Raw genomic sequence first — 144,179 nt, 5'->3', positions numbered from 1 at the left:
GTAGAATAGTAAATGTCCTTAACTTAAATGTTTAAATCACTCCAGGTACATACCACTGGGGATTTAAACTGAGATGCAACAAGTGTTCTGTGCAAGTAGTGTGCTGCTTCTTTACTGCAGCTACATGTTTAGTAAATGTTATGGTGAAAACCTACTTCAACTTGTAAATAATGAATTGCCTTGCTGATCGATGAACAAGACATTCACCTGTTTCTTCTGACACACCTGATACAATTAGAATATCCCACATGCAAATCCATTTGACATATTTTGAGATTGTTATGGTTTTATATTTCTCCTAGCTTTCTCAACAGAGCAAACTGGGTTTCATATTGCCATTGAATTCCTCTGTCATTGAAAATATGCCAGAAGCTACATGACTGACTGTGAGCAGGTCAATCTTGCAAATTGCTGAGGTTGTTGAACCTATAACGTTTGTATGCTTTCCTTTACTTGGCATAATACAAATTAAATACCCTACAACCACATGATACTATAGCTTCTCCCTAACCAGGTGTGTTGTATAGCTGAATGTTGCTTTCTAACGTTAAGTGTTCGCAAGCTAGCTACATAGAAAGCCAACTAGTTAGCTTAGCTGCATAATAAGTCACACCTCCGTTAATTGTACATCCTAGCTAACCTTTTATCAAATATAAATTGGATAACTTTAGAGTAACCTACCCAACTGGTGTTAGGTCAGTATTTTCTTTTTAATTACGCTCGACTTTCCCCTTTAACCTGACCACATGAATGTTGACTACTACAAATTAGAAACAGCTGTGAAACGTCTAATATGACAAATGTAGCAGGCTATGGTTTAATCTTGTTGGGTAACGAGCAAGCTATCTATTAGCTTGGCTAGCCACATTAGCTAACCTCTACCCACGTGCCCATATTTTGGGCAGCCAGACCCCTTAAGGTACTGTACAAAAGCTTTACCTGAGACGCGATGTAGTTATGGGTGCAGAGAAATACGAATTCCAATGAAAGGGTGTTTTGGAAATGGTAAATTGTATTATTTACACCATCAAAACAGTTGTCACAACTCTCAGACCGCCATACTTGTGCGCAGTTACGGTGCGTGAAGAGGGACAAACTAGTCGGGTGTGTATTTTACGCGATTTGAGTTCACAGCGCATCATTTGAACCCATGCGATACAACTGAGCGATAAATGAGTTATGAAATCTTTTTAATTAAGTCATCCATGAAGACAAAATAAACACATTTCCATATTCATACTGCCTTTATTCAAATGTTCAATTACAAACACTCAAGAGTACAAAAACAAATCCATTTACCTCCCCCCCAAAAACAAATACAACTCAATTTCTTCATTTGACAGATGTTAAAGAAACTTTTATAACATACAAAGACATCAAATAAGATTACCTTCAACATTCAACAGCACACTGATACTTTCACCCATGCATTCAAATTGTTTATTTTCTGTAATTAGTGGAAACAGGCAGCAATATCATCTTACAGTCCATTCTTTCCTATGAAATAGTTACCATTTCACATAACCTTTACAGAATATTTACCGATCAGTATATTGTATTTGGTAACAGCTTAAGAATAACCGTAGGAAAATAGCAGGTACAACAGTGCTGTTTCAATCTCCACTACAGTTAACGTCACATTTAGCCTAATGAAGCGATTCTGTAAGGTCAAATCACGAGTCACTTATTAGAAATGAAGGAGCTGTAATTCCATGTCACCCATAATATATTTTTCAGACTCACCGGCAATGACACAAGCTTAAGCGGTGCATTAAAATCTTTAACATTCCATTAGAAATCCATGGAAAGGTACAATCTTCCCAAAAATCATGTTTCCATCTTGTAAAAGTGGATAAAATATTTGGACCAGATTCTGGCCACTTGAAATAGATGGAGGAAAATATAATTACCTTCGTAAATGGTCTTAGAAAATAGCACAACTGAGGTTTGTGCACCAAATGGGGAAAATATTGAGCTTGATTTTCTCCATAAATACATATAAAATAAATGTATATAAATATGTCTATAGGGAGATTGTGTTGTCAATCAGAGCATTTCAAATTTTACATTCACTTATGATAGCACTAATTAAGCTATATGCTGACTAAGAAACTATTTTCTCCTCAACTGAATGGGGAGGTTCATGTTAATGATTGGGTTTTGATTTCACGTAATTGCATCAACAGGCAATACTCTCCATGAAAAAAAAAAGTCAGACTCCCTCACATCATTCCAAAAATAAAACGGACACACGGTGTCACAGAAGCAAACCCCCCACACACACACACTTTAGCGGAGGACACAAGTCACTGATAATGGTTCAGTGGTGTATATGGACATGGCAATGTCTCCTAATGGCCAGTAAAGCGCAGACAGGCCAACTGTTTGTGTCAGAGATGAAAACAAGATGTAAATAACTTATGGGGAAAAAGATTGAAAACAAAAAAAATATTACAAGTTTTCCACTTTTCTACCGATTAAATGTGCACCCCAATATTCAAAATTTAAGATGCAACAGTATAAGACCGGTTTACAAGCAACGGCATACTCATTAAATCAGGGTATGAGTGAAATCTCGCACATATCGAAAGAGAAAAGTGCGATGTAATATCCAACATCACATTGAAATAACGCAAGGGGGGAATTTCTATGAAAAAGGGGAATTCAAACTCATACACACTATGGCATTTACCTCTTTGCCCTAATACTAGAGTCCAACATTAAGTGAGAGGTAGCCTCCAGTACCTTGTGCACTGAACAATTTAGAAAACTGTACATCAATTTACACATGGCAGGCTATTCTTTCACATTGCTCACACATGCTGCACACGCAATTACTCAAGCGCACATCAATCAGGGGAAGGGGAGTTTACACCAACAGCAGCAATATTACCTGCAGCCGCAGGTTTCTCTGGATTGAAAGCCAGGGTTTCAGACGAGACGTTTGCGTTATTAGAAACACGAGAAACCATTAGAAGTGAACTGCAATGGTTTTCCAAATACCACAACAAAAACACTTCCCCTCTAGCTGGCTTTTCTTGATCAACCGCTGTTGAAGATTCAGCGGCCCTACACAACAGTATGACCAAGCAGACAATGAAACATGGCTTGTTGCACTGCATTTGCTCAACTTACAAAATAGGGTCTATTAGTAAACTTTTTTTTCTTCCTCTTTTCCTCATTTTTTTGTGTAAATATCGTGGTTATGGGCCCTTCATTACATGCAGAAGCCTACATTAGTGGCCCCTGGCCACTTGTTGCTTAGATGACCTGGATATCAGTTATTTCTATAGTATTAAAATCTATTAAAAAGTCACACTTATTAAACCTAAAAAGACAAATACGCGCCGATCCTCTCTCCTACACTGCTTCCAGGACACACAGAGTAGGCAGCGTGCTTTGATAAGTGGTTCAAAGTCCAATTTTAGCAATCAAACCCACTGTAGTTTCACAGCACATAGTCCGAGTGAGGAGGCATTAGGGTGCGTTTGGTTATGGCAGCTTCTGCTGATGAGGATGACGGGAGGATGACGGGACAGATGAAAAGCAGCAAGAAAGTGGAAGTTTGGGGTCCTGATTTCACAAAGTGGAAGTTAGAGATGATATTTGAGTTTGCATGTCATGTGTGCCAACGTGCTAGGCTTATACAAGTACATCTGGTGTTTCTGCTTAACCCCACATATCCATGGTATAATGGCTTTTTTCTGCTGTTCGCACATGGGTCATGGAAAGTTAAACATCACAATATCTGCTCCCGTGTTGAACATTTTTGTATTCATCAAACTGTAACTTGAATTACAAAATATGAGGTTGCCCACATGAACAGTAGACAACAGGCTGATCAGGTGGACAGATAACAAACATCCCTTATTAAACTCACCTACTAAATCCTTTTGAATATGGAGGATATAGCACAAGAGACATTCTGTGCAAAGGGATATAACTAATTATTAGCCATAAGGCATACTGCAAGTATTTTGTACATATAGGAGTGTGTACTTTTTAAGAGTACACACTCCTATTTGCAATGCCATTTTAAATTGGGTAACCACACTCAGAAACCGTGTATGAACTTCTTTGCAGCTCTCAATACATCTAAATAGTGCTTAAATGTACAAAATACTCATATTCTTTAGTAACTTTATGATTATAGGTCCAAATGCCAAACCCCGACAGGCGTCTGAGCGGGCAGAGACAAAAACAGGTGACCAAAACCTAACTTATCACAGGATAACAACTGCTGTAGTTGTGAATGCTTTGCATCAAAACTGCGTTTTTCTTTTTTAAATATTCAATTTAAATTTCTAAAATGTCCCACTCACAAAATGCTTCTTTACCGGTCAGCAGTTTGAGCCTCACATCACAGATCATTTATGTGCAAGGCATTCATAAGCCCCCACAGCACTTTGCATCAACACACATGACAAGTAAATGCATCAGATATTCATGGATTGCTGGGTATCGCCACCAATTTCCCAAATTGATTGGATTATTTCAAATTAAAACGACCAAAATCACTTTGATGTGAAAGATTTTGAAAGAGAGCAAATGTATCAATAAAAATATTAAAGGCAGGATTGGTAATCTTAGGAAACTAGCAAGAGTACAAAAGATTATAAAACGTATCTCACTGGCCAACTCAGTAGCTCGCAGCACTACCTTGAAAAGTTGCTTAATCTAGCGAGAAAGTTGCCGAGCACCCGACACTGACCCCCGGCCCCTTCAGGCCTCCTCCAAAGCCACTGTCCTGTGATGATGATTATGAAAGTAAACGAGGCAAAATGAACCGAAACAACGGACATGGCTATTGTTAGTACTCAGCTTGTGGAAGAACTGCGGGGACGAGCAATAAGTGCACGGGCAGAATACTCTCAGGCAGACAGACAAGCAACCAATCACTGCATTCAGGGCTGAATGAAACGAGTGGACGTGTTTATTACATTCCTGCATCCGATACCAGATTATTTCTCTTTTCCGTCAAAGCATTTGATTCATGAATTTCCATCAGGATGTATTAAGAACTTTTAAAAAAAGTATCAAAAATGCTTCTAAAGATTATCAACACTGCCTTTAATGTTTACATTAACAATTTAGCTGTGTTAAATATTTGCATGATCCTTCCAGATTATTCATTGAACAGTTTTCCTCTTCCCTACCTCTGATCATTCTACTGATGTTTTTTGGGGATCATATCTGTGCATCTCAGGTGCAACCACACGTGGGTATTATGCTCACCCACAATGTGCATTAATGCCAGGTGGTGCGGTGGGGGGGCGTTTTCCTTCGAGCCGTTCCATCTTTTTTGTTCCCTGTACTGCGACGTGAACCTTGCGTCACACACAGAAGTGGATATCCTTCCCCTCCAAATTTATACTGAACAAAAACAAGCTTTAGGATGTCCCCTCCCAACGCCCAGCTACACTGGAGGCCTTACATAGGCTGAGACAAAGAGCAAGGGATACATCTCTACACTGACCAGTCGTGTCTTTTGAGTGAAATCCTGCACGCCATTTATCTCCCACACCATGAAAGAACATGGCATTTAGCCCTCGGTGATTCTTTCCATCTATTTAGAATTGGTTTCCACTAACTACAGTCAGGCACAGGCATCAAAACTCTCACCGAGTCTCTCTCCCTCTATCTCTAAATATGAATTTCTATTACCCGATGTTAGCTGCACAAGAGGTCATCCAGGCCAAGAGAGGGCATTTTATCAAAGTCACAGGCATCAAACAAGTCGCTGATTCCCTGGTCATCTCCCAAACCTAAAAGGTAGTCATCTTGGTCCAGAAGAGGAGGCCCGAGGTTTAAGAAAGGCCCCAGGGCTGAAGGGATCTGGTCTTCCGTTTGCTGGAGCAGACTAGTGTAAGGGGACGAGATCGGGGAGAGAGTGGTGACGGAGACGGCTGAGGAAGAAGAAGGTGGAGCCAGGGAGGAGATGGCAGAAGTGGACGAGCAAGTGGGACCTGTGAAAGAAAAGGGGAGTCAACGAGTTATTATCTCTGCATGGCCGAGGAACCATAAGAAGAACGTTTTCATAAAAAAATAATTAGGAAATAGAATATTATAATTTATTGATTGAAAAAGGGAGTTTTAAATCATGCATTATAAGCTGCTTAGAGCTAGTTTGAACAAAATTCTCCCTCTAATATCTATTTTATATTTCTGTGAAAACAACTACTTCAAATAACTGGATTCTCTTGGCAACAACTATAACACAGATTTCTTCTTCACAATGTAACATTTTCAGGGATCGGCAAATGGAAAGCATGAATGCCGATATCCTGGTTGCATATTTTGACTTAATAAATCGGTCGATCGCGGACGCCACTAAAACATTATTTCACACGTGTAATTAATCAGCGGTTCACATGCAAGCCAAACTGTTTTTTAGATTGACAATGCTGTTACATTAATGTTAATATGCCAGTCTATATGTCAACACTGTGTCTTAAAGGTCCGTGTGTTGAACAGGAAAACCAAGTGGAAGTAGCAGAAAACTACTTTCCTGAGAGAAAGTTGAACGTCAATCAATTATTTTTGGGGCACACCAAACTAGACAAACCTTGAAGGACTTTGAGGAAAGGTGAGTTCCCATTGATGTCCATGCTGCTGTCTTTTACAGGACTCCTGGGGTCATTCTCCTCATCTGGACACAGAAGGACTTCTATAGGACCCTTGGTGCTGGTCAGATGGATTGACAAACTCTGGAGAGGGGAAGGAAGAATAAATCATCAAAACATTAGAAAGACAGAGAACCTTACTTGAAAAATCAAAAAACAAACAAATCTGCTTTCCATACGACCTCCACTTGTAAATGCTCAACACACACACACACACACACACACACACACACATAGAGTCTAGCACCTAAGAAACTGGTAACTCGTGTTTTGCATTTACTAAATCTTGCTTTCATTAGAGTCATACTCAAATGCCTGGAGAAACAAATCAGCATCATCAACTCTAGAAGGGTCACCTAAACTATACGCAAGCTCCACAGCTGGTGGGTAATAATAAGCCCCATTCAGACTCGCATGTTGCAGACTCATCACAAGACTTGATAACACACTATAATATTTTTTCGTGTACAGTCGGAAGTCAACTTCCCCAAAAGTCCAACAGGGGAAATGCAAGCAATAGGTCACAAGAAGCCATGGCAGATCCAGCTGGTGTGTTTTGCACACGTACCTCATCAGGGTCTGGTACTTCTAGTTTGGTGTCTGTGGGCGCTTTGACGACAATGACAGTCTGGTCTCTGAGGTTTCCCAGCTGCTTGATGTCTTGGTACGTTACATATGCATGTGTGGAGACGAAGCGGTTAAAGAAATAAACACAATATTGTCAGTCCATGTCAATGCTAAACATTCATGCATGTGCAAGCTCACTATATGACCACAAGCCTCCAAGCTGCTGAAGTGATTGTTGTACCATGCATTACACGTGCCGGTGTGTTAGTATAGATGAGTTACGTAACATGTAATGCCCCAAGTTCTAACACTTTTTTCTTCTCTTGGATGACACGTCTACGAACAACAAAAGGATATTTCTGATTGCTTTGCAACTCGCTCATGTGTCGCATATCCAAGCTGCATCTCTGGATGAGTTGTTCAAGCCTCTGCTCTTCTTCCCCCAGTGCAGAAACCTCTGATGTTAGTCTCTGCCTCTGGTTCAGTGCCCCCTCTACCTCCAACAGACTGCAGCCCCTGTGAGAGAGAGCAGAGTGAATCAAAATAGATTTAGTACTGGTCAGGTGCTTCACTTGCTAGATTAATTAATCTTATTCATGGTTTTAAATATTTGGTAGAAGAGCTGGAACAGCGGGAAGAAAGCGCCGACAAAGAGTTTTCTTTTAAATGTAACTTTTGCTTTAAAGGTATCTTCCCTTTGAGCAGACATTGCAGAGGATAATATGTTCAAGCCGAGGTTTCACAGCAATGAAGAGCCCTGAAAATGTTTCGTCTGTATAAAAGATAATGAAACTAAGACAGTTAAATGATTTCTTACCGTCCTTTGATACAAGATTAACAGCAGTTTGTCTGGTTATTTACAAGCTAGGTGACTGATATGGATTGAATTCATTTTAGCTCCATCTAAACGTATGCCAACCCCATCATATCCAATACTGGGCCTTCACTAAAAGAGCAGAGTTACAGCATCAATGGATCACAAAACGCATCGTTCAGATCAAATCACCGTTTTGAGACACAAAACAGATCAGCCGGGAAAGGAGGAAATAATAGAGAAAGAGAAGCACTGATCATGTTTTTTGTCAACGAGCCATATCGAGACAGATCGCTTTGTCATAGAAGCTGATGTACAGGGGATGAGGCTATTTTTTCCTTTCTTTCACCAGCGTCCCAGAAATCCCTTTCAACTGTGCCAGTCAGTGTAAACTGGGGCTGCACATAAATATTAGTATTTAGCAATTTGTTCGTTGGATAGGTATTCATTTTTCTATTTGGGTATTTTAATATTTTGTTTTTGAAACATGTATTACACACCAAACCTTTTGGGAAAATCTTTCTTAGTCAATAACAAAATCAAAATACAAACTATACCTAAAAATGAAAGCCTCTGATTAAACTGAAGACGTCTGGCTGAGTCCGGCCCGACTTGTTACTGAGACGACCAGCCAGAGCCGGCGCTGCTCGTGCCGAAGCACAAACCATGTGGGGCTCGAGGCTGAATGGAAGCCTCAGCAGGCTGCACTACATAGGCGTTTAAAAAAAAAAAAAAAAGACTGCTGGACTCGTGAAAAAAAAAAATGTGTGTGGGGGGGGGGGGGGGGGAGGGAGGGAGCCTCCGAGCGAGTGACAGAAAATGTACCGCTTTAATAAATCCGTGCTGCCTACAACCAAAAAGTCTAAGCGCCCCCTTGGTCACAGCTGTTAGCTCCAGTGCTGCCAACAACACAAGCTCCTTCCTGCACAGATTTGTTGCTCACAATGTCGCAATATCAGGGATCGGCAACTAGACAGCGTTAATGCTGATCTCCTAAATGCATTTCTTTTACTGAATATTAGCAGAAAACGAGCGTCAGTGAGACTTTATTTGACACTATGATGGTTAATCTGTGTAATTAATCTGCTTTGGACTTTTGATAAAGTGGCAGAGTGAGCACTTACATCCACTGAATGTTGTTCTTTGATTTCTTCTTGATGAGGTGAATGCCTTCTAGCACATTGGTGATGTCATACAGCCGCCTTTTCTGGACCTGAATGTGCAAGGAAACAGGTCTCAGTCACCCATGTAGTGGATAATTTAACTGTGTAAGTTACCAATCATAGCAAACTCAACACAAACATCGAAAACGGTTGCAATGCTTTAATCAAACAGATACACATTATCTCCAACACAATTTCTTTGGTTCTGAAATTACCTGTAAGGTTTCAGCGGCGAGGTTGAGGTCCAAGACGCCATCAGAAGACTGAGCAAGAAGGTCCACAAACTTCTTGGTCAACAAGCCCAGGGAGGTGTCGTATCGAGTCTTTTCTGGAGGAGACTTTGGCGCTACAGTAGAGGAAAAGTAGCAAGAAACAAAATATGAAATGACAATGTATTGGATTTTTTTGACTTGACGTCTTATTTTGCAAGGAAGGAAAAACATAAAACTTCCTAATAACAGTTCAATTTAGTATGTCAAGGCCCAAGTGAGCTCGTCCATAATGTGAAAACCCTTTCTCAACTTCAGCCAGAGAAAAGTGGCCATTTTGGAAAATGCACAGCATTGGTTTTGTGCGAGTGCAATGCAGCGGGACTTGCTGAAGGCAAATGATAATCAGCTGGGAATGTGAGAATTTCATGAAGAGGGAATCCGAAGCGCTGCTACAGGCCAAGGAACTAGTTGAAGTTCACTTGAACTTCAACATATCACCCGCTGGAAACATTTATGTCGGGCTGCAGGTTAGATATTTGCTGGACTTGAACGTCAATATCAACGGCTCTGTGTTGATAGCATCGGTTCCCCTCATCAGAGGCATTTTAGGAGCATGGTGTCATCTCGCTCATCCTCCAACACGTCCTGTGGCTGGAAACAAGATAGTGCACTGCTGCAGTGGCCGTACGTCATGAAACAGTAAAGATTGTGTTTATATTCAAGTTCCAACTATATTAAATAGTCCAGTAGGCCTTTCAGTGAAATCCAAAGGATGCAAATTGTTATTTTGTGCTGCGACATGTCACTTAGACATGACGGTGGCATTAAGTCTACATATAAGATAATCCTTTATTAGTCCCTCAGTGGAGAAATTACAGGATTACAGCAGCACTGCTCACACGTGAATAAAGAATAATAAAATCAAGTAATATAAATAAGCAGTAAAACAGTAGAATATTAATATACAGACTGGATAGAAAAGTATATATAAAAAGTACTTAAACGTATTGCACTTAATATTGCACCAGGTGAATGATAAAGTGACCAAGTTCAGTTCAAAGTGGTTTACTGACATAATTCATTTAAAAACTATCATTATAAAGCAAGATAATATAAACCACAAGGTATTCCTAAAAATATTACGTGTCGATGCTACTACTAAGAAGTGCAGAGGCATTTAGATGCCGTGTGAAATTAAAAGGAAAATGTAATACTTTAGAATAATGCTGAGTGCCTGTTATTCCCATACATGAATGTGAAATGATGGTCAAGGGATGAACTCCATTGCACTTAGAGTTTTAACCGTTGGTGAGTCTCCAGCATCAGTGTCCAACGTATCCGACAACGGTATGAACTAGCTGAATAGCGGCTGTTCCTGTATTAAACTCGGTGCGGACCTCCTCTCACACAGAATGGCGCTGTATCGTTCTAGGCAACATGTGCAAGGTGGCGGAGCGCTTCTCACTTCTGGGTGTCTTTAGCCGTGCCCCATTGGCCACCGCGGTCCCTGCTCGGCCTCTTGGAGTCCTGGCTGGTTCTGACTGGTACTGGTGGTCTGAGTCGTCGAGCGCCAGCCGCCGTTTTGCCTAGGGGAACAGAAATATACTGTGAACAGCACATATGACTGTTTTGGATATTTGGCAGGAATTAGGTGTGATCCTAAATGCATCATGCATGTGTCTTCAGCATCAGAGTTCTGAACTATTAGAATAGTTGAAAAAGTTTGTACACTGATTAAGACACATGGTACATAAAAATCCCTTTGGTCGTTGAAGCCGAGAGGTCATAGTTCTCCTGCTGCCGTTTCCATTTTAGCTTTGACAAAAAGAGCCGTCTTTCTTTTATTATTTCTGGAGGCGGAGCAGTCAAACCCGTCATGAAATAGTTCAAAAGACAAGATGTCTTATTGTTAAAATGCCAGCACATCATTTTAAAACTGCTGGTCTTGCGCTAATCCAGTGTTTGTGATTTCTTCCTTTCCGAATGCATTGGCCAAGACAAACCCACATCGCTTAAGAGTGAGTCACACCTAGGAGTTTAATCATGCAACTACACAGTAATTCCAGAGAAAGACAACACTAGTGTACTTACAGAGACAAGCTAGCACCATGAATTAACCCAGGAACTTTAAATATGTCAAATAGGAGATCCCAATGCATTATATTCTGGTGCAGTATGTTAATTATATATGGTTTCAGCAATAGTAGGCATGTTAAATGGCAGCGCCGTACTGGACACCATGTGCAAGACCATTTAGGCTCCGTGTTCAACACCCCGGGTCATTTAAACAGCAAAATATGAATTCCCTCGGCCCAATAATCATCCCTGAAATAAATTTGCTTTTTCTTAAGTGAAAAACTTGATACTTTTTCCCTTTTACTAGCCTATATTGGCATTGAAGTCCTCATCACTGTTAAACATGGCATGGTGGATTAGTGAACAGTCTCTTTAACCAGGGGACCTTGGATCTTCTGTGTTGACACAAACCCATCCTGTTTTAGTGTCCAAGCAGCACACCAGTACCAGGGTACTGGTATATTTGATTCCCCTCTAAATCCCATGTAGAGAGGTTAAGGCACTCAACACTCACTAGGTGCATTACATATTTTAAGTATAGCAAACCCCATATAGATTCACATATGTAATACTTCCTTGCTTAATCAAGCTCAAGTCTGAGAAAGAATAATATGCCCTCTGTTGACAGTCAAAATGTCAGCCATTTTATATCAGCAAGCAGCTCCCCTCACCCCCTGCCTGGTCATGGCTCCAGCCTGAGACACCGAGGCTGCTCGGGTTCATGAAAGATGAACAGCCGTGAACGAACCAAACACCCAGAGAGCTGCTCAAAACTAATCTGCGTGGTTTGTGCACACAGGAGAACACAGGAAACGGTGCAATCAGTCCGCACAGCAACAAACTCCCCCGAGTTTCACTTTGCTTGGCACCAGAGCGTCACACTTTATTCACAATCGCAGGAGGACACGAAACACTTGGGTGCTAAACAAATTAATTTAAGCTCAAGGCCGCCAGCTAGTAACGTCCCCTCGACCAATGCCGCTAACGTTACTAGCCTGAGAGCTAACACACTGCCAGGCTTCACCCAAGTTGTCTCACATCTTCACGCGCCTGAGAGGGGACAATGTCTGTCGAGTAGTTTCCAAAGTCGAGGGAAGCTTTTAGCTAAGCGCGCGACGGATTAGCCACTCGTGCTTGTTATAAAGCTTTTATAAAAATTAAAAAAAGGTAACTAAAAGCAAAGCAGCTCAACAACCCCCACCCCACACTCCCCCTCCCTCACCACCACCTACCCCCAAATTAGGGCACCGACAGCAGCCACTAGGCCGACCGCTAACGTTACTCATCTCTTACCAATATTTCCATCCGGCTGCGAAGCTCAAGTGGACTCACGCAAAACCACCACGAAGTTAGCTTAGCACGCAGTCCAGAGGACGTGTCTGTGTTTATGTGGACCCCAAAACTAACTTAAACTAGCCGCGAGCCTCCTCTGCTCCTCGGGGCAGCGGCCAGCAGCAGTAGTAACTCGGCTAGTTAGCTCATCCCTCGCCGAGCAGCTAGCGCTAGCTGTCCCCCGAACAACAAGCTCGGCTAGCATAGCGAGCTAACATTTCGGTCGTGTGTGTTTGTTGCAATAGTTGTGTTGAACCGGGCGGTGTGGGTCATTACCGGCGGTCTCCCCAGAGTGGGTCGTTGTCCGGCTCCGTTTGCTGCAGCCTGCTGTGGAGTTGTGTAAATGTTGTTGATCTGAGGCTCAGACAAACACACAGTTGATGTCTGTGTAATGTTGCAAGGCGGCGGGGTGGTTATAATTTGGATATACGTCGCGTTGGCTTGACCGGGGTTTAAACGATCCGTGAGAGTTGTTAAAATTATGTTGTTGTCCAGAGGAGAGCCCCCGATCCCCGATAAAATCACTTTGTCCGGAGCCGAGGAGATCCCTCTTCTCATCTTGCGGATTCAGGGTAACCCCTTTCTCGCCTCGGTACTTTCAAGCCCGTGTGTCTGCTAATCCGCCGCGATAATTACAAAAATAATCAGACCGAAGTAAAGATAACAGTCTGATGCATCGACTTTTGTAAAGTATTTGTCCTGAAGAAAGTGCATTTAGGCAGATGCAACGGATTAAAAAGTCGCGCAACTCTCGTTTCCCCCGTCTAGAAATGGCTTCAGGAAACGGCCTGATGAATGAAGGGATACGGTTTACGCGCTCAAGAGCCCTCCCGCGAAACTCGGATTTCCCGGGAAATGTTCAAACGGAATCTGCATACCGGGGGCTATTGGTCTTCCGGGGACGAGTCCCCGCCCTCGTGTCGGCCATGTTTGCCAATGACAGGTCGCGATTCGTTGCGCCACGTGTTCATTGGCAGTTGTAAACAGGCCGCGTCATCTGACACGCCTTGCGTGTTCCCGCGCGGGACGCTAGGTGGCGCGAGTGACACTGAAGAGACATGTGGAAGGGAAACGGTCATCCCTCCTTCTAAGGCTGATTTGTATCTGGTTTATCAGAAGGACGACGTTAATGCTGACCTCCTGCTTTATAATATGTTGCTCTGATTGCAGATCAGTTGGTAAAACCTGTTGGTGACACCAACAACTTAAAAAATGTAAAATGCATCTTCCATTATTTTCCTCCTAAATGATGGTTTAATTTGAATGTTAATGCATCCTCATTTTTGCACAGCTATTTTTGGGATCCTGTAATTTCTTGCAGAGCATGTATTTTTTTTAAACATTTGCTCTTTTTTATGTTCTTCTTTGTTTCTTGTCGGTGTCTGATTTTCAATCTCTGTGAAGTGCATTTATGAAATCAAAGCAAATCTTACCTTAAATTAACTCATCAGAAGAGCAGTTTATGGTGGTCCTGCAATGACTTGGTCACGACCCACAGAAGGCAAATAAGCATTTACATGTTCATCAACTAAAAGCTGAATAGTTGTCTCATAATATATTTGCTTCGATATGTCATTGGCTTTACACACCTCCACATATTTGAAATATTTCTAAAGTTAACCTACAAGTGGCATAATGTATTAAAACATCTCCATTTATCTCAACCAAAATCATCGAGTTCAACTTCCAGTATAAATATCTGATGTATTCGTAACACATTTATTTGACAGTTTTATAGTTAAGATTGTCTACACAAAATATGTGATAAGCATAACAAATATGATGTATTGTATACATTAACTACGCAACAGTATTGCTTAAAAATAATAACCACAACATAAAAATGCTGAGTACGCATAAATGCATATATATTAGGCTTGTGATAATAGGTGAATACTACTACTACTACTACTACTACTACTACGACTAATGATAATAATGATCAATGGGTCAGAATGTACTGTATAGCCTGTAAATAGATTATGCATTTTGGGGGCATTATGCCATATTTAAGAGACATCCCTTCAGCTTGAGCTCCAACATGGACCTTCAACCAAAATTTCTTATTCTCAAAAGATACTTATAATTCTATGAGGCTGTTTTTGTGTAGCTGATCCTGACCTCACTCAACACGGTGTCACCACTGAGTGGCACAAGAGTGGAGACAGGACAGTCACAGGGATCTATTAAATATCACATTCATTGTTTATCATTAGAGTCTAACATTCTAAGCTGAATTCATAGCCGGTGCATCACTTTAAATACCATCCTTGAACTCACACTGTGCCAAAAAAGTGCTCATCGTTCCAGACAAAACCTGACATTTGGGCCTTAATTATGACAAGGAGAAATAAACGCACAATAATGAACAAATATCGATTCCTATGGGAAAGAGCATTGAGTCCTTTCACAGATGGCCTTTCTTCACACACTCTGCAACACACATACTAAGCAGGAGGCATTTTCTTGATCTGTTTAATGAGTATTTGTTGTGTCACCTTGGGCCCTGATAAAACACACAAACAGGACTGGGGTAGAAGCCAGTGAGTGGTCCCACTTTGTCATCTGATTTTCCGCCAAGTAAAAAAAAAAAAAAAGATCCCCAATACCACCGGAAGTGACATAAAATGGCTTTCACATGTTTGTTTTTTTAAATCGTTCTCGACACTCGCAAGTTTCTTCTTGACAATTATCTTAACTCTCGATGATGAAGTTTATTTGTTTTTCACATATGCGTATATGTGCACAAAATCTAAATTTGCGTGAGAGTGATTTGCATGCTAAACTAAAACAAGGTGGATGGTCTGTGAGCAGTGGTGGATTGGCCATAGAGAGTACCGGGAGTTTTCCCGGTGGGCCGGTCAGTAATGGGCCGGCAGTGGCTGACCTTTTTTTTTTTGTATGTAAAGACGCAGGCTCCCGCTGCTATGGTGGCACAGTGTCATGAAGTGGAGCTTCTAATGAGCACCAAGACACGTCTGGTATGAACGGACTCCCTCTACTGGTGAACTGCAGTATTACAACTGTTAAAGCATTGAGAACGCGCTCTTGCACCCGACATGTATATATTTTCCACACGTAACGTCAACATTAGTTAGCGTCAACAAGCACGTATCATTGTACTTTCTGCCTTCAAAGTAAAAGCACTTCCTGTTTCCATCGTTGTACTTTCTGCCTTCAAAGTAAAAGCACTTCCTGTTTCCATGCTCTTCACAATAAGAGTAAATAATGTAATAAAACAAGTTACAACATACAGGAGGGGGAGGAGGAGATTGGTGGTGGTGATAGCAGGTGAGTGTGCTAGCTAACATGTTGATGTTGTGGATAAACCCTCATTCACTAAATGTTCAGAATCGTTGTCTATGAACTTTACTTGACATAATAGATAGCGTGTGGTGTAAATCTAGTTCTAAAATGTTGGAAAATGATATACTATCCTGATTAATTAACCACTATTTTATGGTGCTGTGGTTTGAGCATGCAGATCTGCTTTTTCACAATTTTTATAATTACAAATCAGGTCACCAGAGTTAAAGTGTTTTAGGAATCAATATACTTTCTCTAAGCTCCAATTTGTTCAAATGTGCGCTACCTATTTTTTTCTGTCAGTGCTTATGGTTTATTGTCCATGCTTTTCTTTTTTTTGAACACTTATTTATGGAAATTTTCAGATTAAATTACATCAAATAAGAGACAAGGAGACAATGACCCATTTCAGTATAGTAGTGTTAACAAGTGTTTCCTTTTTTCTTTCCTAAAGCAAATTATACTCTGATAATAATGGAATAAAGACACAAAACAACGCAGACACATTCATTTGAACAATTAGAACTCAATTCACATTTACTAAAAAGAAAAATCAAATACAAATGTTGTAACAAGAAAACATGGGACAAGAACACCGACTAAACAGCAACCTTCAGAAACAGAAAGATAACGAGCTCAAGCATCACTAAATATAAACAGCAAACAACCCAAGATAATATATTTACTTTGCTTTGTGGTACATTATATGCACTTCCCATAATTAAGCACTCATACAACACTTTTATTCATAACTTGAAGACCCATGCACTCTAGAGATACTACCACCAGCCGACGACTGCTTTGTCTCCGTCCGTGGTTGATGATTACGCAAAGTATAAGCTGGTTTATAGGAAGCACAATTTTGTTAGAAACTCATAGTTCTAAGTGATCGTGGTGTGAGTTTTGCATTGTAGTCATTGTTGATGGTAAATTAGAACATTATGGCTCAAATGAGGTATAGCGCAAGTGTACAAACAAAACCGAAACAGGCAGTCAGGTTCTGCAATTCAATAACCATGACAATGAGCTCAAGCTGCATTAACTCAGACATTTGTCTCTGCAAAGACAGATGCAGGACATTAATCAAATGAAACAAGATACTCCTTGTTATCATTCAGACTTCATCACACCTCACTCTGGAAATGGAAGCACATGCATCCATCATAATAATCGGTTGTATCCTCTTTTGGTGGGGTGTTTATGACGCCGCCATCATTTTAAGTAACCTGCAAAATTAAGGTTGGTGAATTTTTGGGATTTACACAATGGTTGTTGGTTTCATGTCTAATTCTATATAAATAAACATGTACATGGAGGTCTCACACACATGGAAACTCCACCGTGTGAGTGGCCGTTTATTAGCAGTCATATACACATGATTTCATGTCTCCCTCTTCCCTCCTTGCAGTTGTCCTCCTCTGCTCATACACCAAGGCCATCTTCTTTTTGAAGTCCATCTTCTGAACATTGTAGTTTCACCCCTGCAGACCCACGTCACTAACATCCTCCTGCCGTCGCATCATAATTATGTAGTAAAAGTAGAGTCTCGGATTCTCTAAACACCGCGGTTGTCTTTTCCTAACTCGTGAATTCTCCTTCACATCTTTTCTTGACTCTGTGACGCTTTCCACAGAGGGCAAGGACAATTGTTTAAAACGTTAAGAGGTCATTTTTGACTATTTGACCACACCCAGATAGACCAGGACAGTTCAGTTTACTCATGTTCAGGCAGGGTCAACACCAGGAGATCAGTCATAAAGGGAAGCAATGCAAAAGGCGCTGGGGTCAGAACAGCCATACAAGAGCTTGTAATCAGAAATAACGCTGGAGCGCTCGGCAGTAACACACAAGACAATCTGGCAGGGAACAAGTGCAAGTGCAGGACTTAAATAGCGAGGGACTGATGACATGACATTACATTACATTACATTTAATTTAGCTGATGCTTTTATCCAAAGCGACTTACAATAAGTGCAATTCAACCATGAGTACAAACTCAGAACAACAAGAATCAAGAAAGTACAATTTCTTCAAGAAAGTTAAACTACAAAGTGCTATCAGTAAGTGAAGAGGGGATGTGCTGCAGGTGAGATGGGCGTGGAGAACCAGGTGAGGGGAATGAGAGCTGCTCTGGTCAGAGTGGGAGGATCTGAAATGACAAGAGAGTTAGCAAACAGGAAGGATGAAAACAAGCTAAGATGTGATAGCACCAAATAACAGCAGCAGACTACAGTTCAAACAAACGCGTTAATGAAGGTGCCAATACATATATGAATACGCACTTTATGAAAAATATAGAAAAAAACATTGCTATTTTTAAATAAATTAAGTAGTGAAGTGAAGGTACACACATGTTACAAAATCCAAAGGTTAACCTTTAAAAGGTGCCAACATTTAAAATGTGGGTCGGCAGTGGCTCATATCATTTGCTGCTTAATCTAAGAGCACGGGTCTCAAACTCAATTTGGCTTGGGGCCACCGTTGGTATTGTGATCTATAGGGCCACACAGAGAGCGCAATATTTTTGAAAGTTTACTTATTTATTTACTTTTACATTAATAACATATTTTCGTCAGTATAGGCATCACTACGCCTGGACCTGTACTTTCATTTATTAAAATGAATAGTCAAGAAAAGCCGCTCTGAATTTAGCTTTTAGATCGCTGTTGCTCTGCAAGTCAATAAGTTCCATTTGCAACAGACTCGGGACGCTCTGAGTCTCCACATCCGCTGAGAAGGGGTCTGCAAACAGCGGCCTCACGTATCCTGCTCGCTGCTTATCCAAAACTGCCCGGTCATTTGACCTTTGCCATTATTTTGAGCCAAACTAAATATAACATTTTAATAGAATTTAGTTTTTTTATTTCAATTGTATATTAAGGGATAGTTTGAATTTATATGAAGAATATTTTTTATATTTTTTTGAAAGCGATAAAAATGCCAATTTGTCCAAATAAAGTCCAAGGTTTTGTTAACACTTGAAACTTTAAATAATTGTTCTAAGTTAAAGTATGGCGAGTCACTGTGGGCTCAAAGTTGAGTGTGCACAGCACCAGGTTGTATCCATGGAGATGGAATGCATCCCGGATTCCCTGATGACCCCATCACCGGTGTTAGAGGGCGGGGCTAGGGGGCGGGGCTAGGGGGCGGGGTTAGGGGGTGCCCTCATCAAAGGCAAATCTGACCTGTGGCATCAAAGACTAATCTGACCTTCCATGACTCTATAAATAGAGGACACATTCCACCATTCGGATTTAAATCTCCATTACTACAGTCGGACTGTACTTTTAGTGAATATATAATGGAGATAACAAACAACGAGAGAAACCAGGCTGCTGGTCCTCAGGAGCATTCAGAAGAGCTTTGTCTGAAAACTGATCTGAATCTTGCCAATGACAAGATACAAAGTCTGATGAAGAAGATCAGCAACATGGAGGAATTTCAGAGACAGTCTGAGACTGAAAAGCTTAATTTGTGTCAGAGTTCTGAAGATGATTCAGAAGAAAAGGTTCTAGAGAGCATTCAAAAGGTAATTCAAAGAAGATTGAAGCATATTCACAGGCAACCAGAGAGGGAGTCAGAACTTGCCAGCCTTTTCAAGCTCAAAAGGAAACTCTCTGAGTCAAAGAAAACAATCCTCGATCTCTGCCAAGAGAAAGAGGATTTGTCTCTGAGACTCAGAGAGTCACAAAATGAGCTGTTTTTGTGTCTCCGGAACAATGAGGCCCTGGAGGCTAACATCAAGTCTCTGGAAATGGCAGCGAAAGACAAGGACCTGAAGGAACAGGAGATAGAAGAACCTCAGGACAAGCACCAGAGCGAGGTGAAAGAGCTAAAGGAGGAGATAGAAGAACCTCAAGATAAGCACCAGAGCGAGGAGAAAGAGCTAAAGGAGGAGATAATGAATCTCAACATCATTAACAAGGAGCTCCTTTCCAAGCTTGATGACACAAACGATCAGATAAGCATCCAAGAAGAGCACTGGAAAAATAAGTATGCTGCTCTGGACAAAAGGCACCAAAAGGACCTAAAGAAGACCATTCTGTCCATGAGACAAGCGACCGAGACAAGCCAGAGAATTCTGGAAAACAAATTTAAGGAAGAGCTGAACCGAAATTATAGCTTGCTGGCCCAACTCGGAGAGTTGGACCAGCAACTTGTAGAGTTGGACCAGCTACGAACAAACGCAGACGAACAAACGCTCCTGGAGGACATCTGTCTGAAGTTTAAAAAAAGGTGTCTAGGCCCCTTTGGCAGGAGGATGCAGGCAAGAGAAGTTGAATTAGAGAAGATGAAAACAAAAATGCGGGACACGCAGGCGCAGGCGGAGACGGTGCCAACACACGACGCCTTAGGCCAGAGCCCTCGACCCCCCTACTCCATTTTGAATAGAATGAGGCATCTTCGGGATTAGGACTCTGTTACGTCGTGGGAGAGTGATTCTCCTCGGTTGCTCTCACGAAGGTCTCTTCCTTCTTTTCTTTTTCCTGTGAAAGGTTTTTTTTTCTATTTTTGGGGAGTTTTTCCTGATCAGGCGCTTCCTTTTCTCGCCTCGAGTTTTCATGGATCGTGGCCGTCTGGATCGAATGTGCTGTAACTTTTTTTACGTTGTTCATTCTGTTCACATGACATCTATAGCTTCTGTCCATCCAGGGAGAGTGATTCTCCTCAGTTGCTCTCACAAAGGTTTCTCCCTTTTTTCCCTGTGAAAGGTTTTAATTTGATCCGATGTGAGGTCCCGGGACAGGGATGTCTTAGTGTGTGCAGATTGTACAAACTGAATTGAATTGAATGAACACACAGAGCTACACAGTGGTAAGTGATTTACCCTGTTGTAGCAATATTCACTTTAGGCTTTTGGAAAATAAGTGATTATCTCCAATTAGTCCTAATAGTGTTGGGTATTCTCCTGGTGATCAGGTTATCCCAAACAAATTAATAAAACAAAAACAAACAATTGAATTCTATGTTCTCGCCTCTCTTATTAAATATAGACTGTATTAACACAAATGTATGACATGATGGTGACTTTAAAGAAGAAATGCTGGTAGCGGTTTGAGTTATGATTTTAATAAACTGAAGCTGATAAAAAAAATATTAATGTTATAAAATACGTTTTTGAGGTTAGAGAAAGTAATACACATGTGACCTTCATCACTGAGGGGTTTATGAATATGTTTTACATTAGCATTATTTACTGGTAAAGTCACAGACATATGAGATTAATGAACACAGAAATAATAAATACATCCTGTCTCAATCGGCTAAAGTCTGATTTTGAGTTTACTATACTATTTATTATATGTATTCATAATGAACAATTAACATGTATTCATAAGTCAAGTTATGAGATTTGCATTTACTTCCGGTCTTGACAGAAAATAAAGGACATAAAACATAAAAAGACACTTACAAAATAAAGGCTTGCAGAAAATTGTCTGCCTATTAACCGAAACGTTTGAGAATAATTTACACATATCTTGCATAATAAACCTGAATGTCAACACTATTAAGAAGCATTCAGAAAGTCACCTCTATGGCTCACTAATTAAAAAGCTGCTAACATAAAGCCATGGAGAGATGAATTAGTGCTATGTTAGAGGTCAAACTCTGCTTTGAACCTGCAAGTTCAGATTCTGTGGGAAACAAAGCTTGTGTTAGTTTTATTAATTTAACCTCAATTCAAGAGTTATTCAATATTATTCCTTCGGGTGTATGTTTCAATAGAAGGAAAACAAGTTGTGTTCTAACACAAATTTCATTCACTCCTTGTTGGTTCAGAGATAACTTTAACTATTGCAAGTGCAAGCACACAGAATAAGACAAGGACAGAAGAAAGAAAACATCAAGGTACATGGGGTTACCAGGGGTTGTATTCGAGAGCACATTAAACTCTTGTCGTGCGACTGTAAGAGTGGTTTATTGTTGTCCACTACATGCGCACGGTTGCCTGCGAGTCTGTGTGTGTGTGTGTGTGTGTGTGTGTGTGTCAGAGACAAAGGGGCATTAGGCACTACATCATACTACCATTGTAAAGAAATTCAGAAATGTATTATTTAGAACATGCTTCTTTTTATTTACAAACTTCAAAAAGCAAAAAAAAAAAAAGGATCTAAAAGTAATCCAAGGTCATACACATGATCCACAACAGGCTTCAACAACAGCCGAACCTCGAAGACAGCAGCTTTAACTCCTCGGCTAAAATGGAGTTCAGACAGTTGGCATGGCTCAAAGCGATTTGTATAAATAAATATGTGAATTCAAGTAGAAAGCTGTGAAATAAAAGAGCACGTCACACGCAGAGCTAACAGCCGGACAATTAAACTCTGAGGAAACTCGCTCGTTGGACATCGACACGCATGGACATTTTCTGGTGATACGATAACGAACACGGAACATTAAGACAGAAGAACACTTGATATCATTATTTTCTTTCTCTTTAGACGATGAGCGGTTGGACTGCTTCACTTTCTGACTCTTTACTAGTGAATGAGCTTCGTTTACATGCACTCAAATGTCTCTTGTCTTTACATACTTAAGGTTTGCATCCCAATTGCAAACAAACTTGTGAACAGGCAGGATATTCCAACGAAGGAATCTGAGCTCATACGGATGAAAAGGGTTTTTAAGCTCACAGCTCAGTATTGCGTTATTGTCAATTTATACCTGATGTCCTTTTTTAGTATTTTTTAGGTTCCTCTTAATCAAGAGCTGATCAGACTTATCACAAATGGGATATGATAATGAATCAACCCTTCTCACAGATGCTACTCTGGCTCTTAATATGCACAGTAACGCACTTATTGGTTGGTCCACATGCAAGTTCACATGTGCTGGGCCACAAAAATCACAAGAAACCAAAGTCATTTCCATCTGTAGTAACAACAATGGTAATATGACAATAATACTATTACAAACAAGAAAAAGGAAAAGCAACAAAAGGGAAAGAAAAAAAAATTGTACAAAAAATAAAAATGAATAAATATCATAAATAAATACATTTGGTAAATTCAAATATTGAAAAAAAAGAAGAGAACAACAAATTTGACATAAGCAACCAAAAAAATGACATGGAAGCTAAAGAACAGGAAATGATCAGTCTTTACTTTATTTTTCAACCAAAGAGCTGGTATTTCTTTTTTTTTAAAGCTCTTTCCGGGGCCATTCTGGAGGAGAAGACTTCCCACACGAGACCAGCGCAGACCAGAGTGGATTTGTTGGTTTTATGGTTAATCAAAAGGGAACTGGGTCCCGTGAAGCTTTCCCAGCTCTCAGCCGGTCCACAGGTATACAGGTCTGTGTCTCTTTTCGCTAGGCTACAGTAAGACTGTGGGTGAGATTCAGAGAGCCGCAGTGAGCGCCTGTCTCTCTTTACCTCTCCTCTCTCACAGTTAACATTCAGAAAGATGGAGGCAAAAAGGCATTTTCTGTTGGTTGGTTCTCCGCTACGAGGAGGACACCTCACAAGAACACAGTTTGTTTGTTTTGTTCTTCTTATTTTCATCTGGCTGTTTTTTAGGCAATGGTTTTTCTTTGAAAAGTAAATATATAAAACGCAAAGAAGAAAAGAATAAGAGGAATCAGTTCTTCCCATGTCTGATGCCTAAATAGAAGGAGTCTTCTGAAAAAAGGCCTGGTTTAAAAGGCATTTGTTTAAGCATACATTCTTTCAATAGAAATTTAAGGTTTCAGTAATCGTCTCTAACGTCATCCTCAACAAGCCGCCACCGCCTCTTCCATCCCGCTTCCTTTTCTCTCTCTTTTCTTTAAGAACAAAAACGTACAATACCCCTGTGTCCTGGCAGTGAATCATTCAGTTAAATCAAAAATGTTTTTTTAAAGTTCTGTTTGATCTTTTTACCTTTTCTTTTTACCATTTGAAGAAATATTCAGTAGTAATATTCAACAACTGGCAAACAATACCATTTCCGTTACTGATATTTAACAAATGTTACTACCAGCTAAATCAATTATCAACCCAGCAACTCCACCCTATGTCATCTTTTGAATTAGCTGAAATAAAGCAACAAGTCCACATTTAGCAAAGCTGCAGAACTAGAGTCTCTAATGTCAACACTACAACTAGTGGCCATTTGTGGTCACTGCAGGCCCAAACTCAGCAGTTCTAAGTCCAGTGGTTAGTATTTCAATGCCAGTTTTGGAAGCCCAAAGTCTTCTACATTTTTATTTTCTTCTTCCCTCTGGAGCTTTTTTTCCTTCCTCAGGTTTCATCTTCTAAAATCCAGCATTAAGATTTGTCGCTTTGTGTCCAGTCTGTCTTCATCCCCACTCAGACTAGTTCTCCAAAGGCAGTAGAGATGACCAGAGGAAACACTTCAGCAGTGACAATTGTCTTTCATTTCTTGTCCATTTCCCTCATGGCCTCGGCGCAGACCGTTCTTAGCCTGCCTCCCGGCCAACAGGATGTCATCCCACTGATGATTTTTAAATTGAATCAAGCCTGCTCGAACAATCGCATCATCCGTCCGTCACTGTCCCCATACCTCGATTACGTCATCGTCATCGTCCGAGCTGCTGGCGCTGCTGCCATTCCTGCCGTTCATCAGCACTGGGCCCCGGTGGCTCTCAGACCGTGGTGAAGAGGAGAAGGAGGAAGGAGACGATGAGGAGGAACTGGAGGCAGCAGTGGGAGGGTACTGGGAGAGGAAGCTGGCTCCAGCTGGCCCAGGGGTGGCGGCTGAACCCGGAAGGCCACCGGGGAGAATCGACCCCATGTACAGGCTGGCCAGAGATGGACTGTAAGAGAGAGGGAAGCCCGGCAGCAGCATCCCGGTCATACTTTCTTTAAGCTCCAATTTGTTCAAATGTGCTTTACCTATTTTTTCTGTCAGTGTTTATAGTTTATTGTCCATTCTTTTCTTTTTTTTGAACACTTATTTATGGAAAAATTCAGATTAAATTACATCAAATAAGAGACAAGGAGACAATGACCCATTTCAGTATAGTAGTGTTATTAAGGGCTTGTGTGATTATATGTACAGTACATGAACGGACCGAGTTGGCACAGTATCTGTTGGCACGAATTTTTGTCCCAGTCCAGGCCTTTCTGTGAGTATATTGTGGGCACAAACAAAAGATACATATTTCACAATATCATAATTGGCTTTCTTTTTAGCACATCACGATCAGACCCAATTTCGCGACTTCGTCTTTTATTTTGAAAGCAACAACCGGAAACGCGATGTCTTTTCTTTCTGTCGCCGCCTGGCTTGACTGGTCCTGAGTCTGAGGAACGTAGAGGAGGAGAGAGAGAGAGCCGGGCGCGCCATGCCTGTCCTGTCATTGCGTGGACTGGCTTCACTTGTCACGCAAAGTAGTACAAAGTAGTAAAGTAGTCAGTTTACACAACAACGAGGGGAATTTAAACGCGACAGAAGAAACTAGACGCAGGATGGACGAACGGGTGGAAAGTGCGTTTCACGTTGAAACCACTGGATCCAAGTGGCTGCTGCCTGTCAGTGACTACTTGGGCTTTCCTCTTGATCAGGTAGGAGTACCTCATCATATTATGATTGTCTTATTAGTGCAATCTTGTGTTGCGACTGTCACTTGACGTGAGGCGCGTGCAGTTATTCCTCAATTAATGAATTAGTTCCTAACCTCAATGGGTTCAGTTAAAGCCTTTCTGTGTTTATTTCTCTCTGCACACCGAAGTTTGTGACGTGACGTTCATCATGAGCTTTTTGATATTCTACTTCCCAAATGTCACATCAGCAAAACTATAGTGGTATCTCTGAAAACTCATGTGCATATACCCAACTTCTCAGATTCTGTTCAAATAAGATAAGATAAGATACAATAAAATATTCCTTTATTAGTCCCGCAGTGGGGAAATTGCAGGATTACAGCAACAGGTAAAGTGCACACAAGAGACACATATAACATTAAAAAAAGTAATAAATGAACAGTAAAACAGTAATAAAAACAGTAATGAATCCACAATAACAGTATTATATATACAGACAGAATAAAAAGTATTAAACAAACTATTTATATTGCACCAGTTAAAGTGATTCAAGTGTTTTTGTGGTCTAGCTCAGTTGGTTATGCAGCTTGGCAACAGCAGGAAGGAAGGATGAAAAACATCTTTATAATCTCACATCATGCTTTCACAATACGTTCCCACAGGAGTTGTTTTGATTAAAAAAAGAGCAGATATTGTGTTTTTTAGCGTGTGTAAACACTTTTCATGTCCATCTCTTTCTCCTGCACAGGTGAATTTTGTGGCGTGCCAGCTGTTTGCCCTGGCGGCTGCCTTCTGGTTTCGTCTCTACCTCAGTCCTAGCCATGCCAATCCCCTGGTCAGGCACGCTGTGGCCGCCCTCCTGGGCGTCGTGTTTCTCATCTTCTGCTTTGGATGGTACTGTACAGAGATACGCTCACACATGTCTCTAATACAATGCTGTGTGCATCTTCATCTTCTGTTGGGAGCAAAAAGAAAGACAAGGAGATGCACATGGAGAAATGTTTATGGTGGCATTTGATCACGAGTAAGAGCTTTCAGAGGGAAACGTATCTCGGCTGCAATGACCTTACATCACAGACATACACGATGTTATACATAAGAACGCTGTATTACCCAAATAATAGCACTAAACTAATAGATGCACGCTTTAAGATCGTGTTTGTCCTTGTCTGCAGGTACTCGGCTCACATCCTGACAGTGGTGCTTGCAAGCTACTTGATCATCATCAACGCTGACATCAACAATGTACACAGGTCAGTGTTGGTCTTTATACTTCAAAGGGAAAGTCACACAACAATCCTGTATAACGCTTATGGAGACATATCTGTGGATGCATTCTCTTTTTTGTTTGATTTTATCACATTTTATTATATATAAAAAATGCAAATAAAGCCTCCTGTGGACAGTTGTTGGAAATTAGCGTTTCACTATATACACTCAACACAGTGCATCTGTTTTTGTGTGCCTAGATGTATGTTATGAATTCTAATGTCACTGTGTGTAAGTCATAGTCACAAAATGTTGGAGTTTAAAATGTATCGTGAACCATTGCAGTCCTGAAATGTGACGCGTAAACATATCAAACATTAGGTGGAGTTAAGTAAAACTGTTACCATATACCTTTGCCCAGGGTGGTTTGGTTATGGACAAATATGAACAAACATGAATCTGTTCTGATGTGAAGAACAGATGGCGGTCTGTCGTCATGCTGACAGGTGGATGACAGACCTCATCTCTAAGATACCGGTGCAATCCTACGGTCTGTTGTCTTCACGGAAAACTTGTCAGACAAGATCAGCCTGGAGACTATTCACGTCACAGGAGTATGTTTGGTGGAGGAGGCAGATTGCTCAGTCTTGATAATGCTTCTTGTATTGATACTTGATTTGTTGTGGTGAGGCAGTTTTTGACGTTTTCAATCTGATGAACAAAGATTTACTTTTGCAATTTACTCCCTCCCACACATTCCAACACAGACTGCAGAGCATCTCAAATGCTGTTGTTGGAGCGACAGATAAAAGGCACCCAGACATGTGTGGAGACATCTGGACTGTATGCGTGTGTGTTTATGTAAATTGCTCAAGTGTGTCCAGATAGTTTTTTTCTTCTTATGAATCGAGTCACATCAAATAGATTTGGTTGGGTGGCCCTAGTATTCACGTGGAAAGGCATTACCTGCAGGGACAGGATGACAAAACCGGTATTGTTCTATACATCTGTAAGCAAAACACATCTGTCTGTTGAACAAGCACATCGCAACACACACCTCTTTACCCCTGGCACCGGGTGAAAGGAGGTCACTTTGAATAAAGTGCACGCCCAGAAAACACAGTAATAACCCTGGTATGTTAGAATGTCAACACATTTGTTTCGGTGTTCCTGGTGTTAAATATTCACCAGTGCAAATACAGATTCAATATATAAAACATGTTGCTACTTACACATTTTAAAGTCCCCAATTTCACTTTTAGCAAATCCATTATTCATTCTGACGTGTACACCAACAAGGTTTGTAGCCACAGCAAATGATGAGTAAAGTTATGTTCTGATGAAGACATATTTAAGGAAAATGTATTTAAAAAAATTAACCACTTGGTAATAAGTATTGAATTCCTAGCATCTTACCTCTGAAGAAAAGCGCATACAGTTAGCATCCATGATTTGAGCCAAGCTAATCTGAATTTAACCTCAATCCGAGCATGCAGAGAAAACATGGCTATCCCATTCGGCTACTCTCGATCAGCATAGAAATTTGAGAAGTGGATGTAAAAAACATATTGGAAAACTAGTGAGCAATGCCGACACATACCTGTGTATTTGGCAAATCCGGTGTCAATGTGCTACACGTTGCGTAATCTCTTCTAATAGCTGAGTGGTGAAATAAATGCAATTAGCTGATTAGTAATTGACCAAGAGCCCTGATTTGTAATATTTATATGGACTGCACATGTCAGCAGACATCCTAATTGTTTTGCTCATCCCTCCACACAGGTATTCCATGCTGACGGCTATGGGCTACTTGACAGTGTGCCAAGTGAGCAGAGTCTTCATCTATAACTACGGAGTTCTGTCCACTGACTTCTCTGGGTAAAGAAAAACCTCATCACTCGGTTGTCTCTCCTCTTTTCTTCCCCTTCTCTCTTTGCCACACCTTCTGGCTGCAGCACATCAGTCACTTCAGCTCTCGTCTTATCGGTTAACGTTATCCGAACTGCGTTGTACCTGCTTGCTCATTCGCCTGTGCCACGGCCTTCTGTAAATACAACACCGCTGATTAGGAAGCAGTTGACATTGTAAAGTTAAGGCACTTGCTCCCTCCTGGCAACTGTGACTTTGTTGTTTTAGAAACAAGGTTGCTTCTGAAGCAGTGGGCAGTCAACGCTTCAGTGTGTTTCTCTTCTCATTTCAACATTACATTTGGACTCTATAAGAATCATAAACAAGTGCTAAAAGGAGAACTTAGAGATGCCACAAGATGGGCGGCGACTCCTCTGTCATACTGTTATTTCATAAATTAAAGATGGCATCATCAAAAAGGACTATTTTGAAATCAAAACTCTGCTGGTTTAACGTCAACCATAGATACGTTCACAATGATGGCATGTGCTTGCTTTGATAAAGAGGGTTATCATTTTGTTATATAGGCCTATTGGTTCCTTCCAGTTTCACCAAAAAAAAACAGACAAATATAGATAGTTTTCTTTCTAATATACTTCATTGGTGAGTATGCACAATATGATATACAGGGATCAGAGAACAAGTATTTTTGTGTATGTGTTGATCAGTATATAATAGTAAGGACGAAAATAACAGGAAAGTAAAGTAAAAATAATAATAAAAGTTCAAACCCACCCACACACATGGCATTCACGGGACAAATATATAATATATATAATGACAAATGTGTATTTTAACATACATGTGTTTTGTCCCCATACCGCCTGAGATGTTATACCTGTTATGTCACTAGAATAGTTCCCAGATGAAGCAGGTAACACAGTTGAATGTGTGCAGTTGTTCTTCAAAAGGTGAGAGTGGAATTTGCTGGCTCCTCTGCAGCAACTTCTTTGCCCCGTTCTGGTGCGGATGATGCATTGGTTGGCAGCGCTCACTTGAACTCTGCGTGCCTTTGGCAATGATCAGCCAGGTCTGAGTCAGCCTTGCTTATGTCATATGTTGAATTAGAGATCCAGCTTTCATATTGGAAAGATGAATGGTGAATCACAGATGGTGTCCATATGTGTAGCTACTTGCACAGGATCGGGTGTAATATCCCCGTGCCAAAGCTAATAAGACTTAGCGGGTTTATTGTTTTTGCGGGGTCAACACTATTCATCTAACCTGCTGGTTATACTGCTGTCCTGTATCCCCTTGATGTTTTGGGTCGCTTTCTCCGTCGGTTGCTCTGTTGCCATTCTCCCATTTGTCATCGAGTTTTTCCATAAGCTGCTTCTTTCTGAATTTGAACTGGGTCAAAACAAGTCTCGTACGTTGCCAACTTTAGAGTCTATGTGGAAAAGCAGAGTCTGTCGGCTGCAGGGGTGGAGAGCTGCACATACTGGCTGGCACCCTGAGAAGGTTTCGCCAAAGCCAACGAGCTGGCAGTGCCAGCCGCTCGGTCCCGCTCGGCCTCGGTTTTCCATGCTGTCCACACAATGCAGCCGACTCACACACAGGAAACAGAGAGTGTGTGAGAGAGAGAGAGAGAGAGAGAGTTTGCGTGTGCACACACACTCACATTCTTGGGACAGAGAGGTCTCTATCTGTGAATGAAACCAGGAGTGGGGGTTTGGATCTAGTCTTTTCAGACCTGCTTACTGTACAGAACCTTAATGCCCTGCAGCGTCTCTTCACTTATCCGAGAGGGTCTAACTTCCTGAAACCAAAGTTTAAGCCACGTGAAGGAAACGTAACACAACCACGAGTTATTGTGCACATAATATCTGTCCTTGAGTCCCCGTTAACATTGTTATGCTGGGTCCTGCACTGTTGTTCTAGATGACGGTGTTTGAAGTATCAGTCTTCAAAGTGAAAGCAAATCGTTACTGATTATTGAGTGTTTAGCGCTTTGCAAACAAGTGTAAAAACCTACAGATGGATTACATATTTTTACGTGCAATATTATATTGCCGTTAGCAACTTTATAACACTTCAATTTCTTTGGATCACTGTGAACTTGACACTATTAAATATATTATTTAGCCTCAGTCATTTGATAAATGACCAAACGTGCTGCTTCTTACTTTTAAAACATTGTAAAACAGGATGACCGTATTCTCCGGTGTATATGTTTATCCAGCATCTCCACAAAGTCATTGCTTAACATTAATTACCATTATGTATTCCTCTGCACAGGCCTCTGATGATAGTAACCCAGAAGATAACAACACTGGCTTTCCAGCTCCATGACGGTAAGGCAGAGGAGGAGATGGAGGACGAGCGCAGGTGTTGCCTTAACGTTAAGATAGATAGATATATACTTTATACTTTATGCTTTAACAACGGCTTCCTTCTATGCACTTGCAATGTGAACCATGGCGGCAGGGTGACCGTGAACCTGCGTGTGCAATGACAGGACCCTGAAACTCAAGCAGCTAAATGGAATTCATTATTCATCATTCATTTTATTATTTAGTAAAAGAAACGTGGCAAAATGAACGATTCCAGACAGGTTATTGATGACATCGTTCTTTGTTTTTCAGGTATGTGTAAGAAATCCGAACAACTGACCTCTGAGCAGAAGCCTCTGGCTATTAAGTAAGTTTTTACTGAGCTGGTTACTCACATCTTCTATCTTGTTTATAGAGTAGTAATTATATGTTGCAGTGTGAAGCATCAGGGGATAGACTTGATGATTGATGATGATGTGTCCTGTTAATAATGATGATATTCATTTTTCCAGACTGAATCTTCTTTGACCTTTGAGGTGCACACAGTTTATAATGTTGGGTTGATGTGGATCTGGACCCAATTTCCCTGTTAAAGTATTTAAGCACAAAAGGTTGCATCCGGATTAACACCTTATTTAGAGAATAAATAACTGTTTCTTTTCCTTTAGCCACGAAGGACAATGACAAGGAGATGCAATCATGGTGAATAGCTTGTTCATGTAAAAAGCATGCTGGGAACTTCGAAAAGAGGCATAATTTTGCATGAAAAATACACAAATTTGTGTGCATGTGAATCGATTAATCAGTGTACCACGCATGCCATTTTAGAATGAATCTACATTAAAAATATATAATACAATTTTAAAATGTGTTTAAAAATGATCATGACACATAGCATTGCTCTTGTGTGATAACTATGCAGCTATACATTCAGTTATTGTCTCATGGTTGTTAGCTTACTTTACTGCAGGTTTGGATATCACATTTATAAAACATTTATTCTCTTTCTACTTTTCAATTCTGCTTGTGCTGTTATCATTAGATACAAACTTTGATGCATGCATAACCAGCGATGTGAACAATAGCACAAGAGGAAAAAACGTCTCATTTTTATTTATTTTATTTGCACAATTCAAACATTAAAATTAATAAACAAACATAACAGAGATAAATGAATATCACAGCGCAGGAAGAGGCAAAAAGCCAACTGGGCTTATTTGAAGCCTCCACCTATATAATATTAAAAATTACAAACATAAAATGAAAAAAGACAGACAATACAATAAAAAGAAAGAAAAGAATGTAATTGTGTCGAGTGTGTGTGTGTGTGCATGTGAACGTAAAATGTCTTTATGATTTCCTGGTTCTTCAGTATTTGGTACCCGACTCAAGTCCCTTAAACTGCTGTGATCTGTGAACTAAAGGAACCAGATCATTGTTCCATCATACTGAAAATAAAGAGGTTCTCCGTGTTGTTTAAAATGATTGACCCTCCTCTCCTTTCTGCAGTGTCAGGCCTTCTCTCATCGAGTACCTGAGTTACAATCTGAACTTCCTGAGTGTCTTCGTGGGACCGTGCAGTAACTATAACGACTACATAGACTTCATAGAGGGCCGACACATCAGCAGGAGGCTGAGGCGGCACTTTGGCTCGTGCAATGGGCACAACGGCTATGACAAGACCCCGGACCCATCACCTCTGGTAAAGCCATGAACGCATAGCTGGTTGCTTCCTCTTCTGATACTTATTTGCCATCTTCTCCTACTTTAATTTCTATATTTTTCTACTGCTGTCATTGTTTGTGATTTCGGTGTGACGTAATTAACCCGTGGCCATCGTGTCCATTCGTAATCTGTGTTTCCATCGCTGCTCAGCAGTTGCCTGTTTTCTCTGCAGAACGCTGTCTGTCGAAAACTGCTGGTCTGCAGCGGATGTGTGCTGTTCTTCCTCACTGGGACTCGGTCTTTGCCGATAACGTACAACGTGGACCCCCATTTTGTCAGCCACGCCCCCTTCCTCACGAGGCTCGCCTACGCCTTCTTCTCTATACAAGCAGCAAGGCCCAAATTCTACTTCGCCTGGACACTAGGTGAGCAGTGTGTGTCTCTGTGTGTGTGTGTTTCAGATGTAGTTAGCCAGTTGTAAGGAGGGAATATGATGAGAACACATTGTTATTGCCGTGGAAGTCATGTGATTTTATTCTTTTTTCTGTCCTGTCAGCTGATGCAGTCAACAACGCTGCAGGTTATGGTTTCTTGGGGTTGGATGAAAATGGAAAGCCATCTTGGAACCTCATCTGTAGCCTCGACATTTTAGGGATTGAGGTATCCTCAATGTTCCATAGGCATCAAAACACTTAACAACTCGAAGTTACTGTTAAGTGTTTTTTGTTATTTATTGATCTTTTTTTCAGACTGCAACCAGCTTTAAGACATTCATAGACAACTGGAATATTCGAACAGGAATTTGGCTCAAAACGTAAGTGCTGCACATGTGAACTTCAACCTCGCATGCAGTCAGAAGACGTTTACTCAGCTTTCCATTTCCCAAACTCCTCCTCTCATGTCCGTAGGGTGTGTTATGACCGAGCCCCTAAGCACAGGTTGGCGTTGACCTTTTTCCTGTCTGCCCTGTGGCACGGCGTCTACCCGGGGTACTATTTCACCTTCATCACTGCCATCCCCATCACCATGGCAGCACGAGCTGTGAGTACTCCAGTGTACAACTGAAAGAAAATGCTATTAGCTGACCTTTCAATCGGATGTTGTGGCGTCCTAAAACGGTGGCGCAAGTCTTAAGAGAGAAGATTTTAAAGCTCTGGGTGGTAATACAATATCTGAACATCCCTCTCTGTTCACCTGTCTCTCTCCACCAGGTACGGAGGTCTGTTCGCCACCACTTTCTGCGCTTCAGAGGCCTGAAGCTAGGTTACGACATCTTAACCTGGGCAGCCACTCAGCTGGCCATCTGCTACACCGTCATGCCTTTTCTTCTTCTCGCAGTAGATCCCACTTTGGTTTATTACAGGTATGTTGTATACTTTCTTATACTACTTATCCTCTGAAGCCCACTTCGCACTGACCGCATTTGTGGGTGCGACAGTATGCATGTAAAGAGCGTGCTTACATGTGCGGACGCCCAATTGTAGAACGTATAGATGAAGTGCATGTGCACATCTGCCATGCACATGCACGTCACGTCAAGTTTGCACACACCTTTACGTGAGCAGATAGAAACAGTGAGATGTGGTTATGAGAAATGAGAACCTGTGTTTTGATAATCTCTGAACCAACTTGTATTACTATTTTTTATTTGTATTCTGTCTCTGTCCAACAGCTTTATATATGAGAGTGTACAGGTGTATTGCCACAAATGTGTCTGTAGAGTTTTATGAAAAATTTTCTGACGATCCACCCAACAAAATACTAATTAGGGTCAATTATTTTCTTTGAATGTGAGAAAATTGGGATAAATTACCATCAAAACTCCTTTTTTTGATTTCCATTAAAAAAAAAAAAGTTCTTATTTTTCGAACATGTTTCTTGTTGTTGTCCTGCTTTATTTTGTCATGTCCCTTTTTCCGACTGACTCACACTTCCCTCACAGCACCCAGTAGTATTAATAACAGAAGTTATTCTCTGTTTTTCTTTTCAGGTCTATGTACTTCCACGTTCACATCATCAGCATTCTGGCTGCGATCGCCCTGCATTGGAAACACAAACCCAGTGAACCCTCTGACGCCACCAAAACGCTCTGCTCTTCCTCCTCTTCCTCCTCCTCGCCTCCGCTCTCAGCACAGGACCGCCCTGTTCACTCCAACAACAATGTTAAAGCAGATTGAAAATCCTCTCTTCACGCTCTTTTAGCAGGCTCTCAGTCGAGGGTGTTCTCTCAAAGACAAGTGAATATCCCTAAAGAGCATTCAGACAATTTGAAATGGGAAAACTTTATTTATTTTGTGGGGGACAATACAGACACATATGGCACCGGATGTACAGTGTCAGATTACCGAGAGAAGACAACACAACAAACATAAACGCAGCGGGCAAACTGTGCAAAGACGAACGTTAACTGAGACGGACATCAGCGTTACCACCGCCAGGACGCTGGCCCCCAGCTGCCCACGCTCTCCTCCACTTTCCTCCCTCCAGGCCCATCCCAGCAGCAGCCTGCCGGCTCCAACAACAATGCAACAGTGTGAAGAGAGAAAGGACGCTCACTTTATTTCTCGTCCTCGATCTGCGGCGTCCTGCCAATTGGTGGGATCCGAGCCAGCGCAGTGGGAGAGCGGCTCATAAACAGGGCACGAATACCAGGACACACACAAGCAGACACTGGGGACACAAATATGCTGATACTCTCTCTTAGGCAGGCTCGTACTCGGTCACACTCGACATACAATGGCTGCTCTTGTGCGGCCCCAACAAAAGAGCATACCAAGAGGAGAGCGAGAGAGAGAGAGAGCCCTGGTTTGTATGTGTGTGTGTAATCGTTTTACTTTGTGCTACGTCCCACTAACCTCTGTCACCCTGTCTGAGTGTGTGTTTGTGAGTGTGTGTGTGTGTGGGCCCTGTCATAAACAAAATGGTGGACTGCTGGCAGCTCCTCCAGGTGAGGAGACCTGACCTTTCTTATACATCGTTATGGTTTCTCAGGATAATCCTGCGCTTTAGGGATACCATTTTTAATATAAAAGGAAAAGCTGGCAAATGTTTAAAGAAATCAATGGCGCGCTATTACAACAGCAAGCTTCTGCGTATGTTGTTTTGCATCGCACATATGTAACAAGTGATGAAATGGGGCACACATTGATGTTAACTGTTGAAAGCAAAAGCATATTTTCAGTGATTTAATGAGCGTCGTCAGTCCACTTTCCCTCAGAGATCTTTTGTGTGGAAGCACTGGGGAATTTAAAAGTGACATAGACATAGTTCTTAATGTGTTAGTACTTTACACGTTACGTTACACCATGTGAATGGTGCTGGTTACCTGTTATCATGATGTATCTGAACAAAAAGCTGCGGTGAAAATGAGAGGAAATATATACAAAAAGTGCACACTCAAAAGAACGGAAAACGTGACCAAAAATAGGCATTTAAAAATGAAACGTATTTCTTCTCAGCAGGAGCAAAGTGCTGCTTCCGTTCTGGGCTTCACATTTGAAGACTCTAGATTCACCAGAGCCTATCAGCCGCTGCAGAGACATCTGCTGGTTGTTTGTTCTGCCTGAACTCGGCTGAATTAAGCAATGAAGGCACTGACTTCTTGGACTGAGTGCCATGCATCTCCCAATGCAACTTCATACAACTCTGGAAGCACTGGAATTACAATTTATTCCCTTCACTATATTCTACATTAGCACAATCACAGTTGATGAATCAGAAGGCGATGCTTATGATTGGAGATAAGCTCAGCGTGGCGAAATAAACGGTACATTCAATTTTTTTTTTATTCTGCTATTTTTCGCTCTCAAGACGTTGTGAGAGATTTGGAAGCATTGGAAGTTTTAAAAGTGGCACAATGGCTTGATATTAATGGAGCTAGCTGCTGTAAGCTACGTTAGTTTTTAGCTACATTTATAGGTTGGTTAAAATAAGGTGTGCTAACGATGCTAACAATTTGCGATGCAAGAATATTATTTTGTAAAAAATAAATAAATACCATTCACTTGAAAGGTATTTATTTGTGTATAACATGTTAACAGCACGTTCATCTGTTGGAGACACAATCTTTATTCGCTGCTTTGAAATTTAGTCCTAATCTTTGACGACAGGAACAATTTAGTATTTTGGATTTACCTTTTTTTGGGCTCAGTTAACATTGACTTTGATTTTGAATATAAAAACCCTCAGAGTGGAGCATGATTATGAAAGAAAACAAATATCAAAGACAAGACGTTTTTACCAGGATAGAGATTAAATGTGTGTCATATAACAATCCCACTTCTCGTAGCTTTGACAAGAAGGGCCCAAGTGTTGACATGAGGGAAGGGGTAGCATGCATTGAATTAACATTCATTATTAAATGAATACATACCAGATTGTTCAAGATGTTAAAGCACATAAGAAGGCGAGAACTTCCAAATTTAACTATTGTTAACTGTCTATTAGAACAAATCCATCACAGCCACTCTCAAAGGCTGAGTAGTCTTAAAGCTCTTCCCAAGCACGGCTTTGCTATAACAAAATAGTTTTTGGTGTGAAAAAAACCCTCTATTAACTGATGTGTAAATAACTGTAACCTTTATGTGTTTTAGTTTTTTTATCATTAAAATGTTCACGCCGCTATAGTTTGTAATGGTTTTAGTGCAGGGAAATGAGCGACAATGGCACATTTAATAATGGCTGTGTGGTCAAAATGAGCAGCTATTTGAATGACTTAATACTGATTATAAAGATATGTTTTCTATGTTTTTTTTGCAGATGTATTCATGATGTAATATATGGACTGAGAGAGTGTGTGTTGTTCCATTTTAGTATTGTTTGCATGGAGGAGAGAGTCTGGTACAAAAAGATTTGAGTAACAAAATAAAGCTTCAGTGAAACACATTTTTATTTGTCAATGTTTGAATTTATTGGTTTACAATAATGATAATGGGGAATCATAAACCAGAATGAAGAGAAACGTGTCATTTTCGTTTTCTTTTATGTACAAGTAAAACCTTTATTTAATAACTCCAGTGAGTCCCATTTATTTTGTATCTGTTGTCACACACTTAATATACATATACATACTTTTGCACTTCTACTGTTTAAGTTTAATTTAATTCCTAAATTAATACTGTTCTTTTTTCTTTCATCCCAGCTATTTTTTTAATTTTAATTGCTGACCGTATTAGTATCATTATTGTATATATATTCCATCCCTGCTCTTTTTATATCTTACTTTTTGGTCTGTAAATTGCTGCTACTCGACACCAAATTTCCCCTTGGAGATAAATAAAGTATATATTCATTCATATGCATTCATTCATTTCTACAACGGCTGTCCCATAGAGAGGTGTGTGTGTGTGTGTGTGCTGTGTTTTGATCCAAACTGAGCTCACAGACAACTAATGACAACGGGGTGAAGAAGGAAACGGGACTAAGATCACAACAAGCAACAACAAATATACTTAAATCAGCGCAGTGTTAGTGTGTTTCCCTTTTGATCTTCAGAGTGTTCATCTAAAACATTTGTTTTACTCACAGTGAGACTGATTGTTCTGTCTGTGCATAAAATAATATAAAAAACAATGTTACTAGTTCCTGTTGTTAGTTCCTACACAACCAATTCCCAACTCACACAGGTGGTCTCCTGGAGGGACTAAGTGAAGTCAATTAAATAGTTGACATGTATATATATATATATACGTATATATATATCGGTCATTTTAGTTGCAAACAATGGAAAAATAATGTGTCTTTCATTATTGCGTCAAGCAGGGATTGTGATTTATTTGGTAAAGAGTAGGAATCCTCTTTACCAAATAAACAGTGGACACATTATTTATCCATTGTTTGCAACTAAAATGACCGACTTTGGTTATGTTTTTTTTTTAAGTATATTAAGCTGCCCACACTCAGACTTTTCACTGGAAGATAACATCTTCTTCCAGCCAATGTTAATGCTTTCTCTTTTAGTAAAAAATAAATAAAAAGCCAATTTAGTAAGACAGACCTCAATTAACTTTTCGTGAAATAAATTAAAACCTAATCTCTGATACTGGCAGCTCGCCCACAGAGCATCCCCACAGGTCTTTTCACTTTATCTGCCTGATTAGACTTCCTCCCCATGTGTGTGTGTGTGTAAATACTGTGCTTGATTGACTCTCCTGATGCACCTGTTCAGGTGGGATAACTTCATCATGTGCAAACATAATTAGACATTTTTCAATCACCAGAAGCAAGCAAATATCAAATCAGTTTAGTTAAAAATAATGTATCCAATGTGACAGATGTGAGGAATATCTCAACTGCCTCAGTCTGTATAATAAGATGTTGTTCAAGCATTTATTTGAGTTAAAAGATCAACTGGTTTGACTTTGAATCAAGCTTACACATAAACAGATAAACAAACAAATCCATAAGGATATATGTATGTGCCATAAACTAAAATGTGTTATATGATAGTGCAGAATGCACTGGGAAAGTGCTAGATGTTTACAGCCAGGTGATGAATAAAATAAAAACATCACAGACTCTTATACCCCTCCCCCTCCCCTATATTGTATTCATCCTATTTAATCATTGAAATGTATCTCTTCTTACAAGTATACAGAACACATCCTGAATGTGTAGCACTGAAAGAAAGCAATAATCTTCTTCTTTTTAGCCCCATGAGCACACATGACTTCAAAAGAACTTCAAAATGTCATCACTTTGCGTGAACAATTATAATAGGCAGCCAGCTTACAATACACAAAAATGTCAGCGGGTAAATAAGTAAGTCCTACTGTATTTCACACACCAAGGAGGCAACTAGTGAAGAATAGTTACTTTAATGTGTTTTTTCAGTCATCTGTGATTTAACATTCCCTCTTTTTTCAAAAAATAAATAAAATGACATCAATGCAAGATAATGTATCAACTTTGGGCTTTCATAAACTGGAGATCTTTTTCATTTTCCTCCCAGTAACACAAATAAGTTCAGTGATGCAGCACAAAGTGAAGATAATAACCCCCAAATTACAGTGTTTTGACACTGAGGTGATATTTTCTTACCATGACTAATATGCAGAAAAGATGGACTTAAAGCACAAGACATGCTATTTAATGATCCAATGGAAATTGCTTCTATTACCGGAATATATTACTGTCATCACATGTATGAGTTTTCCCATAATACTCTGTTCCATCCACTGAGCAAATCACCAAACTCCCAAATCCTCTGCACGGATACACAAAAACAAATCTAGTTTTAATTGTCCTATTTTCAACTATGGCTTTGTAACTATTTAAAGAGCCATAAAATACATATTTTTTCAGTAAATACATTTTTAATTTGCATGTTAATTAAAGTTACTTGTTTTTTATCACCTCTCGTGATTTGGATCCAATGCATAATCTTTAGAACATTTGTATGATTGTTACACAGCAAACATGCACAATAGGGGTTGTTTTTATTAGCAGTGCATGCAAGGTGGAAATCAAGCAATCAGATCAAAAATCCTAACTACATAAATATGTTCAAATATTTTCTTCATTGTTATCACTGTTATCCAAATACTAAATGATTAGAACCATCTCATACAGGGTAAGTCTTCAGAGCAGGTTTAGTAAAGCGTCAGTCATGGGCTGTAAGTCCTTCCTGTTGAAAACACTAAGAAAAGATGATTTGTGCTCACAAATATGTCCTATCCTTTACTGCCCTTTAAGATAAAGAGAATATACAGTGAGAACATCCATGAATACAAGTCTGTGTATTATAACAAAAATAAATACATTTTCTCCATTGAGTGACACGTAGCTGCTTCCTTTCATTTCAACTTCTAAACAGATTCAACGCCATGAACAACAGTCCTCCGTCCTCTTGAGATTAGCAACCTGTGCCGAGCAGGTCACTCACAAAACTCTTCCAAAAAATAAAGTAGGAACTCAGTGAGCGCTGAATTAAGACTTGGATGCACTACGTGGATGGACAGACTTGGCCTTCATGTTTCTTGGCTGCGCATTACTTTGTTTGTCAAATAAAAATAAGAACAATAAGCATAGAGATAACGAGGGGCTGATGATTTACACTGAAAGAAACGTCCTCTGAATGTCAGCCAGCAGAGGGCAGTAGAGCAGAGACAATATAGTACACAAATGGGTGGAGGAGAAATTGTAGTAGTGTCAGTGTAATGGAACCGATGGGTAACAAAAGGTAGACATCATCTCATTTCCTGTCAATTTGAAACCATCCACTGAGCTGTGGTTGTAAGCCAGGCTCCATGAGAGAGGTCTGTTGTCTCTCAGCTGCAGGTTGGCGAGGACATAAATCATATTGTACTGGCGCCAGAACATCGGTCCAAATGGGACAGAGGTCTCAGGTGGTTCAGTGTCCTGTCTCCTTTCTGTAATCCTCTCCTTCCCGCTAAACTCTTCAGGAAAAAAAACTAACAAACTGCTCTGTAAAAGGTCATATTTTCTTAACCTGTGCCTACCTGGTTATACATTCAGCATACATGGGAGACATCGGGGCGCATGATACTGCTTTGGGTGATCTAAGTGAAACCACCAACAAAACAATCTAAACAAGTAAAGAAGCAGCTAGCAGGCGGTACATATTTAGCAGCCTGCATTCACACTGACATGAGCTGGTTGTCCTGGAGTGTGAATGAGACTTTTTTAAGACTTTGACATCGTCAAAAGGCAGACATGCTTGTAAAAATTAAAGAGTAATGTATGTAATGTGGAAGGGTGCATCTTAAAATGCAAACGTGAAATCTTTCCTTGGGGTCACCACCCTCAAAAACACTGTTGAATCAAGCCGTCGGATTGCCTCTTTGTTCAGTCGTCCTCCATTAATCACCAGGCTTTCTGAAAATGTACGAGAAACCTTCAATCTCAAAATGCCATATCGGATACTTTGCTATGATTTTATCCTCTTGCATTGGTGTATTACCCTTACCTGCTCCCGTCTGACCATCTACAGCCAGACGTTTATATATTCAGAGTGCGCTTTAGATAAATGAGTTTCAGCTCGTGTTGGTCAGACAAGGTAAGTGAGGTTACGGTGCAATAGCTGGAGCAGCGGCAGCAGTCCAGTGAATATTTCTGGCCTCTTCAAGAGACCGGCAGGTCCCTGTGCTTAAGTTCAAAGTCTACAATCAAATCATATCTAAAATCCTCTTCAGAACACCTTTGATAGTTTGACCGGGCCAACCGACGATGACTACATTGTAACGGGTTCAATCACATTTCCATACACTCCAGTCCACCGGACCATCAGTCCCAGTTTAAAGTATTCTAACGGGCTCCAAATAGAATTTGTCTCCCGGCGAGAGGAAACGTTCAGTTTCCGCTGCTCTCTGTTAGAGCAGGTGGTGCTTGAGCTTTCTCCTTTTCTTCTTTCTGCCGCTTTTTCTTCTCCTCGTCGTCCTTGAAGAAGAAGAGTGGAAACATGCCGAGGATACAGCCGATGGCAACGCCAATGGCTTTGCCCTGCACGGAGGAAAATGGAAGAAAGGAGATATTAGTGATAAGTTACGCTTTTAAATATTCCACACAACAACACTAAATAACCTCTTACATTTCACTTTTTAATCAAACTGTCCTTTTTTTATTAAATGTATCAATCAACAAGGAAGATCCATCATTATTTGATTGCACATTTTATTCATGCAGAGCCTGGACTGTAAGATTGATGAAGAATATACAACATTCGCCAACATGCGAGGACAATTGCCGTGACCTTCCATTCTCTCAGAGAAGAGCCTTTCAGTGCTTGACTAATCACTCAACCCAATTACAGATAATCACATTTCACACTTCAGTGGTCACAGCATATTAAGACTCATTCAGGTTTAACGCACAGTGGAGGAGTGACCGCAGGGCCGTGTGCTCCTGTTGTCACTGTGCAAACCCCTTGACCTGGTTAGACGTCTACCACGCGTTACACAACAAATTGAATCCCTCCGATGCTGATTGGGACGGCTTCATTAATACCCACTCTGAGCGAGGAATGTTTATGTTGAGTGTTTATTGGTCTGATAGGCTCTCGTCTGTCCTTCACACACACACACACAGTAAAATGCCAGGCTACTGACTGCGTGAGAGCTGACTCTGGTCTGCCACATGTCCGCCTGCTTGGGGCTCAAGTCGGGAATCTGCATGCCCAGCCGATACGCCAAGGCCTCCACATAACCTGCCAGACTAAAGAGAGGAAGAGACACTCAGACGTACAGTAACAACATCAATGCTCTCTAATCAGTGACCCCATTAAGGAGCTCTCATGATGAGACATCCTGTCATTTTGTCAACTGAACATTTGGGACATTTCACAAAGATGGAAAGCGTGTTCAAGCAGCTCAGAGAGGCATGGTCGACATAAAGGTCAGTAATAGAGTCATGGGAATCCGTTAAATGATAGTCAGCGTGTGTAGACATGTGGACAATGCAAAATATAAACACTGTGTGCATACAGTGGTGAAGTCCTGGGCTCTAAGCTTAGCATTTTATTCCAATGTGAATAAAACGAGAGTCAAAAGACATGTTAATAACATCCTGTAACCATGACGGCAATTATATGGAAATAAATTGCATCACTAAAACAATGTGGTACACGCACTCACAGGCATATTCAAATTGTTTTCATGGTGTAATTTGTACATAAATGACATTTATTCGTGTTTGTTTCGTCTCCCTCAGATGCTCTTCTGCACTACATGTCATAATCCATTAAACAACACCACATGGCAAAGTAAATGAACAAAGTCCTCGATAATAATGTTAAAAAAACTAAGTAATTCAGCAGATTAATGTTCCAGTCTGCGCCTCGTGGATGCCTTTGGTCACAAAAACAGCAGGATGTAAAATATCATCTCTAATAACAGAAAGAGGGAGAGGGACTGCAGTGCCCACCTGACACAGCAACAGTGTTATGAACATATTAACTGAAACTGAAAGAGTCTGGAGAACTGCTGCACCTTGCTGGCATGGGTCCAGTATGAGCAAAAAAAAAAAGAAATAGAGAGCAAGTCAAGCAGTTAAAGGGTGAGAAAAATAAATTCCAGTCAATATTTTAAGCCGGGTCTGGTTCAGTCAGTGGCACTAACGGATCCTCAGTTCACTGCACACAGAAATACGCTGCAGCTGGAGCTGCCGAGTCAGGGGAGTGATGTGTAGAAAGTAGCAATTTGAGAGGGAGATAAGGAGACGAGGGAAGGAAGCCAGTGTGTGTGTGTGTGTGTGTGTGTGTGTGTGTGTGTGTGTGTGTGTGTGTGTGTGTGTGTGTGTGTGTGTGTGTGTGTGTGTCTGATGGCAATTTTCCTTGCAGTTACACAGAAATGGTAAAAAGTTATTTAGGAGAGCTTTTTTATAATTGCAGGTAAATAATGCGGACAATAATTAAATTACATCGCAAACAATCATTATATATAGACAATCATATCATATAATTATTGGATAGTGCTCTTCACATTGTCAATCCAAACACTGATAGTCATACAAACATGTAAATGTATCATACCTCGATGGAACAATAATACAGACACCAGCCTTTTAATCAAATCCAGTCCAAATATTTCACATTTTTGCAACAGAAGATGGCAAAAGAAATTACGGGCCGCATCAGAAAATAAAATTCCTGCAGTTTTCAAAACACTGAAATGATTAAATGTACTTTCATCTCGGGCCCTGGATTATTTCTGAGCCCCAGACAGAAGGCTGGCCTGCACCAGAAGCAATAACAAACCTTCCTGGAACAACAAGAGAATCTATTAACATCCTCATCAGGGGGCAATAACGAACTGTGTTGGATTTAAATAGCTGCTGCTCTTATATTGTTGGAGTTATCTAGGGAACTTTGATGCAGAGAGCAGTGGTAGAATGAGCTATACTTGATGTTAAAGACGGTGTGTTTAAATAGGCGGTTACTGGAGTGTCATTACAGGAATCCTCCTTCCATAAACTAGGATAATGCCAAGATTTAAACAGGCATCGGGCCTGCCCACCAGTCCCTTCTGGTCTGTAACAGATACAGGGCTTTAAACCTCCTCAGAGGAAGGCAAAGGGGTGGAGGAAGTGGCATCCTCTGTCAATCCTCCTGAAACATCATCCATTCATTCATAAATATGCTCCGACCCAACGTGCAATAGTTGTAAGATAGAAATACAGATATGACATCACAGGGACCCGTGTTTTTAATCCCCAGAGCCCACTAATATAAGTTTTTTGTCCTGTTTTTCTAACTTGGCTAAATGTATTAATCCTTTATTGCCGGTCTTGTCTGCCCCAGAAAGCCACGAATGCATTAAGTCCATAAGGAACACCAACAGCAGCTGAGGAGGATCTGCACCCAATCATGAACCCGTACACACAAACACACATGCAGACATAGTTGCACAGGTTGCTCATCACGGGCAGCGGCTCACACATTCAGGACCTTCTATACGAGCAGAGCAGCGGAGCTCAGTCACTGTCTCTCGGCTGAGGAAGACAGACGTCGAGTGGGAGGTTTACAAACAATCACTGCAATGTAATCGCTGCAATATTGACCCACGAGACTCCAGAGGAACATGCTGTATTGACAGATACGGTGATTTGTGCTGTTTGACTACCTGACTGAGAACCAGTCTAGCGGAGAAGCTGGTTCCATTGACGTTCACTGGGAGTCCTTGAGGGTCAGCTGTGAACCTGTCATACATCCTGTCCTACAAGAGATTTCCTGTCTCTAGAGAATGTGAACTAAAGGAAGCCGAGGTTCCCACTAAAGCACGTTAGCAGCCTTTTAATCAATCTTTAGAGCTTTTCATTTGGCTCGTTTAGGCAGGCGAGAACAATTCTGAAAACTGCCTGAAAATAGGGATGTTGATTCTCTTCCAAGTGAATTTAAGTTTGTTTTGTTTGGAGTGACAGTGTAAACCAAGCCAACTGCAGGAAAAAAAACAAAAGGTATGAGCACATGGGCAGACTCATAATTCATTTCAAACAAATCAGCAAAATAAAAGTTGTTTTTCAAGCAATAAGGCCAAGAATTAACACCGTATCAAAATGTTAAATTACCTGGTCTTCCTATTGAATATCTTTGGGTTTTGGACTCTTGTTCAAACAATTTTTTGAACAAGAGTTTTTTTTTTTTTAACAACAATTTTTTTCTTGTTGTACAATACTAATTAGTTGCAGCAACATCTAATTGGACAAGTCTTTCATGCTCAGCAAAACTTGTCACCGAAACGTGATCTAAGCTGGCTAGCAGCCGAAAAAAACAACTATTCAATGTTGAAATGGTTCACTTGCAAATGGCCAGTGGGGATCTGAGCAAATCTAATGGAAATGCAACAAGTTTACAGTCAAGAGGCGTCTGGGGTCTCCTCATCCGTCAGCTTCTGACAAAAGTATCTACAATCTACTGCGCCTCCTCTTCAGCTCCCAACTGCCAACGACTCCCACAGTGATCCAAATCACAGGCTTTATTGCGTGCGCGCTTTTGAAATAAACATAAACAGTGATGCAAACGGTGCAGCGATGGTAGGACTCCACTGACACCCAGCAGCAGACAAGCAGCCTCCACACTCACTGGTTTGAATCCATCAAAACAGAAAAAAAAGCCTCTCTTGTCTGCTAATCGAGTCTCACCTTGACAAACTGGCCACAGGGACTCTTCCCCATTATGATTGAGTGGCCGACACAGACGCTCACACAGAGGCACAGCTGTGTGTGTGTGTGTGTGTGTGTGTGTGTGTCCACTGAGAGCATTTGCAAAAGGCCAGAACAGTTTAGCTAATCTATCACACTAAAACGGTGCGAAGGCAACAGCACAGTCTCTCTAGCTGTATTTCTACTCCTCCGTCTATTTATTACCTGGTCTGTTTTATTGACTTTCTCTGTGTTTTAATGAGAGAGAGGGTTATTTTCTGTTCTAGCCACAATAACCACTGAAATACAACCAGTGACGCATGGTTGGAGGCCTCTTCTATCAATGTTGGCAGGTTAGGAAGCTGATTATGGTCTCTGTGGCTTCGAAGAGGAAGTGGATAACAGCCACGGATCAGATGATTGAAACCAGTAATGCATTGCAATCGTTTGAATTGATCCAAAACTAACTGAAAAAAAATAAAATCAGCACCACTTCTGAAGTTCATAATGCTTTTATTGACCAAATGTGATCACATGCTGCAGAGAACTGTGACAGTCTTTGTTCTGATTCAGTTGGACTCCATTGGAAAAGAGAAACTGTGTCTAGACTATGTTGTTTTGTTTCTGTCAGTGGAAATGTAATAAACTGAAGAAAACTGAGGCAGAAAACAGAGCAAAACAATATACTTGAATCATGGCTTGTATTAAGGGGGCAATTTGATTAGAACTATAATTATATTGATGCAATATACTGTACTAAATACATTTCCTTATACAACGCAGAAACCCAGAATTTATGTAAATACATTACAAGTTGACAAAATGTGCCTGATCAGACGTGACGGCTTTCATCCCTTCAATAAATAATGTTGCACTAAATCTTCCCCACTCCATGTGTAACAACATCTACTGTAATCCTAGTACGATTTAGTAAATGAGGAACATAGTGCATAACATAAAATGTTATTTAATGAATGTATACATTGTATAGATTCAAATGACTTTGTTAAACACTTTCTTATGATAGCTTTTGTGTGAAGTAAGTGTCCTCACATGGTTTGATAACTAGATTAACACCAAGATTTAGTTTTTCGTATACAATGTAGTCGACTGCAGTTGCACATTTACATGATTCACTGCTTCATACTTCTCTCCTCATTTACAGCTTTTTCAGTCTGATAAGTTTCCATTATTTGGCTTTTCTTATTCATTGCAATAACCCCATTTTGTTGCTTTGCATAGTCTTCTTTCCTCACAGAGTCCTCAGAGAGACTCAAACCTCTGTTGACTGAGAGTCTCTTTCTCCCCTGCTGCTCGTGCTTATCTTCCTCTGGGCTTATTCAATAATTACCGTTTAAAGTTGAGCAATTTAATGACGGAGCGAGTGAGATGGTAAACATTACCTTCATCGCCTTTGCACATCATAATTTGATAAAAACACAGTGTTGGTGTAATAATCTGTGTAACGGGATATACTTTATAATAGCACCATAGCTTTTCTTAACATTTCATCATTTGAGTGAATGAGGGCAAGGACTCTAAATCCTCCGACAACTTGCCATGAGTAGCAGAAACTTTAAGGGGCTGTGTGTGTGCTTGCGTGTGTGTGTTTGAGTGTGTTTGAGTGTGAAATCCTTACCCTAGTCCTGCCAGATCAGACACCAGGTTGCCGAGGGCAGCAGCTGGAGAAAAAAAGCGAGAAAAGAAAGAAACACGTTTACCAAATGAGTTCTGAAACGGATGTTTGTGTCGACGACGGCGAAAAGGCACGAGGCACAGAAACCGTTCATCTGGAGTTTTTCATCATATTAAAACACACTTTTCCATGAACCACTCATAGGTATATGTACCTGGAGTCATCGGAACAATTAATTCCCCTCATTATCAATAAAAAATGATACTAGGACAAAAGATGTAGTGAATAAGAATAGAGTAATAATTAGCCCGATAATTACACCTGAAGCCTCATTTTCTTTTCTAAATATAAATAAATATAGGTCAGTAACCATACTGCTTATTTGACCATGTTGGGTTTTTGCACAGGATGTGATAGGCAACCACATTCTGAGCTCATTAAAGAGGCAGCTGCACCGCTGAAGCCCACACCGCTGAGCCTAATAACTCACCATGAATAACCAGAGCCGTGTCAGAGGAGAGGAGGGCATGCTGCGATGACTAATGAGCAAGTGTGTGTCATTATCCATGACAGGGGAGATGTTGCATTAAAGAATCCGCGTGTTCTATAGCTTGTGCGTTACTGTAGTAGCGGCTCAGCTGCTCCCTGCCGCCCGTGACCCCGAGTATTGCTCTGGCTGTCGCAGAGACACGGACATCCTCAGGGAAGTGGAAACAAAGCCGCAGAGGCATTTCTGCTGAGGAGCGATCTTGAACTAACTCTGGCGGGAGGCTTTGAGTGCTTCAATCCAATGTGTGATGCGGTGACTCTCTCCCTACTAACAATCTGTAGTTGTGCATCTGAACAAATTACCCTCGGGACCTGCTTCCAGAAGAAGCACAGAGGAATTCAGACTTTAAAGCGCCACAGTCTCATTAGTGAAGTCTACGAGTGTTGCAGGCCGAGGACCCTGACCCCGTTGAAGAGGGACTCGCCTGCCTGCTGGAGCAAAGCGTCAGCTGTTAATAAGCTGCAGGTTTGTCTGCATTTGGCTCCAATCAAGCATGTTAGCTTGTTGCTCTTTGGATGACCTCCATGACCTTATCGCTACCTCAGAGTTAAAGGAGAAGGGCAGGGCAAGAGCAGGGGAAATGTGCAAGTTATAAAGTAGCGATAGGAAAAAGCGATATGCGTTTTAGAAAGGTAATCTTTCATTTTACTCGTATTCACGTCTGACAAATGTTGCATCACTGTGACGGTATTTTTGCCAACACTTTATAATGAACTGTCTGGCTGCAGCACACACGGTGCATCTTCTCTGAAGAATGATGGCTGGTACTTTAGAAAATACATCTTTTACATGGAGGCACTGTATGTCCTCAATGTGACACACACACACACACTTGAAATGTGCTTTGTCTCTCTGCTGTTACATTTGTGGTTGCTAGACAATCTGTTCTGGGTCCCGGCCTCCTGGCAGTGTCGGGACGAGGATGATTCAGGATGAAGATGATTCAAACAGAAAACATGTGGTAGTAAAATAATTTGCTGTCGTTATAGATCATGCCTTGTACAAGACCCTGAAGAGGCTGATGTAATGGAGAGCCCCATCAGGCTTGATTATGTGTTCAAGCTACTCAAATGTATTACAAAGCTTTAACTGGCTGTTCTCTCTGCGTCTCACTGGGCTCTGCATTAGATCAAGTCCATCTCTACGGGGGGCTGAGAGGTGCAATCACACTCTCACACGAAACAAGTGATTCTGAAGCAGTTCCAAAGATGTAGCCAACTATATCACAGACACTTTTACAACATTCGTTGAGTAATAAAAGTAGTAAGTAAGTAATAAAAAGTAATTTAAACTGAGTTTGGGCATAAATGAGAGAATGCAAGATGCTTTATATTTCCTTCCATGTTCCTCTGTTGCTTTAATCACGTACATACTTGTGATGGATACCTCTATCTTTCACAGGCCATTCGGGACCTGCAGCATAATCAGAGGTGCTGTCTGCATATGTATTGTCCACCGACATCTGTTTGTGCATAAATTGCCTGTAAAACAATGTGAAACAACGAATGGGAGACTGTGGGGATGTCTTGTTGTTGTCTCCTGCTTTTAGCTGCAAGGCGCCCTCATCTGCTGCAGGTCAGGATGATAGCTGTGTATGAGCAACACCTCTCTGCACCCAGGGGCTTTACACAGCAACAATAACACACACCTACACATACCTGCACACACACACACGTGTCATCACCCGCAGGTGGGTGTAATTTTCATGTACGTGTGCTGTGTATGCAGTTGCAGCTATAGAGAGGCTTTAGGACGTTATTAATAGCTGTATTAAAAATCATATTGATGCAGTATAAATATGATAACCTCAGAGGATCGGTGGTTCAAGCCCCGGCTCCTCTAGTCCAAGTCGATGTGTCCTTGAGCAAGACACTTAACCCCGAATTGCTCCCCGTTGCTGTGTCTACGGTGTATAGAGAGCAAAAATGTAAGTCACTTTGGATAAAAGCGTCAGCTAAATGAAATGTATTGTAAAGTAATAACCTAAAAATGGTGTAATTTGTAATGGATTTTGAAAAGAAGCGTTGTTTTTTAACGTTACTGTGACCCAATTCAGCAGTAAATCCCTTTGGAGTTGTGCAGCGTCCTTCTTCTTAGAGCCACATTTGCCTCCGATAGAAAATGTGTGATTGGTGGACTTGACTGCAGACTTGACACTCGCATTACTCACTCTGGAATGGGCTCGATAACTGCAGCCTCTTGATTTGCAGATCCCAAATGTAGCAGAAACGAGAAAAACTACCACTGCTGTGAAAGTCTGGGTGATATAAACTAGGATGAGGCTGAGCTTGAGGAAAGAAGAGAAGCTCTTTCTGTGCTTTTAGTCTTCATGTGGCTGTGTGGTTGTTTCCTGCATGTCTTTGCAGCTAGAGCTCAATGTCAGATCTCTTTATGCCACTCAGAGATAACAAGCTGTCAAACCTGAAAAATGAATTTGACATTTTCTGGCAGAGTTTGCAACCTCATAACCCCTTAGTCGATTAATCCCACCACGCCTGGAATTGATCTTTTGGTTTAATCATAATCCCAATCATCCATTCAATGGAGAGGTTTTCAAAAAGAAATGAACAAATACACATTTTTTTAATTGGAAAAACTGGTTTGAATTTCTAATCTACAGGCAGGATCAAGTCAAAAGCTTGTTTGATACAATAAACACCGCAAAGGAAAGATTCAAATACCTCCTCTCTACGGGAGATCCATCGCTCCTTGCTTTAGTCTCTACTGGTCAATATTTCCATCTCCTCTGCTCTGTGACAGCATCCGCTTTGACTTCTCCAAGTCGAAGATGAGTTCACTGAGACAATTTGATCTTTACCAGCAACGAGAGCACACTGCTGTCTCCGCAGCAGCAACACAAGAAGCAGAAGAGGAAGACAGAGTAGATGTGGGAACGCCAGCTGACCGTAAAACTACATTTTCCTTCTTACCCCATAGACAAAAACAAAAGAATAAGAATACATTTTGGGCGATTTTGCTAGGTTCATTAGCATAACTCCAATGCTGACTGAGTGATGGCGGTGGTTATGATTTGACAGCAGTTATTCATACTGTTGTTTTTTATCGCTATTAAATATGTAAATAGGGAAAGCCCTGGTCTGCATGCACATGCAGTGTCATGTGACATAACCTCAGTCTCTCCCAGATGAATAGAAACCAGTGATAACATTAAAATATGCCTCTTAAATCTTAATGGGCCCATTCAATGTGCTCGTGAACAGTGTTATCATTTTTAGAGTCTCCCTCTCTCTGTTTCCTTTCTCTCATGTCATCCCTCTTATTCTTTTGGTTTAGTGTCACAGCAGTGTTCAAATTGGGACTCCCTCATTAAAGCTATTATAGCTATTATAAGAATGGCTATTTTGTCAAGACTGAAATTGAAAATGCCTCCTGCTATCTTTGTTTTAAAGAGTCCGCTGTGATTTGGAACACCGTCACTCGAATTAGAAAAGCAAGGAGTGTGACTTGTAGTCTGGGCCGGCAGAATGTACCCAAATTATTGTTTTACTCCAATCTGTCTGTAATTGGAATGATTGTGTCTGCAAATATACAAGAAAGCAAACTAGATGCATTATTAAAAGTCGTGTTTAGAGAACTCATTAAAGTTGGCTTTGCAGCAACATGGAGGTTCTCTGGTGTCAGTGCAGGTAGAACCATTCATGAATATGACATCAAACAAGATACAAATCAAGGTTGTTTTCTAAAGCTAAGAAAGGGCAGAATAATGAAAATGCACGGCTTCATTGCCCTTCCGGGAATAAAAAAACACCCAATCAATATTTGGTTGCAGAGAAGAAGAAAAAAAAACGGCAATATCTCTCTTCCTCAGACACGTGCTTCTGAAATCCTTCTGGACTGTCTGAGCATGAAACTTTACCGATTCAAAAATACATTACATGTTTCTTATGAGATACTGACTTACATTATGATCATGAGATTCTCTTACCAGCCATAGTTGAAATGCCGAGGATCACGCCGATGGATAACTCAATATGTGTGCCCTGGGAGAAACACACACAAACACACACACACACACACACACACACACACACACACACACACACACACACACACGACACACACGACACACACGGGTTAATTTGTAAGACAGAAAGCTTTCAATTTATTTCTGTCATTCTATAATACATACCATCAGTGCTAGCTAGTGTGTGCCATGAAATGCATTTGTTCATGTTCTTTCTCAATGATATTCAGAGAGGAACATATATTACTTATCTAATTGAGGCTAACTCTTTTTGTCATCATAAGAAGCTAATGTATGGTCCATGATGCCAGTATTTATATATATTTTGTTTTACCTCTAGTAGCGACAACTTCCTCAGTTTAATGTCTAATAACATTGACTATAGGTCTCTCTTCTCTTTACCTTTTAACTTCAAAGGTCTGTTCCAAAATGTTTGTGATAGCATTTTAGCTTCCAGAAAATCTTAAAAAGCCACAAGAAGCACTTTCATTGGAAGCTACCATTGGCCATGTAATGGTCAAAATTGCCTCGAATGGCTTCCAATAAGAGCATAATTGGAGCTCTTTAGGGTTTCTGGAAGCTTTTAGTCCTTTAGTTTATGGTTTCTTAGTTTTAGAGCAGATCTCTTGTAGAAACCAGCCTGAGAGCTTCAGGCAGGGTTCATCACTTTATCTTGCAGTATGTCAGACCTCTACATTCATATATTCTTTATCAAATGCACATTTCACAGGGAAATCAAATATAGCCCAAACAAATGATTAGATTTGCCCAAACAAATCTTCACACTTTTGTCTACTTCATAATATCAACATATTCTTACTTTACTTTTTCTGAAAAGTTATGCCATGTCATTATGCTCAATTATTTCATTCTCTTTTCTTTATTTCATAATATTTTTCCACACTCCATTTGTCTTTCCATCTCTTTGTAGAAGCCTCCAAGAAGCTCTTGTATCTGCAGTGAAAAGTAGTGCAGTGTTGAAAAAACATAACTCTTGATTATCCGAGCAGACTATTCCACTGGGTTTAGATTTCATTCTTTGAACAACTTCCCAAAGACTAAATAAAGAGTGGGTATAGCCTGGGGCCGGCAAATTATTAAAATGGTATCAGATGTTTAAAATACAAACTAGAAAAAGAAAAGTAAGGACTCTGAGAAACAGAGACGACTAACAGGAAATATACAGAGATATAAATAGAGCAGCATCAAACACATTTCTTTTCCTCCTTCTCCCCCGATGTTTGCATCCAAAGAAAGCTTCCTACGGCAACATATCCTTTGTGCACAGGTTCCCCCTGTGGAAATCAAACTCTCAACCCTGAGTACATCTTTATACCCACTGATCTGCAGCGCAGCTGCAGGACGCTGACAGACTTACAGCAACAATCATGATGCAGTTGTCCAGGAATCCAAATCCAACGAATGGGATGGCATTGTGCAGCAGAACTGTAACAAACAAAACAGTATTGTGTTCATGTATACATTCAGAAATAACGTAATTGAGCCTTGAGGGGCAGAATTGTAAAACATAATTAACACAAAGAAGATGCTCTAATATTATATCATTAGACACAAAACACTTCTGGGCTGAAAATAAAATTAAAAAAATATGAATCGCATGTTGCTGTGACAGATTGAAGAATATTACAAAAACAGCTGCAGTGTGCAGATTTAGTTAAACCCATATTCTATATATATATATATATATATATGTAACAGAAAATGTATTATTCACCCCGGTAATATTTAAAAGTGGGTAAATTGGCAGGCCAGCAAGAAAACAATAAAGTATTTTTCTAAACTGGAATAGCTTTCATCTTTGAAACGAAAAAAGACCGAGATCCAACCTTGACCTTGTGTGTAAAATAGAGTCATAAATATCAAGCAGCTCCACTTCCACACCAAACAAGCCATCAGAATGTACATATTTCTACATAGATTATTGTATTCACCCCTTTACATGCACAGATAGAGTCAGTGTGTGTGTGTGTGTGTGGATGAGATATACCGTCTCATAAACAGCAGCTGGTCCAGTGAAAGTGCATTTTAAATGTCACCAACCGCCCCAGGAAGGTTTAGTCTACTCGAGTGTCTAGTTTGAGTGGAGTTCAGTCTAGTTTAAGTCAGTGATCTGCAGAGTGTTTGCTTCAAGCATATAGACCATTCATTTATTTTCTCAAGCTCTGCTGCAGCTTTCCTTCATTTCTAATGAAGCATTTTCAATCTTTCTGCGTGAGCTCACAAATCCCCTATCATATATTCATATCTTAAACACAGACTCCACTATAATGCACCACAAACTTTGATTGAATTTTGAAGAGCACCGCATCCCTCGGTGCCGAGACCTGACGCTCGTCTGCAGAAAAGACAACGAAGGACCGAAGAGCGAAGTCTCCTTAACGGCAGCGATGAGCTCTGTGAGGAGCAATCAGACCTTTTGCCTCGCGGCGCTCTCGTTTCCTTTTGTATAGAGAATCAATCGGCCCGGCTGGAAAGTGGACGAGAGCAGGCGGCATTGAAATAAAATAAACACTTACATCCTGTTCAATACATGCAGATCTCATTCATATTTATTCATGCATGTTTGTAAATATGTATTTATGAGGAAACTTGCATGTATCTTGATTGCATTCCATCTGCTTTCCTTTTCATGTATTCCTGTGCAACACTGTGATGCTCATGAATGCACATGACTGTGTTTTAAACATCCAGCACAGATCTGGTAGCTGACCAGATGAACTTCTAACTAACCACACAGCTTTTATGACGACAGAGATCACCAAGGTCTCAAAACTCCAACGAGAACTTCTCATCTCCCCCGGACTCCTCTGGAAATTAAAAGTGGACTCCTCTGGCTGTAGTAGTTGCAGTTAGTGCACTTTTTGTTGTACTTGGGAATAAATCATGTAAAGCTGTTTGGGAACGTTTTTCAGTGTTAGTGCATTAATTAGTTACCCGATAAGAACTTTACATATCTTGTAAGTTTTAGTTTTGTGGGAAAACAAGGCCTGCTTTTGCTGGAGGTCCGCTCCCTGTGCTCTCCTGTTAAATTAACATGTCGATCACATCCAGCCTGCTGTAATCTTATTTAATGGCAGATGGAAATCCAGAGCTCTAGAGATCAAAGTCTAAAAGCTGCAGAGGCATTGCTCAAACTTCAGAAGTCTCACACTTAAAAAAGGGGTATAATGTTATACAAATATACCTTTTCAAAATGTATGTGAATTAAAAACAACAATTGCCATTTCTTTTTTGATTCGGTGGAACAAATGAGACCAGTGTGGAGACAATTTCATTAGCAAACCTTAGCTTTAGCTCCAAATAGCCAATTGCCCTTTTAGTCTGCAAAAAGGAAAAACGCTTTACATCAGATTATAGTTATATAGTTTATTTTAATGATTTTGAGGTTTAAGTGTTATGACCTAATATTGAATGGATCTGTCTTTATAGTTATGAAAAGGCACATTTCATGAACTCAAAGCAGGAGAATAGCAAAGCAACACTAATTTGCCGTCTGGAGGAAAATCATGAGTGCTGCGTTCGCTGCTGAGAGCTCAGAAAGACTCAGTTGATGCTTCATTTCAGCGTGATTCCTCACATGATACCTCCCTTTTTGCTTCTAGTCAAATATCTCTTTGTCAAACAGAGGCTGACGTGAACTATATTGGGTTAACCAGCAGGCTTTTCCAGCCTCTCAGCAAGAGGAGAGAACTCTGAGGTCATTGTCAGCAACCGGGCAGCGCTGTGTGAAGTATGCCGGGATAAGCTCTTAGTAGAGTGTGTGCAGGTGGATTACATATGCGTACGAGTGTCAGGAGAAATCACCTGCAACACATTCTATGAATTATTACCAACTCACACTAAATACAAAGCACTTCATATTGCAAGTTCAATTTATTCTCGGTATCAAGGCCAGAAGTACATGTGTAAATTGGTTATCCTCTTATGGGCATTTCTTTTTTTCCTCCCTCTCTCTTCTATGTGTGCTAAATCAGCCGTGTTTTAAACTAATGTGTGTATATTTGTGTGTGTGTTTCTTTTTTTAAATCTGTTAATGTTCATTTATGAGTGTTTATTGACCCAAGCAAGACTTTCAGTGGATCTTATAAACCAAAAACATGACTCATTAAATGTACTATATGAAAAGGCCATTAGCTGTCCAGACAGTGCATGCTACTGTGTAGCAGGTGGAGTGTGTGTGTGTGTGTGTGTGTGTGTGTGTGTGTGTGTGTGTGTGTGTGTGTGTGTTCTGCTCTGCTAGCTGTGGTGGAAACAGTAAGCACATGACCGAGCATAATGGAGGCCCTAACATGTGTGCCATAATCTTGCAGCTTGTCATCTTCCTCTGCATCCAAAAAATAACTTTCTCTCATTTTTTTTATGCACTCACATGAAACCATTTTCTGTTACTGATATTATCAAGAACCAATTTGTTTGGGACATCAGGGGTGATAGCTAATGCTAACCCTATTAGCCAGGCTCATAGAGATTATGGCTTTCCTTTCCTTTGGGGAGACCATAGAAACAATGTATGAACCACAATAACCTGATGATTAATGAAGACTGATCCTCATTAATCTTCCTGGTTTATTGACGGTTAAATGAGGGACGTCAATCCAGGGGGTCATGCTACAAGATTAATCATCAATTAATCACCAATTCTCACATCGGTGCTCTTCCATCACTGTGTGGTTTGGATCGGCCACCAAACAGGACAGAGACAGACTACAACGAATCGTCAAGTCTGCAGAGAGAACTGTTGGTTCCAGCCTGCCCTCCATCCTGGACTTGTACACCTCCAGAGTCAGGAAGTGGGCTAGAAAGATCCCTGCAGACCCCTCACACCCTGCAGACTCCTCACACCCTGCAGACCCCTGCAGACTCCTCACACCCTGCAGACTCCTCACACCCTGCAGACCCCTCACACCCTGCAGACTCCTCACACCCTGCAGACCCCTGCAGACTCCTCACACCCTGCAGACCCCTCACACCCTGCAGACTCCTCACACCCTGCAGACTCCTCACACCCTGCAGACCCCTCACACCCTGCAGACCCCTCACACCCTGCAGACCCCTCACACCCTGCAGACCCCTCACACCCTGCAGACTCCTCACACCCTACAGACCCCTCACACCCTGCAGACCCCTCACACCCTGCAGACTCCTCACACCCTACAGACCCCTCACACCCTGCAGACTCCTCACACCCTACAGACCCCTCACACCCTGCAGACCCCTCACACCCTACAGACCCCTCACACCCTGCATACTCCTCACACCCTACAGACCCCTCACACCCTGCAGACCCCTCACACCCTGCAGACCCCTCACACCCTGCAGACCCCTCACACCCTGGACACAAGCTGTTCCACCTCCTCCCCTCTGGTAGGCGCTACAGAGCTCTGTACACCAACACCACCAGACACAGGAACAGCTTCTCCTCACTGGCCGTCACTCATGAACAATTAATCAGACGCCTCCATCTGCACTTTTTAGACTACTGTTGTCTTTAATGTCTTTTTTATATGTATCTTGTTTACTGTATATTGTCTATAAGTACGAAGAGCGAAGTGAACCCGGAGTCAAATTCCATGTATGTGTAAACTTAGAAGGAATCACTTGTTGAATGATCGTAGGGTGAATGAAAAGTCTAGAAGTCTACTTGTGTACAATGTAACCTGCATAAAATACTATGAGGGGGATTATGTAACCAATCTTGTGTAAAATGAAGTGCTTTTTGAATAGCCGTATTATGTAATCAACATGATGTAATCCTGACACGTGCAGAAGAGGAGGAGCAGACTGCTATTTAACAGCTCCGCAGATCTATGGATGAGAAATCCACCAGTTCATTGGAAAACTGGACTTAATAGACTTCTTCACCAAAAGAGAAGAAAAATCACAGGCTGGGACAAGACTCCCAACTTTAGAGACTGGATGGCACTTCTGATATCAGAAGAATTCAGATTTCCTAGACTCTTGGAGACTAGACTGGAATCTGCCAGTTGTTTAGAGACTGGAAGAAAAAAAACAAGTCCCTTTGAATTACAAAGGATAAGACTTGACTGACAAGTTTTCCTCTACCTACGAAGGATAAAGCTTGACATTGGGACTACACATGTAGAAGACCCCTAAACACGACTAACCTTTTTGTGTGTGACACTGCACCTGTTGCATTGAATTGAACGTGTTGGTGAGGAAAATAAAAAAGTATAAAACTGGAATAAAACACACATTCTTACCATTTTGTAAACTGGAACTAAACAACTAAAGACTCCCGTTCTTTTAAGGTAAGAACCCTGGGTGAAAACCGTGCATGTTCAAACTAGGCAGTGAGATTGTATAGACGTTATACGTACTCATTTCATAAGGGGTGAGACGAGTTACAGCCTATCGTGGGGGCCTAAAGCATTAGCTGAAAATCACCTATAACCTCATAAAAAATCCTCACGATCAAACTGCGGGGTGAGATAAAGGACCGAGGCATTATACTCAAATCCTCTGCATGCGCTACACACTCTTTCAATCAGCCCTCTACATGAACACAATTAGTGAAATACACAGAGAAACACACAAAGAGCCATTGGAAAACACCTAGCAGGATGGGTAAAAAAAACTACTGCTTACCATATCTTAACTCTGCTGAAGTAGGTGGTGCAACTTCCAGCGTCCCTAAAAAAGAAGAGAAGAAGAATTTTTTTTTATTGCAGATCGGGATAAATGTCAGACAGTTCTTAAATGGCGAAATCTGTACCTTTCAGACACAGAGGGAAATAAATAGGACGAGGGGAGAGAGAGGAGGACATTTTAGCTTCTGCTGCCACACTGATGATAATAGAGCTGTGTGTGTGTGTGTGTGTGTGTGTGTGTGTGTGTGTGTGTGTGTGTGTGTGGTGTGACTGAACAGACACAGAAAACGGGCGAAAGAAGTAAAATGTGTGAGAGACCTTTATTTCCTGCCTTCAGATTTAAAGTGCTGACATCATCTGCTGGATGAGAATAAAACGACTACTAAGATCTGAACACATTTATTCCACATTTTGACACTCAAGTTAAAGGAAAACCGTGCAGTTAAAGATCTGTAACATCCATCTGTTGTCGAGAGGTTGTATAATAGAATAAGGATGTGCCACGTTAACACCACAGTCAGTGTCACTGGGACGTAACACAAAGACCTGCTGTAAAGCAAGCTGTAATTACTTTGCTTTTAAGGCTCAAGACAGAAAAGCTCATTTCCTTTGCAGGTTCTGTGAAATTGGATTTGTTTCACTGAGGTCAGTGGACATTTTAGTCCACATAATTAAGTCTGTTCCATCACTTGCAGGCGTTACTGCACCACTACAAAGCAGACCAGGCTGGAGCTCCAACACCCAGAAACACATACAGAAATCCCACTGAGTTGCTGCCAGTGCAAATGCCAAATATGCTTTCCAAGTACTGACTCTGGGAAAAGACCAACTAGTTTTTTTTCTACCTTAATAAAACACTACAAGGAACCTTCATTTTGTGTTGAATGTGTGGTCCCTGAAGATGAAGGTGGTAGTGGTAATAAACCTTTTATTACTGCAGAAGGGGTCTGACGGTCTGCCCCACTCAGTCCTGGTTCTGGTCCCCGGGCCTCCAATTAAACCCTCCACACAGGAACTTTAAATACATGTTAACATTGCTATCACCTAACAGGTAAACTGGAGAAAATAATGCAAAACAACAACATCCGCCTCCATCCCCTCTGCTGTCCCCGCCCCTTTTCATCTCCTCCTCCTCCTCCTTTCCTTTCAGGACTCGGTGTCCCATTACAAGCTCCACACCAGTCTTCAGTTCAACCCTCGTCTCATATTGCTGACGGACATTTCATCAGCAAGAGAGTAAGAACACTGCTGACACATTCACAAAGATGCACTCACACTTATGCTCCCCATCAGTGCTTACACATCGCCACCAGCCTCTGCAGCAACGTCTTATTTCACAGGTTTGTGGAAATCCTCACAGCAACTGAAGCACAAACTAACTGCCACAGACGAAGATTTACCCACAGAAGATGGATGGCTTTGGCAGTTCATTACCAGAACACATTTATTTCCATTTATTACTCATCCGCAGGTTGTTCCAGGATTTAATTAAAGGCTTTCAACGATCCTCCCGTGCTTATCTGTGAGCCGACGATGTCGGAGTCCTGCTGCATTAACTTATCACACTGAAACATGATGCTGAATTGTTCTCAGCTGTTTCATGAGCCAACTCTTCATACAGGGAATTTGGCCAAAAAAAAGTGTACTTTTTAAACTGTAGCAGCTACCTAAGACAAACATTTATAATTCATCATGACTTTAAAATGTTCAGACAGAAATCATTTTACTCTCTAATCTTGTCTCTTTTCTTCTCGTCTGGTGTGCTGTGTATATTGATACTGTGTATATTGATACTGTGTATATTGATACTGTGCATATTGATTCTGTTGAACAATACAGGCCAGTGATCCTGATACATTGTTCTAATCTGTCCCATCTTGACATGATAGAAATAATGCACTCAGATCAGAAGCCTGTTCCCGCTACATTTTCAATCCCTTAAAAAGAACGAGGTCAAATGAAAACGCACCCGAGTCGCCGACTCATCACGAGTCGCATGAAAATTCCCATTAACGAGATACAGAACCCCTGAAGATTATTTTCTCCCAGTCCACTGGGCTTCTTCCAGCTATTTATTGGAACCGCGATGGCTGACATGGCCGTCTATGTCCCAAAAGAACTCTGGTATAAAGTATTGATTGCACGGTCCTCTTATTCCCCCAGAGCTGCCGTCTCCAGAGAATTACATTCCAGCAGACAGGAGTGGTGAAAACATTTAATGGGCTGTGATAAGTGCCTCGCCACGAGCATGATTAACTACCAAAGCAGCCGTGTGGCATTCTTCTCTTCGTATACTACTGCAGAATCACCCGTGTTGCCAGAACTGCGGGTTCTACGTCCGCTGCTTGGGTCTATTTTGAATGCAAATTCCTTGAATGTAAATATTTATAAATACAAATCTATATTTTAAATGAAATTATCCACATTTCCCATTCAGCCAGCCAGATGGCATTCACTGCAAAAGGCTCACACTGAGGTGCTCACATCCATCTCCAAACACTTATAGATGTGTGTGGTGGTTGGTTGGGCTTTACTGCAAGACTCTTAGTTTCACTTTGTGGTTTTTTAATTGCCTCCTCAGCGACTTGCTGCTCAGAAACGTCTGTTTTGAGGAAGCAAACGCTGCGTTCGCTTTAAGGCGAGGTAAAAGTCCCTTTTTCCTGTCTTTGTTTTGCCGTGACAAACGGCTCATTCCACACTTTGTCTCTTGGTGGCGGGAAACCATGACATTGAAGTGCGAGCAGAGTTTTGGAAATCGGAGACAAGTCTGTAAAGGAACTGCAAAGACAAGTTCTCGCTCAGCAAAAACTGTTATGATGAATAAATGTCTGTCGGTCCATTCAGTCAGTGATATATAGAGGCAAAGCGATTTTCTGCAAATTCAGGTGTTGGTGTTACAGTCGTAGAAACCAAAACATTAAAGGGGCTTTTTTATTATCACTGTGCTGCAGTACAATGTGTGTGTGTTTTTCAGACTATTATTCTTTCTTTTCTTTCTTCTTACCGGTCACTCCCCTGCACACTTCATATTTAAACCCTCATGCCACTTTAACTTAAACACACGTCACTTTAACATACACTTACATTAACGTTGTATGTTTGTCTGAGCACTTTATTTTATACTTGATTTAATATCACTGCACTGTTGTTGTTTGTCTCATCTCGCCTAGAAAAATTCCTTGTTTGTGTAAACATTCCTGGCAAATAAACGGTTTCTGATTCTGATCCTGATTCGGAGTGTGTGTAATTGCCTCTGTTAGTGTGTGTGTGCCTTGGGCTTTGTCGAGCAAATAGACAAGAAGAAACAGCATTGTTTTCCCCCTCAGGAATTTATTGATTTTTGAGTTACACTCCTCTCACAGAGGGGAGATGCTCACAATCAGGGGCTGTTGTGTGAAGGGGCATGCTGTGTGAGGCTAAGCATTCAGATTATCTGAACAGGAACGACAGAAGGCTATAGATATTCTTCAATCGCACGGCCCCTTGCTATTCTATGATTTATGAGATAGGAAGAAGCAAATTTCACAGCACACAGGATATAGGTCAAGATGTCAGGGACAGTCATTAGTATTGAAATGGGGAAAATTGTGTCGGGGGGGAATGAGAACAACTGCTGCCATTTGCTTTGTGGCAGCACTTTTTTCAAGTTTTGAAATTAATGTGTGCTAAAATGGGTGATTCGGTTTTAGAAATAACGAGCAGAAAGTTGAATTAGCAATCTTTGACATGTTCCTACATCCAACCGTCTTAGATCTCTCTCGTAATGGAGTCCACCTGAAGCTTGTGATTTGCATATAAACACTTTTAAGGAAAGCCTATTAATTTATGTTTGTCTGCTGACCTTTAACAGCCGCTTACATACTACAGCTCTCACATTTTAAAATACTTTGTCGGCTGAGGGGAAAATAAGAAGTAAGCTCCCAGTGAATGCATAATTAAGTATACACTGCACAAGTGAGAGGAAAATACAAAGCATTGGGGTGTGAAACAACACAAACTGAAGCCTGAATACTTTCCCCCCTTGAGAGTTCAGTGAAGTCTATATGGCAGGTAGACAAATATATATACACACACACACACACACACACACACTATTCCCCCAGTGCCAATTAAAGGCAGCTGTGAAACACAACACAAAAAAACAACCACAAATTCTTGAAAATATCCCCCTGACAATTAGCAAACCACAAGCGACCGAAGTAAATAAATAAAATAGCCTTATTTCCTCTCCATCTTAAAGTGAGCACCCAACCAGTAAAAGCAGAGCACGCGGCAACGACAAGAGAAACATTTTTAATTGAGCAATGGGCTGCCAAAAATAGCTCACACTAAAGGCAGTTTACAAAGACTTCCCCCTGCGGTTTCTGGTTACCCACAAAGAGATGTAGGTCCTGGGAGACCATGCGTTTTACATACAGAACAGATTGCACCTGTATTACAGTGAATGCTCACCACAGTTTAGTTGCTAGTGGACACAACTCCTGCAGCAGCCCTCTGGCTCACAGTAACGCTTCTCAACGCTGGCAACAGAAGTCGAGCTGGTGTTCTATCATGCATGCAAGCTAATTGCAGTTAATTGCATACACCTGGCCTCGTAGATGTTTAATAATTGTTGATCAGGTTGCTAGAATTAGCACCCCCTACTCACCAATGGTACACGCAGGAACACATGCACAGGTGTTTTCCCTTGTTCTTGCTAATGAGAACCGCTGCGTAGGTGTGTACAGACATCTTCCTGGCTCTCTTCTATTGCTTCTGTTTAGTGTGGGCCAACTTCACATTACTATGAACCATTGGGCCGGACCGGCATGCTGCATGTTACTCTTCATATCAGCAAGTGCAGGGGACATTACTTAAACAGTGTGACATGGACACAAACTGTATGGACTCTCAAACTATTTGAGAAAGCTGCTCATTGAGGGCCAGTTGTACAAGACGAAGATGCATCTTTCTGCTCGTGCATAACATTTGCAATTGTTGTGCAGAACAAATCCGTAATATTTCCATGTGGTTTCAGCCATGTGCCTCTGCATTGTCTACAATATACTGCTAGTGAGCGTACATGTTGTATTGTGCTTACTGGAACAGCACAAACTAGGATTCATTAGCTCAGTTGGAATATACCTATACTGTTATATGGAGTTAACCAAAGCAAACTCAAAGCATGCAAACATACAAGGTTAGTGGCAAGCTTGGGATTTTCATTTTTACAAATAGTGGAGAGCAAACCAGAGCGGTGATGGGAGTGAATATTGGTCTCAGTAACTGCTGGATGTGTAAATAAGAATGTGTTTGCTAACACACTAACAAGAAAAAACATCCACTCTTATGAATCCCTTCTATACAACTTTAATATCTTTGAGGCCGTCCAGTCAAGGAAGCAGCGAGGTAAGCCAATTAGTATCTTCCTACAAAGCAGTAAATGCAGGGCTTGAAAATATAAACCTTAATATTATCTACTATAAAGTGCTGACTTTCGTCTTGTGAGACTGCAGTGAAATCAGCAGCCTGCGTAGCAAGGTCACTTACAGAAAGAAGCCTCTGTGGGGCCCGGGCACAAACCAAGGAGAAAAGTGGGAGGTATGATGTGTCCTGTGATGTGGTACATCTCACACAAGTGTGAAAGGGAGAGACGGAATGAGAGCGTGACACAGGTCATATTGTCCCGTGAAAAATGCAGAAAGTGACCCATCCCTGTCTTTTGCGCTCTCAAGATCATGACCTCATGATTCAATGCACAGGATCACGAAAACAAACACTACCTTGAATATCAAACACATCCCTGCTGTGCATAATAATATTACCTGGGCTTCTGTGGTGCGCGAGTAATTTGAATCATGTCTTGATCCATCTGTCTAGGTTTCACGAGAAAGGAGAGCCATATGCTGCCGTTTCCTTCTATAGCTTTATTATCTTCCATCATACAATTTTAACTGGTGCCAAATTGACAACTGGAAGGAGATGCAATTACGTTGTGCCCGCTCTGGAGAGGAAAACACTTCCATCACTAGCCGATGACTTTACAATGTGTGAAGGTGCCTCCATGTCACTAACAGGGTAAAGAATCCACAACTAAGTTTTTATAAGCAGCCAAACTTAAGAAAAGAAAAAACAGAGCCTTGAGGAAGACAAGAGTGAGGCATCAGCAGGACGAATGGGGAAACTTGGGGATCTAAGATTGGGCTAAATGTACGTGTGCAGCAAGCATTTTGTCCAAAAGGCAGTTTCAGACTAACTCTACTTCTGTAAATTAAGCTAAAGCCTTTTGACAGTATGCAATTTGTGTTGATAATTTAGAAAAGCTACGCGGTATCACGTTTGCAAGTGCTTTAGCTAACTACAGTAGCTCGCTAACTCATAGCATTAGCTTGCTAACAACTTACTCGTCCCATACTTTTTTTAAGACTTCCTCTGCACCTCTGGTGGTGCTAACATAACCTTCTGACGTGCTAGAACGTCATGTGTTTAGCTAGCTGCAGGCATTTTGTTTAAGTCTCAGCCCTCGGTTGTGTCTAGACTCTAGAGTTCTGCAGCGACGACGTATTTGACAAATGCCGTTTCCGTTGGGTCTGTCCTGATCATGCACACCTGTCTACAATCAGCACGTCTCAGAATATTATCTAGCCAGCTACTCAACCCCTCCTCGCCAGATTGTCGTTTCAGCCTTAGCGGTAGCGACACTTCAAGGCCAACTCGGTAGCTTTTCCCAGTGATTCCGCTTCATCGTGTTTTGTGTAACTTCCATGTTTCTCCTGACACTAGACTCCTGTTCCCAGTCGTCAGGCTTTCATCCAAACCCTGGATATAAAAACAATAAAAACAATCTTCTTTCCATCGCCACCCTCTCTGTGTCCTGGGTCCCACGTGTGTTCAGAACAAAAGTAGGAAAAAACTCATTCCTGATTATCAACATCGCTCTGCCTATTTGTTTTCCAGCATCAGCAGGTATCACTTTTGGGTTTTGGGGTTTAGCACCCACTGCAGTTTAGGTATGTTTCCAAAGAAGAGCCACTCAGTCTGAAATCTCCTTGGCACACTGAGACTGATTAATTATTAATGGCTGCAGCTCTGTTGTTGGCAGCAAACTACACTCAATAAATACACACAGCGTGTTATTACAGTCTATCGGATGTGCACAGGGTTTTCTGGACACAAATTACCAGATGAATGTCCCGGCAACAGTGTCCACAATAGAAATGACAACTGTCAGTGACACTCACTGTTGGCAGCATCATAACTTTGGAAATGTTCAACAACGCTGATGCATTTCTGATACCAGACTGAAGAGAGTCACTTCCTGTAAGACTGCATTGGCAGAGGCAGAATGGAGGAATACAACGGTGCTCTCCTTTTGTCCTTTAGTCCAGGTAAGAAGGCTACAATCTGAAAGGCTGGGAGATGGTTTCCCCAACAAAAAAGGAGGAATATAATATCAGGAACCGTGACAGCAATGAGCTTTTAGCAGAGAAAATATGAGGCCTCCCTTCAAAATAGACAAACCTGAAGAAAGAGCATGACAAGCTTTGATCCTGGTTTCATTATACGTGCTGAATCTGGTTCAAGAAGAAGAATTGTAAGCTTCAAGACAAATGTAAGACGAGTTGGTTACAGAAAAATAAATGAAGAGGAGGTTTCTTCCTGCCACTGAGATATTGCACTGCAGCCTCAAGGGCTACTGAGGTGAAAGAATAAAGAGCGAGCAGACATCCTTTTTCTCCTATTTTGTTTCTCCAATCAACATCCCCCCCTTCAGTACTTCTCCATGCTCTGAGCCATGCAGGGAAATTGCTTTCATCTCGTCTCCTCTCACATTTTCGTTTCCACCAGCAGGACAGAAGGCCAGCCATGTTGGTGTAGTGGATGTCACTGAATCACTCAGCAGCTGATCATCACAGAGGGCCAGATGGAACAGAAGGACCTCTGGTTTCTCACTCATTCATTCATTTATTCATTCATTCATCTGCTGCATCTCCATCTCACCTTTTCCTTCTCCTCCAAATCTTTGCTTAGTTTCTCTTTCAGGATGGAAAAGGACTCTTGTATTTTTGCAAATTGAACATGGTACTTTAATATGCAATAATAGCCTACTCTATGCTCCTGGTGTGAGAGGTCTGGGAGAAATAGGTTTTCCTATTTCCACAAAAACATCGATAGAGATGAGCATTTACTCCTGGTCCGATTATTTCTCTTCTGCAGAGTTTATGAACTATACAGTGTCAAATATCATATTAATTATGCCTTCAAATGTGTTATAATGAAGAAAATGTATAGGTTAAGTGATGAAGTTTGTCCTTCAGGAACTCGTATCATTCAAACTAATAATTAAACTAATATTCAAACACATAGTCTTTTTTCTGGAGTTATCATGCTTGATTTCAAACATGCAACCTTGGGTTGAAAATAACAAGGTTAGTATGTTCAGTAAATAAATACTTTTCGGTGAAAAGGATAAATTTGAGGGGTTTACTGAAGTAATCTGGAGATAAGATCCTCATCATCATAGTTACAGTGAGGTCCTTTTATTTCCTTTATTCATTGTTTATACACTCACAATGAGAATCACGAGAGCCTTATGTAATGTCACCTGAATAATTAATATGTTCTTTGTTTGATATGAATATCCCAGTCCCCGCATTAGTTGGTTAGTTATTCCAAACATATATCTTTCTGCACCATGTAAAGGCCCGAAGTATGTTGATATCAAAAGTTCATTTTTGTATCACGTCAAACCAAAAAATTGTCCGACAAAGATTGGTGTCAATATACTCATTAAATACGTCTGAGTAACTTTGCACCAATCAGGGTTATTAGTTTTCCCTCCACCATTTTCACTTCTCTCCTCTCCATCCTTTCTCTTGTCGTCTGTTTGTCCTCTACATATCTTCATAGCTTTCATCCCACCTCCCCTCTGACTTACTTTCTTTCTTCATATTTTGCCTTCTCTCCTCCCATTTCTCTTAGAATTGGCCATGTCTACTTGTACAAGAGGTCTTCAAGCCTTTTAAATGAAACCTAAATCCCCTCCAGTAAGGAGAATACTGCGGGCGTTTTCCTGGAGAATAGAGTACAACACGTTTGAAACTATATAAATGTACTGGAAATGTAGACTGGAGAGGACAAAGAGCTTTCAGTTTGCATTACATTACACTGATGATGGCTTTGGCAAGGCTCCCTCATTACTCCTCTGATTGGTCTAATCGGCTTTTTAAAGCACACTCTCTGCACAATGATTCACACGTAATGACAAATGACCCATTTCACAACTTCCATGCTCTACCGACACTGCAGTTCTCAGCTGCGCAGAGTGTTTTAGCATCTTTCAACTCAGTGTTTTGATTTTTACAGCTGACAACTTTATTGTTCTTGGTAATCAACGAGTTTACATCTGCAGCAGTCGGCTGTACACAGACTGTATGCTACCCGCCCAGCACCAAGCAGACAAAGTAAGCAACTAGCCCGAGGACTGCCAGAACAAAAAATATGTCAGGGGAGATTCAAGCTCCACTTTCCACACCATTCAGCGAACCTGCATGTATAAACATGAGGAAAATAAGGGCTTTGCTTCTGGTGTCCTGCAGCCTCTGGGCAGAATGATGATGGATGTTGATGAGCCTTGTCTAACAAAATCAATCTCCCAGTGAGTCGACCGGTGCAGCAATCCCTGATTCAGCTGGTCTGCTGCCCGGCACATACAGCAGGTAAGACAACCCCAGAGGGTTTTTATAGCGTGAAGGTGAGGATGTCAGCGAGCTCCAGCCAAGCAGGCCCCATAGGTGAGAACTGAGGAAAGGAGCTGTCTTCTATAGTCACCTCACCTGACACACACTGTTCTCTCATCTGTGGTTGAGAATTTATAGTAATATGAAGTTGTGTGTCAATCTATCTGGTTGGGGTTGATACTAAAACCTCACTTGGTGTAAAGGCCTCTGGTGCATTTCATGGAAGCTCTAAATCTAGCTAAAAAGGTCATGACACCGCTCCATTTTCACACCACACGGTCTGCTTTAAAATAAAAATATTTCTCAGATATTTCTGTGTTGATATTGCACAGCATGTGGACAGGATGCAATCATCCGCACCCGACCGGAACATAATAATAATGTACTATATGGAGCTGCGAGCATGGAGAATCTCATTGAAACGCCTCGTAATGAGGATTGGCTACAATTTCCCCAGAGTCTGGACACACAGTGGGAATGAGGAAGGGGTGACTTTCTGGATTTAATTTCTCCTCGACACGTTAATTTCCTCTGCGCAATGAGGGAAACAATCTCGTTGGAATCGAACAGGGTCAGATTTGATCGGTCAGTAATTATCACTAAAGAGAGCATTGCTATTGTCCTCACTGCCATCGCTGTAATCACCACTTTGAACATTATTAACTGTAACCTTATTCTCACATACTGAGGAGAAACAGTACAGACATGACATATGCATAGCAACTGATGCAAGTCTGGTATACAGTGTACAGAGAGTCCGGTAGTTTAGTCAAGTAACAGGAAGAAGAGGATTCATAAAATAAGAAAAATTGTTGATGCAGTGGAATTGAGACTCCAGGGATTATTTATTCTGATTTATAAACCTCTGATGCCAGAGATGTGTGAGGCTACCCTGCAGGGCGTCCCACACGATTCGGACTATGGTAAACAAAACTTCCCTTTCTCCTCAGAAATCCTACAGGAATAAAGCAACAGTGCTTTTTCTTTTATCCACAATTCTAGAGCTCTGATATCAATATGAATATTTTCACTGACAAAGTCAAAAGGAGCATTGATCACGTTTCCATGATATATGATTACATCATTATTTATTCTTTCAGTTGTATTCCACATTCACAACTAATATCCAACAATTTGGCAGGCATGGAACGTAAAGTACATTAGACACATTTTCGAGAATTATTTTTAAGTTGAGATGACATGCGCTGAGAGCAGCACGCGACCAGAGAGATCCTCGTGCTGTGCATCTTCATCATCACTCACGTCTTTCCTCTGTCCTCCCTCTTCTATCTCTGTAGTGATCGACCCACTTCTTTCCCTCTGCGTCTGTGGGACATCCACCGTGCTCCTCCTCTAGTCTCATCCTTTCATTCTTATGCGTCATGAAACCCAACGAACGCTTTACTTTTTACCCTAACCCTTTACCCTAACCCTAACCCTAACCCTTTGCAAGAATAAAAAAAAAAGTCCGTACAATTCATCTGAAAGCCACAACCAGAGGCTTCGGTACTGAGTGACACGGCCGTCTGCTCCCTGCTGACTCACTGTGTGAGTGATGTGGAAATACGAGTACGCGCTGTATTGATCCGTGGCAATAGATTCAGTCAGAGGTCAGAGGTCGGGGTCAGCTGCATATCAGCACACGGGATTAGCTGTCCGTCTCTGTGGCGCTACAGTGGGATGTTTCAGAACAACATGGGCTTGACCCAGAATCGTCCAACTTTTTTAGACTTCTATTTCCCATGGGGAGATTCAAAGGTGTGATGTTATCAACATGATACTCCTAACTACACTACAGTTTACTCCATGTTATTACAGCCTGATACTGGATCCTGTCACTGCATGTGACTGACAGGTGGATATTTCACCCTTACAACTCACAGCGTGTCATTACATGTAGTGTCCAGTGGTTAACAATAGCTCCAACTATGATGTGAACAGTTGATGATGACTAAAATGCAACAAAAAAACATTATCCATTAGTTTTAAATTATTTCAATAAGGCCTTTTTTTGATGAAGAGGATGATCTCCGTTATATATTTGTCATGAATGGCTTAAAAAAAAAAAGACAGCAGTGCTGCCATTGATTCTCCTGCTGTATTCACTTAATATGAAACTAAATGCACCGCATGCTGCATGTCGCACGTCACTCACCTTGAGCTATGGCGATGGACTCGAACCTGTGCAGTTCCCGCAGCAGACAGGTGCGCTCCGTCGGGTGGAGGGTGTAAATGAACTCCTTGGCTCCCCGCGGCGAGTCGAGCGGCTCCACTCCATCCTTCAGCGGGTGTGTGCCCAGGCTGCGCCGCGGCTCCAGCAGCGCGGTGCCGGGCGCTCGGTGGTGGCTGAGTCCGCCTGTGGCCAACCCGGTCCCGGCTCTCAGAGAGAGGGCGGGCCGCAGGACGCTCCGCAGGCAGGGCAGCATCGCTGGGCTCGGGGTGGGGGGTCGTAGGGCAATGCGCCGGGGACCTGATGGAGAAAGAGTGGAGGACAGCACCAACAGGCCCGGTTACACACTTTGAGCAGAACACGTATACGACACGCCGCGTTATGACAATATGTGTGGCCATACTCGCTCGATAGCAGCCGACACGTCCCCAGTGTGGAGGCAGCTCGGGTTAACGGGCCTCGCAGTAACTATCACACATTATTTAACAAAACAACGACCTCGGAAGCCGTTTGGAAAAAACAAAAAGTGGGAAAAGACGCGACAGCGGTGCGAGAAACCCAACTGAAACTTGTCTTACCGGACGCACCTCAGTCGATGCTCCGCTGTCCCGTCCGACACAACCTCCGCGAGAAAACCTTGACAAAAAAATATATTCAGAAGCTGCTCCGGCGCGCGCGTTTCTTTTTTTCCTCTTGTACGAGCAGCTGTGGAATCTTCTAGATGGTCGAACAGCTAACCGGCCGATGCATGTGTACCCAAAAAAAAAGATCACATATTTGCGAGCGTATAGAATCCCGGCTGGTTAACCTCTGGCTGAGGATGGGGAGAGAGGGAGGGAGGGAGGGACGTCAGCGGCCAGCAGCCCGACAATATGTTCCAGTAGCTGCGCCGCGTTGCCTCCGTGCGTAACTCTGACGGCACCGCCGGGCGTAACGTCGACGCTGCTGCACGCGGGGACGATATATATGTAACAGTTGTATCAGTGCTGTACTCCAGGACGAGAATATGAGCATTTAAATGAATTGTATCCGCTCTGGTGACGTCAGCAGAGACTGAAAACGTCATAGTTGTGTGACACGGTATTGAATGTCACGCGTACGTCAAAGGGACTGGTTGTGTGTGTGTGTGTGTGTGTGTGCGTGTGTGTGTGTGTGTGTGTGTGCATGCTCATCTCTACCTCTGCTATTATGCACGTGGGACATTCGAACTATTCATCCAGTCTGCCGTCCACACCCCGAGGAAAACATGACACCATGTGGAAGTTATTTGTGTCGGGGAGGAAACCTGCTCTCCGGGCCAGGAAGAGGAAAAAACGCTCCTTACTCATAATCTTCTGCATGAATAGTTGCTTTCCCTCTGTGGTAGATTTGTGTTTTTTTTGGCCGCACTTGTGGTGTTTCCAGGCCTGTGAGGATGGAGTGATGCATCGGCCAAGTAGAAGCTATAAACCAGGGTTGGGTGTTGACAGGAGATCAGCGCCCTCTGGTGGCCGGAACCAAGCACATCATCCAGTTACAAAGACTTTTCTGTTTGCTGCTGCCTTTAATTGAACCAGATTCAAGGATATTAATACATTTCTGCATCAAAATACTGCATTTTATTTCTCAAACTGAACTGCAAACTGCGACTTGACTGTTTTTTAATGTTTTAAAATGAATGTTCTTTAAATCTTGTGTTCTTTTTAATGGTTTTATGTGAAGCACTTTGAATCGCCTTGTTGTTGAAATGTGCAAGAACAATACACTTGCCTTGCCTTACTGGCTTTATCTTTTGAACCTGCGCTATCTTTCTGTTCAGTTACTGGTGAACCTGTACATGTCACCATTTCACAAACACTATCCCAGTTCACAGGCTGGGTGGGTGTAAAGCTGTCACCAGCACCACAGCAGTCACACAGCTCAATGGATTTAGTTTAGTCTCTCCATGAGAGATCAATGTGCAACAACAACAAAAAAACAATGATTTTTTTTTAGCTGCTGCTGCTTTTAAGATTAGAAATTAACTGTCAATCTCCACTTTCAAGTCAAAGCAGATGAAAAGACGCGGTCCAAAAGGTTTGAACGTACATTTTTATGGCAAATAAATGTTACTATTGTATATGTAACTATTTATCTTAACGTTCAGGAATATGTAGGAGATGAAATCGATCGGTTGAAGATGTTTCAGGCCCGAGAGAAAGGCAAATAAAATATTAGGGAGGTGTTGTGGTCTCATGCTTGATACTCTTGATCCACACAGAGGTCACGCACACTGGCACAGGCAAGAAGTCAGTGAGCCAACGCAAAATGTATATTTTTTATTATATTGCTAAAGCTGTCATTACACAAACAAAAATAAAACCTTTTTACTTCCTGAAACAAACTGCAGTATAGCCTGTTGAACTGTACAGAGACAGACAGAGAGGTCAACTCTCCTCGGGGGGAATAATACGCTAAAAACTAAACTAGAAACAACGTATTATTGTACTTCCAAACCCTCACAAACTATAAACGTCTTAAATCATAGGATATACTGGCTTTTGGCAACTCTGATATAATATATATTTATACTAACAATTTAAATATGGAAATTACAAGGTGATAATATACGTTTCAGACATGTTGGACGGCCAAAAAACAAACAAAAATATCAACAATCTTCAAAACTGAATGCTGGGTTTCCAGAAACATCTCAGAAGTAATATCATCTTTAACTCAGTGGAGGTGGACTTCCGTTCACACTTTGGTTCATCACTTCTTTTGCTGCCATTTCTTCTATTGTACATTTGTCTTTCATTAAATTAATAGGAAACCGGTTTAAAATATAGGAAAACATTTTTTTCATGCTACGATGTCTTTGGAAAGATCACACATTGTGGACAGTGTGCAAGTTGTTTAAACCGGATTAACAGTTCAATGCATGTTTTGCCTGAAATCAGTTGTAAATAACTGGGCTACAAACAAATTAAAATCATCTCCATCTTTAGGGAACAGTTAAACATTTGCATGTCACCAGTCTGCTCTCAGCTCAGTCGCTCCAAAATACGTGTGAAACAGAAACATATTATTTTCTACCAATTATAAAATGATGATTCAGGCAAACTCCTTCTGAAGATATTCACCGTCTTGACTTAACGGAAACGGTTCTGGAATCAGCTCTCCATCATGCAAATACCATTTGTCCCCAAAAAGGTGAACCCATAATACTGAAGCAAGCTTCACCATTATAGAACTACAAATTTGAAGAAAAAAAAAAATCATGTTTCTGACTTCTGGAAGTTAGAGGAACACACTTTGTCTGTAGCTACTGGCCATTTCTAAACCATCCAGCATTTATACGATTATCAAAATGAAGTGCAATTACGGACTCCAATGAATCGTAGCAGGATGGTCATGAACATTTCACTGATGAAACGCATCAGATAGTACATGCATGGATAATGAAACAACTGTATTACTCTGATATTTTATATACGTATAAAAATAGGTTGAGGGAAAAAAAAAACTTTAGCAGAAGAAAATAAATAAAAAAAGTGAGTTCTTGGACTGACTTACTGTAAAGCTGATAAACATTTACAGTTGTATACATCTTGTAGTTGCCATGGTCTCACAGTGCTTGAAATGAAATGCAAATGCAGGCGATGACTCAGGGATACTAACTGGTTTCAGCCTCTAGTCTCACGTTGCTGCAGTCTGAGGGACGGCCTCACGTCGCCCAAACACCTTCATGTAAATATGGTGACGGACTTCTTAAATTCCACGATGCATATTGATTGATTTGATCGCCTCGTTTTTAGTGAAACTAAATCTGTATGCATGTAAAAAAATGTACAGATGCAAAAGTAAAAACCTAATGGATCAGAAGGACATGAGCGTGCACGCTACATGCGTTTCAAAGCAGACAATAAGAGAGCGATAAAACCGTCTGGCATTACCAATTACAGCTTTCTACTCATAACTTTAGAAACATCAAAACAATATTTGTCCTGAAAAGAAATCAGATAAAATGTCTAATAATATATATATATATATATATAAATTTGAATTAATGTTGAGTTTTGACATGGCACATCTGTACTTTTGACATTTATTAGTAATGTTATGAGCAATTGATGCACAGTGGGTATTAATAAGGCTAATAAATGCTAAAAAGGGGCTAATATATAAGGGCTAATATTTAAACACAAACCACTGAGGAGTTCTACAAAGCTCAGCATGTAGATATTGCAGATTAAACGAGATTTATAATGGGAAAAAAAAATGCTGAAAATAAACTTAATTCCTGCCCGAAGGTAACGGGGCTTTGATGATCATTATATGAAATCCATAACTATCCTGTTTAAAGATGTGAACCTTAATGATTGTGACGAAGGAAGAAGCGCCAACAGACTCCTTAGCAACAGAGACATGCAAAATTATTTACAAATTGTGTAAATGCTAAAACAACTAAAACAGGTGGCAAGTCGTAGTGGCCCTTAATGTCTGGTCACACTGGCGTCTCCGACAACTTTGACTTGGAAGTTCATTTCCGCTTCTTGAGGAGCTCTCCGTGTTGCTCACACCGCTGTCCGTGTTGGCTCTGCGGATATCTCAAGTCAGAAGTATTTTTAACAACACAGCCGTCAGAGCGTCCCTCCAAGCAATCAGGTGGAGGCAGTCAGGAGGATTATTTGTCCCCTGATGGTAAAACGCTCCCCAAACAATGAGAGTTCGTACAGATCATAGTGTCTTTTTACACTGAGAAGAGGCAGACAACATTGTCCTCGTCCATCCCTCTGCTTCAGGAAGAATACATGGATGCATGTAAAATATATCTTCTTAAAGGAATTAACACACTGTTGTGTAATGGAACTCTGTCCTTCTCTTGTTATTTATTAACAAAAACATCCTCATGAGACGGCTGTGGGCTCGGATTTGCAAAAACCTCTATTCCAGGACCTAATTCCTTCGGTCTTCTCCTTGCACTCGTATAATTACTCGACTTAGCACAAGTGGGCGGCATCATAGGCCAATTCAGAAAGCGTTAAGCTGAACAATAGCATATCTATGTGTTTTCAATATTGAATCAGAGTTGGCTTCGGCAGTGAGCGACTCTCACAGGTGAACATTTACAGAATGCTACATGGAGAACAGGTGGAATACATTTCTCATACTAGCAAAAGAAGCCTTTTGATTCTGTACATTCTTTTTTTTCCAGACGCCTTTGATCTCATTTAAAAACACGAGGAAGTGAGAGCCTGAGCTCACACGTGCTTTTTGCGTCATGCCATCATGGGAAGCGTGGTCCCGAGCGGTCGTTGGTGAGGGTTCTCTTGAGCTTCACCCCCTTGCGGATGGCCACCAGCATGTTGCCTTCCAACTCTTCTCCTGCCTCCTCACCTCCTCCGTCCTGCCCCATCTCACTGTGTAGGTGCTGCTGGTTGGGCAGGGGTACAGGGGGAGGATTGGTTGTAGCCTGACCACTCCAGGACATCACAGGCAGCGTGTCGGCATCCTCTCTTCCTGCAAATTTTGCAGAATCTGGGCTTTCTCCTCCTCTTCTTCTTCCTCCTCCTCCTCCCACCTCCTCGACACTCCTGCTCCCATTTACTGCTCCACACATATTGGGTACTGTCGGGATTTTCACTGGGATGACAGGTGTACGAATAGGAATGGGTCCCGTTCCCACACCTGAGCCTGACCGACGGGAGGAGGGTTTTGAAGAGGGGGTGCGGCGGATTGTGGCGACCCCAGGGGTGACGATAACAGGACCGTGGCCTATAGAATACGAGCCAGATGCATTATGGGCGCTGGATCCAGAAAAGTATCCCTGACCTGATGATGCAACACAAAACATAATTTAACAATTACCAAAATGCATTGAAATTATATTGAAATGCATTTCAGTACATTATACAGCAGCCTTTGAAATGTGCTAAATTTGTAAAAAAATATATATTCTTCTGATGAAGTATTACATTTAAGAAGTGAGTCAAAAAGGGAGTTATTGACATGAACTAAGACAACACCTTACAAACATACAATGTCAAGCAAGTGAAAATGGAAAGATTTAAGTGTACACATCCAATCAGTGCCTCTGTACCTGTAGAGGCTGAAGGATAAGCCCCAGTGTGGACAGGTGTGGGCGGGTAGGGCCCGGCAGAGTAGGCCCCCTGTCCATGGTAAGGAGTCTGTGTGCTGGGCAGGCCGGCTGTGGAGGCCGGCCGTTTGCTCTGGAACATGAGTCTGTAGGACTGACTGATGTCACTGTTTCTGGGGATGGTGGAAGACTTGTCAAAGTCAGAATGCTGCTGCTCAGGCTCCTGATCCCCGGCCATTGAGAAATAGTCATAGTCTGATACTAGAAAGAACAAAAAGAGATGTTAACAATGAACTGATGCGAGGTATTGTACGTTACGATACTGAAGGATAAAAGTTTAGCAGCGTACTTAAACATTGTTGACCATCGGATTCTAGATTCAAGAGTGTTACCTTGTGATGGTATTGTGTCTTCGGAGCAGCAGGGGGTGTTGGTCTGGGTGCTGTAGCCACTGGAACACTGGATGGAGTCCCTACTGGACCTCTGGGTGTCTAGCTGTAGACCTCTGGATAAGGCCAGAGCTAATTCCTCATGGGCCTCGATATCACCAGCCTGGAGCAAACACCCAATGAAAAAAAACCTTTGGTATGGGGCCTGAGAATCTCAATGTTTGGATCCAGCCAGGCACAATTCATTTAAGACATTAAAAGAATAAAAAGGTACTAATACAGACAAGGTGAAAAGAAAAGTACAACACACAGGTGAATATGTGCAATAAACACCTGGCAGAAAGCGAGATTGGCTTAATGAAGGCCGGCTGTGTTTGTATGAGACGGGGACTAAAACTGACCTTGAGAGGTGCAGCCACAGTTCTGTTCTTCTCCTCCACTGATGCTGTTTGTAGCGCTGAGGTCGGGATTGAGGAACGGCCGCTGTCATTACTCGCACTACCATTACTGTCCACTACCGCTGGGGCCTCCTTGTCTTTCTTCCTCCTCAGTGTGTTGACCATGGGCTGGTCATAAGGGCCTGGCTTAGCCCAGTCCTGTAAAGAAAGAGGCTGGTGTTCATTGTACTTCACGTTTCTCTGATGTGCTTTTGATGAGTCCTTAAAGCTTTCAGCTGTAGATTTAACCCAAGTATAAAAGATGCAAACTGATGATAAACATCAACAACAGTGAACAAAAATGAGCAAGGGTTGCATGTTGAACAAAGGAGGATGGGAACGAGTCGAACATCCAGACTGAGAGGATGAACAAACCTTCCAGCTGGGGACCCGTGATGAAGGCACCATGGGGGATCCCAACGTGCCGTTGTGAGGCTGGTCTGGCAGCAAGGCGGAGGCAGGACGTGACCATGAACGAGTGGGGCACGAGGTGGAGGAGGTGGTGGTGTAGGATGAGGAAGAAGGAGGGAAGAAGGGAAAGGCAGTGCCTGACCCTGACCCCAAACTCCCCCCGTTGGTATGCAAGTATGGGGAAGTGGCCGGACTGTAGTGGTCAAAGCCATTGGACAACTGGATGTGTGTGCGTTGGTAGGAGGAGGGATGATAACAGAAACACACAAAATAGAACAAACACAAATCAGGATAAATTAATGAAATGATAAACAGTGGGAAATGAAAACAAAACATACCACATAACTGAGGAGAAATCATACAAAAAGGATCACAAAATAATAAAGAATCAATAGGAAATGGTCACAAATGCTGAACTGAATAAAAACTGAATGAAAACTGGAGAAACCGATGCACATGCCGGGGAGTTTGGAGGCTCCTTTAACATTTCTGTGATAAAGTCGATGTTGGAAGCTTAGCACGACGAAGCTGTGTGCGCGTAACGCCGGCGCCGCACACGTATGTGAAAGAGGAGTAAGGGTTATGGTGGATGAGTGTGTTTCACCTGGTCAGTAGCGTGCTGAGGTGCACTAGCAGCAGCTAGAGGAGAGGGGGAGCTGCAGTCACTGTGGAGCTGCCCAGTTTCTGATACCTCAGAGGAGCTGGAACTGGGACATGGCTGGGACAGCGAGAGCAGCAGCAGCAAGCAGGCAGTGGGACGAGACCAGCGGGAGAGAGGGTGAGCAGGAGGGGGGGGTGGGGAAATTGAGACAGACAGAGGGGAAGAATTGCAAAGACAGACATGTCAGCAGGTAGACAGCGACAAGCAGAGAGAAGCAGTTGGTTAGAGAGCACAGGCAACTTTACACAGTGCTCAGCAGTTAGTGAGGAGTACAGGCAAATGACAACTGTCGAGAAGGCGCCCTGGGATTCATACCAGAATTAATTGCATGGACATCAGCAGCTTTGTTAAGGGAAGCACAGGCAAAGGTCTTCGTCTTTAGGACATTGAAATTATCCCCACAAACTCACCATGTGGGGCATCTATTAGCCCTGGTTATTTTATTAACGTTAAAGGCACAATGAGTAGGATTTGTCAGTTCTCATTTTTTTTTTTTTAGGAAAATCCGACTCATTGTGCCTTTACCGTAATAACAATATGCTTATTGGGAAATAATCGTTTGCATTTTGCCCACCAGAAAAGGATAAGGAGGTCAGGCCAGTTACAGAACTACACCCTCCATAGAAGTGGGTATTGAAAATGAAATGTTAGCCATGGCCCAGGCTTATTGACCCTTGAAGGAGTAAGCCCACGTAAGCCCTGTTTAGCCGGCTCTCTTTCAAACATAAACTACTGCAACTACACCAAAGAGTGAGGCAACAGGAGGGCTGATTCCTGAGACTGCACTGTAAAAGGGTCGGGTATGGACTTGCCAAACCACCTTCACTACATCATAAAAACTTGGAGTCTAACTATACCAATGTGTTCTGGACAGGGGAACTCTGGTTGCTGGCGTGCAAACAAAATGTCAGCTTCTCATGGTTGATCTCAAACCACAAGCCCCGAGCAGATAATCCTCTGGATGACCACATTGATGATTATCTGGAACCTCGTGTCAGATGGTTGGATAAAACTGACAGAATGAGACCATCTGATAGAGACACACTCTTGGTCGCCTTTAAAAATACGCTGTTGACACTGTATAATGTTATTTTAATGTGATACATTTAATGAAAATACAACACACAGTATGCTCAAGCCAAACCACAGTCTGTCACAGCAGTCAGCTCTTTAATAGCAGGATGGGGCTGACCTGTTTTGCCCTGGGATAGAATGGAGGCAGACTAATTTCCTGGGCATTTATGCTATAATAATAGCAGTAAAATGACATCACCATGATCACATAGACTTACTGTTGCCAGCTAACAGCCTCTCATAGTGGCTCGGAAGATGTGTGAGAAAAGAGCTGGTTTGGGGTTCTCTTTCAGTTTCTTACTACAGTGACTAGTTTCAACCATGTGCACATACTTAAAGGAACAATTACAGAAAAGTGTGGGTAGCTGAGGGTTTTTCTTACCTTTGTTTCAGCTGCCATGGGCGAGGATGATTTGGACAATGTGTATTGGTCGTGTGATGAAGAAATGAAGCCCGAGTCGTGGGAGGAGATGCTGGAGAGCCGGGCTGGGGCCTGCTGGGGTAGCGTGGAGCTACGGTACCGTTGGCGGGGGTGATGGTGGTGGAAGAGGTGGTGTGAGGAAGAGGAGGAAGAAGAGGAGGAAGGAGAATGAGAGTGAGAGCCACTGGATCCCCTGGAGTCACTACTGTTAACGCTGTTCAGACTACTGTGAAAGGGGAAGGAGTGATGGTTGAGGGGAGGACCAGAGAAGTTTGGCAGTGACGGGCGGGGTAAAGAGAATCAAGTGCACCCAAAGACATGGATTGAAGAAGGAAGGATGAATAAGAAAGATAAAGGAAATAAAAAAAAGAGGGAATGAAGGCAGGGGATTGGGGAGAGACAGGGTGGGAAACAATTAACACAGCACACCAAGATGCAGCAGGCAGTGACTGAGGCCAATCCAGTCAAAACGACAAACCAACATAAGAGGCGTGAAACCATAATGACAATAATTACAGGCATGAAATCACAGGATTTCATGCCTTTGAGAATAATCACACAGAGCACTCATGAAAAGCAAGAACCGCATAAACCCCAGGTATGATTACTGGGTGAATTGAGACTTTAAAGTTACTATTTGAATATCTGAAGCAGAAATAAAAATGGTATATTGCAAAATGTGTATTGTAAAAAATACATATACAATATGTACTAAATCATGTACAAACTAAAAATGAGGGATGATTATAAATTGCAAAGCATCAAAAGCTGCAGTGTCATGATGATTTGTCTAAGAAGAAAAAAAATGTCTTGTGGTGGACGGGAAGAGTTTAATAGATCCTCTCTAGCGGGTTTAACATGTTTTGAGAACCTGAGAAGCCTTGAGTGTAATCTAAGTTTCGATTAAATCACAGAAATCACCACAACCCCAAAATACATAAATGCAAAGCAATACACAACCCGGGCTTAACATAACATTTCTTTCTTTTGCACGGAACAAAAAATCATTTGGAGACACACAAAAAGCAGATGGACCGACGGTAGTAGAGATGGTCTGAACAGCTACTAAAACAAAAGTATGCTTTTTGTTTATTCTTTAAAACGTAACCATTTACCCTTAGTTTTTTTAAATGTATGTATCTGTGTGTCGTTTCTTTGACAAAGTAGGTCCACTTAATCTGATTTCAGTGGAGTGAATTCATTAACAACTATCACTAACAACGAGATACACTGAAACTAGGACAAAGCTTTTGCAAACTACTCCATATTGACCACTGGGTGGCAGACAGAGATCGTACAACACAAGAGCTTTTCTTCATGTCCTTTTCCCCGACTGTATTACACTGATGTAAGCCGTCTCCATACCCGTTGAGAGGGTCTACAGGACAGATTACACATGTATATATATAGTATACATGTCATGCTGTCATATAACCTCCAACATGACCTAATTATACATTGTATGTTGGTCATTACACTGATTTTCGAAATGGGTGATCAAAATAACTGGAGTAAATGAATTGTGACACACTGGATCATAAAAAGCGTTTATGGGTAAAGTAGGTAAATGTGCACTAGTCGAGATTGATTTATTCATGGCTGTGAGTCTTGTGATTGGCTGTAGGGGCCTACCTGCACATGCTAGACTTCCGGGACATCGTTGTGCTGGGGGATGAGGGTGGCGTTTGATATGACCAACCATAGTCTGAGCCTTTAAGGTCCAGGATCACCTGAGAGGGAGGAAAACATTAGTCCCACGTCATACCTGTGAAGAGGAACCGCTCTAAACACAGCTGTGTTTAATCTCAGAAACGTAACCTCACCTGTTCACTAGCAGGGGGAAGCTTGTGTGGGTCAGAAGTCAGGGCTTTGAGGTCATCAGAGATAGCCTGGAGATGGGTGACCTCTCCCAACATAGAAATCTCCTCATCCTAAAAGAATAAACGGCAGAAAGAGAGCAGAGTGGTCGAATGAGCTCTCATTCTCCAGTTTACCCAAAAAAGTTCTCGTTTGAATGCAGCGGTTGTTGAAAAAAGGTCTTAAATGATGGCTTGGAGGAAGAATATACATCTATTAGTAGAGTGACGAAGTAGAGTTCCTCTTTCGAGTTTGAGGGATCAAAACAAAAAGCAAAGACACTGTGGAAAACCTTTGTTGTGGAAAGCTTTTGTTGTGCTTCCTGGAGGCCGATTGCTCTCCCTCTGCCTCTGCCTCACTGTACTCACCACTACAGGCCGCAGCATGGCTACGAAACAGCAGAACCTCTGTCGGTCCTCTATAAGCGCCTTCCTCAGGGCCTGTTTCTCTGTCTCTTCCAGCAGAATGTATTTATCACTGACATCCTGCATGGCACTGTCCAACTGGGGTTGGATATCACCACGACCTTGGACACACAAAAAGAATACATACATTACGACAGGTATAGAAACACCCGATTGGTCCATTTACCATTTCACAATGTTTAAAAACCAAGGCACTGAGACATATTTTACCACTAAACCCAAAGGAACATGTTCTTCCTTTAACCTCATTCACCACACAAACACTACAAATAATAGATTTATGCTTCTGGAACACGCATGAATGATCACAAGCGATATGATCATGTAGCAATGAAAGAACATTTGGTGTTTTGGATTTTCAACGTGTTGACTTAGACTGCTGCCACTGCTCTACATGTTAATATTTTCACTGTGGACACCGCTATCTTCAGCGCCAGTATTTGAATGTCACCACTACTTTTTGTCTATCACTTCCACACAAAGGGCCACTCTTGTCATGGAGCGTTTCCTGCCTCTTGCTATCTACTTTCGGCTAATCCGTCGCTTGTCTTGGACTTCAATCCAGAATGCAGAGACAGACAAAAAGGGAGAACTTTTGTATCTCTTCGTTACTCTTTGTCAAACACTGTTTATAGACGGGGTTAAGAGAATCGGTCCGTGCTCTCACGAATGACAGGTGTGCGAGGCATCTCCAAGACCATCTGGCCCTTGTGCCGTCTATATATGTGTTTGAATATGCATATGGAAATCCAGGAAGGGCAATTACAGTCCCAAGGTGATTCTGTGTGCGTCTTTGTGCTGCGTGTTGTGTTTGTAGGAGTGCGTCTATGGTTGCATGCATTTCCGTCTGGGATTGCACGATTTTAAAGAGAGGATACCCTGAAGCAGGATCAAGCCCTCTTGAGTTCTCTCAGGAGGCAGGAAGGCTGGCGACTGCCCAAGATTACATACGGGGGGGCCTCAAAGGCATTATCTAACCACTTGAACTACACTTACAGACAAACATATACACACACACACACAGTCTTGACTTTGATACATCAAGGTTAACCCACAGTGACCCCCCCCCCCCCCCCCCCCCCCCCCCCCGCCTGTGTGTCTATTGCATCTGGGCAAAGATAACAAACTGGCGTCTTTGGTCGACATTTGGCTCCATGTCATGCAAATCCTTAGTAGAGAAAGGCTGATAGAGTTACAAAGGCAAATCACCTTCACCAAAAATGTAAAACATAAGCGTGTGTGCTCTTCCCTTCTCCGACCTGTCAGTGAAGTCTATACATTATGTAAGATGTACATACAGCATGCGGGAAGCTCTGTTTCCACAACTTTATCTCTCCATCAGTCGACTACACCACAATGAAAATGACAATTAGCATTGAGTTCAAACACCAAGTTGATGGGAAAACGCCAAATGGAAACATGTACGAAGTTTCCATGTGGAAAGATATACTACATGTATGAAGTATATCTCTCAGCTATGTACTGTGGTGGATTTAAGACAATGTTTTTTTTCCCCAAAGTGAGAAGAAAGTGCAACTACACTGGACTGTTTTGTTTTTCCATTCTTCTACTGCGTTTCCATACGGAGGGAATCCATTTCCCAAGTTGGTTTGGTGACTGTAACGCAGAGGAATGTGAGCTATGTGTGTGTTTATGGCAGTTCCTACTATATTACTTAACTCTGGAGACCATGCTGAAGTAGATGGACCATAGAAAGTCCAAATTGCAGTATATAGTTTGAGTCTCATATAGATCCAATGACCACTTTTTAAGCCGACAAGTATACAATTACATTGTACAAAGTTTTGTGGAGAACTGGTAGTATGAGAGGGCTAGACGGGCCTCAGTCATTAGTCTGGTTTCCACTTCAGGACCGAGCTCATTATTATTCACTTTCCTCCAAGAAAAAATTGTCTTTTTTTTCCTCCTGTTGTCTAGGAAATAATTTGTAAGCAGGGCTGACATTTCAAATTATGTTTTGATCACTAGTTATAAACAGCTGGCTAATCGTTTTTGAAAGGTAACACAAACAATAATCAAAGTTCATGTGTAAAGTTAAACTGCGAACAGATACCACTATATTATTTCAACTCTTTATGAAACAATGCTCAATACCGGCCAAGACAACAGATGCTTCTAGTGAATTAGGGCACTTGTGTAATGCTCAGATATTACGTGACACTGAGACATATTCCTGTGACATCACAGCCCTGCTTCCATTAACTTGGTTCAAGATGAATAAAAAACATGTGAAAACTGTTGGCCTTAGTTGGCCTTAACGTAGAAAAGTAGCTTTTCAAGCCCCAAATCCAGTGATGCTGTGGTGTCTCCTTGGCATGCAGTAAAACGAAAGATCAGACTGAATTCTGTTTTTTTCCTCACTAGTTTAAGTCTTGGCAGACTGTATTCTCAATACAACCGCTGTGGGTTTGGAAAGACGCTACTGTAAGCTGAGGTACTTTGTCTGAGACAGAGGGAAAGCCACATATTTTCTTTGTTGCCGTTTCGTTAGAGCCCATAAGAGTAGCGTTTAACATTATCACATCAGCATCCCATTCGTTCCTCCTGCACGTCTGTTAAAGGTTGACCGATCAAGATGCACATTATCACATCACTCATTTAATTACATACAAAAAAAAGGGTGAATCTAAATCTAAATTTAAGCTCATTCAGTAATATTTGAGTTTAGGCCTTTGAAAGTTAAGTCTAAATATGGATACGTGCATGTGGAAACTGACTATGAAGTGCAAATATTGTAAACTACTTTCAGCTAACCACACACCAACTGAAAAGCATAATTAGTATTCAACAAAAAGCCATCGTCAATACTCAATCAGCTTGAGGCAGACATCACTGTTGATGTAAAAGTCGTAATGACACACGAGCACGCACACAATGCAGAGAATGCTGGCACATCCTGGCATGAGCTGTCAACTTGCGGTGAGAAGAGGGGTTATTAGCCCTAAACTGAACACATTCCCGGTGTCTGTGCCACAACTTGTGCCTCTGTGCAACTATGAGAATGGCGAGCCCCTGATTGCTACTTCCTCTTTCTGTTCAACCACAGACAAACACTGGAGGTTCGTTGGAGGTCAAAGAGCACGGTCTGCATTGAAAACAAACCAATCCTGAAGTTTATTTCACAAGCGCCTTCAGTGTCCAATTATTGACTACTAGTGCCTGTGACACGCAGTGTTGACAGAATTTTTTGGATTCACACCCTAAAGATGACTAATGTAATGTAATGCATTTTATCAGTCAATTTAGGTAAACTTCATCACTTTATTAGATTAGATTAGATTTAGCAGTTTAGTGTGAATAGTTAGCTAATTTGCTCATCCTCACAGGGCGGCTGATAGGAGAAGCTCTGATATGTGTGGGATAGACCAGGAGACTCCTTTAAAGTGATAAACCTAGGACATTATGGGATTGTACACAAAATACTGCACATGTTCAGAAGATGAGTGGTTACAATGCTTCTGTTCATCCGCTTTGCTGTGTTGTGCAATCTATTATATATCAAAAAGTTTTAAGTCTCTTCAGAAATCTTACTGATAATCTATCGTTGTTTTTGCCAGAAATTCAGTGAGTAAGCCGAGGTGAATACGTTGGGGCCCGCATAGACCGCACACATGTGTATGTGCACAAACACGAAAATGAGATTAGCTTCTTCAGCTTTCACATGCTCAATGATTCCATTACATTAGGTTGCAGTCACAGGCCGTTACTTAGCCAGGCTGGGCTCTTAGGTCAGAAAAACACCCTCACAAGACACTTATCAACACATCAGATAGACACAAGCAGACAGATGGGCGGTTTTTCCTGTGCATACATGGAGTGCCCTTCATTTAGAGTGACTAGAACGAGTCCATACCTGAACTTGATTATACTATGTGTGTGTATTTATGTGATCCAGAGGTCACAAAGTTTACTAAAGTTTGGGGGAAACAGGTGCAGGTAGGTTAAGTGAGGTTATTTTCGCTCAGATCTGGGGGGGGGGGAGAGGTGAAGAAATTATTGCAATTTATAGGAAACAAGAAAGGCAATATTTTTCCCTTTTCCCTTCAGCAATGCTATAAAGTGCTTGTTTCAAGACTATCCTGGCATTTACCATAATACGATGTCCCAGTGGTTGCTGTAGGTAAACTATAGGGAGGAACAGTTTAAAAATGCTGATAAAGGGTCATTAAAATGTAAAATTACTGAATCATCTGCTTTTAATGACCTTTCATTTAAAGTTTGTAGTCAAAACAATGAAAATCCAAAAGCATTGAAAGCATCATTTTGTTCTGGTGCATGTGTGAGTGGAGCAAATGAACAGACACCTGCCTGCACAAAGCACACTGAAGGTGAACACCACAGATTAAAAAAGACAAATTGTAGAAACCGGTCTTCCTCTCTTCTTCCGACCACATGTTTTTACTATTACTGCAATACGGATTCATTGAAAAAAAGAGAAGATCTTTTCCATCTCAACCGTCATGTGGGTAAGAGCAAAGGCTCAGTTATGGAGCATCCTTTGATTTCTTGTTCAGCTTATTTTTCAAGAACACTTCACAGGCACTCTAGGTGCTTAACAACATGGGCCTCTGAGCCAGAACTACAGACAATGAATGAGAGGAGCCATAACGAAACAAAAGAGAGGAGATAGACGAGGCAGCAGTAGAAAAAGTAGAAAACTGAGGACCACAGCTTGACAAACTATACAGATGTGCCAATAACGATTAACTGTAAATGATAGTTCATCTATACATATTAAATCCTTGTATAAAACTCAATACCTGGTTGCTTCTTCACAATGCAATCAAAATGCTGTGTTATGTATTATAAAGTTAAACAAAACACGGACAATGTGTCTATTCCACAAACTGACTTACCCAGGTTTTCAGCTGCAGTGCAGAATAAGGAGGAGGACGGCATCAGAACCACAGGGGACAGGCAGAGGGGAAAAAGATCCAAGTCAACTAAAAGAGTGCCAGCACTTAACACTAATGCATCACCTAAAAAGGTGCAGTCTAATGCATCTAGATGCCAAAACAATGCACCGATACATTTTTAAAGCGTTATCAATATCAAGTGTTTCCCACCCAGTATCAGATGATACCGATAGATTTAAATTTGTTCATGCCTTTGTAAATATATCACAATATTCTACAAAATGAATTGCAATTAATTGAGTTCAACAGTATTTCATGATAATCAAAGTAATGTACACAGCTGTAGGAAAATGACACGCGCCTTAAATATTAGTAACGATCACTATGTGTAGCATCCGATATATTTTGGCCAATTTAGAGGTAAATCTACTGCATATTAGCAATAAGAGGGATTACAATGCTTGTATCATCTGTTGACTTTAGGAATGTGAGACATCCCATGATTCACACCTAAATGATCTACATCTCAAACATATTGGAAGCATATTCATCCAATTCCTTATTTGTGTAAGCCATTTTTTCTCTAGGTGAAGGCCCTTCCCTCTCTGAGAGTGCTTACCAAGTAAGGTAATGTTTAGCTTTACTAGATCTGCACAAGTCTGATCGGTAAGGGCAAACTTCTATACACATCCCTGCTGTCTCATGAAAACCTCATGATTACAATTTGGGAATTTTCCTATTTTCCAAGTTATGCTAATTAGTTCATCTTTTGAGTAATAGACTGTAGTTTCATTTCTTTTAAATAAGTTGCAAACTAGTAGAGGATAACTAAAGTCACAAATGCTCTGACATGTAATAATACAAGATTTGTCTCAATATTATTAGATAACCTGCCCTTAGCGGTGTTATTTTTGTTAATTAAAATAAGCAAAAACAAAATATGCTTTGTTTTTTACCTTTCTTGGCTTTCTTCTGAAGTTTCAGTGTGTCCGAGGACTTCTTCTTAATTTCCTGCCGGGCTCTTTTATACTCTGGTTTAAATGGACATGGTAAAAAATTAAACTGTGTGAACAACCCAGTGTCAAGGTACAATTCCTCATACACTTGCTATATACTGTGGGACAGAATAATGAACAAAAATCGTATGGCAACCTGCATGTGAAACTATGTTTTAAGTCATCATGAAAGTAAATAACATTGTCATTGGGCCTTTACATTGCTGTAAATGTTAAAGATGTGTCCTCATGTCAAAGTAATTTCTGGGTCAGCATGTTATGTTACTTTCTGTGTGTGTGTGTGCATGTGTGTGGGGGGGGTTACATTAGTTTGTCCTACCTTTAGCATGGTCCTTGTCCAAAGTGTTGACTCCTCTTTTCCACTCCTCCATCTGGTCTTGGAGAGGGTTGATCAGACCCTCCAGGAAAGCCCTGTGAAAAAAGCAAGATACTAATTTATAAGCTTGACCAGTTAAAAGATTCAAGACAATTCAAGCCTAACCTTTTGAAATGATAACCGTGACACAATTTAAATTAATCTAAAACATGAACTGCTTGGGTTTACAGTTTTCGTAAATGATTTGCATCAAAAAATAAGTTTTATTGACCGAGCATAGAGCCAAACACCCTATTTATAAGATGTAAAATAGCACGTTTATCAGTATATCTGTCGCCTGATTGTAAAGTAGCGGCGAGACGCCATACATAAAAACACATTAGTCTGGTTCTGCCTGTCTGTCTATACACTGTATGGTCCTGTCTGCCAATCATTAACAGGCAGAAAGAAAGGGGAGAAAAACAGACTGAGAAGAAAAGCTCTGCTTACGTCTGACTGTGTGTCACAGGAGGAAGTAAGAAGTCAATCTGTCAATCATTGCCCAACTGTGCTCGTTGTGTATTTGAGATGCATTTGAGAGTGTGTTGAGGAGGCTGCGAGTGTGAGAGGTAGGCAGCTGCAGGCTTACTGCATGAAACTAAAATTAGACTTCTCTCTCTTGCAGACATTTCTCCAAAGTGCGCGTGTTAGTGGGTGGGTGACCCCCCCTATGGACAGCCCTGCTATGGAGATCCAAGTGGAATCTTTACTGAAATGCCAACCGAAATTAGAGAGACCCTTGTGTAGTGTGTGTGAGGGAGAGAGAGAGATGTGGTGTGTGTGACTACACTGAAACGTTATGGATGCTTGTGTTGCCAGACAAATCGTCTCTTGACCAGCATTCCACACCAAGAGGCATTCTCACCCACACACACACAAAATGTCAAGACATGGAGGATGTGGGGAGATAAGAATTTGAATGCAGACCATATTATTGGAGTGGCACTGTTAGCACCGTTTGGGTAAAAATAAACTAACTGTTAGTAATATAGGAAACACTGAACAAATTAAATAAGGACAACCTAGGGCTGGGTGATATAGGGGCGTTGACCATTGGGGCTTTCAAAAGATAATTACACAATGAGGTTTTTGATTAATAATCATCAGTAACGTGGATACAGTGGGTTAAGGAAAATAATATAACAGCTATAATCATCTGGTTAGTTGACAAAATTACACCACTTTAATGTCTTTAAGACCAGTAAAAGACTACACTTATCCCATATTACAATATTCAAAATCTAAGACTAGTCTCATATCACATTTATTCTCCAAAATGCACAAGGGATGTATTATATCAGATCCTGTAGGTTGGTAAATGTCAATAGTGTTGTACTGTGTAGTTAAGGAGAGACGAATAAACAGTAATACAGTCTGTGTAATGTTGCTTACATGGAGAAGTGTTTGAGTTTAGCCTCTATGCTGCGATGTCTCATACACATCCTGGTCAATGACGATCCAATGTCTTTGGTCCCGCCTGAAAGACATAAAACATACAAAAAAGAATATTATTTACATGAACTACCTTAAGTGACTTCAATTTCCATGAGTGTGAAAATGAACAGAGAGAGGAACAAAAAGTTGTTTTTAGGGCTGCAGCCAAATCATTTTGCAGAACCTCTAAATATATACGTACCTGGAGAAAATGGTTGTAGTACAGTAAAGATGTAGTACACTACACAGAGGTCTAATGTTGTTAATTCATCAACTTCATACAACACTGAGAGTGACTTCACTGCTGGAAATAAATGTCTGGACTTTTAAAATGAAACACCTGTAACAATTGACCCCCACTCTCTCCACTGTGGTAATCAGTGGGGAAACACCGAGTTACAAACTGCCCACACATTCAGGTCAAGGGAAGTGATGGGAAGTTGGAGCCTTGTAAATGTGCTTGAGGCTAGTGTCAATTTCCTTCACACACACACACACACACACACACAGGCCACTGGAAGGCCTCAGGCACGACAGCTAAGCAGCGTCTGACGTTGATTGACAGAACTATTGTCTGGCTGCTCAGTATGACTAGTCTGTTTCTCTGTGGGGTCGAAGCACGGCTGTGTGTGTGTGTGTGTGTGTGTGTGTGTGTGTGTGTGTGTGTGTCATGGTGGGGCCACAGATATCTTGTATGAAACTGTGTGGAGTTCTTGCAACATTCTGTTCAGTGTAGCAGAAGAAGAGTGATCCTCTTTCAGTGTGTGTGTGCTTGTGTGTGTGTGTGTGTGTGTGAGAAAGACAGTTTGGTTGGGATGATCTGATGTGAAGTGTGAATTCCCTCCAACAGAGCAAGCCATTCTGCTGTCAGCACAGTCCTTGCTGCATGCAGAGACACACACACAGAGCCGTCACTCACTCACACTCGCAATTTATACCACACACAAAAAAAATTGTCTTTTACTTCATCGGAATCCGGCCAAAACAAATGCAAGAGGCTGCGGATTTGGCCTACAACCCTCATGGTGATTTGGATGTTACAAAAGAAAAGAAAACTCCTCTAAACAGGGAACACTATGTGCACCGGGACAATTGTGACATTTTCAACTGGATTTCAGACCCAATCACCCAATCTAAACCAGTGGAACAGCATCTGTAGTTACGGGTCTGAATCACTGTGTGATTATAAACTGGTTTCCAGACAATCTGCATCTGTCCTAGCAGACATTAGCTCAGTGTGCTTTTGACTGCTCAGTGAAAGGAGGACTAGGCAAACTAACGCAGGCTTAAGTGATGCTAGATGACACATTACAACTTTCTCCTACATTTCACCAATACATCATTTAAGTCAGTCCCATTGAGACCATTATGTCCTCAACATTTTTCCTCTATCCATTCATTCATTTTTTTCCTACCCCACATGCTTGTTATTGCAGAGGGTGTGGCTACTACATACCATAAAAGGCCTTTCTGTTTTACAGAACCATAATGCTCATTCATTCCTGCGTTGACTTGTTTAGTCATCCTATCCATCCATCCATCTGCCCATCTCACCCTCACTATGACTGCTTGTTATTCTAGAGGGTGTGGCGGAGAGATGCCACAAGGAGGCCACACGGCCGAAGAAGTAGGATTTAGTGCTGGCAAATGTTTCTTAGAGGGGGGTTTGGTTTCAGGTGATTATTCATTTGTTCTACCCACACTCCTGGATTTGATAGGAGGCATATACGAGAATCAAAATGTGCTCTTGACTCTACACACAGGTGTGCCACCAGTGCGGGTGTATGGGTGTGATAGATAGATTAAACTCTAGCTCACACTCAAGTCAGATTTTGTAAGATTATTGAAATAGCTCCATTTCCATGTGAATAGAGTTCCACTGAATAGCGCACTTCCTTTCAAGAAACCCCTTTTATAGACGGTAGCATTGCTCAAGACGTGGTTTTAGGCATAAAAAACTCCTCCCATGCCATGAGCACAAACGGGCACAAAGTTCAGGTAACTGCGCCTTGAAACTAAGACCGTTTCCACAATAGCGAGATGATAATCATGAGAAAAGTCTTTTGTTGAATTTAAATAATTCAGCAATACCACATACTCCATGTGTGAAAGAGACTCGTCTCTCCGTCTCACAGCAGGTAGTCAATGTGGCCTCTGCCATGACATCCGGTTAGTGTGGAAACAGTGTGTGTGTGATTGTGTAATCAATGCGTGTGCCCGACACAATCTGACGTGGGCTCGAACAGTTGGAAGGTTAGGACCGTTTTGTTTTCTGTCATGTGTGAAGTCACTGATATGCCATAGTCTTTGGGAAGCATGACACACACAGCCTACAGATGCGGGCCAATATAATCCATAACACTGCAGCGAGTGGTAGGACGAAGTCAATGTTGTCGTTTGCAATTTACGCCGGTATAAATGAGTGAAGTTGATGATGTACATTTTGTGATTTTGCAAATTTGGCCATATTGGGATGGTGATATTATGAAAACTATTATTCTTATTGTGATGTTGGTTTCAACCACATATCACATGTGGTCAGAGGAAGTGTTAAAGGTGATCAGGCCAATCTGCCCCGTTTGTGGGAAGTTGTTCTGTTGCTTTCAGGATAAAGTGGCTGCTAACGCACATTGTCTACTCTGTCTAGTACCGACTGACCCCTGGATAGAAATAGCCTCATTGCCAGCTCCAGTTCTCTACCACACACACACACACACACACACACACACACACACACACACACACACACACACACACACACACACACACACACACGTATGTGTAGTGTGGCATAGCTGGCTGTCAGTAGAAATAGCATCTGTGTGACATGGTTGTTTCAGAGGCTTGTAATTATCCCTAAAGCACCAACACTTAAACAGTAGAGAACAGACACATACACTTATAGAGTGGAAGCTTGACTCTTTGGTGCACGATGCTAAACCGATGTCCTTTTTTTGGTTGAAACCCAGTGAGCAAGTAGGCAGCACGAGCCACTTTGACAAAGAAATGCAAATCTGGCCACATAATGTAAAACACCAGCCATCCCCGGCCTCGGAAATCAGCAAGGATATACGGTAGGCTATAAAGTCAACAGATTGTCTCGGAGCTTTTTATTAGTTCTCTCTGTCAGGTTGCTTGTAAGAAACCGCTACTTTGTATATATAACTTGAACAAAGCTTTGTCTCTCTGTGATATTTCAGCTTTCTGTGGAAACTTTTGTCTCAGTGGTCTAGGGACATTTGTGACGGAGGTGATAGTTGTGTGTGTGTGTGTGTGTGTGTGTGTGTGTGTGTGTGTGTGTGTGTGTGTGTGTGTGTGTGTGTGTGTGTGTGTGTGTGTGCGACAGTGAGAGAGAGAGTATGGCAATTTGATGTTGAGCTGCCAAGTCTGTCTCTGTCCTCAACCCCCTTCCGGTCTGTTCCTTGGAATGTCACACTGTGCTGACACAGACAGTGTGTGTCTGTCTCTGTGTGTGTGTGTTGAGCATTTTGTAAGAATGCAGAAAAGTGACTTGTTGGGAAAGTCAATTTAAAGGTTGATGTATTAATGCTTTGGAAACATGGTTGCTATGAGAACGTTCAATTATTGGATGCAATCTGAGACCATCAATAATAATGGCGTCAATGCGGCAGGAATCAATATGACATGACGACCCTCTCCTATGTGCCGGCAGATTATAACTGCAGTGAAATCTCAACATATCAGTACACTTGCAGAAGAACATATAGCTAGACCTGGGACTGTTTATGTATTTATTTCAAGAACAACAAAAAACATTAGATTTTCTCCTGTTTAAACCATTGCAGTCATCAACATTAAAACATCAAAGGCAAACATGTATATGATGTAAATGATAACTTATGCTCATAGCTCAAAAACACTACTCTACTTTATGATACTATGTATACTAATAATACTATGAATACTAAATAAACCCTTGATGTGTAACGCCCCACTTTACAAAAGGCAGTGGTTTCCCCTTTTTGCAAATAAGACCCATGGTTAATTTCTGTTTAACCAGCTAACGGAAGTGTGGAACCCACTAAGCCAGTCTGCGTCCTCACACAGATCTCAGCCTGTCATCAGAGGATGGAGGGAAAGCTGATCTGAAGAGTGAAATGTGTGTGATTTAGGGAGAAGAGATAAAGGAAGGGAGGAAATGGTTGGAAAAGTATATGTTGAATATCTACAGCATACATTCATTTAAAAAAAACGAACCGGTGAGGGAAGGAGGGTAAAGAGCAAAAGGGTGGAATGAAAAATGGAGAAAGAGAGAGTGATGTGGCTGAAGTAGTTTTGACATGAAGATCACAGAGGCTTGCTAGCTAAAACCAACTCGGTATGGACACCAGATGGTCGCCGTTAACTACGGGCCAGTGGTTACACTGATAAGAGGCTGGAGACCATACAGCTGGATACACACACCCATAACAGCACACACACACACACACACACCCAGCTGGACAGAGGGGATCTGTTCATTAATTAGAGAGCTGGAGAAAACACTAAGGCTACTTAGCCAGCTAAATTTAAGAATATATCTTTTCCTCTTCATGTTGGCCTCCAATTGAACGCGTCTGGGGGATTTTAGACCGAAAAACCGTCAGTGACATGATTTCAAAAAGTTTAAAAAAACGTTAGATAGACCCATCTTGAATAATATCTCACACACACACACACAAACACACGAGCAGTTGGCATACCCAGATGGAGCCACCCACATAGCACAGACACAGGCTAGGATTTCATTCATTGATTTATATTTCTGCTCCGTCAGTGTCTACAATTTCCTTTTTGAAGTAAACAATAAACCAAGTGGCTGATTGTTAGAGGTTTTAATAATGCTGGGAGCTGAAGGAGCTGTAAAACAAGTGATCAAACATAACTAATATACTATTCGTACGAGGTAAAGGGAAGATAAATGTGGGGATACAAATATGCATGGCCTCCAAGGTCAAGTGCTTATAATAGTCTGCTCTAATAGTCTTCATTCATCAATAGCTGCTGACAGAAAGGTAGCTTCCCCTACCCATCCACTCGACAGCCAGTAAGTCTAGCCTCTCTATGGTCACCAACACATGCATACGTGTGGGCAGGCGAACACACACACACACACACACACACACACACACACACACACACACACACACACGCACCTGCTGCAGTGTGACCAGTGCTACTGACACACACAAACTCTGGAGTGTCTGACTACAGCTCCCAACAGCTGTCATGCAAAGACAGGAGGAGGGAAAGGAAGGACACAGGGCAGAGGAGGAGAAGATGAGCAGAGGTGTTGAAAGAAAAGAGGAGCGGCGGGACAGAGAATAGAATAATGAGGCCTATTGCACATGCTGTAAAAATGATGCAAGAGTGCAGTTGGAAATGAGTCATACCTGGTTGATGGGTGTGATAGAGCTGTGTAGTAATAGTATTGGTGCTGTATGAATTGATTTGCTCTTTGGGAATGTCTCTAAACTGCAGACTTGTATGGTGAAATCTCAACTCACTTTGTGTTGTCTACGATATCGGTTTTACTAAGGAATTTAGATTGTCTAAATACCAGTGTTGAGCAGAAATTAAAACATGCACATTGGTGAAAATGTGCTGACATTGACCAAAGAATGTCAGCAAAAGAACCAATACTGAATTTGCCACATCAGCACAGGGAAAGTACAACATGTCAACACTTAGCCCTGAACATGCGGCCATGAAAATACAGTAGCTTGTAAAAGAACATTAACACTAACGAGGACTTTTAACTACTTACCAGTTTACACTGTATCAGCCCTTTCTTGTGCTAAATAGCACCATGTTCATTGAACACTGACGGAAGAGATAAGAGAAAGACAGAGCGCAGGGCCGATCATGAGCCAGGTTTAAACCCATGCTGCTGCTGTTTGTTTGTTGATGACAAGGCACCTTAAAAAAAAAACTACAGACTAACATATAAGTGTCTTTATGTACATTTTAGATAGTGAATGGCAGCTGGGTGTGACAAAATATTGACAATGGACCAACAATACAGCGGATTGGAATACAGAAAAAAGTGTATTCTACAAAAATATTCACTGCATTTATTTATTAAAATAACCAATAGAGACTCAAAGTAAAGTGTAGTTGTGAATGTGTGCCAGTGTGCCACTGCAATGCAGTGAAATGCATCCTGAATAGTGATGCATGAGACTCCTCCGGCCTTGCCCTTCTCTCCTTTACATTGCTCCCCTCTCTCGAAGGCGGTATCTGCCCTCCTCCTCCTTGCCTGCTTCCATTTCCCCCTCCTTTACTGCCCTGACCTCGTTTCTTCTTTTTCTCTGCTCTTGCCCTCCCAATTTCCTCTTCTATTTTCATCTTATCCCTTCCTTTCTCCATCGTCCAAAACGCTCTTGTTTTCTTACTACCTTATTTTTTGTACGACCTCCCTGCACTCCTCCACTCTATTCCCTCATCTCTCCACTGATGTGGAAAGTACAAGCTGCATTAAGTCTCATTTGTGACGAATACAGATGTAGTTCTTTTGGACTGACTACACTACACTAAAAGGGCTGAGGTTGGTAACAGTAAGTGTGTCAGTGTGTCACTGTAGGGCTGCAGCCTGAATACTAAAGAACACTGTATACAATTCCAGCCAAATTTGACAGTTTTGACCTAATGCTTATTGCAAAATAGAGAAAAGTGGGAGAGAATGGGGAACAGGAAATAATATGTTGATTTTTGTTGTTAAGATAAGGGGGAGAAGAGAGTATAGATGACAGAGAGTACCAATGCAAGTGTGACAGTATGTCACCTCTGTGTGGTTCTGTAGTGTGAATGCTAACGAGGTCTCTAGGCCACAGATAAACAATAGATAGCTGACAAATGCACTCATTGCGCTGCATCTCTCTCCTTCTCCTTTGGATGCTTACCGAGCTACTGTATCCTCTTTCACCATCTGTCTCATAGCACTGTGGTATGAATGGAGACTAGAGCAATGGACGGGAACCAATTAAGATAGGAAGAACGCCTCGCTCCCGTCTGCCACCATCCTTTTTCCTGTCTCTTTGGTGTGCTTTGTGAGATATTTCTCATCTTGCACAGTTGCTGCATATATTTACTCCTTATTTACAGAGAATGTTGATTTCCCTTTGCCCAATGCATCATCATTAAAACTATATATATCCTGCATCTGAGATCTCTCATTGGAACAATTATATATGCAATACATCAAGCATGCCTCGGAGTCCCTCTCCCATACGCACAAACGCTTATGAAGAATTGCTCTTTTATATGTTTGAGTCAACTATTGGACCCACTGCTGTTCCATAATTGTTGTCAAACACGTTTGGTCAAGGCTCTTTATTAAAAATAGATTTGAAAAAGTAAATGTTTAAGTTAAGTACGGCTTATATGGACCTACAGTGCAGTAAGAATATGAGGAGTTTCTGAGGATATTGATGTTTCCCTTTACATATATAGCCACAGAGCTTTAGGACAATGCAGGAGGACAATCATCCTGAACATACAGCTGAAATAAGAAGTATGTTATGGCCGAACAGTGGAATGTTCTTTACTGGTCAAGTCAGTCACCTGACCTCAGTCTTCAGTACAGGCCTTGCAGAGCATCACCATAGATGTCAGCGGTTTGCTGGTCACAGTCTTCAATCTGTCATCGGATGAATGAATGAATTAAGCAAATATTCCCGCCAGAGAAATTAAACAGCGTGGTACTTCTGCAAGGAGACAAACTGCTAAGCAGAGGAGTACTGTATGGTAATGTGATCACTGGAATCCACATGCTGCACAGGAGTAGAGAGCATGAGAGGAGAAGAGAAATGAAGGAGAATGAGTGCAAGAGAAAAGTATCAGGGTGGTCTCTTTACAGAAATCCCATGCTAGCAAACAGTCTCCAGGCAGATTTGACATGGTAATGTATGCTGCTGGTTTACTGTACTCGTACAGTACTATGTAATGACTGCACATGTTGGCTTCAGCTGCAGATTGCAATGCAAATGTAGGTCACGGAGGATTTCCCTCCCCCCCTCTACCCCTTTATTCTACTGTATTCCCTTTATTTCTTCTTTTAAGCTGCTCACTCTCTGATCTAGTTGTTCACTACATCCCAGTCTTTCTGTGCTCAGTTCAGTTTTCTCTCTTTTTGGTTTCTTTCAGCACTGGCTTAGTCGTCGGTTCCCACCGCTCATCTTTGATGTCTCTGTGAATGTAGTACCATAATGTTAACAGTAACATCCAGTCAGTAAGCAGTTGGTCAGTTCAGAGCTGCGTGTTTAGGAACACAGTCAGTTCTTGAATCTTGCGTGGAATGTTGGACAGTGTGTATTGAGGAGAAATGCACAATTCATGGTATTTATGGGTACAAATACACAGGCTATTGCTGTTGGGCTAAATCTACGGCCAATGGCCTTTTGGACAACGTAAAATCATCACAGTTGCCATTTCTCCCTCATCAGATAGGCCATCAAATGGGGAGCGATTAAATAACCTCTTGAAGCACAGAAACATAAATTGTTGTAGTATATAGCTGGCAATACGGCTCTTCAATCACTGGGAGCCAGTGCTTGCATATTATTCTACACAGCGTGTAACAGCTCAACAGCAGCTATAAGTCTGCTGCCCAGAATCTGACCAATCAAATCCCCCAAGGAGGGGGTTTAAGCGTGTCATGAGATGACCAGAGAGAGAGAGACAGAGAGAGAAAGAGATGGAGAGAAAATAGATTACCCCAGAGCCCACTCTTGCTCTTTTTTGGGTGCCCCACTTTCTCTCTAATCTTCCTTTCTGGTCTGACACACATTCCACAGAGAGAAATAGACAGAAAGGATTTACTAGGAGCTCTAAATGCACTGCCTTTGGGGGGGTTAGAGTATTGCCGCCCTTATTTTGGGTATGCAGAACTGAGAAACAGTGGCAATGATAACTGCAACCTAAAACCCACCATGAAAACTTAAAAGCCATTAAAGCTATTATTTATTTTTTTATTTATTGGACAAATGAGACACTGTATGTTCAGAAGTACGGACCAGCATCACATCAGCATATGGTCTGAACGTGCAAACAGTCTGACGTCATGCTTAATCATTTGAAGTGAAGGAACAGAGGTTCATATTTCCACTGCAATAACAACTGAATAAGGTCTGAGTCATGGGCTCTGAGTCACGTATGTCTTGTTTGCAAAACTAAAGTCTGTAATTCATTACAATGTCAACATGGCAGAGATATTAAAGTCAGGTTTTAGGTGCAAACATAACAATAACAATACAGTAATAAAACAAATACACATTAAAAAAAACTTTCGTGTGTAAATCATACACAGAAAAGCAGGAAATTATACTTCAAACATGCAGATAAGTAGAATCATGTACACACATGCTCCTAAAAAAGATCCTGAAAAAGCCCGGAGATTAGCTTTAGTGTTCAATAATGTCAACACCCCATTTGGGGCTTTAGCAAGAGGTTTACATGGGAGCAACATTTTTCAAGATATTTCAACAGAAGTCATAATACAGTTTTGGGTGTGCACAAGGAGCGGCACTGTATTATTCTCTCTCTCACGTACAAGCCCAAGGCAATGTGTAAAATGTTTAAATGAAGATTAAATGCAAAAGCAAAAATACCATATTAAATGAATTACTGTTAATAGCTGCAATTATGTAAAAGCAGCCACTATCTAGTATAAAATGGAGTAGATGTAAATTTAATCAATATACTAAATATACACTGCAAGTTCCCCTATGCTATCGCCAAAGTCAATATTTGCCTTGACTTATGTCATAGTTACAATCGAGCTACAGACTTGCATGCACCTTTGTGGATGGTCAAAATGTTCTACCGTTACAGTATAAAGGCCGCAGATTTCCCTCGACATCAAAGCAAGTCAGAGAAAACATCAAAGTTTGACCTTCAACAATTAAATGGGAAGGTGATCTTTAATGAAAGTGACTTTCAAAAGTGGGAAAACACTTTTACACTGGCTATCCTTGTTATTTCAAGAGTATATCGAGACAAACAAGTTTTTCTCTAACCTTGTTAGAAACGAGACACACTGCAGTCTAAAGTATAATTAACAGAAACATGAAAGCAACTTGTCACCTACCAAACAGGGTATCAAATGTGTACGTGAATGTGCCTGTGACCTTCCCTTTCCCTGTCGGAAAGGGAGACTGGGAGGCCTCTAGTCTGGGAGATACCGGGGATAATTTAAACCAGACACACATTAGAGAGACTGAACTGTTTGTCAGTACAACACAACACTGCCTTGTTTGCAATAATGACCACCAGAATACATCTATGTGTGTGTCTGAGTCTTTACATGCATAATGTGTGTGCTTGTGTACGAATACGAACCCTCTATACTGTCAAAGAGTTAGTATGGGGACATTCTCCACCCGAATGTCACCCCACATCCATCTGTGTGCGCACACATATACACACACATATACACACACACACGCACGCACGCACGCACACACGCCCGCCCGCACTCTTCATACAAGCACATCATTCATTCAGAGTGTTTTATGAAGTGTCTATGGGACGATAGGGAACAATCCAGATGCTGAAAGCTCACCGAGTCAACTAACTGAATGAGTAACTTGCATGGACTTAACTTCACCATTACTTATCCATCTATCAACCAATACAATGGCTAGATTATCTCACACACACTCAATGATAAACTCATACCCATTAGATCTATTTGAAGAATGTTTGTGCAACATGCTCTTTCAGCACATTTTACAACACATTAACTGAAATCATTATTTTCCGAAATAAAATAAAAAAAGCTGAGAATGATTATATAAACAAATATTAGACACAATTTATGCACAGTGTAAGTCACCTTGACTGAATGAGGTAACACTTCGTCCAAGTTCACCTTACTGGTCATGCTGCAACAGATGGCTCACCTGCCCAGTCACACCATGAGAAGCTGACAATGATATCCCACTGTGCATGCATGTTTCTGTCTTTGAGTGTTGAGGCAATTATGTCGCGGCTAAAAGGTCGACAGATTTTATATATATATCAAGAGGTGATAGTGCTGCGTCATGTATCTGAGAGATAAATATATAGATATCTAAAACATAATTTAAAGTCTGTTGTGCGGTTATGGACGTTAGTAGCTGTGGCACTCTATACTCAAGTATGGAAAAATCTGAGCACATAAACACACCTTTTATTCATGTTACTTCCCACTGCAACCTAGTTCTTACGTTTGTTTCTCTGTCACTGCCCCTCTCTATATTCCCATCTTTCTCCCTGTCCTTGAGGAGAGTTTCAACTAAGTAGAAAGTTCCTGATGATAAACAGAAAATGGGTCGATGTTGCTGTCACAGAACGGCTGTGTGAGCACCTGGTCTCGACAGCCTGGACACAGACAGGAGGTGAGGGTGTAGATACGGAGGAGGACGTGGAGAGGAAACAAAAAGGGAAGAATATTAAAAGGTGAGAAAGTATGTTTATGGAGAAGGAGGGGACAGAGGAAAGCAGATAGCCAACCTTAAACGACTTTGCTTCTTGAAAAAGTACTCGAATACTAAATGAGAAACAAGCTACATGTCATAATTGCGTCTACACTGCAGGGGCTAACAAAGTCAAAATCTGTGCATTTAGAGCTGAAGTTTCAAGACATACATTTATCATTAGGCCGGATTAATATTCCTCTCAGTCAAGCCTGTATTTGGTCTCTAAGCAAGGCCTTGGTAGGGCAAGCTTAACCATCTCCATGAAGTCCAGTGAGTCTATAAGTGCGTGCATGGAGGTATAGAACAAACGCAGACTGTGTTGGGTCACAGCCGAGCAGCTGGGATGTGGTCTTGTGTAAATGTGTTCAATGTTAACTTTTACAGGGAGAGAAACCTAAAATTAGCCCTCACAGCCACAACAAATATACTTGAGAGGTTACAAATTAGAATTTGCACACACAGTCAGCAGACAGACACTCACTTGTGTGTTTGAAGGAAACAAGTGTGACTGTCTTGAATGACCTCAGTTTCTCACGTGTGCACACACACACACACACACACACACACACAAACACACACAGGCAGACAGACCTAATGTTATCAGCCCAGGGATTTCTTAGCATGTTTTAGAGGTGGAAAATATTTAGAGAATGAAATGTCATCAAACAAATGGACAACGACAAAAACATTTTCTAGCAAGGCCAACAATGTCAAGTATCACAAGTTACCCCGCAGAAAGGAGTATACATTTGGCAACTCGGTGAATAAATGGCTATTAAACCATAGCACTTAAGTTCATTTGCTAACGACATGTGTTATGAATTTGGCTTCGCATGCATGTCAGCGGTTCCAAATCCAAAGCTCACTGGTCTAACCGGGTTTATGTTTAAACAAAAACAGAGAGCAAACAGTGCGAACATCCACAAACACTTGTGTGGACACACACACTGCATGCACGCAGAGTCACGTGCACAGAGGAATCTACGATTCTTTTCTGGGTCAACCACTCAAAGGTGTTTTTGTCCTACTCTTCTATGTCTCGAAAACATGCAGAGTGTCCTGTGTCTTATCCTTCAAACACAGACAAACATACACTCACACGTTGGTGTCCCTTGACTCAGTGACAAGGGTATTTTGGAGTACTCTGTGGGCAGATGTCTGTATTAAAGCAGATGGTTGCGACTGTATTTTTTAAATACACTGACCTTGTAGATCAGAACTAAATCATCCTGAGGAATATATATGCCGGAATTATTTGGTGCATTTTAGTCTATATGATTGAACCTCTACGTATGTTGTGTAGCTGTGCATGAATTGTTAATGCGGGTTTATACGTTAGTCTGTTTATTTGACCCGTTAACTGATTTAATTGCTGGTTCCAGTGATCTGTAAGAGTCCCAGGATGGGGTCAGGGTGAACAGAAGAGAACAGAGGGTGGATTGAGAGCCACAGAGCTGGTCCAGGGGATGGGATTTAGGTCTGAGCTGGACAGCGAACAGGAAATGTACACAGCCAGGCTGGTCTTGGACTGAAGCTGTTACAGAGGACAGAGCCCTGTCAGAGAGGGCATGAGACAGTGGGTTAGTTCAGGATGTAAGGGTGCTCTGTAACAGAGGCCAAGCCATGAACTGAGAAGGGCAACGAGGAAACTGAGCGATTTTCTCTTCTTCGTGAAGCTGTATGGGGGTCTGTCCATGGCGGAGCACACAGAGCCTGCTTAGAGAAATGAGCAAATAACTGGCAGAATTGGACTGGCTTTCTGAACCAAACTTGGAATGCACTGAACTAAAGATTTTTTGGGGAACACACTTCAAAGTGTCCATGATAATTTAACAGAAAATGTTACTTTTGTCTTGGACAAATTTCTCACTCGCCTGAGACTCATTGAGATTCATAGATGGGATTACCGTGATCTACAGCAGTATCTAGTTCATGCATACACTACTAATTTACTCTTTCATCTCACATTTAGACTTTTTGCATCCCAATGTTTCACATCCAGACCTAATCCATCTACATTTTTTTTGCCATGCATGCTGTAGCTGCCATTTAGCTTTGAATCATTCTCAATGCATCAACTGAAAGCTAAAAAATATCAAGAGTGATATGTGAATAAGTCATATATGCCTGTATTAGTGACAGGCATAGATAACAGATAACAGTCGCGACAGCTTCTACCCTGCATTAGCAGAGGCACCAAGTGAATTACCAGATGACTGGAAATAGTAGAAGGTAAATCTTTAGGGACATCTGGGGTTTACAACCCCACTAACACCGCAACACCGCATAGACAACTATACAATATGCATGCAATCTGTTGTGGGATTTTTTTCTGTTTTACGAGACATGTTACTTCAAAACATATAAGAAATATAGTGCAGATAGTTAAAAATGAAGAACATGCGCACGTCTAAAGTGGAAGTTATTTTCGGGCATTGAACTCATTGTAGGAACTCAAGGGCCTCAGTGGAACTAAGCTATTCCATAAGGAGGGGCGGCATTGATGTTAATGGGAGAGGTTATACAATGGGCTGAAGCTAGGCAGTGTATAGAGGTCAGGGAAATGTAGCACAGCTACTTTGTCCTAACTAGAAGCAAGCTGGAAAATATGGAGCTCTGAGAGAACTTGGCAAAGGGCATCTCAACCAGTCAGTATGGGGAAAAACAGCACCAGTCTGTTTTACTCGATACTTTATTCCCACGATACGCAATTTCACTTTGGCATGAGAGAATTATAACTTCTACTTCATACTGGGGGTTTTGATCTGGGATTTAACATCTCTATTCCACAACCCCCATTCTCTGCCCCTCTATGTCTACTGAGAGACAGGCCATTAAAGTTTCATAAAGGCTGCAGCTGACTCTGACATACTGGGCTGCTTCCAGCCAGCATACTAGTGCGGTTTATGCTTGGTTGACGTTATGTTTTTCAACATTGGTCCAAGTCAAAAGGGTGGTTGCCATGGTCGTGTAAAAAAAAAAAGCACAAAAAAACAATTTAAATCAAGTATTATGTGACAACAGGACTGGAGTCAGGACAACAACATATGTCTTTTTCCCAAACAGAAAGTGTGTAAGAACTGGTTTATTGTATTCATACAGTATGTAGACAACGACTTCAGCATAAGCAGATGGCTAAATGTTTATGTTGACCATACAGTGTGCTCGGACATAGGACAATGTCTCAAAAACAGCTAATTGTTGAAATAATCATTTATTTATCATATTCCGTGTTATACAGTTGTGATGGCAAAACCCAAAAATTACTGTTTGTTGTTCACACAAGGGCACGTTTTACTGCATGTACCATGAAAACAATACCCGACCATGCATTTACACTTCTTGTGATGTGGAGCTGTTGAAAATGATGAGAGGTTCTGTTTGTCAGAAAAAAGAATCTTGCTCAAAGGAGTCTCAATAACTGGACAGGTGACTGGAAGATTCAAGTAATTATCACCTTTAAGAACATGTTTGTGCAACGTAATAATCTTTGCAGGTCTAATTAGCACTAACAGGCTTCTACATGCCGGCTGCGTGGCAGGTGTCTATTTCATGTCCACAGAGTCAGACGTGTCCAAACAGACTCAACACTATAGCTGCTGACAGAGCCACTGGGAATAATATACTATACACACACACACACACATGTACTGATACAGTAGACTCTCTGACATACTAACATACTCTAGATGAACACACACAAATACTCACTCTACATGCCCAGACGGTGTCCTGACAGCTGCCAACCAACATGCGACACAGGCTTGGTTTATTTTTATAACTGTGAACAAACTATGATGCGATGGGTGGTGTGGGAAATTCAGTGTTGCGTGCGTGTCGATGTGAATATGTTCTGGAACATGTTACAACCAAGAACCACAGTTTCCAAGATGAGACTCTGAGATTTCAAACAAGCTACTTAATAAAGCCTCAAAACTAGTCAAACTTGCTCTCCGCATATACTATTAGGATGGTAAGCAGTCGGTCCAGAATGGGATGTCTGTATACCAGTAACATACGATGCTCTAGTAACCTTGGGTAGGTCATACTGGCCTTGAACCTTATCAAAGTTAAAAGCCCTTGAGAATATACTCTTATATAATTAATGTCCGTTTCTAGTCCAACAATATGCACTTCTTGGGAAGAGTACAAATTGCATTACAGTGTTATTTTTAACATCTGTCTCCTTGTCTGGTCTCTTGTATGGAATGACCTCATCTCCCTGGGCAGCATGGTTGCCGTCAGCTGTTTCACCGTGGCCGACTTGAAAGAAGTCTCACCACCCACTCGACTCAGTGGTGAATGGAATACCACAAAGAGGTAGCACTAGTATGAACACAGAAACAAAACACACACGTACAGAAACACAAGCTTAAAAAAAAAGGATGCATACACAGGCACGTAGAAACAGACACATACAAAAACCCTTTATACGCAGAAGGAAACTATGACGAAAGTATAACTGAGGGAAAGAGGGGATCTACATGGAAAATGAAACAGTACTCGATGAAACAAGAGAAAGGATTATTCTTTTGCCTTTTCTGTTCTTCTGCGTTTGTTCCCTCTTTACAGCTTCAATAGGGCTTTGTCTCATTCTTGACCAATGACGAGTGCAGTTTCAAGTTTTCAGAGGGAGATAATAGGATTCAGACAGCCTGGTTTTGTCACAGCCAACAGCTGAAAAAGAAGACTGCAAAACACTGAGTTGTCTTATTCAAAATTGTTGGATTTTTGCTTGTAAAATGAATTCTTTAAATTGATTTGCACGTCGTCTTGCGAACTTGTTTTAGTATTTAACAAAAGGGGTTGTGATAACCTTTTGGTACAAAATAAATATAATACCTTGCAAAAAAAGGACGAGTACTTTAGAGTGCCGGTTATGTAGCATAAAGCTGTCTTCTACCTAAAGTGGTTCCCTGTACTTGATTTGAACGGGTCCATCTTAAGCGTTTCCTAAACCGCTTGGTTAAAGTTATTGGATCTTAGAAACTTTATGATTCTCTTAAAACAGAGACAAAAAACTACTTTATTAGAAATTCATACGGCTCTCCATGGGTGGCTCCTTGTATATACTGCAGTGAAGTAACATTTGGCGGAGGTCATAATGAGGTAAGGAGATTATTGACAGAATGTGATGTGACTCAATGTGAGCTGCTCATTTCACTTTGTAGTTGAACCAAGAGCGATTAATCGATTCCACGAAATGCTAAACAAGTTTATTTATTCTTTGCTGAAAAAAAGCTTTAGTGGTGCACCACGACTAAAGATTTTGTTATGATATGCTCAGATTCTGCTTATAAAATGTGAAACAAGAAGATGAATGCATCACTTTCAACTATGTTTCCATGTTAGAATCAAACACGTCGCAGGTGGTCACGCGTGTCTGGGGCAAAAATAGCTTTGTGGTCAAATCATAGCACCTTCATCTGAAAGCTCATTGAATTCTGAGAAAACTAAAATTCGCTGTCGCGTCACATTTTTCCTATCAGCAAATTCACAAACACAATAGTTTGTTTTTCCGTGTCCTGGACGTGGTTCAATGTGGCCTGATGTCTGAGTACTCCTATCAAGTCAGACCCAATACATGTTTAATCACATGACTTTAAATCAAATAGAGCCATTCGACCTGTTACAGCAAACACTGGCACACTGCTTCAAGGCAAGCAACTCTGTGGGTGCGGGAGAGAGCGCACAACATGGGACAGACTTACAGCGCTAAAATGAAAGACAAAAAATAATAACTTATAGATTCAGTTCTTCAGGTAATGAGTGAGAAGATCAATGTAAAGACAGTAAACAATCTTCTGTCAGAAAAATTGCTGCAGGCACGACAACTTTGACCACATTAAGTCAAAAAATGTAACATGCTTCCATAATGGGTAAACAAAATACAAGTTTAACATCTTGGAAAGATCTGTGTTGTTGATATGTGATAATTTGTAGTTGAAAATACACAATAAGAAAGACACACTAGGCATAACAACTAAAAAAGCTCTGAAAGCTTTAGAATTACATTGAGTTTTTAAGGTGGTATTTTGGGTTAATGCTGCTTTCCCAGCTTCACGGCACAAAGTTAATTCAGAGGCTTGGCGCTGATATTGTAAACTTTCTTCAATGATTAACCGGTGTTGAAACTTTGAAAGTGTGCTCAGGTCGCTTCTGGAGAAACTTGCTCTTGACAGACAAAGCAAGACAATCAGTGTTTTAGACCATACTAAGGGGGGAAAAGTGAAAATACATGGAGAAGCCAAAGCTGAGCTGTCAAGGCTGAGCGTCTAGAGCTAAAATAAACAAAGCTGCAAAGAGAAAGGAAGAAGGCTGAAATACAACTGGATGAATACATGCCCATAGGGATATGATATATGGCAAAGATAATGAAAAGAGCAGCTTCATATGAAGGGATGAATATGTACAGTTAACCCCTGGCATACTAAGAATGAACATGAAAAATGATTTCACAGGAAACATAAGAAGAAGAAAAAACATGCAGAGGTTCAAAACACAGCTGGAAAACAAGTCAAAACGAGAGGCGATGTACTTTATCAGAATGAGACAACAAAGAAAAGTGAGCACGGAGAAAGTCCAAATCCGAACGGACCACACAGTGAAACAGGTGGTTTCAGCTAATCCTGTCTGTGCGTGTGGCCGTGAATACACAAGTATTTGTCTGAACACATTTAAATATGTAGACCTGTGAGCATCTATAGTTATGAGTGCATAGCTCTCTGTTCATTGTGTGTGTGTGTATATATATATATATATATATATATATATATATATATATATATACATACATACATACATATATACATGTACCTCTCTGTGTTCACTGTAAGCTCCAATAGACTCTGAATAATAGAGCCCAACAGTGGAAAGGAAAGGCTTTGTCTGGAAACTTAAGTATATCTTTCTTTCTTTCCTTCAAACTTTCTCCACTTGGCATTCCGGTTATTGTATTTCACTCAACTGTAAACTGGTAAGCTGGTCTTTACCTTTACAAATCTTGACAATGAAAAGAAGTATACTCACTCAAGAGTTTATTGTGGTAATCTTAATCCTCATTTCTTTTCCAACCCTAACTATGCTTTAATTGGGTATTTTCAACCTGGTCCATGGAATGCAAAAACTAGCCCAGCATCCCAAGTATTTTTCTCCTCATGAATACATCTGGTTTTCAAGAAGCGGGTGAAATAAATCACCTAAAACAAATGCAAAAACACAAACAGCATGCAACAGCTGATAATGATATGAAGCAACACACGTTTTGTTGTCCAAAACGGAGTCAAGGGTTTTTTAACAAAGCGATTAGCTCATGCAATGAGCATTTACTGGTGTTTACACAGGAAGATTGTTTCACAAGCATGAACCCATTATAGCCATCATGCTGACAGATGTTTTTCCCCATAAATCAAAAAGCCATTTTAATTATTGTTCAGATTATAAGCCATTTAAAAATGAATAATAAAGAATGCATTTAACATGTGGATGAATTAACAAAGATGCATATGAGAACACACCATTGCGGTCCAATGTTGAAGTTTAGAAAAGCCTTCTGTTAATGTGTTTTTCAAGCTCCTGATCATGCTGTTTGATGCAGCTGCAGTGATAACACTGATAAAAGGGTCCTAAAGTAACTTTCATCTAAACACCTATAAACATAACTACTGTCACATATCAAAGTCTGCAGAGTCAAGTGATCAACCCTTGAATTTTTATGAGCTGCTATCACTGCCAAAATATCCAAGGCTCTACAATTGTGCAACGTTTACAAAAGGCGGCCGAAAGCCTTTTGTTCTCCTGAATAGGACACTAAATAACCTTTAACAGGTGCACTGTCAAATCTCAGGTTACTTTTATGTTTGTGCACCATTATTATTAGTATTATTAGAAGAATAATAGCAGAACATTAACAGTTTGTGGTCTCTATGGTGTGGTAAAGGGCTGTTTCCTTTTTTTTACTTTAGCCCCTTAACACAAACACACATACACAACTTTGGTCCACCGCAAACACATGATTTCCATGGCTGCAGGGAGCAGGTCAGGACGAGAAGAAGCAAGAAGATGGAGAAGATAGAAAAGATGAAGGAAAGAAGCCATCATCTGTGTATATTGTGGCCTCAGCAGCCTCTGGCTACTCATGATAAGCAAACAGCAAATGCTGTGTCTTTCAGTACTAGCTTTTATCTGATCTAGACACAAAACCATGCAGATGCGCTTAACATCAAACCTACTAACGCAAGCACACACACACACAGAGAGAGACACGAGCCGCGATGCTCTTCTGCTGTGTAGGTGAACAATAGAGTAAGCTGATACGATCGCCAGGTAGAGGCGGCTGCAGAGCGGCTACTCGTCTACAGAGCATTACAAATGCAACTATTTAAAATATAAGGAATAACACAGCTAGAGATACACATATTAAAAGCTATTAAAAGCAAAAAAGAAAGGCTTACAGGCCAAAGTAGTGGAAAGAAAATGTGCTACACCAGTCTGAAGTAAAAGGGTTTGATACAAACATTTTAGGAATTTGCAAAGATATACAACTGTAGCCCCACAATATAAATACAATCTGTAATCCAGATTAAAAAAAAGATTTATTTAATACCTTAGTACGGTTATCAGGTGGACAGGTTATCTACCTCCGATGCAGATAGCAGTGTGTCAGCCAACAGTGCACTATAACACATTATCCACGCTTGCCTCTGTGCTGAGGAGCTCAGGTGCACAGCGAAGCCTGAGCAACAGAGCACAAAAACGATAACAGTGTAATGCAATACCGCTAACCTAAGATATGTAGAGAGAGCATGGTGGGAGAAAGTGATGAAAGAGCAGAGGAAAGATGATGCTCTTCAGCGGAGTGAATCGGACTCCTTCGCAGTAAACATCCATACTGTGTGTGTGAGACAGAGAAGAAGGGCGCAAGAGAATTATGACTCCCTGTCCTCCTCCATCTTTCTCCCCCACCATGCTTCTCTGCAGTACATGAAGTGATGAATGTGTGTGCCTGTCTCAGTTCCTATTAATAGTATTATTAGTATGAAGCAAGGTCTGAGGTGTCAAAGCTGGGGAAGGATGAGATCTCTCCATTTTTTTTCTTCTCTCAAGCGCATACAGAGTAGAAGCAGACTCTCTGGGAGAGTCCAGATGTAGCAGAGGTGAAGTATGTGTGGGGGTGAGGGGCAGCGCGCAGGGGAAAAGGGGGCAGAGGTCGAAGACAAAAGCCAGCAGCAGATCTTCAAAACAGCATAGTGACAGATTTACTACCCATACGATAAAGCAAACAACCCACAAAAGCTCTCAGCACAGTGGGGTGAAAGACTGGACTTGCACAGATGGGCTACACAGAGAAACATACTGACACATAGGTGCCCAGACACACATACTGTTTAACAGTGAGTTAAATGATTTAACCCCTTCAGCACACTGAGTCTATCAAGACTGAAAACGACACTGATTCCTTGCAGAGATCATGGATTGTTTTGCAGTAGAAGACCACTAGTCCTATACGTCGGTGGGCTTATTCCTACCTCGGGAGTTGGTGGCCAGGTCGGCCACTTTCTGGAAGGCATCGAGGAAAGCCGCCACAGCAACCACCGTCGCCCTGGGAGAAAAGAGTAAAACAGAGTTTCAGCATGGAAGTAAATACGTCACACTTCACTGAGGAGAAACAATAGAAGGCACCACATTTATACAACACACAACTGTAGACAACAAAGGAGAAACTTAGTGTAATAAATGACGCCAGAAGCAGTACTTTGATTCAGCCAAAGATAACATGAACACAGGTGGCTGCTCAACTGCAGCAATTACATACAAGTGTGCACATGTCTGCACATATATGTGCTACATTTTAGATTATGAAGCCTACATCAACCCTGATCATTTGAAATGTTAAGTATGTATAATATGTACTGCGAGTGTCTGAGTAAGTTCAAACTTAAATGTGCCCTGCTGTGTGAGGAATGTCTAAGTCTACCGCCAGAATCTGTCCGGCTCAGCCGAGCAGCTCTTGAGTTTGCTGCTCTTCCAGGTCAATGAAAGGATCAATGTAGGATCTACCCTGTTGATCTAAAATGGAAAACGGGATCACACCTGCTTCTGTCATCTTGTATGGTTTAACCAATGATTTACAAATTGCAGTATAATATAATGCTTTCACATAACAGATTGAAGAAAGGGCAAAATGCAAGCTCTCATAAAAAAATAAAAGAGTCGTGGAAACTTAGTGTAGGATTACTTGCTGTTTTACTCATTGATACCATCTTGCTGGTAGCCGGAAGGATAGTCTGTCTGCTCGCTGGCAACAGGGCGCCTCATCGGCGGGACAGCTGACTGGTTAACTGGGAAATACTAACTCACCTACTTCATAAACAACAGGGCTCTCATGATTAAGATCACAAGTATGGAGATGGCTCTCTTTGTGTCTGTAAGTATGTATGTGCAAGTGCATTTGTGATACCTGATCTCCACAACAGAGACAATGCAACAGTCATGAATGCATGCAAAAAAGAAACAAAAGATTTCCAAGCCAAAAGAGCATGTTTGTTCTAACCCTGAGTACCTTCAGTTGTAAACACTTGTTATATTCCAATGGCCAAAAGAAAACCATCATTACACAACTTGTGAATTTCCATAAACAAGCCTTACTTGCAGGTGGCTTTCACAACTGGGCAAAACAATAGCTGAATACATGTTGGTGGTGTTTCTAAAGTGTGACTTGCACGTGGAACAAAAGTGGTTTTACTCCTGAACATTCTAACACCAATACACATCTATTTCTATGAGTTTACGGAGTGCATTTGTTTTACTTTGTGTGTATCTTTGTGTGACACATGCAAGGCATTTGCCGTAGTGCTGCTGATGCATGGCCTCTGAGGTGAGGTGATATCCTTATAGGGGAAGAGTATCAGTTGTACACACATCAAACTCTGTTTACAGATCTTGGGGAGTACTACTGTATACGTGAGGCGTCGAGGGAACATCGGTTGGGGCTAAACACTTCAAGTTTGAAAAGAATCTGGGCCTGAGCACCCCTTTGGTTCCAACCCAGAGCCAGTGCTTACCAGAGCCACTGAGTCGTGCTCTCTCGAATTGACTTACGGAAGGAAAAGATTTTAAATAGACAAAAGGTTTACTGTAGTTACAGTTAACATCTCAGAAGGGCCTGTTACGAAAGAAAGGTAAAAACAACAGAACAAACCTGTAGTTTCAGGCCTAAATATTGTTCTACATTTGAGTGACAGCCGAGTCTGAGCATTCAGTCAATAATGGAACTTTCTTTATCACTCAAAAAATGTAATATGATTGGCTGATAAGTGCTATGTTGTTGTATAGCTGACCAGAAGATCCAAGGGTGTGTCCTGCAAATGGAAAAAGAAACATGCACACAGGCCCACACAGATTCCTTTCTATTTAAAGCCCAGTGCAGCCACCCAAGCAACCTTCAACTGATGTCTGTCTCCACTAATATATCCCATGTACACATTGGTCAATTGATTATATTTTACGTGCACATGCAGCAAAAGTCCTGTTCAGTCAAGCTTCATTTAATAATCAGAAACAGGTTTGAGTGGGAAGTGGTTTTAACAGAAGCCAACTTTTAGTATTAATGGCTCCAGCCCACTGACGTACAATTACAAGCTATAATCATCTGCTGTAATCTGCTCCATTCTTATACAAGAAAAATGCCAAACTATTAAACTGGTTCACACTTTCAAGTAATAACTTCAGTACAGCCTAGGAAAGGTTGTCGGCATAAAATGGAAAAATCATGGTTTTACATGTTTTTTTTTAATTTTCTGGCTGAATTGACGATGAAATTAGGTAACCTCTCAACAAAAAACAAAAATATATAAATATATATATATATATATATATATATATATATATATATATATATATATATATATATATTAAATTGCACCAAAGGCAGAATAATCAGGTTTTCATTTCAACTCCGACAGTCAGCCAAAAGAAAACCCCAAGACTTCTGTGGCGAAAACACCTCATTGCTGCTACAAGCCTTCAGCTCTGCACAGTGCTCCAACAATGACCTGCCTGCTCCCATTGGCCTAAAAATCTGCAAACGCCCCTGTCCTGGACGCAAGACAAACGGCTATTACATCTATTCCGCAAGGCCTTGGCCAAGCCAATCTAAACTCCCCATAGACCCTGGGGTAGTATAGCAGATTGCTATTTCTGACAATGATATATTCAGCACTGCTGCCACCATCTATTCTTAGATCAACAGAAACTGGAATGTGACTGTAGTAAATCTGAATCATAGAAAGGAGGTTGTTTTTAATTCCCCTTGTTTGACAGAACATACAAATCCTCATGACAGAGTTAATGTGCTTTGAGAGATTTTTTATACGCAAGTATGTTTGCACCGTATGTATCTGTTGATGTACCCATATATCAATCTACTTGTACATTTACCATCGGAACTTTTAGGGCTTCTAGCTGAGTCAAATTAAGTTTTATAGCCATACAGTTCATAAACTGAATTTGAAGTTTTGAGGTAGTCTGTTTTTCACAAAATGTTCTTCTCCTGAAGCCGAGGGAGAGAGGCCTCTGTGTACGCCTCGCTCTGCAGCTGCATCAACCATGATCCACTACACAGACCAAACACTGACAAGTTAAAAGAGGACTGTGATTAGAAATCAGCTAGCCTATATTCCACCCTGCCCTCTTTCTTCAAAGCTCTGTGTGTGCATGTGTGTGTATATGTGTTGCTTAAAACCAGAATAGGCAGAAAAAAACACCATATTTGGACCAAAAAAATGACAGAACAGGCCCCAACACTGTAATTGGTTGATTTCCTAGTTGCTTTGTGAGAGGGGTGCAGAGGGTCGAAATTACAGAGTAGCCTGCTTTAGGACGTCATTAGACACACAGACATATGCCGCTACCACTGCTGGATAGTCACTTATCCAAGCCGAGGAGGGAAGGTGGGTGTGTTTGTGTTTTACCGTGTGTGTATCCTTCTATGGAGCCAAGTCCCCCAACAGATTAGAGAGGTCCTTGGGTTCGGGTTATGCTGTAGTCGAAGGGGGTAGTTTGGGTGTGAAGGAAGATAGTCGCACACTTGTAGCCTCAACGCAAAAGAAAAATGTTTAGAATTTACCAGCGTTTCGTTTTGTTGAAACATTGGTAAATTCAACGAAACCAAACGTTAATAAAATGATTTCTTGCGCTCGTGGCTCCGAGTGTCGGCTGTTCCTTCACACTTGTACTTTTATCTTGGTCAGCACATATCCAAGAAAGGTGTGCGTTCGTCCTCTCTCATCTTGAAGGGGCAAGTTTTGCCAACATTTTAGGCTTAAAAGCAGACAGAAAAAGCCTTATTTGTAAGTCATCGTGAGCACGCCCAGATAGCTTAATGCTACAGCAACAGAAGCATCGTTACAGCCAGCCATATGCCACCACTTCAACCTTAGTCGAGCAAAAGATAGCCTAAAATACTTAAACATGGTCATCTTTCTCTGATTGACACTCAACTCATCCTGAAAAGAAGGAACTGATCTTTTCTGGGAGCAGCATCTGATTAATCCTGATACAGCAAAAAAGTAGTGTGATAATGGAAATCGAATAGGGCAGCAATCAGCCATTATAACAGTCTTTATATTGGACAGAAGGTAACTTTTTTACAAGCATCTCCATTATAAAGCTGCCACTAACTTACTCGGGCTGGATAAAAAGATCTCACCGACACACTGTTGGTTCAACTGACCTCTTCACCGGTACAATTACGAATAGATTTGTCCTTTTATCATTGCTCTGGTGCCCAGGCACACAGCCATCCTACTGCCAAACAACCAGTCATTAGCAACAAGGCTACAAATACTCCCCTGAGCTTTAGCATGGCAGGGTCACATATTTAACCCCTGAATGATGGAGAGACTTGAATAACATATCACCATTAATCAGCCTAATACTGAGAAAATGGAAGAATGGGACACTGAGTGGCCCCTGGAAAGTATTGTTAAGTACCTGAGCCTTTATCCAACTGTCACTATTAGTCTGGCTAAGGAACACGTGGACACTTAAATGGCTAGAGAACTGCCATGCATTGTTAATCAAAGAATAATTTAGACCACAGGACATCCATATTTACAGTACTTGCTGGACAATAAGCTTTTATTTCAGCTGTCATAAATTGTTTGTCTCCTGACACGTGGCCACTTAAAACCAACTAGGGGAGGTGGCTGGGATTGGCATTCATTGTTAACAGATGACTTGGAATAATTTTGGCAGCAGGTGTGAAAATTTACAGCAATTGAAATACAAATTAAATCAGGCTTAAAGAAGACCAAACGGGGCAGAGGGACACATAATGACCCCCGGACAGTATTGTTAAGAGATTAGGCTTTTATGTAGACCGTCAGTGCTTGTTAGTCTCAGGACAAGTGGCAACTTAAAACTTCTTCAGAGGGAAATTAACTGACATTTCATGTAAAAGTCAAAATAAAGCACAAAATAGGTTGCAAGATTGAGTACATATGTCTCACCTGAGTTGGGACTGTAGTTTGCCGGCCTTCGTGATAAAGTCCTCCCAAATAGGATAGCTGCTCTGTGGGGGGGAAAGAGACACGAACATGGTTGAGATAATCGTCACGACAGATTTCATTACATAACCGTTCAATCAACACGACTCCAAACTGTTGCCTCACTTCACCTGCAGGGCTAAACAGAAAAATCCAAGGCTTAGGCTTTCCCATCCATGTGAGCAAGTTTATCACCCAAAAAATGTCAACCCCACCCATCTGGTTACCAGTAGACATGAGGGAATCAGAAAATGTAAGCTAATGCATGAAAAGGTGTTGAATAGAAGTGTATGCAACTGAAAAGCAGGAGGTTTGGTTTAAAACAGAATAAATTAACTCCATGTTTTTACATTTTGCCGGCTGGCTTTCATGTTGCTTCTATTTCATTGAACCGTTTCTTCATTCTACGTTATCTGCTTATGGGAGAATATAACTGTCATGTCCTGCATGCGATGAGTTGCAAAATGGGTCAGCGGCCTCTTTTGGAAAGATCCCCACACAACAAGAGCCCTAATTCACGGTGTAATGAGCCTGGTTCCCGATGGGCCTCTAAATTTATCGAAATTCAGGTCCCGGGCTGAAAATAGTTGAAGAGCCTTCTATCGAAAAACCATCACAGAGAGCAAGTGACCTAATGCATCATCCATTGTAGCACGACGGCACCAGGTGATGTGATGAAGACCGCATGAGCACATGCTCGACACTGATGTGCTACTACTGTCAGGGGTCTGAGGAATGTCATGTGATGCTGTCAAACATTACACCCAACAACCAGCTCAACTGTCTCTACCTACACTACCTCTCTCTCATTCTCCCTGGCATCACTCTTGCACTTTTTGATGTCTGCCACCTCTTTTGCATGTGGCTTCTCCCCATGTCTAATCACTCAGTCTCCCTCTGTAGTGGCCATCACCATCAGATATCAAACACTCCGGCACCATGACAAAATGGACCAGAGGAAGATGGGTTCATAAAGTAACTATCTATCTCTCTCTCTGCATGGCTCACTTCCCTTGTTGACAGGTTGGTGGGTTGACTGTATATTTGAGTGCACAGCCCAGTCTGTGGCGCTCTCAATCACTGAGAGTGAGTATGGCGTATGTACAAGCAAAGCAAATACATGAAGCATCTGCTGATTTCCACTGTATTCCCTGGCAGCATAGTTACCTAACAGTTGAGAGACGAGGCGGTGGGCATGACGACCCAGACAAGTGAGACATGGGACTCTGAGAAGTGCTGAATGTCTGAGCAGTATTCATAACAAACTTCCTGACTCCAGGAGACCTGATGGCTGGCCATTTGACCTCCACATGTCAGAGCCTTGAGACCCCGCGGGTCATTTTCTACCCTGACAGCTACATTCCCGGAATTCCTTCCAACTCCAAGAAACGTTATCCAACAGCTGGAGAATTGCTAATTGTCGTCGTCTCATCGACCAAGTGCAGAGATAAGCGCGACATACGATAGAGACTGACGATTGCTCTATGCAGCATCCACTTCCAACTGGAACAAATTGACGAAATATATACCTAACCTATTTCTGTTTTTTCCTGAGATTAGAATGCAAGGAATGTCGAAGAGCATATACTAATGTAGTATGTATAGTGTATGTATAATATATATATATATATATATATATATATATATATATAATGCAAGGTAGCTAGCTGACGTCACCACAAAACGTACGTGGGTTCATGCGAGACCAGGTAAACTAACCAAGATATCCTAAACACCAGCTGAAAAATAATATCTCAAGTGCACTCAAGCTCTCACGTCACTCCATTTTGTTTACCGACTTCTCAGGTTCAGAAGTCTGAGGAGAAGTGTGATGAAACGCTCTCCAGAAGTCCTCCGAGCTAACTTACGTTGAATAGCGTCACGTTACCTATTGAAGCGAATAGCTACGCTAGCTACACCGGTGTTTGGGAAAAGTTACCCGGCGTTGGTGTCCGGGTGACATAGGGTGTGTTGAAAAAAGTTAATTCGGCTTACCTTCATGTCTCCGATAACAGTTTGGAACAGTCCTCCAAGCGCGCTGCATTCCTTCTCGATCACAGCCTCCATTTTTCAGGACCACTTCCAAGCGGGCAGTCCCGACTCCGGTGAGCCGCTTTCAGTTGGCCACCGCGCCGCTTTCCAGGGAAACCAAATACTCCCCAAAATACGAAACAAAAAACGGAGCAACTATGTTGTTTCCGTAATCGACGAAACCGCAACTTTTGTCTCAGTCAAAGACTCTAAAACAGCATAGAAGCAGCTCGGCTCTGCTTCACCGTTTAGTTCAAATCAAAGGAGGCTGCAGGGACGAAAGAGACGTTTAAATCCCCCTCTCCCCTCCACGTCGTCCCGCTCTCACCCATGGCTGGGACGTGAAGGTACTATACTGCAGTTTTCTTGTCGAAACTATAAATATTCCCAAATGCTTGGCTTGTAACGTTATTCCGTATCTTGACAGGTAAATGCCGACACTCACGAGTTTTCTGACTGCCTTCTCAACACTGACTGAGTGGGAGAAAAACGGGTGTAGAAACAACAATCAAGCCACCCGGAAATAAGAGGTAAAGATGCGTTTCCGGTTCCACCAAAATAAAACATCAAATTAGATAGATGGATAAAATAAAATTAGCCTTTATTAGTCCCACAGTGGGGAAAGTAACCGGATTAAAGCAGCACACAAGATACATAGTAAAACAACAATTAAAACAAGTGATATAAATAATGAACAGTAAAAAAATCAGTTTTACTTCTTCCATTAGTGCAAACATACAGAAGACTTGAAATTGTGTTTCTCTTCTGTCTGACAAAGTGACTAGTGCAAAACAGTTAAGAAATAGAACAACATATAAACAACATATATACAACATATTAACAACCTATAAACAGCATATATACAACATAAATAAACAACATAAATTAACCAACATAAATTAGGATTTAGCAGCAGAATAATTATAACTATTTTGTACAGTGTGTATATATATATATATATATATATATATATATATATATATATATATATATATATATATATATATATATATATGTATATATATATATATATATATATATATATATATATATAGATAGATAGATAGATAGATAGATAGATAGATAGATACTTTATTAAGGGAGATTTCTTTCTCTACAGCAGAATTTGTATATATAGGTTACGCAATAAAATATAAAAAATATGCAATATATTTTCGAAAATAGGATAGAATAATAACAGAAATGCACAATATATACAACAAATAAAATATAATAATAACATTAAATGAACTAACAAAACGAAACATTAGTGCAAAGATGTAGCCAACAAACAAACAACAGTGTTATGGTTGAGTGATTGATTTGGCCAGAGGTGATTTATTGTAAAGTGTTATTGGTATTGTTAACGATGGTTTTAAAGTCTCTGTAATATCATTTAACTGGAATATTAGGTAAAATAGATGTAATAATAGTAGGGTACTCTCAAAGGGGTATTATATTCATATATTTAAAAAAAGATGTCGTTTGACACTGGATGTGTCTTTTATTGTGAAGGAATAGACGCGATACATTCAGTGTTACTCTGTTGGACTTGACTCCGTGATGATGGGAGATGAAGGTGAGCAGGAGCGAGCGAGCGCAGGAGAAGTAAAGCGCGTTCACAAGTTGATGTATGTTTTTGATTGGGCAGCATTGAACTGCACACAACAGGGATCAAACAGTTGATGGATATGTTTGATCTAGGGGTTTATATCAGTTTAATTAAACACCGTGTTTTATTCCTTGCAAGTTTTATCTGACTTCATTAGTGTTGAGGCTGCATGATACAACCACAATATTGCAAAGTGCCTACAACTTTTTTTGTTGATAATACCAACGTTTTATTATTTATGTATAAACATGCTGAGCAGTTGTAGATAACGGGCGACATCTAGTGGCTGAAAAAATGACTGAAGTGAGTTCAAATGTAATATGATATTTGAACGTTAATCCAAATAAAGGAGGAGAACACTCCCGTTTCTATTGCAAATAGGGCATTTAGAAGATATAGCTGAACTGTTACTGACCTTCCTTTCATAGTCTGCTAAATTAACTCCAGTTGTAGTACTGGAATAATGTTATACACAAGCTAAGAACATCCCCTGTATTTAAATGCAGGTTAAAAACAGTTGAAATAGGTTCAAAACATCTGCAATGGACGAAATTGAAAGAAGTTGCGATTTCAGACTTCTTATTTATAGTTTAAGGGCCACTATTTTACTCTCACGGATAAACAAAGGGGCATTGTTGACTTGGCCAAGTCTTTGAATTGTGCAACGTGAGTAATTGTGGGCAACGATACTGCCTTGGACAGTGTTGTTGTGAGCCAGTAGATCCCTAGACACTCACTGCGTTTGCTCTCATGAAGCCCATATGTGCAGGAATTGACATATTCGGACTTTGGCGACTCCTAGTGGTAACATAAAATAATACACTGTGGCAGAAAACAATGCACCGCGTAATGATGCAAAGAGTCTTTTCTTTTTCCAAACCTTTATTTATGTTGTTCTAAAATAAAGACATTACAAATAGCAAAAACAAACAGGCAACAGATGTCAAAAAACAGACAACGAATATTAATTGAAAATGATTTTTTAATCAATAACATTTAATAGCCTGATGCAAACACACATAATCAGTATATGCAACTAATCATAGAGCAAGATAGTTATTGATTTTGGAATTTTATGATGCATCAACACATTTACAATAAGGATTAATCCCTACACACACACTACTATACATACTTATATGATCCATTACTAGATAATGATTACTGTTTGAAATACAGTAGTTGGCTTTTTTTTATTGATTAAAAGATTAAATGATTAGTTTCAAGTAGAACTCAATAGAATGATTTATTGAACTAAAGTAAGTCACAGTGGAGTTAGCCACATAGGACTCATATTACATAGCACATATTAGTATGTGACTATTGTACTACTGGGAATGTACAATAATTCCAATGTTGTGAAAAACATGTTATGCCGGATAATACAATTTGACAAAAAGCAAACAAAAGAAATTACAACTTTGAAATTTAAATATCAGATCAGCTCACATTTTAAATAGTGGCCACATAAAAATGTAATAACAGTCAGTCGTGTTACATCTAGAGTGAGTTTACGGCTCCTTAGCACCAAGGTAACCAGAGGACAGCGGACACACTCATGTTGCCTTTTAGGCTCTTTCAGAAAAAGTGCACCATCACATTAATGCTCTGCTATGCGTAGTAACCCATTTGCATCATATACAGGCACGTTTTTCTTCTATTAAGAAAGGAGAAATACTCCTTCCAATGAGGATGTGACTCAGGAAATTTGGCAATACTCTGGTTTTAAATTGCACCATCACTTAAACATTTTGTAGTGCATAACATACAAGCAGCATACGGCATGCTTGTGTGTTCTTGGAAATGGGAAGTACTCCCTCCAATGGGGATGCTGTTCAGGAAATGGGGCAATATTTGTATGATTAACAAAGTGGACATATCACAAAAACATATATAGTATCACACATACCTTGCAAAAATCATTCTGTATAACCTTGTACACAAGGTTATGCTAGGATCTTGACTTGCTCCTCTTTAACTGTCCTCAAAATACCTTTAACAGCCCAGACTGTGACTACCTGAACACAAACCTTTCAATAGCACAGAAGTAGAACTCCTGCAGGATTAATATTGTTCAGAAATCTGATGGTATTTGTTTTCCATCAGGAAAAAACAATGTTTGCACTAAACTGAACTGAATAGCAGGACTTTCAATGGAGCTCCAGATGGTGTGGCTGATGTTGTAATACATGCTGAAGTTATGAAGCAGTTATAAAACTAGTTTGTGCCGGGTTTCAAGGTGACATCCTCCATCGCTTGAAGCCCATCGCCATGCTGCAGCCGTAGCATAGCGTCACCAGAAAAGCAAATATCTGGGACGAACAAAAAGAGACAAAGCAAAAGAAACAACAAAAATCGGTCAGACAAACTCAGCCAATTTTACTTACATGTGCTAACTGCAATGAATCTATTGCTAGTTTCAACAGGCTTATCTTAAGACGTCTACTTTAACCTTTACATATCCTACTAAATGTTCGGTTTTATGGCCGGACAGTTCTAGTTGATAACACACACACACTAGTCTGTTCATTGACATTCACTTTCACATTCAAACGGTGCTTGCAAAACTTAAGATGTTGAGTGAGCAGGGAGGATACTATGTTCATGCAAATGAGTCAACTGCATGTTTCTCTAACAGCCGGTTAGATTATTTTATTTTATTTTTACCCTAAAGATTATATTGACTTTACCTTCAGTAATAACATGATAACTATTATTATTATTATTAATATTTATTATTAATATTTCCCCAGGACTATTTTTCGGACTATTTTTCCATTCTTTTCTTTCCTCTTCTTTTCTTTCTTCTCACCGGTCACTCCCCTGCACACTTCACATTTAAACCCTCATGCCACTTAACATACACTTTAACTTAAACACACATGTCACCTTAACATACACTTACATGCACATTATCTGTTTGTCTGAGCACTTTATCTCATACTTGATTTAATATCATTGCACCGCTGTTGTCGTTGATTATTGTTTGTCTCGTCTAACGTCTCGTGTCTAATGTAAAAAAAAATCCTCGTTTTTGTAAACACTCCTGGCAAATAAACGGTTTCTGATTCTGATTTCAGAAACTACCCTACCTCATTTACAAGTCAACAAAAGAGTTTGACATTGGTCTATATTCCTTCAGATAGTACTGTGAGTGCATTGTGATAATATTAATAAAAATGCACAAATGATGCACGCACTGTGCTACAGACTTCATTTGAAAGGCTATGTAGCACTCACCGTGGCTGCGACATTAATACTGTATTGCTTGTGATCCAGGACTGTGAATATATTGCCCCGGGGGTAAGTTATACACAGGACGCTGTCAGTGCTGTTGGGCAGTGACTTGATGGCTCCTCCATTAGCTGCTGTAGTCGCTGCCTCCAACACAAAGGCAGCAAAGTAGAAAAGCAAAGCTAGAAAATGGTAAACCACATCCTGAGGGGAAATAAGAGAGAATGCATTAGAAATAAATACCCCCCAAAAAAAGTTCAAGTAGGTGCAGTAGATGAATGATGAACAAAGAATGAGCAACATGTGTGTGTTTATCCCATTGGACAATTATCAGACAATGCTCTGACCTTTGAAGCTACCTGGACTTTGGCATTCACATAACAAACCAGACTAATCTGTCAAAACATTGAGCGTTTACGTTCATTACAAAGCGCAGCGTGGTAGACGCGACAAACACGGCGGAAAAAAGAGAATTCAACAGTGAAACCATCCTCTTAAGAAAGAATGAGGATGGAGTAAAGACACAGAGGGAGTGTCAGAGAGTCAAGCAGGTTAATGACAGTTTGTGCCCGTCGACTGCGCCAGCCTGGCGGGACTACAGGCGGGCTTTTGTTGCGTTTGAGTGTGAGCTCATCATCCATGTCACTCATTGTTCAGCTGAAAACAAACAAGCAGCCCCACACGCCTGGCTGCTCCTGGCAGCAGGGCCGTCTGTGTCCGAGAGCCCCGACTTCACACAGAGCACGCTACGATGACGCGACACGACAACTTGGCACAGGTTCTCACTTCGTTCTCTCAGATATAATCATAGTAGTTAGGATTGCATTCAAAGAAAATGCTCCACAATGAGACTGTCTTCTAAGCTGCAGCTCTGCTGAGACCCTCAGCTCTTTTAAATACAGATGGAAGACTTTTCTGTTTGCTGTTGCCTTCAATTGAACCAGATTCAAGGATATTAATCAGCTTCTGCATCTCACTTGTGCATTTTATTTCCTAAACTGCACTGCCACTTTTATTCTATTTTTTGCTTTTTGACTGTTTTGAATGTTTTAATCAATGTTCTTAATTGTTTTTTCTGTTCTTGTTTTCTTCTGCATTATGTTTTGATGATTTTAAATCGCCTTATTGTTGAAATATGCAATACAAATATACTTGCCTTGACTAATAGTGATTTCTTGTTATTTACTTTACTTTATTTGATATGTTATACTTCGCATCTACATGCAGGTGATGTTATTGATTGATCTGAAGACAATTTGCTCAATTAATAATAGATTAACTAATTGTTGTAGCAAAACAAAATGAAATACAAAACTCCGACGCTGCATTGACTGAAAAAAGCTTTATCCATTTCAAGGTGCAGACATTTTACTGTGTTGAGTTGTAAATGTCTTTCCTGGAATGTTCTGTTAGCTTTGCTGAAGTTTATTGCCGCCTCTGGTTATTATTATGGACGCGCTGATTGATCAGCCACCGATTGAAATGTAGTGGCTGGACACACACACACACACACACACACACACACACACACACACACACACCTGGCCCTGTCATGGTTAACATGTACGCAGAACAGATGCATCATCATGTTAAATGAACCATTAGCGGAACCAGTCCAAAATATAATCGGTGGAAAACTAATTAACGCACACAATGCATTTGGTGGGTAACACTGGACGTTAACATAACTTTAGTTTGTTTAAAAGAAAGCTCTGCAGAGTCCCTTTACATTTCAGTGCTAAATTTCAGTCTGGTTAATGTTTCATGGCTGTGCATATACCGAGTGAGATGGATAGATGGACGGGTGAATGAATGAATAGAGGGACAGACAGATGGACAGACGAGTAATCTGACTGATCAGCTCATCATCTCACCAAGACATTCAAGTCAGTGTTGATGCGGTCAGCCAGGCCAGTGATGAAGAGCAAGAGGTAGGTGGAGGAGAGGAAGAAGGTGATGAGGGACACAAACATCACCCAGCCCTGCAGCAGAGGCACAGGCACGTTGGAGGACGCCACCAGGATCCATACTAGACCACCAAATAACTGGGGATGGAATCAAAACACTCATATTGGTCATTACGTGGACGCAGTTACATAGTTACAGGCATGGCGTAAACTATGTATGACGCACAAGGAAGACATCCGGTATTATAACTGTCCCATACTGGTGAGGTGAACCTACGAATGCCAAATCTAAAATCTGATTACATAAATGATATGGAAATAAATAGCTGCGGTGCACCAGCTTGCTGTGAAACATCTGAAAATGTTGCTTCTAATAACTGCGATACACTCCTGTCCCTGCTACTGTCCCCTGCTCAAAGCACTATGATTGGTGACAGAATCCAAGGCAGAGTAACACATGTTATGTTGGACATGCTGTATTCTGGACAAACATGAAGATTAAAACAGGAAAGGAGATGATGTTATGGAACTTCCCAACTATTTACAGCCATACCTACTGTGGTTAATGATAGGAAAAAGATGGAAAATATACTTTAAATGTGTACAAGCTGATATTAAATTGCATATTTGCAGCCACTGAGCTGCAAACAGGCCTATATATAGATACGTAGTCAAATCAGCCTGACTTTAGATAGCATGTAAAGACACCTTTGAGTAATGTGATGTGCATTAGAAATGAAGCTCTTTACAGGCCTGCACTGGTCTGTGAAACAGTTTCGGCGACATGGCTCGAGGCGACATTTGCCCTTCGCTTTGGCTGTCAAGCATAAGTTAAAAAAACAATTCAGGTGTGTTGGCGACGTCACACTGAGCCTTCTGCACGTCACAGAGTGTCTGCTGCGTTCATGCCAACAAGTTACAGTCTGACAACATATAAGGTCATGAATTATTGATAGTGACTAAAAGGTCCTGCAGAGCAGCCTATTTCGACACCAGCACTGAGGTCACTGATAAGGACCTAACACGCAGTTGAACATGAATGAGCTCTCTATTTAAAAAAAACTAATATATCCACTTACTATTTCTACACAGATTAGCGCTCCAGAGTAAGTTCTCAACACGTCCAGTCCAAAAGGGAGAGAAATAGTTGGCGCTGGGAACGAGGTGACAGCGGGGTTAGTGGCTGGTTCCGACATCTCTATATCTCCCTCTCTCTTCTCTCTAACTCCCCCTCTCCTCTGGCTCTCACCCTCCGTCTCCCACCGAAAAGACTCCGCTGGACAAAGGAAGGCAGCAGCGGGGAAAATTCCTCCGGAGTCATGTGTCCCCTAAACAGGTCGGACAGGTGCAGGTGGCACTCCCTGGAAACCAACGCTGCATTCAGGGACCTCACGGAAGCTCCTAAATCCAGTTAATCCTTTTTTATTAGTTCCACATGTCCTTGGGAAATAATGACAACGTGGATACCAGAACTGAGGTGGCTTGTGATGATTATAATAGATGGAGTCGATTTAATAATACCCATACTTTAAAACAGATGATCATAATCAATGGGCAAACAACATAGCCTATCATTTAGTCTTTAAACATTTGCAGTGATCATGTATTAGTGCACTGGAACGTACTTGTATTAAGTACAGTATAGGACTACTTAAGTAGGCACATGTATTTTAATTGAGTACTTCCATTTTTTCTAAAATTTTACACTTCTACTACATCTCAGAGGCAAATATTTGACGTTTTACTCCACTACATGTGTTTGATAGATTTATAGTTACACATTTTTTTCAGTTTACAATTTGTTATTTGTTGTTTGTCTTTTCCTATCCAGCGAAAACCCTGTATCTCTATTTTGGTTATATTTTATTTTCCTGCAAACTGATACACACATAATACTAAAACACTGTTAGGGATCATTTTAGTGAGGAATGACTACTTTTACGTTTGATACTTATGCTTTGGTTTGGGTATTTTGGTGAATGCAGGACTTTTACTTGTAGTGGAGTTTTTTTTTCGCAGTGGGGAATGGGTACTTTTACTTTTACTTTTTCCACCACTGCTTATGATAAATAATCCTGAAACTAAGATTTACATTTATGTATGTGGTAGAAGTTGCTTTTAGACAGGGAGGCTTGAAAAAACTATACACCATTTCCCACAATGAATTATAATCCAATGTGATTTCATGTCCGTCCAGACAAGCCATGAATCTATATAAATGTTTATCAAAGAATAAATAATCTGTCTGCATCAGACATTAGTAAGGTAGTATCAATTATGTTATAAAAGACTTCAGGATGTGTTTGCAATGATGCAACCATTGCCAAATCACTCTTTTACTCCTCTAATTGGTGTTTATGCTCCCGCACCCTTGATAACTGCGTCACGTTATAAAAAGGTACACGCTCATCTTGTATTTCTGGTAATTCCTACACCAACTGAAGGCAGCAATTTACTCAGTGTTAGTGTGTTGGTGCATTGGCTCCTTCTGTGTGAGCATTTACCAGCAGAGAACACACAGCTCAGACACATTAATGAGAGGAGAAATCAAAGAGTTGGAGTCATGGCTACTGATGACATTGATTTCACACTGAGGCTCAGAAACAATGCTGTGCGTACTGGTTAACTTTCCCAGTGCATGAGCAAATAAGTTTGAAAAGTAAATATTACCTTAAAGGTTAGAGGAGCAGCTGAGGATAGAGGATAACTTATTTCCAAAAGGGCCTCAGCAACATTTACCATGTTTGTACTAAACATGGAACTGAAACGTTAAGTACTGGAGGGTATTTTTGGGGATCACAGTTCTTCTTCATCGAATGGTGACGTCAAATTGCTATTGTGTTAATTCAGTTGGTGAGAGCAGTTTCTTATAAGCCACATAGAGTTAATGTTTAGCTAGGACTTGGTTTATGTCAACCAATGTTGATATAACCTCTTAAAGGGCACTGGGCTTAGCTTTATGGCTGGCAGTTAGAATCAATATGAATGGTTTAAGACCTCTTAATCTGATTATTATTCAGATTGCATATTTATCACACTTCTTTATACATGGAAAGTCCCTGGAGGCCAAAGAGTCATCTATGGACTGACAGGAAGCCAGATTTAAATGAATACAACATGAGCCAATCAATGATTACATTTTCAGGTTTATTGTTAATTTTAGAATCAGTGGAAGAAACATTAAGAAGACATAGTGTGTGTTACACTTTTGTTGCTTTGAATTACTAATAACTCATGAAATCAGGAACAAAATATGAATAGGCAATGCAAAGATAAAATAAAGCTAATTCAGCATAATTCTTTTAATGGATGAATCACATTTATTTATATTTTAGTCATTTTTATTTTATTTGTGAAGTAACAGTATATTTGACACCACTAAAAGGAACAGATGTAATCAGACTGTCTAAATATATATATATTCACCATAATATCCCATATACATGTATATCTATTTCCAGACCAGTATGAGTAATAATAATCAGATGAAAAAATGGTGCGAACTAAATGGCATCAACTGAAAAACAAACAGATGCCCACGGGACCTTAATTCTCACATGCCCATGGCAATTTTTGATCACAATGCACATCATTAAATCTCTTTTTTGAACGTGTGGCTTCGGCACAATCTTCAAGTGCACCACTATTATTGGGCTCCCCAACATCCCAGAATGTGTCATTTAACAGATCAGTCCCATCCACCCACATCCAGTACTTCTCTCGGCCCAGGTCAGACAGACCAATCCAGGTTGCGGCATAAGATTCAACAACAAAATCCAGCTCTTCTTCTGTGGTTATGACCACCAGGTCCGCTCCTCTTTCTTTACAGTCTTTTCTGCTGTCTCCCCAATTTTTTGTCAGTCCAGAAGCAGAGAAATAGTAGCACTTGCCTCCGAATGAAAGCCATCGTTGTTGGCAAGGTTTCTCTACAGAGAGCACAAATGTATTTTAGTAATCATGATCATGAAACTGTCACGTTTTAAGGGAACATGTTTTGTGAGTTTTAGTCCAGGTTCTCAAGACTAATTTCTGAAAGTGACACGAGTCAAGACAGCCTCTCCTCACACCCCAGAACATATAGGCCCTTCAGACCAAAGATAAACTGTAATACTGTATGAGATTTGACACATTTGATAAAGAGGCAATCATATAAATAGTTGACTCTCCCCACCAATGATCAAGAGTTTACATCTGTATTGGTTGCATTAAGGCGACTGTAACTAAATGTACAGGGGGCGGAAAATTTAACCTACCATTTTAAAGTCCTATTCATTTGTTAAACAATGGGTCCTTGATTTCAGATCGTGGGAGACAACACAAGGCCTCTCATTTCTACTCAGCAACCATTTATTTTTTGGGCAGAATTGAAAACTGTATGTTTTCCCTTTTACCGTAACTAGCAAAGTTTGGTTATGAGGACTAACCATAGAGAGTGGTAAACACATGGTATCTCAAATAATGAGTTTGGCTGGGATTGCTCGAGTGTAAACTTATTGCTAATGCTAGCCTTCACTCTGTTACAGTAGCATCCACGACTGCCTTACACAAAGGGGGAGGGGGGGGGGGGCAATCATAAATATCACTTATACCATAATATAAATTCTATATATTTAATATGTGTATAATTAAACACAAAGATCAAGCGTCAGTGTGTTGTAAAGACTCATAGCTCCAGTGAGCCTATGGTTAAATGATTCAGCGATACATAAGACCAGCAGAAAATGTAATGGGGTGCCTGAAATAATGCTGCATTAGTTTGAAATACTCACATTATCATCCTGGCCCTTACACTAGCATGCATTGTGTGATCCATCCAAGTCTATTTTCTGCATCTAAGTTCAATTTCCTTTCTACAGCAGTGAATCTTTGACTCCATTTAAGTTTTAATTTCTTGCATCAGTAAATTTCTTACCTTTACTGCTGAGATTGAACCTGTTGACCTCCTCTTGTTGCGTATCTCGACTCATAGACACAGCGTTGTATTGGGTCTGCAGCACCTCCATCTCTTTTGTCAGGTTGATGGAATTCACCTTCAGTTGATCTCGCTCGTCTCTCAGAGTGTCTCTGTCCGTGATCAGGCTGGAGATCAGGTCTGCAAACTTTGAGTCTTGTTACGCTGGGATGAGCTGACGGTTTATGGGACGAAAGAGAGCTGAAGGGAGTCAAATCCAATTCTGTATATAATTTTAGATGGAATTGAATCAAATTCTAGAATTGAATCCAATTCTATATAGAATCCTCTATAGAATTGAATCATGTAGTTAAATATAGCATCATGTAGAGTCTATAAACACTGAATAGAGTAAAAAATACTCTGAATTATTAACTATGAGGAGAGTAGATTTTACTCTATGTAGATTGGGAGCAAATGTTATATTTTTTTCAATTTGAGTAAATGATGTAGTTGTATGCTTGGTATGTGCATCAGTGTACACAATGTGATGCCACAGGTACAGTACAGTCAGGAATGTACTTACTGTTTAGAATAACAAGATGTAATGGGTAAGCCATGTGACCTTGCAGGTTATACAGAGTAGGGCAGAGCAATTTGAATATATGATATTGCAGTGTATTGAAAGGAAACACAAATATTACTTGTTTTAATGAAGTGGCAATTTTGTATATAACATGATGTTACACTGTAAACCACCAGTGTGTGCCCTAGGGGTCTAAAGCTGCTCAACACTCAAAAATATGACACTCTGAAGTTGGATTGATTTGGGAAGTTAAATATTGTAATTTCTTGGAACTGAAAAAAAAAGGAGACGTAAGCATCAGCAAAAAAGGAAATATTTTCTGAGACTAAGCAGCTTTTGGCACATCTAATGTCTTGCAGTTCCTCCTGAAGAGTATTACCAGAGGTTATGACAACACATGTAATAGTTGTTGTGTTGTCATATTTAATGTATTTAAAGTTTAAATCCGATTACCAAATAGGGTACAACATTTTTGTCTACTGCAACTCATTTGAAAATAATATTAGTTATTAGTTAATGCCGTTGAATCTGGCATTTTCCCATGGAGTCATCTTTGCAATCCTCGCCTCCGTCCCAGACCTAAAGATGTTGCTTTGGGTATTCTTGAAGTCAAACCACTCCTTAAATACTGCGGCCTGATTGTTGTCAATAACTGCGCTTGTCCTCGTCACTTTAACGACTGTCATCTGTATTGAATTAAAGTAGGTGACTTTAGTGGCTGGCAGTTAGAATCAATACGACTGGTGTAAGACCTCTGTATCTTCTTATTCGAGCACCAAAGTAGTTTTCAGATCGCATATTTGTCACACTTCTCTGTACATGGAAAGTCTCTGGCGGCCAGACACACTCATCTATGGAATGACAGAAAGCAAGATTTCAATAAATATAACATGAGCCTATCAATTATTACATTTTCAAGTTTATTGTTCATTTTGGAATCAGTGGAAGAAACATTAAGAGGAGACATTATGCTTTGAATTACTAATGCCGTAAAAGTCGGGTTACAAGCCGTTACTACCTTCGGTCAGTGTCCCCGTTAGCTCCCCGCTGTAGCTAGCTAGCGCTCCTGCTAGTGCTCCGCTAGCTCCCCGACAACCACCAAAGGTAGCGGGACCAGACCTGGCCCGACACCCGACTCGGGTAAAGGGGCAATAGCAGCAGTAACAGCAGCAGCGGGGAGCTAGCAGCAGCGTTAGCTAGCGCTGCTGCTAGCTTGCTACAGCAGGGACACCAACCAGAGGTAGAAGTGGCTTGGAACCCAACTTTTATGGTAATTCATCAAATCAGGAACAAAATAAGAATAGGCAATGCAAAGATAAAAGAAAGCTAATTCAGTGTACCATACTTTTTTTAATGGATAAATCACCTTTATTTATATTTGAGTGCTTTTTATTTTAACATTTGACACAACTAAAAGGAACATATACATATATATTTATTTCCAGACCAGTATGAGTAATAATAATCAGATGAAAAAATGGTCTGGACTAAATGGCATCAACTGAAAAACAAACAAATGCCCACGGGACCTTAATTCTCACATGCCCATGACAATTTTTTATCACAACGCACGTCATTAAATTTCTTTTTTGAACGTGAGGCTTCGGCACAATCCTCATTGGAATGACTATTATTGGGCTCCCCAACATCCCAGAATACTTTACTTAACAGATCAGTCCCATCCACCCACTTCCACTTGCTCTCTCGCTCCTTGTCAGACAGACCAATCCAGGTTGCGGCATAAGATTCAACGACAAAATCCAGTTCTTCTTTTGTGGTTATGACCACCAGGTCCGCTCCTCTTTCTTTACAGTCTTTTCTGCTGTCTCCCCAATTTTTTGTCAGTCCAGAAGCAGAGAAATAGTAGCACTTGCCTCCGAATGAAAGCCATCGTTGTTGGCAAGGTTTCTCTAGAGAGAGCACAAATGTATTTTAGTAATCATGATCATAAAACTGTCACGTTTTAAGGGAACATGTTTTGTGAGTTTTAGTCCAGGTTCTCAAGACTAATTTCTGAAAGTGACACGAGTCAAGACAGCCTCTCCTCACACCCCAGAACATATAGGCCCTTCAGACCAAAGATAAACTGTAATACTGTATGAGATTTGACACATTTGATAAAGAGGCAATCATATAAATAGTTGACTCTCCCCACCAATGATCAAAAGTTTACATCTGTATTGGTTGCATTAAGGCGACTGTAACTAAATGTACAGGGGGCGGAAAATTTAGCCTACCATTTTAAAGTCCTATTCATTTGTTAAACAATGGGTCCTTGATTTCAGACCATGGGAGACAACACAAGGCCTCTCATTTCTACTCAGCAACCATTTATTTTTTGGGCAGAATTGACAACTGTATGTTTTCCCTTTTACCGTAACTAGCAAAGTTTGGTTATGAGGACTAACCATAGAGAGTGGTAAACACATGGTATCTCAAATAATGAGTTTGGCTGGGATTGCTCGAATGCAAACTTAATTTGCTAATGCTAGCCTTCACTCTGTTACAGTAGCATCCACGACTGCCTTTCACACAGGGGGGGGCAATCATAAATGGCCTTTATAACATTATATAAATTCTCTATATTTAATATTTGTATAATTAAACACAAAGATCAAGCGTCAGTGTGTTGTAAAGACTCATAGCTCCAGTGAGCCTATGGTTAAATGATTCAGCGATACATAAGACCAGCAGAAAATGTAATGGGGTGCCTGAAATAATGCTGCATTAGTTTGAAATACTCACATTATCATCCTGGCCCTTACACTAGCATGCATTGTGTGTGAACAATCCAAGTCTATTTTCTGCATCTAAGTTCAATTTCCTTTCTACAGAAGTGAATCTATGATTCCATTCAAGTTTTCATTTCATGCATCAATACATTTCTTACCTTTACTGCTGAGATTGAACCTGTTGACCTCCTCTTGTAGCGTATCTCGGCTCACAGACACAGCGTTGTATTGGGTCTGCAGCACCTCCATTTCTTTTGTCAGGTTGATGGAATTCACCTTCAGTTGATCTCGCTCGTCTCTCAGAGTGTCTCTGTCCGTGATCAGGCTGGAGATCAGGTCTGCAAACTTTGAGTCCTGATGAGCCTTGGAATCTGCAAGTTCATTTAGAATCAGTGAAAAACCATGAAAATCATCACGTGACCACTGCTACACCGAGTGTAAACTTAATCTGCTAATGCTAGCCTTCACTCTGTTACAGTAGCATCCATGACTGCCTTTCACACAGGAGGGGCAATCATAAATGGCACTTATACCATAATATAAATTCTCTATAATAATATTTGTATAATTAAACACAAAAATCAAGCGTCAGTGTGTTGTAAAGACTCATACCTCCAGTGAGCCTATGGTTAAATGACTCTGACATAACTTTGCTAAATAGTTGTAGTTATAATTAAAGAGTTATACAGATTCATATTTCACTTTTGGTGCAAAAAGACATCTGATTACAAAAAATTGACTCTGAGAGTTGCTATTTTGGATACAATACCTTTGTGTTGTCTGTTTAAAGTTATACAGGAAGTGTTCAGTAATTCTGTTTAACATTAGACACACAATAGATGAATATTTAGACTAGTTGGATTCAGCGATAGAAAATGTAATGGCTTGCTTGAAATAATGCTGCATTAGTTAGAAATACTCACGTTATCATCCTGGCCCTTGTGCTTAATGGAGTACACTAGCATGCATTGTGTGATCCATCCAAGTCTATTTCCTGGATCTAAGTTCAATTTCCTTTCTACAGCAGTAGAAGTTTACAAGTTTTCATTTCTTGCATCAATACATTTCTTACCTTTACTGCTGAGATTGAACCTGTTGACCTCCTCTTGTAGCGTATCTCGACTTACAGACACAGCGTTGTATTGGGTCTGTAGCACCTCCATCTCTTTTGTCAGGATGATGGAATTCACCTTCAGTTGATCTCGCTCGTCTCTCAGAGTGTCTCTGTCTGTGTTCAGGCTGGAGATCAGGTCTGCAAACTTTGGGTCCTGATGAGCCTTGGAATCTGCAAGTTCATTTTTAATCAGTGAAAAACCATGAAAATCATCACGTGACCACTGCTACACCGAGTGTAAACTTAATCTGCTAATGCTAGCCTTCACTCTGCTACAGTAGCATCCATGACTGCCTTTCACACAGGAGGGGCAATCATAAAGTGACTCTGCTTCTGTCTGGAGAGGGCTCAGGCAGATCACCAACTACAAGCCGAAAATCCCCCACGCCATGAACGACCTCCGTCTAGCAGATGAGCTGAACGAGTTCTACTGTCGCTTCGATAGACTATAGAGCAGTCCTGACGCCATCCCCCACAGGCCCATCAGCCAGCCACAGACAATCATCCCCCCTTTCCCAAAGCCCATCGGGGGCTCACGCCTCCTTACCACCCTCCTCCCCAGTGACGACCCTCACTATTCTGGAGAGGGACGTCAACAGGCTGTTTAGAAAACAGCCCGGACTCTGTCTCACCCTCCACCCTGAAGCACTGTGCTGATCAGCTGTCTCCTGTGTTCACTGAGATCTTCAACACCTCCCTGGAGACATGGAAACACGTCTCAGGCTCTCGGTCCATCAGCACCGGTTCCCCCCAAGGCTGCGTTCTTTCCCCTCTGCTGCTCTTCTCCCCGTACACCAACAGCTGCACCTCCAGTCACCAGTCCGTCAAGCTCCTGAAGTTCGCGGATGACACCACCCTCATTGGACTCATCTCTGGTGGGGATGAGTCCGCCTACAGGTGGGAGACTGACCACCTGGTGACCTGGTGCAGCCAAAACAACCTGGAGCTCAACGCCCTGAAGACAGTGGAGATGGTTGTGGACTACAGGAAGAATGCAGCCCCACCCGCCCCTCTCACCCTGTGTGACTCCCCCGTCGACGCTGTGGAGTCCTTCCGCTTCCTGGGCTCCCTCCTAACCCAGGACCTCAAGTGGGAGCTGAACATCAGCTCCATCAATAAGAAGGCCCAGCAGAGGATGTTCTTCCTGAGGCAGCTGAAGAAATTCAACCTGCCAAAGAAAATGATGGTGCATTTCTACACTGCCATCGTTGAGTCCATCCTCTGCTCCTCCATCACCGTCTGGCATGCTGCAGCCACTGCCAAGGACAAGGCCAGGCTGCAGCGCATCATCCGCTCTGCGGAGAGGGTGATTGGCTGCAATCTGCCGTCCCTCCAGGACTTGTTTGCTTCCAGGACTCTGAAGCGAGCCAGAAAGATTGTAGCTGACCCCTCTCACCCTGGACATAAACTGTTTGAGTCCCCTCCCTCTGGCAGGAGGCTGAGGTCCATCAGGACCAAGACCTCACGCCACACTAACAGTTTTTTCCCGTCGGCAGTCGGGCTCATCAACTGACTTTGTCACCCCCAGGACTATTTTTCTTTCTTCTTTCTTTTCTTTCTTCTTACCGGTCACTCCCCTGCACACTTCATATTTAGACACTCATGCCACTTAACATACACTTTTTAACTTAAACACACGTCACTTTAACATACACTTGCATTAACATTATCTGTTTGTCTGAGCACTTTATTTTATACTTAATTTAATACCCATTGCACTGTTGTTGATTGTTGTTTGTCTCGTCTAATGTTTGCAACTTCCGCCTAGAAAAATTCTTTGTTTGTGTAAACATTCCTGGCAAATAAACGGTTTCTGATTCTGATTCTGAAATGGCACTTATACCATATTATAAATTCTCAATAATTAATATTTGTACAATTAAACACAAAGATCACGCATCAGTGTGTTGTAAAGACTCTTAGCTCCAGTGAGCCTATGGTTAAATGATGCGGACATAACTGTGCTAAATAGTTGTAGTTATAATTTAACAGTTGTACAGATTCATATTTCACTTTTGGTACAAAAAGACGTCTGTTTACAAAACGTTGACTCTGAGAGTTGCTATTTTGGATAAAATACCTTTGTGTTGTCTGTTTAAAGTTTTACAGGAAGTGTTCAGTAATTCTGTGTTCAGTAAGTCTATTTCCTACATTCAATTTCCTTTCGACAGAAGTGAATCTATGACTCCATTCAAGTTTTCATTTCTTGCATCAATACATTTCTTACCTTTCCTGCTGACCTCCTCTTGTAGTGTATCTCGACTCATAGACACAGCGTTGTATTGGGTCTGCAGCACCTCCATCTCTTTTGTCAGGTTGATGGAATTCACCTTCAGTTGATCTCGCTCATCCCTCAGAGTGTCTCTGTCTGTGTTCAGGCTGGAGATCAGGTCTGCACCCTTTGAGTCCTGATGACCGAGAGCCTTGGAATCTGCAAGTTCATTTCAAATCAGTGAAAAACCATGAAAATCATTACGTGACCACTGCTACACCGAGTGTAAACTTAATGATTCAAAGTGTTGAAAGGAGTTTTTTGTGTGTACTCATGCTCACTGTTGAGTCAGTATTGCACTTACTGTGTGCCACCACGCCTAAGATCAGAATCAGCAGAAGAAACCCCAGACACACTGCAGCAGCTCCAATCCACCACACTAAATCACAACATTATCACAATGAGGGCATGAACAATCTACCTGAATGGTTTAATTAGCACTTTGTCTCGATCCACATTTCATCATGCACATCATAGCCTTTTTATAATTACTATAGTATACTGGCAGGAATATAGTTTGATACCCTTACCTGAAATATGAGATCGGCATCCGCCCTTTGACCTATTGTCAGAATCCATCAGATTCACACTATATTCGCCAACTTCTCTTGACTTGCTGCTGAATGTCACCGACATCTCCCAAATGTGTGGTCAGGGTTTGTCTCAGTTTGTCTTCTAGCTCAATGATTTGCTGAGACTGCAAATACAGACGTGTGGGAAGGACATGTTTGGCTTATGAAACCCGCTGGGTTAGAGTCAGCAGAAATCAGGGATTCTTCTATATTAGTTGTGAGATATGTGAAGCCTTTAATTCCATAAATGTTAATCAATTATTCAGATTACTATGCAGATTCATTTACATGTATCATTTATACGTCCTAAACAGGTTACTATTTAGTTACTATTATTTTCCTCTAAAGTAGTAATATTTCATCATTTTGGAGCATAATTAGCCAGTAGAGTAGGAGCAAATATTCATAATAAAATCTATTGGAGTAAAACAGCGTGACCACGATACAACTGTTCCTTAAGTTCTGTTTCCTCCGTCATGACACCTCTTGTTACGCTGGGATGAGCTGACGGTTTATGGGACGAAAGAGAGCTGAAGGGAGTCAAATCCAATTCTGTATATAATTTTATATGGAATTGAATCAAATTCTAGAATTGAATCCAATTCTATATAGAATCCTCTATAGAATTGAATCATGTAGTTAAATATAGCATCATGTAGAGTCTATAAACACTGAATAGAGTAAAAAATACTCTGAATTATTAACTATGAGGAGAGTAGATTTTACTCTATGTAGATTGGGAGCAAATGTTATATTTTTTTCAATTTGAGTAAATGATGTAGTTGTATGCTTGTTATGTGCATCAGTGTACACCATGTGATGCCACAGGTACAGTACAGTCAGGAATGTACTTACTGTTTAGAATAACAAGATGTAATGGGTAAGCCATGTGACCTTGCAGGTTATACAGAGTAGGGCAGAGCAATTTGAATATATGATATTGCAGTGTATTGAAAGGAAACACAAATATTACTTGTTTTAATGAAGTGGCAATTTTGTATATAACATGATGTTACACTGTAAACCACCAGTGTGTGCCCTAGGGGTCTAAAGCTGCTCAACACTCAAAAATATGACACTCTGAAGTTGGATTGATTTGGGAAGGTAAATATTGTAATTTCTTGGAACTGAAAAAAAAAGGAGACGTAAGCATCAGCAAAAAAGGAAATATTTTCTGAGACTAAGCAGCTTTTGGCACATGATCACCTAATGTCTTGCAGTTCCTCCTGAAGAGTATTACCAGAGGTTATGACAACACATGTAATAGTTGTTGTGTTGTCATATTTAATGTATTTAAAGTTTAAATCCGATTACAAATAGGGTACAACATTTTTGTCTACTGCAACTTATTTGAAAATAATATTAGTTATTAGTTAATGCCGTTGAATCTGGCATTTTCCCATGGAGTCATCTTTGCAATCCTCGCCTCCGTCCCAGACCTAAAGATGTTGCTTTGGGTATTCTTGAAGTCAAACCACTCCTTAAATACTGCGGCCTGATTGTTGTCAATAACTGCGCTTGTCCTCGTCACTTTAACGACTGTCATCTGTATTGAATTAAAGTAGGTGACTTTAGTGGCTGGCAGTTAGAATCAATACGACTGGTGTAAGACCTCTGTATCTTCTTATTCGAGCACCAAAGTAGTTTTCAGATCGCATATTTGTCACACTTCTCTGTACATGGAAAGTCTCTGGCGGCCAGACACACTCATCTATGGAATGACAGAAAGCAAGATTTCAATAAATATAACATGAGCCTATCAATTATTACATTTTCAAGTTTATTGTTCATTTTGGAATCAGTGGAAGAAACATTAAGAGGAGACATTATGCTTTGAATTACTAATGCCGTAAAAGTCGGGTTACAAGCCGTTACTACCTTCGGTCAGTGTCCCCGTTAGCTCCCCGCTGTAGCTAGCTAGCGCTCCTGCTAGTGCTCCGCTAGCTCCCCGACAACCACCAAAGGTAGCGGGACCAGACCTGGCCCGACACCCGACTCGGGTAAAGGGGCAATAGCAGCAGTAACAGCAGCAGCGGGGAGCTAGCAGCAGCGTTAGCTAGCGCTGCTGCTAGCTTGCTACAGCAGGGACACCAACCAGAGGTAGAAGCGGCTTGGAACCCAACTTTTATGGTAATTCATCAAATCAGGAACAAAATAAGAATAGGCAATGCAAAGATAAAAGAAAGCTAATTCAGTGTACCATACTTTTTTTAATGGATAAATCACCTTTATTTATATTTGAGTGCTTTTTATTTTAACATTTGACACAACTAAAAGGAACATATACATATATATTTATTTCCAGACCAGTATGAGTAATAATAATCAGATGAAAAAATGGTCTGGACTAAATGGCATCAACTGAAAAACAAACAAATGCCCACGGGACCTTAGTTCTCACATGCCCATGACAATTTTTTATCACAACGCACGTCATTAAATTTCTTTTTTGAACGTGAGGCTTCGGCACAATCCTCATTGGAATGACTATTATTGGGCTCCCCAACATCCCAGAATACTTTACTTAACAGATCAGTCCCATCCACCCACTTCCACTTGCTCTCTTGCTCCTTGTCAGACAGACCAATCCAGGTTGCGGCATAAGATTCAACGACAAAATCCAGTTCTTCTTTTGTGGTTATGACCACCAGGTCCGCTCCTCTTTCTTTACAGTCTTTTCTGCTGTCTCCCCAATTTTTTGTCAGTCCAGAAGCAGAGAAATAGTAGCACTTGCCTCCGAATGAAAGCCATCGTTGTTGGCAAGGTTTCTCTAGAGAGAGCACAAATGTATTTTAGTAATCATGATCATAAAACTGTCACGTTTTAAGGGAACATGTTTTGTGAGTTTTAGTCCAGGTTCTCAAGACTAATTTCTGAAAGTGACACGAGTCAAGACAGCCTCTCCTCACACCCCAGAACATATAGGCCCTTCAGACCAAAGATAAACTGTAATACTGTATGAGATTTGACACATTTGATAAAGAGGCAATCATATAAATAGTTGACTCTCCCCACCAATGATCAAAAGTTTACATCTGTATTGGTTGCATTAAGGCGACTGTAACTAAATGTACAGGGGGCGGAAAATTTAGCCTACCATTTTAAAGTCCTATTCATTTGTTAAACAATGGGTCCTTGATTTCAGACCATGGGAGACAACACAAGGCCTCTCATTTCTACTCAGCAACCATTTATTTTTTGGGCAGAATTGACAACTGTATGTTTTCCCTTTTACCGTAACTAGCAAAGTTTGGTTATGAGGACTAACCATAGAGAGTGGTAAACACATGGTATCTCAAATAATGAGTTTGGCTGGGATTGCTCGAATGCAAACTTAATTTGCTAATGCTAGCCTTCACTCTGTTACAGTAGCATCCACGACTGCCTTTCACACAGGGGGGGGCAATCATAAATGGCCTTTATAACATTATATAAATTCTCTATATTTAATATTTGTATAATTAAACACAAAGATCAAGCGTCAGTGTGTTGTAAAGACTCATAGCTCCAGTGAGCCTATGGTTAAATGATTCAGCGATACATAAGACCAGCAGAAAATGCAATGGGGTGCCTGAAATAATGCTGCATTAGTTTGAAATACTCACATTATCATCCTGGCCCTTACACTAGCATGCATTGTGTGTGAACAATCCAAGTCTATTTTCTGCATCTAAGTTCAATTTCCTTTCTACAGAAGTGAATCTATGATTCCATTCAAGTTTTCATTTCATGCATCAATACATTTCTTACCTTTACTGCTGAGATTGAACCTGTTGACCTCCTCTTGTAGCGTATCTCGGCTCACAGACACAGCGTTGTATTGGGTCTGCAGCACCTCCATTTCTTTTGTCAGGTTGATGGAATTCACCTTCAGTTGATCTCGCTCGTCTCTCAGAGTGTCTCTGTCCGTGATCAGGCTGGAGATCAGGTCTGCAAACTTTGAGTCCTGATGAGCCTTGGAATCTGCAAGTTCATTTAGAATCAGTGAAAAACCATGAAAATCATCACGTGACCACTGCTACACCGAGTGTAAACTTAATCTGCTAATGCTAGCCTTCACTCTGTTACAGTAGCATCCATGACTGCCTTTCACACAGGAGGGGCAATCATAAATGGTACTTATACCATAATATAAATTCTCTATAATTAATATTTGTATAATTAAACACAAAAATCAAGCGTCAGTGTGTTGTAAAGACTCATACCTCCAGTGAGCCTATGGTTAAATGACTCTGACATAACTTTGCTAAATAGTTGTAGTTATAATTGAACAGTTATACAGATTCATATTTCACTTTTGGTGCAAAAAGACATCTGATTACAAAAAATTGACTCTGAGAGTTGCTATTTTGGATACAATACCTTTGTGTTGTCTGTTTAAAGTTATACAGGAAGTGTTCAGTAATTCTGTTTAACATTAGACACACAATAGATGAATATTTAGACTAGTTGGATTCAGCGATAGAAAATGTAATGGCTTGCTTGAAATAATGCTGCATTAGTTAGAAATACTCACGTTATCATCCTGGCCCTTGTGCTTAATGGAGTACACTAGCATGCATTGTGTGATCCATCCAAGTCTATTTCCTGGATCTAAGTTCAATTTCCTTTCCACAGCAGTAGAAGTTTACAAATTTTCATTTCTTGCATCAATACATTTCTTACCTTTACTGCTGAGATTGAACCTGTTGACCTCCTCTTGTAGCGTATCTCGACTTACAGACACAGCGTTGTATTGGGTCTGTAGCACCTCCATCTCTTTTGTCAGGATGATGGAATTCACCTTCAGTTGATCTCGCTCGTCTCTCAGAGTGTCTCTGTCTGTGTTCAGGCTGGAGATCAGGTCTGCAAACTTTGGGTCCTGATGAGCCTTGGAATCTGCAAGTTCATTTTTAATCAGTGAAAAACCATGAAAATCATCACGTGACCACTGCTACACCGAGTGTAAACTTAATCTGCTAATGCTAGCCTTCACTCTGCTACAGTAGCATCCATGACTGCCTTTCACACAGGAGGGGCAATCATAAAGTGACTCTGCTTCTGTCTGGAGAGGGCTCAGGCAGATCACCAACTACAAGCCGAAAATCCCCCACGCCATGAACGACCTCCGTCTAGCAGATGAGCTGAACGAGTTATACTGTCGCTTCGATAGACTATAGAGCAGTCCTGACGCCATCCCCCACAGGCCCATCAGCCAGCCACAGACAATCATCCCCCCTTTCCCAAAGCCCATCGGGGGCTCACGCCTCCTTACCACCCTCCTCCCCAGTGACGACCCTCACTATTCTGGAGAGGGACGTCAACAGGCTGTTTAGAAAACAGCCCGGACTCTGTCTCACCCTCCACCCTGAAGCACTGTGCTGATCAGCTGTCTCCTGTGTTCACTGAGATCTTCAACACCTCCCTGGAGACATGGAAACACGTCTCAGGCTTTCGGTCCATCAGCACCGGTTCCCCCCAAGGCTGCGTTCTTTCCCCTCCGCTGCTCTTCTCCCCGTACACCAACAGCTGCACCTCCAGTCACCAGTCCGTCAAGCTCCTGAAGTTCGCGGATGACACCACCCTCATTGGACTCATCTCTGGTGGGGATGAGTCCGCCTACAGGTGGGAGACTGACCACCTGGTGACCTGGTGCAGCCAAAACAACCTGGAGCTCAACGCCCTGAAGACAGTGGAGATGGTTGTGGACTACAGGAAGAATGCAGCCCCACCCGCCCCTCTCACCCTGTGTGACTCCCCCGTCGACGCTGTGGAGTCCTTCCGCTTCCTGGGCTCCCTCCTAACCCAGGACCTCAAGTGGGAGCTGAACATCAGCTCCATCAATAAGAAGGCCCAGCAGAGGATGTTCTTCCTGAGGCAGCTGAAGAAATTCAACCTGCCAAAGAAAATGATGGTGCATTTCTACACTGCCATCGTTGAGTCCATCCTCTGCTCCTCCATCACCGTCTGGCATGCTGCAGCCACTGCCAAGGACAAGGCCAGGCTGCAGCGCATCATCCGCTCTGCGGAGAGGGTGATTGGCTGCAATCTGCCGTCCCTCCAGGACTTGTTTGCTTCCAGGACTCTGAAGCGAGCCAGAAAGATTGTAGCTGACCCCTCTCACCCTGGACATACACTGTTTGAGTCCCCTCCCTCTGGCAGGAGGCTGAGGTCCATCAGGACCAAGACCTCACGCCACACTAACAGTTTTTTCCCGTCGGCAGTCGGGCTCATCAACTGACTTTGTCACCCCCAGGACTATTTTTCTTTCTTCTTTCTTTTCTTTCTTCTTACCGGTCACTCCCCTGCACACTTCATATTTAGACACTCATACCACTTAACATACACTTTTTAACTTAAACACACGTCACTTTAACATACACTTGCATTAACATTATCCGTTTGTCTGAGCACTTTATTTTATACTTAATTTAATACCCATTGCACTGTTGTTGATTGTTGTTTGTCTCGTCTAATGTTTGCAACTTCCGCCTAGAAAAATTCCTTGTTTGTGTAAACATTCCTGGCAAATAAACGGTTTCTGATTCTGATTCTGAAATGGCACTTATACCATATTATAAATTCTCAATAATTAATATTTGTACAATTAAACACAAAGATCACGCATCAGTGTGTTGTAAAGACTCTTAGCTCCAGTGAGCCTATAGTTAAATGATGCGGACATAACTGTGCTAAATAGTTGTAGTTATAATTTAACAGTTGTACAGATTCATATTTCACTTTTGGTGCAAAAAGACGTCTGTTTACAAAACGTTGACTCTGAGAGTTGCTATTTTGGATAAAATACCTTTGTATTGTCTGTTTAAAGTTTTACAGGAAGTGTTCAGTAATTCTGTGTTCAGTAAGTCTATTTCCTGCATTCAATTTCCTTTCGACAGAAGTGAATCTATG

The 144,179-nt window shown here is 41.1% G+C and overlaps 5 protein-coding genes and 1 long non-coding RNA gene across 6 annotated transcripts; 1 reads left to right on the top strand and 5 right to left on the bottom strand.

Moving 5' to 3' along the window:
- Nucleotides 1-5,670: 5,670 nt before the first annotated feature.
- On the bottom strand, nt 5,671-13,345 carry LOC306744827 (transcription factor E2F3-like; the record flags this gene model as incomplete). The annotated part of the gene is made up of 8 exons (XM_079227516.1): nt 5,671-5,966; nt 6,566-6,707; nt 7,192-7,304; nt 7,531-7,706; nt 9,129-9,217; nt 9,383-9,513; nt 10,845-10,965; nt 13,064-13,345. The coding sequence occupies 8 exons, from the start codon at nt 13,343-13,345 to the stop codon at nt 5,671-5,673; spliced, it is 1,350 nt and encodes a 449-aa protein (XP_079083642.1).
- Nucleotides 13,346-25,505: 12,160 nt separating this feature from the next.
- On the top strand, nt 25,506-34,812 carry mboat1 (membrane bound O-acyltransferase domain containing 1; the record flags this gene model as incomplete). The annotated part of the gene is made up of 13 exons (XM_079227525.1): nt 25,506-25,601; nt 26,329-26,474; nt 26,756-26,833; nt 28,572-28,667; nt 30,936-30,991; nt 31,283-31,337; nt 32,480-32,672; nt 32,868-33,060; nt 33,192-33,295; nt 33,385-33,449; nt 33,544-33,676; nt 33,847-33,998; nt 34,626-34,812. 13 exons carry the CDS (start codon nt 25,506-25,508, stop codon nt 34,810-34,812), a joined length of 1,554 nt encoding a protein of 517 aa, XP_079083651.1.
- A 7,132-nt stretch (nt 34,813-41,944) lies between these two features.
- LOC306744958 (transmembrane protein 65-like) lies at nt 41,945-71,546 on the bottom strand (the record flags this gene model as incomplete). Its single annotated transcript, XM_079227668.1, has 8 exons — nt 71,496-71,546; nt 70,903-71,217; nt 59,027-59,071; nt 53,778-53,845; nt 52,361-52,415; nt 47,868-47,910; nt 42,700-42,805; nt 41,945-42,094 (listed from the first exon to the last, which is right to left on the bottom strand). Exons 2-8 carry the CDS (start codon nt 71,171-71,173, stop codon nt 41,945-41,947), a joined length of 738 nt encoding a protein of 245 aa, XP_079083794.1. The 5' UTR covers nt 71,174-71,217; nt 71,496-71,546.
- A 3,591-nt stretch (nt 71,547-75,137) lies between these two features.
- Nucleotides 75,138-118,404, bottom strand: LOC306745363 (protein MTSS 1-like; the record flags this gene model as incomplete). The annotated part of the gene is made up of 17 exons (XM_079228136.1): nt 75,138-76,710; nt 76,979-77,236; nt 77,368-77,527; nt 77,766-77,960; nt 78,177-78,431; nt 78,817-78,930; nt 80,330-80,594; nt 82,001-82,098; nt 82,192-82,299; nt 82,594-82,751; nt 87,528-87,539; nt 88,484-88,558; nt 88,863-88,954; nt 90,291-90,375; nt 111,319-111,392; nt 116,302-116,363; nt 118,333-118,404. 17 exons carry the CDS (start codon nt 118,402-118,404, stop codon nt 76,166-76,168), a joined length of 2,628 nt encoding a protein of 875 aa, XP_079084262.1. The 3' UTR covers nt 75,138-76,165.
- A 2,463-nt stretch (nt 118,405-120,867) lies between these two features.
- On the bottom strand, nt 120,868-126,317 carry mal2 (mal, T cell differentiation protein 2; the record flags this gene model as incomplete). The annotated part of the gene is made up of 4 exons (XM_079227576.1): nt 120,868-122,292; nt 123,221-123,418; nt 125,089-125,259; nt 126,201-126,317. 4 exons carry the CDS (start codon nt 126,315-126,317, stop codon nt 122,215-122,217), a joined length of 564 nt encoding a protein of 187 aa, XP_079083702.1. The 3' UTR covers nt 120,868-122,214.
- Nucleotides 126,318-136,792: 10,475 nt separating this feature from the next.
- Nucleotides 136,793-137,356, bottom strand: LOC306744532. The gene is made up of 3 exons (XR_013771102.1): nt 137,247-137,356; nt 137,021-137,095; nt 136,793-136,875 (listed from the first exon to the last, which is right to left on the bottom strand). It is a non-coding gene; the product is annotated as an uncharacterized lncRNA (long non-coding RNA).
- Nucleotides 137,357-144,179: the final 6,823 nt, after the last annotated feature.

Source organism: Taurulus bubalis, assembly GCF_910589615.1.
Source record: "Taurulus bubalis genome assembly, chromosome: 12".
Taxonomy (NCBI): domain Eukaryota; kingdom Metazoa; phylum Chordata; class Actinopteri; order Perciformes; family Cottidae; genus Taurulus; species Taurulus bubalis.
Note: the sequence above shows the minus strand (reverse complement) of the source record. Positions and strands in the feature narration are given on the sequence as shown.